The sequence below is a fragment of the Amblyomma mixtum genome, chromosome 5, assembly GCF_055824585.1.
Source record: "Amblyomma mixtum isolate Tamu chromosome 5, ASM5582458v1, whole genome shotgun sequence".
NCBI classification, from domain to species: Eukaryota; Metazoa; Arthropoda; class Arachnida; order Ixodida; family Ixodidae; genus Amblyomma; species Amblyomma mixtum.
In genome coordinates this window covers 59,973,805-60,100,655 of record NC_143016.1, presented here as the reverse complement: position 1 = coordinate 60,100,655, position 126,851 = coordinate 59,973,805, and the positions used below count along the sequence as shown (strand labels likewise).

The 126,851-nt window shown below is 47.1% G+C and overlaps 3 protein-coding genes across 3 annotated transcripts; 2 read left to right on the top strand and 1 right to left on the bottom strand.

Annotated features, from left to right (window-relative positions):
• Window positions 1-18,474: 18,474 nt before the first annotated feature.
• LOC149342354 (endothelin-converting enzyme 1-like) lies at window positions 18,475-24,847 on the top strand. The gene is made up of 4 exons (XM_089542155.1): window positions 18,475-18,954; window positions 20,032-21,555; window positions 22,319-22,569; window positions 24,351-24,847. The coding sequence occupies exons 1-4, from the start codon at window positions 18,475-18,477 to the stop codon at window positions 24,736-24,738; spliced, it is 2,643 nt and encodes an 880-aa protein (XP_089398281.1). The 3' UTR covers window positions 24,739-24,847.
• A 2,448-nt stretch (window positions 24,848-27,295) lies between these two features.
• Window positions 27,296-34,641, bottom strand: Pngl (N-glycanase Pngl). Its single transcript, XM_089544646.1, has 4 exons — window positions 34,432-34,641; window positions 33,008-34,123; window positions 30,980-31,175; window positions 27,296-27,710 (listed from the first exon to the last, which is right to left on the bottom strand). The coding sequence occupies exons 1-4, from the start codon at window positions 34,432-34,434 to the stop codon at window positions 27,541-27,543; spliced, it is 1,485 nt and encodes a 494-aa protein (XP_089400772.1). The 5' UTR covers window positions 34,435-34,641; the 3' UTR covers window positions 27,296-27,540.
• Window positions 34,642-34,989: 348 nt separating this feature from the next.
• Window positions 34,990-64,282, top strand: Arpc2 (Actin-related protein 2/3 complex, subunit 2). Its single transcript, XM_089544645.1, has 10 exons — window positions 34,990-35,139; window positions 36,912-37,005; window positions 37,943-37,996; window positions 38,391-38,436; window positions 41,419-41,605; window positions 49,229-49,322; window positions 51,738-51,864; window positions 54,485-54,585; window positions 60,906-61,006; window positions 63,763-64,282. Exons 1-10 carry the CDS (start codon window positions 35,066-35,068, stop codon window positions 63,785-63,787), a joined length of 903 nt encoding a protein of 300 aa, XP_089400771.1. The 5' UTR covers window positions 34,990-35,065; the 3' UTR covers window positions 63,788-64,282.
• Window positions 64,283-126,851: the final 62,569 nt, after the last annotated feature.

Sequence of the window (126,851 nt, the reverse complement as noted above, 5' to 3'; positions counted from 1 at the left end):
GCTGCAAGTCTCTTGAAAGCGCATGTATTTTGTTACCGGGCTACAGCGCCGAGGGTAACTGCGGTTAATTCTAAAAACTGATATGGATATTACTTAGGGTGGGCTACATGCCTCTCAATAAATAAAAAGACTAACAGCAATAGTTAAAAACTCAGCTATTCAGCAGTAGTTAACATGCCTACGAGTTAGCGAATCTAAGCTGTATTCTGATGCGCTACACCGCTGATAGTGCTGTGCCATAAAAAGGAGCTCTTCTAGCTCAAAAAGCCTACTTTTAAAAATTTCAGAACATTTCAGGTGAAACACCGAGTATACGAGAAGAGGGACTGCACTGGCACTGCCTTGCACTGCCATTGTTCAGCGTCGGCTGCGTTCAACGCATGTGAAGCAGTAATATGCTCTATGCGCTGAATATGTGCATGCATGAATGGTGAAGACCGTTTGCGTGCTGTTAGAATGCATCTTTTTTCAAAGAAATGCCACTGGCTACCTGAATAAATCTTCGTTTTCACGAGGAAATGCCGCCATGGAACGTTAAATGTGGGCGGTAAGCCGCGGTAAGCAGCACCTAAAGCCGGTGCTTGAGCCCGGATTTTTGTGGCAAAAGCCATGACGTTTTCTTTGCCAGCGGTTGAGATTCTCAATAAGTCTCCTGAAGTTGGTGCCTTACCGGGATCCAGTAAAATCAGGCGCCTTCTGGGAAGGTTTAGCCTTCCTTACCTGTTTGTTGTTGTTGTCGTCCTCAGTAGCTTTTGGTGTACCGCCTTATCTTTCTTGCTCTGTCGTCGTCGTTTTATTTGCGCTGCTTTGGTTTTCCGGGATGAACCAAATAGCCGAAATTGAACAATCACGCATTGAAGCAGTTACTATGCGGGCCCCAATTCAGTTGCTTCTAAATAGGAATGTTAGTGCTGTGCAAACATAGCTGCTCATTTGCGAATAAATACTTGGGAGGGGGGCATCGACTCAGTGCATAACGATTTAGAGAGGGTAGTGGTAGAGAGGAAACCAACAAAACGCAGTGAGGGTTAACACAACATCAAAATGTTGTTTTGAAAATGAGGTTGTACTTTTCTGCTGTACTTCTGTAGATGTGTCTCCGCCCACTCTTGAAGTCATAATAAATATTATTAGAACCCCGTTGTTATAGCCTTGCAGACTTCAAATTTTTTTAGTCTCAACTTTCAATCGCAAGAACGGTAGCAAAACTTAATTTTAGTTTGGCCGTTATGAAGGTGGAAGCCCATACCACAATAGCGGGAAACGCCGCGCAAAAAAAGGCAATAAAGCGCTTAATACCGAAGAGAAATATATGTGCACTACACGTGATATTTTGGACTTTCACAAACGCTGAAACCCGGAAAAATGCTTCCTTTTTCGCACGCTTCAACATACGCGTCGTCTTTGCAGTCAAGCGCTGGCAGGTTTAATTAGAGTGAACTGACAAGAAGGCTTGATTTGCGTGGATTAAATTGCATCTATTTCATTCAATAGACGTCAGTCCCTCAAGAGGCATTTTTTAGACGTCGGTTAGTCAATGAATTTAGGCTAACCGGTTTACGGTTGGCCTAACATTCAAAGTTCCTGTTAAAAATTAAACGAAGCATTAATGAAAATGCCTTAGTCCAACGCAATTAGAATGTTGTAAAGCGACATAACGAGCATTAGATTGATGTCCCTTCGTAGGTTAGAGCAAAGTTGCCCAAAACGAGAAAGCAGCTGAGGCACAGGACTGATCACACTATAATACCGAATAACCTGGGTAGCACTGTGATAAGGCACCCGGTCGACCCCCTTCGCCCTCTAAACCCTTCCAACAAGGGTGATCGGACAACCACTGTGGGTCGTTGCCCTGGCTACCGCGATTACAACGGCAAAGAAAAGCCGCCTTAAGCCTGTAGTGTTGAAATACTGCGCTGATGCCACCACCCTCTTTCATCTTCACATCTCTGACTTCTTGCTGTTTTTATTCTTCGTATTCTCCCCCACTTCCTTCTCTTTTTTTTTCCTCACTTTTTTTCTTTCCGGGAAGAATGGATTTTCCCAAGTGTTTTCTTATTTCTTCTACCCTTTTTCCTTACTATATTGTAACTTTTCTGCATACTTGATTGGCGGTAAGGTTTCTGAAGACTAAGCCCGAAAAGTAACCGTATAACAAAAAAAAAAGTAAGTAAACGTGGCACCTGAGACGGTGTCAACAAAAAATCTTACGCGTTCATCCGCGTGAAATGAAAACCTAAGACCGCCGCTGATGAAGTCTCGGCTGCCTGACGCTATCCGCAGTGCGTCCTTGCATCGACATCAATCTTGTGCTTCTGAACCCGCGAAATGAGCTGTCTTGGGTGGCCCCGTCTGCACGTTAATGCGAAGCGTTTTACGGAAGTGTTAGGGAAACTTTCCGCGGGTCCAGAACAGCATTCGAAAACGTTTGTAGCCTTGCTCAGGAATGACTAGCTTGGACTATAGGTCTCGGCCATCGTAAGAAGAAAGGTGTTCCAATGCTGACAGGCTTCCTAGTCGCAATAGGACTGCAGCCGCGACATTAGGTTTGCAAGTTGAAGACTTCCGCGCTTCTTAATATGTATTTCTGCCTCTCCTGCTTGGACCCATCTTAGGGTCTGCAGTATTCTATAAATAAATAAATAAAATCAAAATAGGGGCGCGTTCCGACAATCCCTGAAACAAGCTTTTGAAGTAAGCTGGTGCCTCCTTTTATTTTCGCGTTTGTGGGTCGCTGCGCCTTCAGATAAATTCGGCTAAATGACCATCATTGTTTACAGCCATGCACGCAGTCAGCAATGCGGAATAGGAAAATTCTTCCAGAAGCGAATACATTACGTCCGTAAAAACTCTGCCTGAAGAGGCGTTTATGAAGCAAAAGTACACTACAAAACGCTGGAGTTAACGCAATGACCTTACCTTCTGTAGTGTCTGATACAACAATGCCTCGCAAAGGAAGCCCATCAGCCAATGGCGTCCATCTATTATCACGAGATCGTGGTTAATCCCCTGAAACTGCTGTAGCCTTACATCGGAGGAGGTGTCAGATGAATGGGGATTGACCACAGCTTAATCGCATTACCTGCGGCATCACGAAAATCGATCGACGCCATTAGCAGGAGGGCCACCTTTGAGGGGCACCTGCCGTTTCGCTCTTTAGTTGTATCCGACTACAGTAGGTTTTGAGTACTGATGATGTTGTTAGTTTTCCGGTCCTACAGGTAACATGTCATATTCAACTTCTCATTGAGTAGGAATTAGTGTTGTAGGCTAAGCTAAAAAAAAACTGCCTGTGAGACATGTCTAAGTTAGGTTTAATCCGGAGGAGTAATTCAAGCACCGTAAAGCACAGGAGAAGAAAATACAGTGAAATCCCCCTTACAATTTAGCTCAGAATACAGGCAAGTTCAAGCGTGTTCAGCAAAATTTAACCTCGCGTTTAGCATTGAAATCGTATTCATTAACACAGAAAGTCTAAGCCCGAATACACGAAAACCTGTGGGTACTTGTGAAGATTAAAAAAAAATATTGCGGACGATTACGCTTCTCGGTAATGCGATTTTAGAGCGCAGCTGCAGCGTACGGAAGACGCAGTGCCGAACAGAGGCGGCTCTGGGTTGCGACTTAAGCAGCACGCACAGCTCGCCTCGGGCCGACCAATGCTCATACAGCTCGTGCCACTCTGACGCCATCTATTGTGAGCGACGCATACCTCACTGGCGACGTCATCGGCCAGCAGACGACGGCTCGCGCTACACCTTCACGCTACCATTGTGCCTTCCTCCTCCGGTTTCCTCCTTGCGCTCTCTTCACTATCGCCGTTCTTCATCCTCCGCTGCGCGGAACGCTTGGTTAAGCCGAGGCACGCCGCTCTAAAAGGGGGTTTGATCGACATAAACATCACGTAATATACGTAACGTACCTCGCATACATGAAAAAGTGAGAGGTTTCGAGCTGTCGCCATTTTATATACCTTGTTTATTTGCTATTTATCAACGTGATAGAGTTAAAAGCCCCGTTGCGTAGAAAATTTGGTGTCAGTGTTATCGGTGTCGGCGTTGTGAGCGATAAATAGAATGGCGTAGGCTGGCTCAGGCAGCCACCCCTGGAGATGCAACCTAGGTGGGCAAGACAGCTCACGTGACCTTATGGGGTCTTTACAACCTACCCACTGGATTGCGTGCAAACTAACCACACTGGCAGATGGCAGTTAAGTTAATGGTTGATCGCGAAAGGTTGCTCGGGAAGAGTAACCTGGGTCGCACAAGACCCACCGGTGGCAGCACCCGCCATCGCAGGGCAGTGACGCATCCCGTAACCGCTGCCCCATTGCGGAAGGAGTGGTGGGAGTAGAGATGTAAAGGCCTGAAAAAAACACTGCAATTTTGGAAAAAAACCGGTTTTTTTCGTTTTTTTCAGACGACAAAAAATGGAAAGAAACATCGAAAATTTCACAATGCAATTTCAAGGTTCTATGATTTCTTGCTTTCAGTTTAGGTTTTTGTTTTTTCTTTGAAAATCGTAACAGTTTGCATCGTTGAACAATTGGAGAGCAGTCGTCATCGGCGGTGCCAGGTAGTGCTTTTAAAACGTTCGGGCTGCGAGTACGCGGGTTGGAGGCCAGGTGACATGTAAGATCCAAGCTTTACTTAAAAACACACTAATACTTGAACTCACGGCTGAAGTAGAACAAAATGACTGCAAATTCTACAGCGCGACACACACGGCATAAATAACATAGTCTGCTGTGCACGTAAGCGGTTGCAGCCAAATACAAGCCTAGCTTCTTGATTTCCAACGTAGCAGAGTACAGGACATCCGCAAGAATTTGATCCAGGACAGGGGTCTGGGGCTCAGCGAAGCACGGGGCCCCATCTACCTGGTGGCAAGGCCTTTGCACCAACCAGCCGCTAACTCCTCTGGCTTGCCGACTGCTGCAGATACCATAATCAACCGCCAGCTGCGAACGAAACTGGTCACGTTTCGGAAACGTCCATACAAGGATTCGCAACAGGCTTTCAGGGGAACGCGTTCGAAAGCTCGTGTATGTGCAGTCGAACCTAACTGTGGGCACAACTTAATCCATGCTGCTGCGCGTAGTGCCACATCCAGCGGCAGTGACAATGAATCCGATATGGAGTGACTTATAGATCAGTTTTCATGTTCCCTTTGTCGGTGCAATAGAACAAGAAGTTCATTCCACAAATACGATATTTATATCTCCATATTCGCCTGGAGTGCAAATCATTATTTATCTTCTCGATGCAATAGAACAAGAAGTTCGTTTCAGAATATGACATCTATAGCTGCATATTAGACTGAACTTCGGAGCATTATTATTGGTCGTTGTGCTGTTGCAAATAAATCTGTTTTTAACGCGTTTTGCAAAATTTCCAATTTTTCATGAAAAAAACCCTGAAAAGAATGGTTTTTTTCATGCCATTCAAAATTTCTTGAAATTTTACATCTCTAGGTGGGAGTACTGCCAAGGACACATTGCTGTAAAGTTGAGAATGACCAATTCCGCATACATGGGCATTAATTAGCTCATTAACGGTATTGCGTCATATCCTTAAGACGGAGCTTAAGTGTTCCCTCCAATTTTTATTTCAATTACTGCGTGAGCTCTCGCCTTTGGTCTGAGGATTAGTTGTGTGCTGCGTTTACATCGTCGTCAGCTGTGAAGCGCGTTTCAAATGTATCGCACGTAGGTAGTCACAAAGATGCACAAGCGACATACTCGTATGACAGTTGTGCGTGCCCCGTGACAGCACTTCTTGAACATGGACGTGTGGGCTGTAAAAGGCGCACTACAAGGGACATAACTTTTGTCGCTGGTTAAATTTTTAGTATACGTCGCCTAAAGAAGGCGAGCAGATTGGGCACGCCAACGAAAAATAAACGAAAATATTTCAACGTAGTTCTAGCGCGGCAAAATGAACTTGACAGTCAACTGGAAGGAGACAAACCTCCACCCACAAAATACCTCGACGACTCCACGGCTACATGGCTGACAAAAAGGTTTCAAACGGGATAAGTAAAAGCCGCACATGTCATGGTACATAATTCTGGTCAGCTCGGCTGTCGTGGGCGGCAGTTCAGAGAAGTCCACGAAAGTAGCGGCGAGTCAGAAATTTGACATGGGCTGTCTGGCGCTAAACAGAAACAAGAGAGCGACAGATGGCTTCCGGAAAACATAAAAAAATAAAAATGCATCTTATTTTAGCCTTTCCCGGTGAAAACCGAACCGCAATCGCAAACCGTGACCGGAAGTAACCCGATTCTGCAAAAATAGAAACGAAACGCCCGACTCCATCTATAACGTATACTTGTGCTCTTCGTTTCATCAGAGAAGTCGTCGTTGCACATTGAAAAGCTACGTGTCTGGAAAGACAGATGTGCCTTGCGTACAGTTAGCGTACAGTAAAGGGTCGCACTGCACGGAAGTGCTCTGTAAAGCGGCGCCTTTTCTTTTCTTTTTTTTTGGCGTCATGAAAAGCTTTATTCCGTCTTCCGGTGTGTTTCGAAAATAGCTGACAGACGCTGATATCCTTGCAAAGATTATTTGAACACAAGTTGTTGAGATGTTACTCCGTTCTGATTTTGAAGCAGCCGTCGGCTATGCCATGAAGCAAGAAGTGCACGGAAAACATCATGACTTTTTTCCTCGAAAAAAATGTATATATATTTCATTGCGAAAATCGAAACTGCTGACAGGACCCAAGTTTCTATTTTCTTTTTGCTAATTTCCGCTTCTATAGTTTTCTCATCGACAGTGCAACTGCTAAAATTTCTTCTGGGGGTCACTGCGAGTGAAACACTGCGCTTTACCTTCTGAGCAAAACAAGTTTTAAAAAAACTAGCCCTATTTGGTTTTCGATATTGCTGCCTGGGACTCGCACACTGCTTGGTCATTGGCCCGGAAAACTACGTTCGTTTACTGGTTATTGAAAAATTAGTTTCTGAGGAAAGAAAATGGCGCAGTATCTGCCTCATATACCTCGGTGGACACCCGAACCGCGCTGTAAGGGAGGGGAGGAAGATAAGAAAGGAAGAAACAGGTGCCGTAGTGGAGGGCTCCGGAATAATTTTGACTACCTGGGGATCTTTAATGTGCACTGACATTGCACAGCACACGGGCGCATTTTGCATTTCGCCTCCATCGAAACGCGGCCACCGCGGCCAGGTTCGAACCTGGGAGCTTGGCTCAGTATCCGAGCGCCCTAACTACTGGGCCACCGCGGCGGGTATACTGGTTATTGCTGTTATACATCATTCAATTTCTGTCGTTTTTCACAATATGAACCTTGTGGGGTCTTAGTGTGCAGGCGCCAGCAAGTATGTGGGGTCTCGGCAGGCGCCAGCAAGTATGTTTTTTTTCAGACCGGTTAATTTTATGCACTGTAATCACTTAATATCCAGATCCAAAATTATCAGAGCAAATCGCCACCATTTAAAATTAACGTTCGATGTCTTGTAGACAGTTTCTCTTAAGTCTGTGTTGTGTTCGAGCTCCCATCCACGCTTTGTGCTGCAAGACGTCCTTGGTCCGAGCGTTAGGCGCGCAATGCATTAGCTCGATTGCTGAACCAGTCTCCGTAATCTGGTCTAAGTGTGAGTTTATGTCGGAGTTGTATGACTGGGTTTGTTATTCATAGCTCCTATTTTAAGAGAATGATGAGAAAGTTACGAGGAGCAAAGATGTTAGGGCAGGTTTAAGGAGGGATTAGGGGGAAGGCTAATCTGTATTAAAAATGAAGGACTGGGACGGAAAATAGAGGGGGAGGGGGGCTTGATGCTGGAGCATAAATCAAGTGCCTAGGTATAGGCATATTTGGACATTAGTGGGAGCAGCAACCTTTGCTTGCGGTCACGGCTAACTATATCTAAGGTTCCTTGCAGTCCGCAGCCTTCCCCTTTGGCCGTTTCCAGAACTCTGTGTATAATAAGTCGCTGAAATTTCCCGTAGTAGTAGTCGCAATGGGAGGTAGTGGCGCAGGGCTCCTGTAGGCAGCCGAAATAAGCTCACGACGCGTGCCGTCCTGAGAGACGCCTGCTTACTCTGAGAAATTAATCCTCAGGCTGCGCGCGCTCGTTATGCCATGCTCCTGTTCCAGCATAGCTTCCGCACGACAACAACTGGATGAGCAAAGTATACCAAGAACTCACATCAGGATGAGTGGGTTAATTAGTAGTGTTGGCAGCGACAGTTGGAAGCCTCTTGACAATACTGGTGAGTTGAAGGAATGCACAAAAAATTACCGACGATTACGTTACTTCCTAATCCGAAATTTGAGCGCAGCAAATAAGCTGTTTCACCTTTTCGATAGATTGAGGCAAAGAAATAGAGCAACACATGTATGCGCTATTACAGAATTTTTTTTTTATTTGTCACACGTATTCCTTTAACAAAGACTCCACTAACAGTTCTTAGTATAGGAAATCTATGATTTCGAGAGGCTCTTCGGGATCCATCCAGGTTTCAGCAAAGCAAAGTACAGAGGAATGGCGCAGAATGTGATCGTGGTGTACGTCCTTGGCATGTGCGGCAAGGGAGCGTACGTTAAGAATGTGGTTGTGAATGATGAATCAAGTGCTGCCAGCGAATGACGCGTCCATTGGCTGTCTGCGTGTGTTACTGATGTGTGGTTAACATGTTAAGCTTCGCCTGTAAGAGTGGAACGCGACAGCGTCTTGCAACGCTGCCAGGGAGTCCACAGAACGCCATCGCCAATTCGGCTGTACGCCTTGCTGGACGGTAAATTTATTTTTTGAGGAAAGGAAATGTATCTCTCTCGCATATCTGGGTGGACACCTGCACCTCGCCGTAAGGGAAAGGGGGAAGATGGGAGTGAACGAAGACGCCGTATTAGCTAGACGCGCCTTTGTTCATTCCAAACCATTCAGCTGGCATTACGGAGTGGCTAGCGTGCTCGTATCGCACTCCGGAGACCCTGGTTCGATTCCCCAACTCGACCAATTTCGTTCTCGGTTTTATTGATTTATGCGGTCTAACTAGAAAGGTTAATTAGGCTATTTCATATTTATATTATTGTATTTCTATCCATCGTGTTCTGTCATTAACCTGTCAATTGTTGGAACTGTCTAGGATGTTCGACACAACGTATATGAAACGAGCAACGTCTTACTGAGTGGGGAAGTGCGTGGTGGTGGAGGGAACGCGGTTTCGTGCTTATCTAGTCAACTCCACCGACTACCCGGGCAGAGGGCTCCTCGCATACCTGCTCGGGACTTCGCGGCGCCACTTTTTTAGCAACTGCACAGGTCCTTCAGCCGAACAGCAGCCGGGGTTCTACCGGTATGTCTGCCGGACGGCCGAGTCCCTCACCGCCACCTTGCCCGAGGTCGACGTCTCTGAGACGCAGGCCTCCCGCGTTTGCGAGCTCCTTGCCATCCAGGAGGCTACACCAGACCAGCTTCAGCGGAGCAGGCAGGTGCGGTGGCGGGACTTGACGTCGCATTCGTTACCACCCGACGTCCGCGACTTCGGCTGGCTGCGAGGCTGGAGTGTCCTACCGACGGGGGTCCGCATCGCCGCGTGGGGCATCGCTCCTTCTTCGCGGTGTCCCCAGTGCGGTGCGACCGAGACCCTCGAGCACGCCATGTTCGAGTGCGTCGTGGCGCGCACTTTTTGGAGACTCATGTCTCGCATGTTTTTTGTTTCTTTAGACGCGCGCACTAGGCCGCGCGACTTTTTTGTGCGCCTCCTTCTTTGTGTGGGCGCCTTTGTTTTGTGGCGCCAGCGTGGCGTCGCTTCGTTGCAGGGTCGGCCTCAGCGCGCGATGTTCCCCCTGCTCCAGCGCGTACGAGCGCGCCTGTTCCAACAGGCGTGCTTGGACAGAATCCAACTACCAGAAGAGGAGTTTTTGCGGCGGTGGAGCACCCGCTTCATCGCCGCCGACAGGGGTCGCGTGACGGTGCGGCTCCTGCCCTATTAAGTGTGTGACGTGCGCGTTGGTGGTATGTACCGTAGTGCGTGCTTCCCCCGCGCGTTCTGGACATTTGAGGACAATCCGGACTCTCGTGGAGTTTGTTGGTGTTTGTGTTGGTTGTCGCCTTTTGTATCTTTTTTTTCGCGACTCGTGTTATTGAGCGACGAATGTCGCTGTATTGTTCATTTGCCTGTTCGAGGGACTGTGGTCCCTTTTATGTACTTGTGGGTCCAATAAATTTCTCTTTATCTGTTTTTTTTCAGCAGCGTCTCCTTCCGCGGACGCTGTTGTCGCAGCGGCGCGCGTCTTTCTTTTTTCTTCTGACCTCTTCATTCTCCTCTATATTAATTAGGCTAATTGATTATTTAAGCAATTAACTAAACTCAGTCCAACTTAGTTGCAGCATCACTATACGATCCCTTTGATTGGTTGCATGGTTACTAGCCAAAGTACAATTGGCCCCATTTGAAATTCGCGCTCTGTGACGTCACGAGCATTTCGACCAATTGAAAAGCGTGACATTGGGGGCGGAGCTGGTTACGAGGCCGACGCCGACGCCGACGCCGACGCGAAACCCAGGAACGGACGCCAAAGAGCTGCGCTCTAAAAACTGGCAGTGGCTTAGCTCAGCTAGGCCAGGATATGCGTAGCGAAAGCAGTTTCGTCTACTGACATTTCGGTAGCGACACGCCGTCGCTGTCGTTCAGCAGCTTGGCGGCGTCTCTTCGCGAGACGTTCCTCTCGTTCCTCGGGCGTCTCGGCCGCCCGCTTAGCCTTCCTCGCCTCGTTTTCACGCTGTCGGCCGGCCTTGTACTATGCGACGACTTCTGGATCGGAAGCCTCAATTTCACGCAGCCTGTACTGCTGCCGTGACGAGCACAGCCGCTCTCCTTCTTCCACGATGCGCGTCTGAGGAGCGAGCGCATCGCTTCCGGCTTATAGACGCTTTACAGCGCCGTATCATGGGGGCTGCTTCTTTGATCACGTGATCACGCTGCCATTACTCGCCTCCTGACCGCTCGGCGCGCGCCTAGTCGCGAAGGCTGCTGCGTCCATGGCTGCGTCGGACGGTTCGGTTCCGACAGGCAGTGTTTCGGCTGATACGGTTGTAAAGGAGAGGGAAGACGACACTATGGTTTGGCCAAAGCTTGGAAGGACATGTGAGAACCCTAATTTGATCACTTCAGGCGTGAAAACGCGATAGGACTTCATGTCGCGGAGAGCCAACGAACGGATCGCCTGTGTCTTTGCATGCGCTGAAGGCTCTGCTTAATATTTTTTTAATGTCATTAATAAAACGGCAAGGTTTAATATTCTTGCGGGCTTAAAGGTCGTTGTCCTATTGTGTACCTGCATGCAGACACTGCTCTATAACGCTCACATGCACATCGTATGAATTTGTTTACAACCTGTTAACGGTGCTTAGGAAACCCGAAATATTTCCTACTGGTTGGTTAAGCATAGAAAGGCGACAAAAATAAATAGACGCATAAATTTAACTATCACGGTAGCAGTACCATGCATCAAGCAGCCGTCACAAGCTGGCGTGCAATCATTTCGAAGGAATCCGCGATATAATTGTTATAACGTGCGCATGGCAACGCGTTCATACTAGACGAATTTCACAATAACGTCAGCCTCATATAAAACATTTTGGTACGCTCGACGCTCGATATGCGGACATGGAAATGCTCGTGGCCTCTTTGGTTGTAATTAATCAGTTTCACTCTGAGCGTGCGGAGTCACTTTTAGTGACTGTCTCGCATGGACCGCAAGCAAGTGACAACCGCCCAGCACAGCAGCCGTAAACCAAATGCTGTAATCCAAATACGGCCCACGGAAACCACGCTACTAGGAGCGAAACTGAGCAGTAGCACCAAGACGGCGTGTAATACACGTACTGACGGTAAGCGTTTTCGGCTCGCACGGCTGTGCGGTACATAATAAACAGCAGCAGCATGTAAGAGCGTAAGTCGTCTTTTTTTTTTCGTTCCTAATTCGGCTTCGGGCGCTCCTTTTACCAATGGCCACACACCATCACTTACGCTCAATGGGGCTTCAGCACAGTGCACAACTGAAAGCACGCCGTCATGGTTTCGGTGGCGGAACAGCTTCTTCATGCGGCTGTGTTGTGCACTTACCCTCGCAGATTTTCCAAGATCGAAATCTTTCTTTATTAGCTATCTAGCGCTGGCGAACGTGTTTGTTGCGTTCGCCAGTTTGGAAGGGGTGCGTGTCGAACGGGCGCGAACATTGGCATTATCCCCTTGTGCAGTTCGGTTTCGTGAAGCTCGCAAACGACCACATCCCGCACCTTTAACTCTCTGTCGCAGTTCTTGCAATCCACAACACAGCACGTGTTTCCTCTGCCTTTTCACATCGTAGAAAGAACACATTCGGCAACCACCCGCGAAATTTCCACTGCTGCGTCGAGGCGTACACGCCGGCGACTTACGAGGCCAGTAATGGTGCCGTGTTCCGAGCGCCCGTGTGGCGCCATCTGGTCTGAAACGGAAGAACTGCGCGCTGTAAACGGTCTATCTGCGCATGCGCAGAGCAGCGCAGCGGCTGTGATGCCATTGTTGCCATGTTACTGGCTGTCATGGTAACGGCGCATGCGCAATAGTGGCCTTTGGCAGGCACTGCGAAATGCGTTTCTGCTAGCCTAGTGTACTTTCGCTACAAAACAAAATAAAAAGGGCATGACATGGAATGAAGCAGTTGCACAATTGAGCAGTAACGTAAGCGTGCTTAGTGTGGTGATTTGTACAGTTGACAGCATTACTTGCAAATTACCTGCCATAAGATTCAAACAGCTCTTACGACAGCTTTCGCCCAATAAAAACTGACACTACACAACAAGCAAATTCGTGGTTAAAAGAAAGAAGAATATGCATGCAAAAGGAAACAAAAAGCAGAAGAAAATGTTTCTAGGTATCAATATTTGGGCACAGTTTACCTCCGTCATTCAAAAGCTATATTAAAGCTCCCAGAAATGTTCCTTACACTTGTTGGTCCGTCCACGTCTCACAGGCGGTCCTCTAGTCAATTAAGCTTCGGTTTGAAAGGAGAAGAACTGCAGTAAGTGAGGTAATACACGAGCGGCGAACTTCCCCAAAACTAATCTGCATTTGTTAGTTTCTTCTAGCTGGCCAGATATTGTGGTAATTTGTGGTTTTATTGTCTCTCTATTCCGTCACCTGTTCCGTGGAAGCTCGGAGTCGCATATGATATACTGCACACAACCTGCACCAAATTGAACATGAAGACTGCCATATTGCTTCTTTCGTAACGCACCTGAGGCCATTTTTCATGTTCCTTGCATGTGCCTAGTGCGCCTGTCGAACAACGGGGCTATCACCCCCTACCCGAGGCCTGTGAGTAACTGGGCAAGCTCGGATTGTTACGAAAGCACGGTGTCGCAATTTATTGTGTGGCTTGGGCACCTGGACACTCGTCTCTGAAGCGACACAAGTTCAATAAGCCACCTGTGTGCATGGAGCGCAGCTGTGTGTTATGCGTGCATGAGTGTGCATGCATTCACTTATGTATTTCATCTCGGGTGCAGCGTGTGCATTTTGTATTATACCATCATCCCCTACCACCGTAATTCACTCCTTTCTCCTGTCTTCTCCCTTCGCCTCTCTCCTAGTGCAGAATAGACAGGCCAGAGACACCGGTAAGCCACTCCATTCCCAATAGTCTGCCCTGTCCTGTCCTGCCCTGCCCTGCCTGCCTGCTTACAGGTTTTTATTCTAGAAAACTGTGACAGATACATCGCTGCTGTTTGTACAGGTGAATCATGCAGCAAACGGACATTATTTACCTGATATTAGTAATTTATCAGACGATTAATGAACAATTACCTAATAAACTGATTATTTTCAACTTAGATGGCAACGTTATATTACGAAATTGAAGGCCGTCAACATCTAAGGTGAGCCCTGCTTTAAATTTTCTTTTTTTTTTATTGATACTGTTGACCCTCGCTTGAGGGTCGTTACAGGGAGGGAATACAAATGCAATGTACAACAGAAAAAATTCATGTCTCATAACATCAAGTTGGGTGGCCCCGACACAAAATATCGATAGAACGTTCGAACTTGTGCACGTCCGATTGCTCAACAACTTCAACTGGCAAAGCATTCCACATTTCGATGACATCAGGAAAAAAAGAGTACCTAAAAACATCAACACGTGAGTCGTAAGGCTTGATTGATCGAGTGTGGCTTGTTCTCGCGCTGCGTCTTCCCGGCGGCTGAACATACCTATCTGATTTTATCTTGAAGTGCCCTTGAATTATTTGAAATAAAAGCTTTAGTCTTGATTTTTTTCTCCGATTTTGAAGTGACTCGAGCCCACATGAGTTCAGCATTTCAGTCACTGAGTCCCTTCTTCTGTATCTTGACGAAATAAACCGAGCAGCCATTCTTTGAATTCGTTCCAGTTTATCTTTTAGAACTTTTTGGTGCGGGCTCCAGACGACACAAGCGTACTCCAAGGATGGGCGGATGAATGTTTTGTAAGCTATCAGTTTGACATCTTTTGTTGCATGTTCCAATTTCTTCCTCAGAAAGTAAAGTTTTTGGGAAGCTGTCGAGCACACGTTATTAATATGTTTATGCCACTGCAGATTATGTGCAATTGTGACGCCTAAATACTTGAAGGTATCAACATTTTTTAGATTATTTTTTCCAACATTATAAGAAAATAACTGCACAGTCTTCTTATTAGTTATATGCGTAAAAGTTGATTTTGTGTAATTAATTTCCATGCCCCATTTTTCGCACCAAAGATGCAAGGAATTAAGGACACGGTTTATTCTAATTTGGTCGGCAGCTTGTGTTATTCGAGAATAAATTAAACAGTCGTCTGCAAAAAGCTTCAATTCTACGGGAGACTCGGTAACCTCGTTAATATCATTAATATAAATTAGGAACAGTAATGGAGCTAAAACCGACCCTTGAGGAACGCCAGAAAATACTTCTAATGTAGAAGAAAAACAATCATCCACATGCACAACCTGCCTGCGATTGTTCAAATAGGCTTTAATCCACTTAAGAATGGTTTCGCTAATTCCTGCTTTGTGTAACTTGAAAAGTAATTTACTGTGTGGAACCTTGTCAAATGCTTTTGCAAACTCTACGCAAATGACATCTATTTGCTCTTGGGCATCTATGGCTGAACTAAAATCATGTATCGTTTCTATAAGCTGTGTTATGGTAGATAGCCCTCTTCGGAACCCGTGCTGATGCTGATAAAAGAACGCGTTATCCTCGAGGAAAGTTAGTATATGTTTACTTATGATATGTTCCAATAGTTTACAGCTGATACTTGTCAGGGAAATTGGGCGATAATTATTTGCGAGTAGTCGGTCGCCGTTTTTAAAAACAGGTGTTACGACTGCGCACCGCCAATCTTGTGGCAAGGAGTTAGTGTGTAGGGACTTTGTAAAGATTATCGTCAAGAAAAATGATATCCACTCAGCGTATCGCTTTAAAAACTGGGTTGGAATCCCATCCGGCCCGCTAGCCTTTTTAGAATCCAAAAGTAACAATTGATTAAACACGCCGGCCTGAGTCACGACCAGGTCTTCCATCGAACATGAAAGGGAGGAATCGGCAACGTGGTTCTAAATACTAAACGCCAAAAATACGCATTTGAAATCTCGTTGATGTTGGCTTTCCCGCATTACATATTTATAAAATAGCGTCGCTGCATGGCATATCGTCGCTGAAATCAATTTAATCACCTCTACAGCATAAACACGCAAACGGCGTCCGTATTTATCCTTAAGAAATGCGATAGACGCGATTTTACAAATATGCAATGCGAAAAAGCCAACCCAACGAGCTTTCAAGTGCGTATTTTTCCCGTTCGATATTTCTAACCACATTGCCGATTAAGAAAATTAAAACTAGGACTCACCTTCAATAGTGTCTTCAATTTCTCAATATAATCTTTCCTCGTAAAATCAAAAATGAAAATGTATTTAGTTATTTTTAATTAATTAACCATCTAATTATTGGTTCATAAAGGTACATTACGTCTTCCTTGCTGTACAATCACCTGCACGGACCGCACCGACGTAGCTCTCTCTTTTTTTTTAATAAACGTCTGTACACGTTTTAGAAAATCACCCTGCATTGTGCCCTAGCTTCTCAAGCGTTCCACTCAGCGTCAAAAATTTCGCACGACAGTTTCGGTTCCTGCACACAACCTGACACTGGCAGCCACCCCTCCACGCGCCATCACTGACACTTCACTTAAGCTTTATTCATCCGTCAGCTCACCTGAGCGAAACAAGACTGCAAAGGTGCCGTATCCAAGATTTTCGCATTAAGTAAACCCTTTTACTTCACCTACTTGCGCCCAGTGTTCCATACAGAACAATTTTTTTTATTAGACTTAGCAATTACGGGGCTCATGACCTCATCTTCCTCCAGCACATGATGAATGCGCCGAGCCAGGAATAGGCTCCGTGAATGAAACAAGAGACAGCCACAGAGATACTACGTTGCAGCAAAAGGACGGAAACAAATACATTTCTTTCCACACGCAGCGGTTCACATCGCACTGGTGGTGCGGCGCCGAGGCCGCTGGCTCCACCTTTCGTTCAAGGACACAAGTTTCGCCTAGGGGGAAGCATCAGGCGCCGTCATTTAAACTGGTGCCCAGGAAGCGTACTTGTTATCATGCTGTTAGCTCTGGTCGTTCACTCTTTGAAGATGAGCGGTGCAGTTATTTCCTCGTTATTTATTTCTTTTGGCCATTCCAGCAGACCACCTGAAATAGTGTGCTTTCTTAAAGCTTCTCACAACGTGTGATACGCACAGAGATATATGTAACGGTAAGAGAGACTATGTATACTAGCTTCACATAATGCCACTCTTCTTGTGGAATAAATTGCTGGGCTAGAGAGAGAGAGAGAGAGAGAAAAGGACGGAAAGGCAGGGAGGTTAACCAGGCGATGCCCAGTTGGCTACCCTACACTTGGGGAGTTCATAATGTGTCAAGGTGGAACCAGCGAAGCAGACGCAAGACAAGAATAAGGAGGCACACACACAACACCGCTGGACTTACAACCTCTTGTACAACTTCTTGTAGAACTTCATCAGCATCATCATCAGCAGCAGGCTAACTATGCCTACTGAAGGCAAAGGCCTCTCCCATTGGCATTATTCCGCGCTCGTCCTGTCTACTTCTTCCCTGTGTATCGTCCTTTGCGTGGTTTTCGTTCTTAGTTCATGGATTACCAACTAGCCCCCATCATACACTCCTTGCATCATTCCCGCAGACTTCCTAATATTATCCATCCACGTGACTCCCAATTGTAGCACATGTTTCCATCCAGGAACAAAAGACAGTTAGTTATTCACGCGTCTGGAGAGAAGCCCTGTGTCACTATAGTATGTGACAGCAAGCGAACATTTCCCTGTAATAACAAGCTATTGTGTAATCTGTGAAGACTTCCTGCGACTAAGTTATCGCTCGAACTTCCATGCAGAGGCGCAAACCATCACTTTAACGAATCCGAACCAGCCAGTAAAGTCACACCCCACCTCATCGTATATGGGGTGTGCTAAAACTTTCTAATGACATCACAGCGGCAAAGTAGGCCGAGAAAATACGTCGAGTCGCACACCTAAGTCGGCACTAATCGGCCTCCGCACAGGAACAAAGAAGACATAAACCGCTGTCACGGGACAAAGCACGGCTTGCTTAGCCCCGTTCCCACTTTCAGTTAGCAGTCTCACAGCGTTTCACTTGTTTATTTAAATCGACAAATCTGAATTATTTTTTCTTTATCTACTTATTGTTCCCATTATTACTATCGTTGTTGTTGTCCTAATTATCACCTTTTTAATTTTTAATTTCATTTTTTTTAAGTTCTAAGCACCTGTCAGTCGTCGCCTGTGTCTTGGCCAATCCCCCGCAGTGGATACACGCCATTATCTTCTTGAGGACAACAACCGCGAGGTTGCAGACGCAGCACGAGTCACGAGAAATGGGAAGCTTCGAAGTTTCTGAGAGGTAATTTTTGGTCGCTCAATATGAGCCGATTAAAATCCGAATTTCAATATGTTTTCTGAAGGCGTTCTGCGAACGGTTACCCTCGATACTAAACAGAATTTCAATTTTGATAGGAGCCTTCTTTAAGGGCCTCTAAAGGGTAATGATCAACTTCTCCGTTTATGATACAATTCGATTACGAATTAACGGGAGCCTTTTTGATACACATATCATGTTGCCTGCACCAAAGCTTCAATTCCAATAAACCGAGAGTTCGAAATGAGCGAGCAGCAACTATATAACCACAGCTCACTGCTATAGCCGCAGCCAAGTCAACCACCAAAATGATTTCCGCTCCAGCTTGGTGGCCGCCGCACGTGGCAGTTAGCAGGACAGAAGAAGAATAAGACGTGGTAGCCGCCCACAGTGGAATCGCCGCTCCCTTCGGAAGAAAGCATCCTCAGGATCAGCGACGACACATTTGCAGAAAGCCACTTCGTTGCACACTATGGCATGGAAGCGCAACCAGAGCAGCGAACCTAGCAGCCTTGGTCAGCGCGACGATGACGTAGTTGCTTTGGCGTCCTCAACGGCTCCTGTTTCTCAGGTCAATACTGGCTCTGTGCGTAAAGAGGGACGGCGCAAGCGGGGAGCACATCGCAAGAAGCGCCGCCGCCACAAGGTATCTGCTACCGCAACGCCGAGCTCGGCTGAAGAGACAAGACAAGATCGCAGACAAGACCGCAGACAGGACCAGATGCCGGACCAGATGCCGGACCAGGTGCAGGACCAGAGACAGGACCAGAGACAGAACTGCAGACAAGACGAGATCGCAGCCGCGAGAGCGGAGCACCAACAGCCTGCGTCACATGAAGAACACGCCGGACATGAGGCAGCCGCTACGAAGGATACTATTCACAAGGGCACCTCTGGCACTGTCCAAGCAGCACCGTTCGCAGCGATCACCTCCGTTGATGCCGAGAGCGCGGTAAGCACAGTTCACTCGCTAAAGCAAACATTACGATGCACATCTACGGACGGGGAGCTGATAGAATACGTCAACTGGCACTACTTCCGTTTGCCTATTGCTAATGAAAATGTTTACTCTTCTACTTTTTTTTCTGCGTTCGAGTGAGGACTCTCAAGGGGTTTTCATTTTTCCTCTTTCTGCATTTCTGAGATGTGAATACAATTTGATCAGCTTTGATTCGAAACTACGTTCAGCAAAAGGGAGAGCAAATTGTGCAAGTGGCTGCATGCGCCTGGAAACCTGTAAACCGAAGCATATAGCAGTGTCACTCTCTGGTTTATGGTTTGTGGGGGTTAACGTCCCAAAGCGACTCAAGGCTAAAGGGACGCAGTAGTGGAGGGTTCCGTACAATTTCAACCACCTGGGCTTCTTTAGCGTGCAGTGGCATAGCACAGTACACGGGCTTCTAGAATTTCGCCTCCATCGAAATTCGACCGCCGCGGCCGGTATCTAATTCGCGTCTTTCGATTCAGCAGCCGAGCGCCATAACCACTGAGCCACCTCGACGGCAGTGTCACTCTCTGCAGTGTAACTCCCCTCCAATGTGTGCGAGCAGCCATAATAGGCGTCTCTCATAGCCTTAGTCGCTTTGGGACGTTAAACCCCATCAACCATCAACCATAATTTCTCTACTCAGTGGTTCGTATACCTGCTATAGCAGGTTCATGCTAGCCCTGAAAGACCTTCGGAAAAAGAATACATAAACCGACTCAATCACTACGTTGTGTGTCATGGACACCTGAGTAGCGCCCTTCTAGGTTTCACGGTCCTGCGTATGTCGGTTAAGAGATGACTACTAGTTAGATTCTTTCAGACGTCACGTGGCCGCGGTCAGTCAGCAGCGTCGCCCAAAATGTGGCGAGAGGAGCGCGAAAACGCTAAAATTCAAATTTTGGATACAATTAACTCAGCTGACCACAAAAGCTCGTGGGGTCTGTTCTCTGTCCCATCTTTCGTCTATTTGCGCTGTTATTTTCTCCGAGGTGTATGCTTTGTCGACAGCATCACAAAAGGTAACACGTTTACTGTCCGTAGGCATTCGGGGGAGAGGACAAGCGCAGCCTCGACAGTATCTCGGACGAAGGCGCTCCCCAGCCGGCTTCCAAGCGGACCCCGAAGTCTAACAGCCAATCCACGACTCAGGCCATCATCGTTTGCGTAGCCCTCTTTTTTCTCTTCCTAATTCTCACGAGAAACTACCTTCCGCTCAGGGCCCACCCCAGAACGATGCCGTTGGTGAACTATTCCGTGTGCCGGACGAGCGCATGCCTGGAGTACTCGAAGCAGCTGCAGCGATCCCTCTCCACCAAGGCCAACCCATGCTACAACTTTTACCGCTACGTCTGTGACTCGCGGAGCGATTCGCATCCGCGCGAGTACGACAGCCTCCCGACCCTGACCAGCGAACGCTTGAAGATGCACATACTCCGCAGCTGGGTCAATGGCAGTGTCGACGCAATGATCAGAGGCAGTGTCGGCAAGGAAACGCTGGGAGCAGGTGCACTGCTCCGTTCCTGCGTGTCTGGAAGCCGGCTTTCAAGCTACTCTACAGACGGGATGTCCGAGCTTAGAGCGCTCATGATGGAACGAGGCCTGACGTGGCCCCATGCTCCACAATCTACACCGACAGCGGAAGAGCTCCTCGACATCCTGGTTGACTGGACCCTTAACTGGAACGTAGACGTATGGTTCTCGCTGCGGGTGTTCCTCGTAGATAAATTCGACCACAGGGTCTTGTTTCGTATCAGTCGTAGTGCAATACTGAAGCGGTGGCCCAAAGAACGAGCTGTCCTGGACGGTGCGGGCGAGTACATTGCCTTCGTGAAAGCTTACGCCAGAGAGTTCGGAGCCAACAGTAGCGATGAAATCGATCGCGCGGTGCACGACGTTCTCGAGACAGAGCAGGAAATCGAGTCGTTTTTCGCCGACTGCGAAGCCGACAGTGTACTCGCTACGAGCGATTCTAAAGCGAAGGAAATGGAAGCGGAGGTCGAACTCTGGAGGAACGCCGTCCGCCGAAGCCTGAGACCATCTGCTTACAATACCCCAAAACAAGACATCGTGTTCGTTTCCAGCCAGGGCCTCTTCTCTGCGGTGGTCATTTTATTATCCAGGGGCGGCAAGAAGGAGAAGTACTATTCTGCCATAGGCTGGACGGTAGCTAGAGAGATCGGGCGCCTCGTCAGCGCCAGCCTGAGGGCACTGCACAACATGGCCGGGATGGACCTGACGCTCTGGTGTTGGAACAGGATGGACAAGGTGACTAGAAGAGCCCTCGTCGAGCCATTCTACGGTAGTACACTGCTGAGGCGTGAGATGGCGCCAGTGACGCAACTCTTTCGCGCGCTTCGTGGCACGTTGTCTCTGGCCTTCACGAAAAATTCTTGGATGGACGAGCGGACAAAAGAAGTCATTTTCTCAAAGATAGCGGCGGTCTCACTCCGTTTCAGCTCCTCCGGCGGCTTCGCTCCTCACGTTCCACGAGCGAGGCAGTCAAGGAGCGACGAAAACGAAACCCTTTTTGCAGCTTGGAAAAGAGCATTCATTGTATACCAAAAGGTAAGAGCTCACAAACCTCCTCTTCTGTTTAACGTTGCCATGTTGTCAGATTGTGCAGCAGGTAGGAATGCGGTGAATGCGAGTAGTGACAGTTCGCTTGTGCATCGTCTGCGATCGTTTAGGCCGTGAATGCCATAGCAGTGGCAAAACAACCACAATATAAATGCAGCACTCCCTTTTCACCTAATGCCATTTCTAAGTCAAATCGTTTGCCTTCGGACGCTGCATGTTGATACCAATGATGCATTTATGACAGCACTCCATGATGTGCTACAAACCTAACAACCTATCTTCACGTTTCTGCTACCTATGGATATACCCCCCCCCCCCCCCGGGCCCCAATCCTTTGCAATATTTTCGGGCGCTGTAGGTGCAAGATCAAATAAACAAATTCACAGCAGCACCCAATCACAATATATGTTGGCAATGCGATAACATTCGAAGCTGTTAATGCCTTTACCGGAAGTGACGCCACTTTCTGTCCGATGACGTCACTTAGCCAACGAGCGAATTTAATTACCGACAGCATATTTTTCCCCAGTGAGTCTTTTAATGCTCTCACATTGATAAAAAAAACGCTCTCCAGGTCCAACGTGCGTTCTAGCTCGAGAAATTATGACACGTGAAACTGAAGATATACATTTGAGACGTCTAGTATGCTCATACCCTGTCTGGCAGAAAGAATGAATAATTTATATCACACGTGTCAAGAGTCTCACCTGAGCCCTGCACTTCTTTTTTTTCTTGCGCCCCTCGAACCAAGATGCCCTTAGAGGCGAAGGCGAACGTGCACTCCCACGAGCTGCTCACGAGCAACGCCGTCTTCGACGGCGAAAATGCTGTGGTGTGGCTACAACCGACGCTGTTGCAGATGCCTTTCTACGCGGACACACTGCCCGCCACGCTACAGTACGCGGGGCTTGGTTACGTCCTCGTGAATCAGCTCCTGCATGCTCTGAACGACGTCTTCCCCCTCCTCGAGCAAGACCCGCAGAGCCCAGATCAGTACGTCCAGTAAGATTGCGCGCAAAATACTTTCCACGTGCTCCTAGGCAACGAACGTTTTCCTCACTATTAGAGAGTTTTAGCACGGCCGAATAGCCATACGGAAACTAATTGCCTTTACTGATGGGAAACCGCGAATGACAAAGGTAAAAGGGAAGGGGGAGCGCATCTGCCCCTGCGAATGCGCAGTAGGCATGCGAGCAGCCCTCTAATCGTCAGGCTATCACGCCCGTTGACGCAGCAGCTTCGCAAGGCCTCCGCTGCTGGCGCTCCGCCAAAGGTTGAGGCTTCACACATACCTCGGGTTTTTCAGCTTTGCTAGTTGGTTGGTTGGTTGATGGGGTTTAACGTCCCAAAGCGACTAAGGCTATGAGAGACGCCGTAGTGGAGGGCTCCGGAAATTTCGACAACCTGGGGTTCTTGAACGTGCACTGACATCGCACAGTACACGGGCCTCTAGAATTTCTCCTCCAAAAAAATTCAACCGCCGCGGCCGGGATCGAACCCGCGACTTTCGGGTCAGCAGCCGAGCACCATAACCACGTGAGCCACCGCGGCGGCGGCTTTGCTAGCGAAGTAGCGCTTTAGCGCTAAAAAAACACGATTTCAACTTGGCTGCCCACAAAAGGATCGAGCTCTCCGTAACAATGCCATAGTGGATCAATTGCGGCCCTCTTCTAGGTCGTGAAAATCCAATACGCAAAGAGCGGCGGCAGAATTACGGAATGATAACAATCGCAAATCAGTCACAACACGATCAAAAAGTCCCGCTCCTATTGGTCGGCACGGACTGGCGGGCATATCGACCAATAGGAGCGGTGTTAATTGAACTGTTTGTGATTTGATCTTTCCATAATTCGGCCCCAGAGCTCATAAACAAAGCACATTTACAGCGGAGTTTCTAAGCGCCTTATGCGATCACAAAACAACCGCTTGCATGACGTCAGCACCTGCAGTCGTCCGCGTCGCCTCAGGCGTCGCTCCTCACTACAGTGGCAAAGCAGGGTTGCCAAGGGCAACGGCGACTGGGTGGGGCCTTTGCAGGCGGGGCGTCGCTCCCGCAGAGGCACAACAGAATAGAGTGTTGGAGTTCAACCAGAAAAACCATTCAGGCTATATATTGTAGGTATAATTTATCCGCACGTATAGCGCACTCAGTAACTGCTTCGTAAACACGTGATTCGTAAAGCGCCCTGCTCGTTCCGAACCGTTTCACGTGACGGGCAGAGAAATGTTTAAAATCCCGCCTATAAGGTGCACTGTTCCTATGAGACAATACACGACTGAGAATCACTGCAGTACCCCGTATACCAAAAACGTTTTGGCAGGTTAGATGCCGACGTATCAACCACTTAAGGTTCGCGACCACGTTGGTTCCTTAAGAGTTTATCGGTTACCACCGCACTAACTCTAACGAGAAGGTAAAGTAAGCTGTTCTATGACGACCAGCAGACTGCTAAATGTTTTTCCTGTGCTCGTACTAACGCACGAGGGAACCTTGGGAGTGAGCGCATCATCATCGTCATCATCAGCCTGACTGCGTCTACTGTAGGTTGTTTCTACTGGTCCTACCACCGGAGGACCTTACCGTAAGAGACACGCCGCACGATGGCACCCGACGTTAAAACGAAGCTACAGCGATAACGCCGCCTCTTCGCGCCGCACACACTTCATTTTACTACATAACACGGACTCGTGGTCATCCTGTCTTCTCGCCAAACAGTTTTTGCAGTGCAAAAGACAGCTTTTATTGTCGCAGGGTGTGCAAAAGATAGCATCTATTGTCGCAGGGCGTACAATCAACGCGTCCAGTGCCTGCGGGACTTCCATCGACAAGAGGCGGTGTCGTTTGGCCACGCCTTCGGCCGCCACAACCACACGGACTGGTTCTGCGACTTCGCCGCCGTACCCCACCTGTACCACGTCGTGTTCGGGTCGCGGACCGAACCTCTCCACAGTCAGCAGCGGCTCGCTGGGCTCGAGGAACTGAGTCCGGAGCAGCTCTTCTTTGTGGGACTGTGCTTCACGTTATGCTCGAGCCGCGACACCGACAGCGACACGTCACCAGATGAAGTGAGGTGCAACGTGCCGCTCATGCACATGCCGCAGTTTGAGCGCGCCTTCCAATGTCCCGCGGGGCTGCCCATGACCCCGGCCGCGCGCTGCTCTTTCTGGTGACGCTGCTACGAACTTTGGCTGCCCCGCAAGAGGTCTATTTCATGCTGCGCGTCGCCATCGTTCTCACGTCCGAAGTGCTTTCCTCAAAGGTACCAAGCACACGCGCTTATACGGGAAATCTCATTCTTTATCAGGTTCTTAAACAGCTTTTGAGTTCAGAGGAAACGAATCTCTCAACGTCTCGTATGAAAAGTATCCAACATTTAATTTCGATATTGAATAAAATGTCGGCCCGAGCGGCACTGTTCTGTCACCTTGCTTCTCGTCGTTCTTCCGTGCGACGATTACGAACTCGTAAATGCGCACGCCGTTGCTTGCTACAGCTCGATCGACGTTTGCGTTCGCGAAAACGGGCTTCACCGCATAACCATTCCTCTTGAGGCGAAGCCCTCCTCGGCGGGTAAAAGTTGTACTCGCGACGTAGCCCACAGAATGGGCTTGGACCGGGACGAAAAATGGACTGTTTCGCCAGGCCTGCGCCGCGCACTGCAGGGTTTAGGACACTCGGGGCGCTCTAGCAGCGAAAAGGATGGAATAGGCCGTGGTGCAAGCGGAGGAAAGAAAATAACGCCTATTTGCCTGTTTTTTGTCTCGTGTTTTCCATTTTGCTAACTCTAGAAAAATGAAACCAATAATGTTTTTGTTGTGTTTTTGTCCTGGCCGGAAAGTTTAAGAAATGTAAGAATCCCGGTACTAAAATCTTTCCAGGAAGTTCTTCATTAATGCGAAATTAGAAAGCTTAACCGCATCATTAATCAGCGCTCTCACCGTGGAATGCCCAAAAAAATTCGGACGCGCACGCCCGGCCACGCTGAACGATACAAGATAACGTAAACAAAATATTTCCGTGAGCAATAAAAAAAATGATTGATTAAAGCCTAGAATTTGCGCTAAGTAATGTCTTAAGGCTGGTTCACATGAGCGACTAAGCGAATTGCGCGATTGAGCACTGCGTCGCACCGAAAATTTCCAACTTGCTGGAACCTCGTCGCTTTGGCCGATCGAGTCGCCGCGACGACTCGAAACAGGTTTTTGCGCCGCGGCGGCAGGAATCGCTAGGGTCTTCGCCTGCACGCAACAGGCTTTACGCGTGTATGCAACCAGTTCCATTTGGATCTCAGAACTACGGGTCTACTCGGACGAGATCTCTGTTCAAAAAGCCGAATGGGCAAACCCACCTTCTCTCCTTTTTGTTTTTCACGCGCTACTGTGATTTAAGCGCCTTTGCTGGCCCCTTCTTTTTTTGTGTAACAGGGGTCATATACGTGCACACAGAGAGAAATTTACCTGTTGAGGTGAAATTACGTACAGAGACAACTTAGGCTAGTTGGTGCATTAACAAAAGGCAAAGCAGGGCAAAGAACAAGGACGACGGAGATTGTGCCTCTTGAAAACCTCTTGAGCTGCTGCGCTAACGGGTATGAGCTCGGCCTCACACTGAGCTTGATGGGTCGGGCCCGAATTCTTGTATTAGAGTGATAATGTAGCAGAACCAGGCCGGGCCTGAGCTCTGTCTTTGGGCTTCGGACACAAGCCGGGCTCGGACCTCAGAGTGAGGCCCGCGCAGTGCTCTAATTGAGAGTACCACATGTAGTACCCTAGGTATACTTATTGGCATCACTTGCACCTGCAGCAGTCTGTTAACATTCTGTACAGTCCCCAGCATTACACCCGCCAAAACACAGGTGTACCAGTATGTTTATAAAAATTGGCAACATTCCAGTGGCACAGTAAGCATCCATTCACAAAGCTGGATGAAATATGAACAAGATTAGCTTTCTAAAATTTACTATTCCCACACGGTAATTACCCTGCAGCTAATATAAAAGTGACATAAAATCTAGCAGCTATTCATAGGGAGGCAGCACTAAACAGTAGTTTTCAGACCAAATCTGCCCTCTGCCTAAGTTTGCTTGTCCAAGAAGTACTTGTAGCTGGGCTTGCTGATTGACCAAACCACTTTACAATTAAGCTAACTGTAACACTGCAACTGTACTTAGTTGCGGTACTGTTCACGATTTAAAATGATGACATAATTAAAACCTGGTGCAATCCAGTGACCCATGCACTCCTCAGAAGGACACTGTCATCATCTATATCACAAAACCCAAAAAAATGGATGTAAATCACAGGTTTGGAATTAGCCACTACATTTGGTAAATGACCTGGACAAGGCCACCTATCCTAGTAGTATAAAGTGAGCACTTAAGTATATGCGAGAACAATGCTAACACAAATGGTTACATTATATTTTCAAAATGGCGACTACCAAGTCCTTGCAGCAAAAGCAGCCTGAGGACATACTTTGCGTCAGAACTTTCTGGCTGCAATTAAAATCACAATTTGTTTGCAATGCTGCAAGTTCGCCTTCCTGAGTGGCCCACATTTCAGTTGGGCAATAAAGTTTGGCCCGTTATGTGTGAATTTCCTTTGTCACACTTTAACAAGACATTCTGTATCCACTGAATCGTTTCAGCCACAAACACAAACATTCAGTGCTCACAATGTCATTAGCATGAACGACTCGACTGCTAATAAACCTCAGTGGACATCATTTAAAGCAAGCATAGGCAACAAACAGTACACTGTTCTTGAAAGTGTAAATGTTCTGGCCTTTAATATCTAAAACACTGAAACACCGGTGCTGAGCTCGTTTCAGCATTGTCCTAAAATTATATGAGACAAAGCTATAGAAAGCATTTCATGCTCGTGCTTTAATACATAATTTCATTTTTTTTTTTTTGAGCATCTTTTGGCATCTCGGCAACTAGTTTTGCTTAATTAAGGCAAACTCCCAGCACTTCAGTCTGACAGTGTGACAGCTATTTCTAAGCTGTAGTGCTGGCTGTCCAACGGTTCTCTGCACAGCTGTGCATGTTGCCAGGCACTGGCTCCTCGACCACCGGTGACCACTGCTTTTAGACACACAAAGTTCGCTTTCTTCAGTGACGTTATTGAATGCACTCCGTTGGCTGCAAAGGAACCAGAAAATACGAAACATCAGCAAAACATTCTGGTTAGTTCAAAAGTGCACTGGTTATAGTTGCGTGTGCTGCAACATGTTTGTGCCTAAAAACTGGCTTTAATTTTCATGTGTACATACTGCAGGTTGTCGCCTTTCATACTAAGGAGCATGGTGCACAACTGCACGAGATCTTCAGACTTAAACAGACGCCGTTAGAGAATCTCACATATAGCACCACACCACCCAAAAATAATAATAAAAAGAAGCCCAGTAAGAGAAAACATAGTGGGCTCAAAATGTCTGACAATATGATGCAAACCTAAGGAGCATGTTTGATTGCACTTCTTCAGATAGTGTTAGAGAATATAGCAATAAGTGATGTACCTATGGCAGAAATGAAAACAAAGGCACAGCACCTCCAATTTTATTAAACATCAGAAAACTATAAAACCGCACTGAAAACCTTTGTTTATAGGCCTCCATTGACCGTCAATACCACTCAATTTATGCACGTCACACCAAAGGATGTGGACCTAGAGTCTAAAACAAGTCCAATCCAGAGGAAAATATGCCTCGCCATATGCAGCATGATATTTCACAAGCAAGGTGCCAATGGAAATCATCAAAACACATAAAAATGTTCCACATTATCATGATTAAGGCCCTTCATTTTCTGAGTGACAGTCATTCTAGCGTTTCTTGGCTCAATGCTCTGCGTTTCGTGCTGCACAGTTCTATGTCCGTTCAACCTTTTCTTTTTCCCTTCCCTACTCTTCATGGCTCTTTCTCTGCCGCCACTTCCTCCTGAATGGCCTGCACTGCCTTCTTTCCTCGTTAGTAGCCACTCTTTCTCACCAGTGTGTGCCCCACGCTTCACCTCGATGGCCCAAGATCGCTGAGAAGTTGGCTTTTCCTTGTCGCTCACAAGACAATTTCTCAAAGAGCAGCAAAATACAGTTAGCACTATATCCGTAGCTAGGTTCAAAATATATAGCAAGCTGCTTTCTGAAGCATGTGGTTTAAGAAAAGACTCCAGTCATGTTTATGCAGACACTGTAATATTGCTTTCGACAGGCGCCCTAGAGACCGGCTTCAGGCAAATGTCCTTTTTTCTATGAATCAAATCAACGCCATTTTCATGTATGAGCATAAATTAAGTGTTCACAGCACGTCTAATACTGTTTTTAGAGTGTCTATAAATGCCAAGTCTTGGTGTTAGTGCCTATATATGCCTATTTCAGTGTTGGCAACTCAAAATGCCCTATTTTTTCTAAAACAGCCCTGAAAATACTATGCTGTTTTGCTTTCCGATTCAGTTTTCCTTTAGATCAATTTCAGTACATTTAGAAACTCAGATGACTTCGTCAAATGGCAGTGGTGAACACTGTATCAATGCCCGCTATGTAAACAGTGCCAACCAGGTCAGCCACAAATTGGGAAACAATTATTTTCCTGCCACCACCTTCCCATGCCATTCCACCGTGGCGGAAGCTTCCAGCACCATTTCACTGGAAAAGTGGTAAACTGCCGGACGATGCCACATTTTTGAAAGTGTATGACATGGATGACAGGTTTACCCACACTTTTTTAGGCAGCGCTCTTCTGCCTTATTTTATTTCTTCGTGCGAGGCTGTGGCAGGAACCCACCACAACGGAAAGCTGTCAGTCATAACATATGTTAGGAAGGGCTTTAAAAAGAAAGAAGCATAAACGGTGTGGTTAAGTGGAACCATTGCAGTTACCTGAAATCTGAGAAGCGCTCATCTGCAGCTCCTTGCGATATGCAAGAGATATCCACCCTTTTTTTCCTAGGTTCCTTGCGAAAAGAAGCACAAAAAACCTGCTAGGGATCGGGCAAATGTCTAACCCCAGAAACCCTCAACCTCTTAGGAATCATGCTTGAAAGAAGACTGCAAGGGCAATAGGAAGAATGCTTTCTGTGCCGATTTATGCGAGGCCTTAGTGGCTGCAAACATTCCATGGTGAAAAATCACAAAATAGGTATTGAAACTGTTTCTACCTCCTGCCTCTGTACGAAGCAACTCCTGCTGTAAAAATATGAAATCAGCTCTTTGAATGCTGCATTAAGGTCTCCATGGAAGAAACAGCGGATGTGAAAGGATGCTTTGTTAGTCACTTCCTAGCAGGACAGCCTGAAGCAGATAAGAAGACAAGGAACTTCCTTTTATGCTCGAAACCTTAGCAAGCGGCCAAAGGAGAAACTACAGCCTACTTTGTTGACCACTCGCTGAAAGTAGTGCATGCAACCTACATGCACAAGGCTGCGCTTCTGCTGAACACGAGCTAGCCGCTGGTGGACCATGTCGCTTGCCTAGCGCATAGGCTTCACCTTATCTTGAAGAACTTAAGAAGTTTTAAGAATGTTGACTAACTTACTGCTTCAATCAAGGCTGTGTTTCTGAAAGCACCTTCTCGTGTGTTCTTACTTGAAGAGCAGTTGCCAGAAGTGCATCTCCTGCACTTCCCTTCTAAAAGGCAAGCACCATTGCAAGGCTGTGGGGCTTTAGACATTAAGCTACCAAGCACCGTCTATATAAGTGACACCATATTTATTAATGTTGAAGCATGACGTAGGTGCAAAATAGATAAATCTAATTGCTGTAGCTCACTGTTTGATTCTGAGCTCATATGCCTAATACTTTTAAAATAACAATAACTGCTGTAATTTCTATATATCCGGTCTCCTGTCAACGCGTTTGCTGTTCGCCTGTAGTTTTGTTGCATGACAGAAATAGGACAATTTCACCCAATTTTAGTTTTTAATAAAAATCAATTCTGCGGCTCCTTCTGGCCATGATGACATTTTTTTGGCAACAAAAGAAACATTTATTGCTGACAAAAATCCTAGCTGACAGAACTCTCTTATCAATGAACGTAGCCTTTTAGACATTTGAATGCAACGATACATTCATACAGGCCAACTTTGATTTGTCTTAGGTGTCCCTTTCAAGGTTCTCTAAGCAACTGCAAGGCTTATAGTAAGAACTATTTCCAATACGCCTCATACTCTTTCATTCACTGTTTGGACAATCTGTTTATCCACCAGAGTGTAACTTAAATTACTGAAGCTATCACCCGTCAAACAGAACAAAACCTTCACTAACCACTAGGAAACAGGGGTTAGGTCCTGAAGAAGCAACAAATTAGTGGACCCAGATACTCGAGCCAAGTATACACAAACCGAATGCCCTGGAAATCTGAAGCCATGCTGCAGTGCAGCACAGTAATGCGAAAAGAAAAAACAGCAAAACTCACAGCCCTCGATGGGAATGCTTTCTTCGTCTGTCGTCACGGACCAGCTGACACGTCCGTTTTCATATGTCGTCCCCGCACAAGTAAGATCCAACCTCTCAATTGCTCTTCCAGGCGACAGCTCAAGCCTCCATGACAATGACCCTTCAGACGAGTCTTCCTGCCTTGCCAAATAGCTCATCTTCCAGTCTTGCTCTACCTTGCAAAAAGCATGACACCACTTGTAAGAAATGCCGTGAAAATGAACTTTGTTCATTTTATGAGAGAAACTCTCACAAATGCGACCATTCAAATAAAGGGAAAAAGAGGATATGTCTGCCTCTAGGCATCTGACATTACTTAATACTCAATGAAAGAGCAATCTGCTGTCAAAACAGAAAAACAACTAGCAACAAATCTTTAACATAAGACACGAGACAGATGTAATCAGAAAAGGTAGCAGCACTGCCATCAGCTGTTTTATACCAATAAGTTTGTAATAAATTTCTGAGCCTTATAAATTGTCTCAAGAGCTGTGCACAAAATTCTTTAATGTTGTATGCTAAAATACGTCTCGGAGAAAGTACAATTACTTTGATATCACTGCATACGTCATTTTATTTGTGCTCACTACTTTACACAGTTACCTCAAAAGGGTGGTATGGCAGTAACATATAAATTTGAAGTTTTAATTTAAGAGTACGGTGTCCTGTGACAAAACAGCAGACGAGTGTTTTCTTCAACCACTGGTGAACCGCAAAAAATTTACCAGGCTTTGCGACCTGCTGATAGAACCTATTCCCAGCTATTGCTGATCCTGATAAATGAGATGGTACGATGTATTAAAGTAGCTACTGAACAAACCATCATAGGTTATAGAAGAGTGAAAATGCAATGAGGCAATAAGTCAGGAAGAAAAAATTTTTAGAATCAAAAAAGAAAAAGTTAACGAAACTTTGTGACCTATGCAAGGCCATGAACTGGTGTTGCAAATTATATACCATATGATGTCTTTACAACCCACTCATTTTGCAACTCTACGGTTTTTCCTTCTTGAAACCACTGCATGATCTCTCCATTCATGATGGATACGTTATATAGCATTTCTAAAAAAATTTTGAAACATTCTGCCATTCAAACATGCACATAGCCATTGCTGACAAGTGAGTAACCTAACACATCCCAAGGCAATAAATTACCATTAGCACGGTTACCTTACCAGAAGCAAGGCTGCACGAGTAGCCTGCTACAAAAAAATTCAGGGGGGCACTTTGTTGACCTAAAGTGCGGTGAGGCGAAAGCCTTTAGCACGGTGTTGCTGCTTGTGTCACTGATGTGTGGTTAAGGTGTCAATTAAGTACACAATTGTTTGTGAATCTTAAACTTTGGAGACACTGGAGGGCGTTTGGGAGGCATCCGTCTGATTTGACACCTCTCTAAAAACACTCTCCAGCGTCCTAGACAAGGAGAACTACATATGCGTTAGCAGGAAGTAGCGTAGTCATTAGCACGCTCGGCTGCGGAACGGAAGGATGGTGGTTTGAATCCCATCGTGCACAAAGATTTTTTTTCTGGTCTGACTAGAAAAAGCGTGACACCTCTGCTGACAACCTTCTGTCTACAACCTTCTATCGACAACGATGAGGCATTAAAGGCTTTCGCCTTAATACATTTGGCCATCACACAGGTTACTTGCATCTTGCAAATAAAATAATACTCTGCCAATGCAATACAGTTTATTCCATATACAGCAACTATTGCCCAGGCAGTGAAAAGCGCAGTGGTGCACCTGAATAAAAGCTGGCTGACAAATCTAATATGAACAACATAAGCAAGAATGGGGAGCATTTAAAGAAGCAACTTCATTGCTGAAGCAATAACAGAGTGTGGGTGTCGTCTTTCAGTGGAGTTTGTTAGACCAGTGGAACGTAGCAACTCGTACAACAGTCTGAATTCATTTTATCCGAATGCTACTTCCAGCTTATGTATAGGATAAGCGTGACTCAACACCAAAACGCACAAATGTGTTGAAAAGTGAGAGACAAGCCTCACCTTGCGGAACATCTTCTCAATGCTGAACGCTCCTTTTGCCCAGCCCAAGACCTGGCTGGTTTCTACACCATCCTCCCAAATGGAGTACTTGTCCATGGCCGACGAGTACTTGAAGATGATTTTTTTGCACCTACAGCTGGCCGGTTTGTATGTGAAGGGCACCCAACTCCCAAGCTCGCCTCGCTGTTGTCGCCACGCCAAGCCACCTGACAATCTTCCCTGCAGTTCACTCTCAGTCACCTTTTTAGGAGCCAGGAATTCTGCCAGCTCCAGCACTCTCCTCAGCAACAGCTCTTCCCTGCGTTTCTGTGTAGATGATTGTTGGCACTGTTGCGTGAGTGCAAGCATCAACCGGATGAGTTCTGCCTCTGAATAAGCCACACGCCTTGACTGTACAGCTTCAAAGTTCGACGTGTAGCGCCACGTGACATCCTGCACTTCATCTTTGGAAAAAGCAAGAATGTAGGAAAGCTTCTTGCCCCACCCAGCCTCATAAACAAGCGGTGCATCACAGAGAGCTTCGCATGGGTCGCAATGAAGCCAGCGTTGCTGGCTGTCTGAGTAGACCTCAGTCCACACGTGGTCAGTCCAGTCGAGCACATACCGAGCGTCGAAGGAGAGCGACCTGGCGAAAAATGTGAAGCAGTTGGCCCACTCCCCACAGCGACCTCTTCGAGTTTCTAACAGTTTAGGCGGGTAATTGAAGCGAGGAAACCTCTCCTGAGTCTGACACTTCGGGCAGCCGTGCAACTCCACACGTGACGCTCCGCCCGCTATTTCGTCAGCAGTGGGCTCTCCAGCTCCGACGTTTGTTGTGGCACCTCCGCAATGGCTACATTTCAGCGTGTCCACCCAGGTGAAGAATGATTCTTTAAACCAATGCAAAAGCTCTATTAACACGAAGTCCCTGAACCCGGGGCCACTCTTATCTTCGTCAGGAGTATTGCGGGATGCGTAATCAATCATCGCAAGCTGCGCCTTGCGAGTGAGCTCCGAAACGGGGATGCATGCCAAAGCCTTTTCTTGCAGGTCACGTCTTTCGTAAACTTGCACCCGAGACAGATTAGTTTTGATTTTGGTGTACAGGTTTTCGCCGACATTCATGACAAGCGCCTCCTGTAAAAAGAATATTTCTTGATTAAGCCAAAGATCAGCAGCTATCGGACTACACGTCATCACATTTATACAGGGTATGAAGAAATTCAAGATGCATGCGCTTGCACACGTCTGCTTTGTGATAATCAGGAAACTAAACTCCATGTGTGCAATAATGCCACGTTGTACGAAATCACTGCTCTAAACAACACTTGAAACTACAAAAACTTCGAAGCCAAATTATAATTTCACAGGTGAGATCAAAACAATCAGCGGAAACACGTAAGCACGTTCATGGGCGAGTAATCTGCGAACTACAACACACTTACCATGTTAACGTCAAAGTTTTGTCGCAAGATGGGCAACCAACGTCCTATGCCTGTAAATAACAGCGCGCCCTCGCTCCAATCTCTTCCAATTCTTAACAGTGTCCGCACTACCACCAGTACTATACAGCCTCGACAACAGTACAGTTCAGTTGTGTGTGGTTTTGCAGCTGTGAAAGCAAGCGCTGTGAACACCGCCAAACACAAAACTCAAAATAAGCTTATTGAGATGGTAGCGCCATCTGTTGTAACAAGCAAGCTATTTCTTGTTCTTCTTGATATACATTTAAAATATATCTGTCCAGAAAGTGTTTCAGTTCTCGAGTTCACTCTTTGCATTGTGCTCATGAGCGGAATTAAAAGCGCAAATCTATTGCGACTTGGTTGCGACATGATTGCATATTGTATCGTCGAATATTTTTGTTAGTGGTAGCTATAATGTATTTTGTGATTTATTAAAGTATTTTTATTTCAAAAGAGTCAATTGTTTTCAAACAATTACGTAAAGTTTGTGCATGGTGCGTCTAACTTTATACGAGACTAGCGGTGGCTTTATCTACACGTACTCGCGTCCGGCCTGAGGGTTTCCGGTGTAGTTGTTCGGGGTGTTGTGTGGAGTTCGTATTTGCCGGTGAAGATGATATTATTGGAAATCAACAACAGAATAATAGAAGAAACATTACGCCTCAAGTTCAAAAATGCCCAGTTAGCGTAAGTAATTGCATTCTTCTTCTTCGGAGCTCCGCCGCGCCCCTTGCCGAACGGAGCGGAGCTCTTCGGCGATCGTCCATTGCTGATAAGAGTTTAAAAAGATTTTTTTTAAATCGTTTAATTTAAGTTGTCCGATTGTTTACATGTTAGTGTGTTATTACAGTGTTAAACGCTCTTTTGCCAATCACTTCAACTTGCGTACTTAGCTCACGGATAGCCCTTGACAGTGACGGCATGCACCTGTGCGCTTCCTGCCCTACCCACCTAGCATGAATCATTTGCTGTCCTTTAAATTCCATAGCGCTTTTGTGCGATCGCTTTCGATCGTTTTCGTTGTTGGTTGTTTTTTGTGTACTGTTACTTCTTTTTTTCAACACTTGCCTATTTGATCCTTGTTTTAAAGCCTGCTTATAACGATTGAGTCGGCAAACGTAGCGCCCGGTGCAAGTACGTTGATGTTATGTATTTGGAGATCACGGGGATATCAATGTCACTCCTAAGCTCCGGACGCGCTGCTGCTGATTTTGCGATATTGCAGTTGCGTTTTCCTGACCAGCATTACGCGAAGTACGGCGCGAGCACTGTCGCACTAGGCGTGAACTTGCTGGTTAAAAAAAAAGGACATAGCATACCCTTCCGAGTGCTCAACGAGAACAGTTCAGAGCAGTGAACTGTCCTTGCAAAACAGCTCGGACATACAGCCATTTGCGCCAGATCACGTGTCTTCGGTTACCAAGTGGCACACTTCTTTTCCATTGGTAAAGTTGTCCTTCATTGCCACCTAATCCCGCGATTAGTAATGAGGGATCGCGCAAAATACAGCGCCCTTTAAGGAGACAGCGCCCTGCCATCTGCAACAGTGTGTTTTCTTCCAGCGGTTGTGCAAAATTTCAGATCTTCTTTAATTAATCAACAAAATAAAAAGCCAAGTGAACAGGACAGAGCACTGCCTTGGTTTCCTTTGTGTCCTGTCTTAGCTCTGTTATTTTACAAACAGGTACCAACTAGCTGAATGCTACACAATATTGTAGTAGCTGAGGCGATGTTCAGAAAGAATCGAAATTTCCTCACAGCGCCATTGTTTCATGATGCCACTCAGACAAGGTCAAAATTGCTTTGTGGGCTGTCATAGAGTACCTAGACTTATAACCCATTGCCTCTTACCAAGGCAGCACGCAAGCGCCCTGAGTAGGTCGCACGCTGCCTGGCTCAACGGTTGAATAAATTGCAAACACAGCCAAGCGTGTCGCCTTTGTGGGCGCACCTTAAACTTATGACTCGGCACTTTGTTTGACTCGCTCCCTTAAGAGAGGGAGAGAGCTTACCCCGGGCATTCATGCGGTTATGGCAGCGGCATTGTCACAGGGTAAAAGGCTCCTAATGGGTGTTCTCCAAGAGTAGTGCCGCATGTTAGTTTTTGATTTCTGTAATTACTGAGATGAAGTCATGTCCAGCAAGGTACTTCAAACCTGAGTTCACACATGCTTTTATCCACCCAGAATTTTGCAAGTAAAGCAACACTAATGAAGCTTGTTAACTGCAGAAATAAATGAAGCAATAATGTTTTGAGTGTGCATTCCAAAATTGCTTCTTTCCAATTCAAATAGTGTTGTAATTAAATTGCATAAAAAAAATAAAGCACTGGGTGACCAGCTCTCTTACCTGCTGCGGCTGTAGTTGTGCATTGGGCGTACCTCATTTTTTCCTTATTTTTTCTTCATTTCTTCGTATTCATTTCCTTCTCACCCGGTTTCTTATGCTGTTTTATGTAGCAACAAGCCAGAGGCTGTTGAAGTCAAAATTGCTGACTTCGATGGAGTTTTGTACCATATATCTAACCCAAATGGCGACAAGACGAAAATAAGGGTGAGTAATCCCAATTCTTCCCTCTTGTTTAATCACTATTTACAACCAGTGGTAGACATTTTTTGGCTAGAGCAAATTTGAGTTTTTGCCAATTTCACTTCCACAGATTTCACTTCCCATAGTTGTCACACCATGTCTGACATTTGTACGTGTTTGTTTCTGGTTTACTTAAGCAAGCTGAAGCATAGATTTCATTACTTAGTCCACATTACTTACATTACATTACATTACATTACAAGAGTTTGCATTCAGATAGAGGGTGAAGCATGACGGAGTACTCAATTTTCTGCCCCTACCTGTTCTTATGTACAATCTGTACCCATAGCCAGACATTGCATTGCCATTGGTGCAATTGGAACATGAGCGTTAATGTAATACACCAGTGAGAAAATGTAGCCTCACAAGGAACGCCATAGTTTTTGTAGAAACCTGGCAGAAATGTTCATGAGGCAATACCGACATCATGTTCTGCACATAAATAAAAATTCTTTTATGCTTAATCTCCAAGACATCTGTTCACTACGCTGTCTCCTCCTAGTCTCTCTGCTATTTAGTAGTACTGTGGTGCCCTTGCGGTCATTGAAAATACTATCTACAACAGCCTTTCTCAACACCCCTATGATCTCGTTATAATTTGGGTTCACTGAAAAGAGTTAAGGCAGCAACTGTTTCACTCAGTGGAAGAAACTGATGGAATTTTAAAATGTGCTTTGGTAAGACTTCTTTGGTGCAAGAAAGGTTATGTGCAGCTTAACCAAACATACACTTGTCAAAGAGAGGGTTGGCACAATACCTGTGAAAAGTTCTTATTTTGAATGTACAGTTTTGTTTACAGCTTCAAGCGCACGCACACAGAATTAGTAAGTCAAGAGTGTTGTATCCTGTGATGTTTTAATCACCAGAGCACCAAAGTTATTTTGGTTTGTAATTTCTGCAGGTCAGCATCTCGTTGAAGTTTTACAAGGAGCTCCAGGAACATGGTGCAGATGAGGTAACATGGCATTTTCTTGGCCTGGGATGACATCATGCATTATTTTAATTCATGATGTGCTACACAGCATCATATTGTGCATAAACACATTGATGGGTCATTCACGTCATATACACATGATTTAAACTGTGTTTAGCAGACTGATCAGAGTGTCATTGTGTAGTACATCAACATATATCCTGCACAAACTGCAGAGGCTTTCCGAGGCTTTCCGCAGGTCTTTCTGAACATTTATGTAAAGTAGAAGCTCTTGTGAAAGTGTCAATGCCAAATTTCCTTTCTCGCAATATCTGAACGTTCCCCTCATTACTTAGTATAGTTTATTTACTTGTCATGTCTCAAGGTGCTTAGAAAATCTCATTGCTGTCTTTTCTTTTTTTTTCTGTGTTACCAGCTTCTAAAGCGAGAGTATGGGGCCCTGCTGACAACACCTGAAGATGGTATGTTTCTGCTACACTGTGCATGGGCCTTGTTTTAAACACTCCATTTATAATTGTACATAACTGCACCACTCCTGGTAGAAATCTCTGTCTTTCGCTCGACATCGATGGGTATATGAAATTTCATGGGTAAATGGGTAAACAAGTAGCTGTTTTTTAATTGGCTCACTTGTGAAGTGAGGCTTGTAAACTGGAGCATGTTATTGTTAACTGGCACATACTTTTCCAGTTATGCACGTACTTTCACATACTTGGCTGTCCAATCTTCTACTTGGACAGTTGCTGCTGTAGCTTAGTTGGGGGAGCGCCGAACACAAAATTCGGAGCTCGTGGTTTCAGATCCCACCAGTAGCACGTGGTTGTTTTCTCGTCTACTTTCTAATCAGTTATCTTTCAGTCATAAAGCAATCACAGCATTAATTTCTCATTAACACCACAAATTAAAAAACACACATTCTCCTATGCTTTCCTTGGTTTCAGTGACTTTTGGCTTCCTTCATGGGTATGTCATAATGGGCCCATCATATCCTTACCCTTGTCTGCTCAGTATCAAGCATCTGGTTTTGATAAACACTATCCTCAAGGTCTTAGGGAAAGTAAAAAGCCTTTTGGCCAACAGATTTCTTCCTATTCTTCATGCAGCAGTTCTCACAAAATCAGAGACGAGTCACTTAAGGAGATAGGGTAAACTAAAATAATAAAAGAAGAATCTAGGTACGTATTTTTTCTTCCATGACATTTCTAAACGTACATTCTTTTCTGCCTCTTTTCTTGTATCGCACATCTTCCTGTATGGTATATTACTCTTTAAAGAATAGTTTTGAAAAGTAGGAAGTGGGCAGCCAGGCCCTTCTTTTTTAAGGGGGAAATGTTTTACCTGGCATTTGAAACCCAGTTTCATGGCTGGAACTGAAAGTTTCTTCGTTTCGTTGGAGTAAAAACATATCGAGCAGTGATCTTAGAGCTCTTAGCCTCCATGTTAGCCTCTTAGTCCTTCAGTAGCATCATCTGGGAGCAAGCTTTAAAAACACTTGAGTGCCTTCTTTGCCGCATTCTTAAAGAAGAAAATGTGATAGCATTTAGGTTGCCTGCCATGGTGTCTACAGTGGGTGTCTAATGTTTTTCTGCCATCGCAGTGGCCCAGTGGTTATGGTTGGTACTCAGCTGCCGACCCGAAAGATGCGGGTCATGAGTAACGCCGCAGTGGACAGCTGGCAATTGCATTGAATTTGGCAACAGTGGGCAGGTTGCCACTTGCCATGGTGGGTAGGTGGTGATGATTTTACAAGGTCATGTGACCTCTTACAACCAATCAAGGAGTTTCGTGATAGAGAAGCCGGAAATTTTTTGTGAGATGACAACCTAAATGCTATTGCATTAAAATTCTCGTCTAGTACTGGAGACACTGTGGGTGTAAATATTCGACGGTGCCCTGACATTGCAAGAACCAAGGATCCAGAGGCATTTAGGCTAACATGAAGCCATAGCACTCTCCACTGGGTGAGAGAAGTTGACTGGCATCAAGTTTGCTTTGCTGACCAAGCAGCACGGCATGTCTCGAAACAAACCCAGGGTTCTGAACAACTGGTAAAAAAAAACGTGAAGATGAGTTCAGTGATGACTATGGAGGTTACTCCTATGGAATAAATCAATCAGCAAATGTCCACAGAGAGAAAAACTTTGTAATGTAGTTACATTACAATGCAGAAAATTTATTTGGTAAAAGCCTGGACAGAGGCCATCTTCTTTTGTGATGAAACCTGCATGGCAGTGAATATTCCACAGTTATGAAATGCTTTTCTGCATTTACACTGGCAGCGCCGAAGCAGGACTGCTCCAAAATGGTAGATTCCTCTGTGGACCCTTCCACGCTGCCACACAATAGCAGTGTAATCTGCTCACAAGCAATGTCTCTGCATGTGAGGACACTTCACCGTACAAGCTGCGAACAGCATGTGAGAGGCAAACAGTTTCGGCATGCAATAAGCATCCGAAACAGTGTGTAGTTATGCTCACATGACTGGCCAAGGCGCAGCCAATAATCGCCTTCACCAAAGGCCGGTGCTTTATCCCGAAAAGTAAACCCAATCCTAAGGAGTCAGAATATCTTTTTACTACTAGGGGCCCTGTGATTGCTCTCATGCTTGCTGCTGTGAACACATTAGAGGTGCACGGGCGACACTAGACCATGAGATTCAGACTAAAGGAGGGCTGTTTAGACCATCGCATGCTGTGCCAGTCCTACCTCAAGACAGCCCCTCCTTCGGGAACTCGTCTGAATTAACCTGTCTGTGCCAAGCTGTGTCCAACTTAACAATTATCTAATGCCATAAATTTATGTGGGCACTGGCCAGGACATTGGCAGTGTTCCAAATTATCCAGGTTTCCAAATTAACAGGGGTTGAATTTACAAGGTTTTGCTTTGTATGTACATCAGGTCCAGGCAGATTTTGCAGTTTATCGTGAATGCACAAGAACCATCAGACATTGAGGAATAATGCTGTACTATTTCAGTGCTTCCATTTTGTTCTTTTTTCATTTCAGTTTAAATTAGCACGTTGTAAGACTGCATTGTGCAATTTAAGAGTGAAAATTAAAAGCAAACTGGAAGCGGTGGTAATTTCTCAAAAGGTATTTTCAGCTCTGCTTTGGTCTTTGTCGTAAGGTGTTCTCGATCTGCCTTAAATTCATAACTTTAGATCTACAGTGACCCTTAGGCCTTGTCCAAAGACACAAGTACAGCTTGCAGCAGCCTATGTACACTGCAGGGGCGCAGTCCCTGGTAAGCAAACATAGTTTGATGGAGCGGCAGAACTTAGCCCAGGCAGGTAACTTGAGGCTTGTTCTAGAACACTCAAGCTTCAACTGCATGGAAAACAGAAGTGTACTTGAGACGTCTTTGCGTCACGTATGTGGGTGACTGCATTTGTTAGAAGCCTGGCTCTCCGTGCTCATTGTTTATCCTTCTGCTTTGCTCTGCAGGCTACAATGTGTCGCTTCTGTTCGACCTGGAGAGCCTTCCCGAGAACATAGAGGAGGCTGCCCGCAAGGCCAGCCACCTCAAGAGGAACTGCTTTGCATCTGTCTTCGAGAAGTACTTTGACTTCCAGGAGCGTGGCGAGATTGGGGACAAGAGGGCCGTCATTCACTACAGGGACGACGAGACTATGTAGGCTCATCACTTATATACTTTTGACTTTGTTGAGCTTTTGTTGCGGTGAAGATTTTGCTGGTCTCGTATATCGTCGATATACTTGGTCCATGTTTTATACAAACATGTTGGAAAGCGCCTCCTGCAATTGCCTGCCAGTTTTTTTTTCACACAAGGCAGCTGGGGAACATACAGTGAATGCTTCTGCGCAAAGTTGTCTGTACTTGTGTATGGCTGCCGCATGGTTTATTGTCGGTGCTGACAGCTGCTGGGGTCAGTAACTGAGCCTTTGTGTTCCAGAAGAGTTACGTGACCACCTTCGCAACCACTCATGCTTTTTGAAACACAAAGTACAAAAAAAGAAAGGAAAACTTTCATGTAGGGCAATGTGCCTTTTGCATTTAGTGCCTTTTAAAGCAAAGGTTTGCCAAGTCTGCCCTGTAGCTAGCTGCATGGAATGCACATTTGCATAACAGAACACAAGTCTTAAGGAATTTTGAGATGTGGGCTCATACAAAAGGACTGTACATTGTTTCTGCTTAAAGCAGACAGTTTAAGCCTGCATTCATCATTGTATATAATAATTACCCAGTTCTAACACATGCCTGATTTTTGTGTGAAAAAAAAGAAAACAATGTTTGTGTGAAAGTATGAAGCAGTGTCTATTTCTGCGTCTCCAGTAGTGCTCGTTGGCCTCAGGCTGTTCTGTCATTACTAACCTTCACAAAAACAGAAAAGGCAAAATTTGTGTCAGAGCCTGAAGCAACTTCCATTTTTTTAATGATCTGCAAAAATTTTTGCCTTCTGCTTCGCCATTCCCAAATGCATGTTTCTGGCGGACTCAAGGCACTCGAAGTGCCTCTGAGCGAGTATAATCACTTTTTTTCTTGAGGCCAGCCTCATGACGAAAGCAGTGCCAGCTGGCAATTCCAAACAGTCTGATCACCATCTTGTGATGGCAACGACAATGGAGCTGTTCATAGTATTGTTTGTTTTATGCACATTTCTAATGCGCATACTATTTTGCGACTGAATTTCTGGGGGAAAAAAGTGTGCGTTATAACTAAGGGTTGGACGTTTTGGTTGAAAGCGAAAAAAAAAAAAGTGATAAAAGTACGCCGAATTCAGTTTTGGAAATTCGCTTTTAAGCGTAAAAGGTCAGTATTCTTGGCATGCGAGGCATAGATATCTGGCTGTTGAATGAAAGTTACACTCAGTCAGAGCTGAAAGTGAGTAAGCAGGAACCCAGGGGCATGATGCGACGATGGTGTTATTGGATAAGCTGCGCAGTTGTGCGATTCACAGTACAGTAGACTCCCGTTAAGACGAACTTGCTTAAGATGAACCCTTGGTTAAGATGAACAGTGGTGGTCATTTGTTTGGTTTCCCATAGAGTCAATGCAAAAAAAATCTGCTTAAGATGTACACTGCACACGTGCTAATTGGTTAAGATGAACTTTCACGACCAGCCGTGCCCAAGCCATGTAGCTTTACTCGACCATTCGAACAGTATTTCAGCGGAAGGAAAGAAAAAAAAGCTGAAAAATTGAAAGATTTTTTGCACCGCCGACGATCCATGCGACACGGGGAGGCACAGAGACCTAACCACGTCTCCGTTGAAAGGGCGATTCTGTGAAAGCAGAACTGTCGCTGCTCCTCCCCTCCCCTGTGAGGGCACTGAAGGGTATCTTGGAAGGTTATGTGATATGCCTACGCTTGTAGCAAGCAGACGATTTTCTCGACAGACACAAAAAAATATAACAGACTGGGCAACACTCAAGTGCCTGATGCACTGCACTAGTAGTGCAATAAATGCTTATGTTGCAATTATTTTTTTCCTAAAAGACTATTTCATGGCTTTGTTCACATATACGAAGTATTTGGACACACACTGCATGCTCGAACATCATTTTTAGAAGCACTCCTGGTTAGATGAACTTCTGATAAGATGAACAGTCTTCATGGTCCCTTGGAGTTCATCTTAAAGGGAGTCTACTGTATTGCTCCTCTAGCTTACATGCCTCAGACGACCGGAAGCACCACCTCCTCGGCACTGCTAGCTAAGCACTGTTAGTTCACTACCATCGCCTAATGAGAGCAGTTAGACAGTTAAGTAGATTAATCATATGCATGCTGGACACTGGCATGAAACTGTGCATGGGTGTCAAGAAAAGGTATGTTTTGGCAGTTCCACCGCTGCCATCAAGAAGTAAGACCACGTGATGCCCCGTCGTCGCACTCAACACAGCGCAACGATCTAACAATAACATGTCAGCCTAGCTTAGCTATTAGGAGTAAACATCAACTTGCATTTTTGCCTGGCGGAAGTCTCATTTAACTTGAGTTACCGAGTTACCGTAAAAACCCACGTATAATATGGATCCGCATATCATACGAGGTGTAATTTAGGGATAGCAAGAATGGGGAAAAAGTTTTCATTCGCATATAATGTGAGCAAGGAAGGGCAGTCAGTTCGAAGGTGTTCTGGAAGTCACGGAAGCCAAACACCCTCCAATTGTTTGTGTACGCCAGCACGCTATATGCGACGTGTGTAGCGCGAGCAGCAGGTACAGAGGCGCCGAGCTCACGCCCACTCGCATACTGTGTCATGAATATGCACAGACCGGTTCTGGCATGCGCGCTGGTGCGCACGCCTCAAAAGTGTCCGTCGGAGCTTTGGTGATCGTCATTGCCTGGTGTATCGGTACCGTCCAGCTCCTCGGGAGTGCTGCCCTTATATGCCTATATACCTGTGCTGCTGCGGTGGCTCAGTGGTTATGCATGGCACTCGGCCGTTGACCCGAAAAGCACAGGTTCGATCCCGGCCGCTGCGGTCAAATTTCGATGGAGGCAAAATTCTAGAGGCCCATGTGCTGTGCGATGTCAATGCTAGTTAATTAAAGAACCCTGGGTGGTCAAGATTTCCAGAGCCCTTCACTGCGGCATCCCTCAAAGCCTGAATCACTTTGGGACATTAAACCCTTTAAATCAAGCCTTTACCTATATATACTAATGTATACTACAGTGAAAGCTCGTTAATTCGACCCCCGTTAATTCGGAAAATCGGATAATTCGACGCGCACGCGAGGTCCCTACAATTATACATAGGAGTCTATGGGGCGAAACTCTTGTTAATTCGACCAAATTTTGCCGTGCGTCGGTTAATTCGACTTCACTCCACAGCCCGCCAAGCCGGTGCCTCGAGAGCAAAAAGAAAAAAACACTGCCACAAGCGGGGCTACTGTACGCCTGATAGGCCATCTGTATGGTGATCGCCGTCAGCAGCGTGAGCGAGGGCGAGGGAAGCGAGGTTAGCGGCGGCCACGGCGGCGGCCGGCCGAAGCGGCTCGCGTCTTTTTTTTTTTTTTGTGCTTCGCAGCAGTCGTGTTGGTGTCGTGTGTCGTCGTTTCCACGTGTTCTTGCTGCTACGATCCCGGTTGCTTAACCATAAGGCAGCGCCTTTTTTGGTAATTCCGCGCTTTGTCAGCGTGTTTATTGGGCTGCTTGCTGTTGCTGTTTTGTTGCGACTGAAAGGATGAAAGGAAATTGCACGGGCCTGCCTACTGGCTCAGCCGAGCAACCACCGCTGCCTAGTGCAGATAGAGGAGAGTTATAAGATCAGAGGAAAGATAAAGAGAAAAGATAAGACGCGCGTGGCAGCAGCAACCGCGAAGCGGACGCTGGCTGAAAGAACAGATAAGCGGCAGAAGCCCCGCTCGCTTCACCTCCTCCCCGCGCTGCTTTCGTGTGGGTAGCGGGGTAGCGCGCAGTGCCTGCGCGCCTCGCCTTTGTGTCCTGTCAGCTGACTGAGGATGTAATAATATAAGTGACAGGCGCTGACAAGGACGATTCGTCGGAAGGTGACGATTGTGAGCAGTTGCCCCAAATGCCGAAGTGCACGGCGAAAGAAGCCGCAGAAGCCTTGTCAGTGCGGGAGGACCTGTGAAAAAATCCCTGACGGTGCGGTGCGTGTGCCGCGCAGCACCTGGCAGCTGTTAGAGCTATCGTAGTCGCTCAAATTCGCTCGAAAAAGCAGGCAACGATAACAGATTTCTTTGCCAAATAAAGGTTGCGGCAAACATGTTTTTTTTGCTGTTCATTCGATAATTCGACATTCGGATAATTCGACAATTTTTCGCGGTCCCGTCAGTGTCGAATTAACGAGCTTTTACTGTAATGTCTAACTGGCCATTTGAAAGAATAAAACATGCAAGCACAATTTGGTGCCTGCACATCTTAAGAATCCAACTTTGCAAATATTCACTGTTATAAGAATTATCATATGAACGCGTCTAAGGGCCGCACCCATGTATGGGCTGCACCCCGTTTTCCCGAAGGAAAGGGCCGCACCCGAACTTTCCATGACCCAGGCGGGAATAGCCTTCTAAATGAACGCGCCGTGGCCTCCGTGATCGGCTCCGGCTGCGAACAACGATGCGCTCGATCGCGGAGCGCTTGGATCACAGAGGCCAAGCATGCACACATGAGCTTCTAAAAACCGTCCATGTATGGCGCGCGAGGCCGCAGTTATCGTCTTCATCGTCAATTTTTTTTTCTTTGCCACGACTTTTCGCTATCCACATCGGCATCAGTATCGCTAGCTCCAACCTTTAGTGGCGTGTTAGCTTGTTCACCATAGTAATTGTGGTGGTTGTGGCTTTCGTGTGCTGCCGCCGAGCAAGTTTTAGCACGATGGACAAGCACCTTAACAGCTACACGGCTGGAAGTTAGCTCTCGAATGCGGCAAGCGTGCGGCAAACAGGGAATTCAACGTGGCCGAGAAGTGCGTCCGATGATGGTGCAACCAAAAGAGAAACACAAGCTGCAAAAAGCGCGCTTTCCGAGGCAAGCCGTGCGAGTTTCCCGAACTGGAAGAAGAGCTGCTCTGCTATGTGATGGAAGTGCAGAACGGCTACGCGTTGACAGCAGACATGCTGCGCGGCTTCTTTTGGGATTAGCATGCACCAGAGCATAGCACCAGCTCATAGTCGAAAAACTCCGCGAGTGACGATTGAACGTAGAGTAAATGCCGCTCATTCCCTGATTGGTGTGATTTTACTTGAAAAAAAAAATTTTTATTCGTATATCGCGTGTATGGGCCGCACCCCGAAAATTGGTCCCCGAATGTGGAAGAAAAAGTGCGGCCCTTACACGCGTTTATACGATATTACCTCCACTATTACTCGAGATGGATCACTGCTGGTATGCAGAGCACTGTCTTTAAAGAGTTGCTAAGGGCAATTGGTCCAGATTGATAGGTTACCACTTTCTTATCATAAAGAGGCCACTCTCACAGGCAGTGTCACAGTCTATGACAGTGATTATTCCAGCAATGAAATGGATGGGGATTCTAGCAAGTGGCGCGATCAGGATGAATCACTTGCATGCTAGTTCAGTGAAGACGCAGAAAGAGCAGTAGAAGGGGAAAAGAAGGAAGCTGTGACCAAAGCATTCTTGAAAATGAAGACATTGTTCTTGTCTTTTGGCAAGGTAATGAATTGTCTACATACCTTCAGTCACCACGGGCATAGGTGGGGCTGGTACAGTTTGAGGTCGAGTGAAGTTGCAGAACCCCACATCGACACTGAATGCCCTACAGTCATTGCTGAATATATGAGTTTATGGGGGCCATCAACTATCTCTACTGTCATTGTTGAATATGAGTTTATGGGGGACATCGACAATCTAGAATTTCTAATGTTCATGTACCCATTGTGCACAAGAACAAGGAAATGACTGGAGTGGATCAACCCGTGTTTTGTTTCGTTTGATGTTTGCGATGGTTGGAGTACATCAGAGATGCAAACAAAGAGCTATTGCCAAGAGTAAGCACATTAGATTTGCTCGCTTTTTGATCTGATACTGTAAATGGCTTAGTTGCCCGTGTGAAGCTCCTCTGAAGAAGCGTGGCCTGTTGAGCAATGTAACTTCACAGATGTCCCCAAAGAAGCCTTACACTGCTGAGCGACTGCCAGCAGGCACAATGTGCTGTGATGTATGCAGGCAGTGGCCCCATCTTGGAAGCCAAACATGCAACAGTTCAGATGGGAAGGCTGCTTATCCAAGAGCTGCATTTGGTGCAAGGATAACTGCTATAGGGCACAGCTTTTAGGCCCCTGTTCCTGCACTGAGCAGCGTGCCTTGGCGTAGCCAAGTTAACAATGAGCACAGTGGAGGATGAGACTGCGGTAGTGAAGATAGCGCAAGGAGGAAGCAGGGGAGGAAGGCAACGACCCGCTAAGAGCTGGCTCCAGAGTAGCAATCACCGCTATCCGTTCGCCCGAGATGTGGCTCATTGGCGGCGCATTGCTGTGCGTGCTGCTCAAGCGAAAACCCAGAGCCACCTCCGTTCAGCACTGTGTATTTCATACGCAATCACCTACAGCTCAAGTACCGCAGCAGCTGCACTCAAAAATCACATTAACGAGAACCGTTATCGTCATCTAATTTTTTAAATCTCTAATAAGTAGTACACTAAAGAAACTTCTATGAAGCGTCTTCTATTATAAACATTTTTCAATGTCAAACATTAAGTTAGAAAAGGGAAGAACACATTGAAGTGGTTTTCATACATACAGCGGCTTTGAGGTGTGATGTCCACAAATGTGTACAAAATAAAGATGTGACCAAACATGAAATTTTTTCCGCAATAATGGGTCTTGTGATTATGACGTATGCAGTAAATCATTTCTTCTGTGGGTAGATTTAATTGCCTCCTGAAGGGGATGATCTAGGAAAGAACAAAAAATGCAGACAAGTGTTGTCAAATGAGATTTATTTGTCTGATAGCACAAAAATTCTTGTAGGCTAATTTCTGCCATGCATGGATTACATTACTGCAGTAAAATGCGCAAGATTACCTTCTCGCTCTGCTTCTCTTAGCGGAGCTCCCATATAGGCCTGTGTATTTTCTAGGGATGTCGGTCACCCATGCTTGTAAATACTGCGCGAGTGCACCTGCATTGGTGGGGTGAGCTCGCACTTAAAAAAGGACATGTTACAGGCCTAGTGGTCTTACGTACATTCGCCCATTTCACTACACCTGATGTTTGCACAAGTATATACCTGTGCGCAGGATTAGCGCAGGTGCAGAGGAGGGGTAGATTGACCTCTGCACAGGTGTGCACCAGAGTGGAGGGATGGGCAAGAATGAGCCGATGCCAAAGACCAGCTGCGGAAAAGTCAAAATCTAACTGTGTGATTCATTTCACGCATCGAAACAAAGGGTGCCTCACCAGAGTATTGAGGTAAATTTTATATCGCAGCCACTAGCGCACTTTGATCATGCAAGGAATCCGAAAAGAAATACAAAGCACGAAAAATAAATGATGCAGACCCACAACAGTTTGCATTGTCACCTGCGTCATGAGCTTGGATCTGAGTGGTAGGAAAAGGTACTTCAGCTTTAACTACCCATTTTGCAGCAATTGAGGCACCTTTTGGTGCTATGCAAACACCAATAGAGTCACGAGAGGCTCAGGTATCGGATTTTACCCAGAATGAAAACTCGACGGAGTTGTCCTCAGTGTCCTTTTAAAAAAAACAACTTTGTTTCTGTTGTGTATTTTGAATTCAGCATTGAAAAACATGACGTTGGGGAGCTAAAAGCTCGTAGTGCTCATTACCGCCATCTCATTACAGGTATGTCGAGGCAAAGCCAGACAGGGTGACTGTGGTCTTCAGCACCATATTTAAGGATGAAGGCGACGTCGTTCTTGGAAAAGTATTCATGCAGGTAAGACCCTTTGAGCAGTTTGACAGTTTGAAACTGTGGGTAAGTCTTTTCTCTAAGCATGTAGGAGCATAGGTTGGCGGTGTTAAGGAATGGAGCCAAGGTTGGACTGTCAACCACATGTATTAGTTTATGTGTGTTGTCAGAGCCTGTATTCCACTTTTTTTTTTCTTTAAATGAGTTTTTAGCGTGCCAAAGCTACATCTAGGCTGTAAGGCCCACCGTAGTAGTAGACATCATTTCACTTTCACTCAATTGGAATTCTTTAATGTGCACTTAATCTTATTGCACAAGCATCTTTGGATGTAGTCATTATCAAAATGCATTTGCCACGCAATATATTAAAACCTGCAAACTCATGCTAGACAGTAGAATATTGTGCAGTCAAGCCCAGTTGTAATGGCCCCAATTATATCAAACACTTGTCTAACATAAATGAAGGTTACGTGGCTACTGGGATGCTCATTAGTGCTATAGCAGCGATTCCCAGATAGAAGCTGTATCTGCGGACATGGGGCTTTGTGAGAATGCTTTTGCAGCATCACAAACTCGCATATGGGGATCTACCACACAGCTGCTACCTTTACTGCAGCACCCTTTACTCGTATACTTCATGAGCATCAAAACGACTTAAGCGAGAGCAAAAAAAAAATGAGAAAAAAGTCTGCCACGTGAGCACAGTGTCATCCTGCCTGGTCCACGTTAGCAACCTTGTGGTACAGAAGGCAAGAAAAGCGGAATGCTCATGGGTATATAGACAATCATCTTCACCAGCCGAACTACGTTCGCTACCAGACAAAGGTCTTCCAATCTCGTTCGCCCACTTGTCTCTCTCTCTCTCGCCTTTGCTACTTTTGCCATTCCATGGAGTGGGCTCCATTACCCCAAATGACCATCAGTTATCTACTCTCCGCATTACATGCCCCACCCCAACCCATTTCTTGTTCCTTACCTAGCTATCTAAGATATCATAAGCTTGTGTTTGTTCCCTAACTCACTCTGCTCTCTTCCCGTCTCTTCACTGTGACTGTCACCACAGGTATACATTTGCCTGTCATTATATATTTTAGTTTATGATGAGCCATAACATTTGAGATCTTATTGCTCATCTGGACCGAACCATGGGAAGCGATGCGCCTCGTTGTGCACTAGATCATGTTGGCCTGTCACAGTAATTGTCTGTGCATTACGCTGCAGTCACCAATTCCTTCAAAGCTGAATGAAACATTATGCAGCTGAAAAAGCTTCTGAGAATTTTTTTTTTTGCCAAATCTGTGCAGTTGTGTAGCTGTTGGTATAGGGTAGACAGGCTTTGCGCTGTGCAGTCACTTTTGGTGTCTGCGTCTGCGGCCATTGCCACAGAGACGTACAGTAAAACCTCATTAATTAGACCTCCATTAATTCGTAAATTCAGATAATTCGAACAGCCAGTGGGGTCCCGGCCAATGCTTTTGCAAGTCTGGCATCAAACGCTCACTAATTCAAACGCTTTGCATCTCGCGCCAATTGATCCGAATGGCTTCTTGAAGGGAGGCTTTGTCCAGGTGCAACCGGCACGGCAAGCTATCGCTAAAAAAGCTCTACTCATACCTGAATTGCGCACTACAGAGTTGTCTGCACACCTCTGGCTGCAGTAGGCGTGACGAAAAACGGACAGCCTCGTTTCCGACAGTAGTCCAATCACTTTGTTTCGTCCTGAGCTTTATGGTTCTTTATAGCTTTCCATAGAAAATGTTCCATCAGGCCTGCCCCTCATTGAATATGAGAGAAGCCAACAGCCACAGAAACCAAGGGGCACGGGGGATTTTTAATTTATTTATTTATTTTGTGGTGTTGATCAATTTATAATATTACTGAACATGTTATCGCTTAAAGCTAATTCATTAGAAAGCAGAAGAAAAAACAACCACATGCCGCCGGTGGGATCCGAACCCACGACCTCCGAATTACGCGTCCGGTGCTCTACCACTGAGCTACGGCGACGGCTGTCAAACCTTCTGCTTTCGGGGGTATTTATGTTTTACAAGTAACCTAACCTTGGGAGTGTTCACCAGCGCCACCCACGTTCTTAAGCGGCAGACGTAACACATCCTGAGTTACCACTGATGTGACATAGAACGTCATCGAACGGCGAGGGTGGAAGCTGTGTGAGAACCCTCTTATGCTTCCTAAGGCATCAAGGCTGCCAGAACTGAGGCCCTCGTTAAGCAATTAAGCAGACAAGGAAAGGGGAATGAGGGGCTCGTTATAAATATGAGAGAAGCCAACAGCCACAGAAACCAAGGGGCACAGGGGATTTTTAATTTATTTATTTATTTTGTGGTGTTGATCAATTTATAATATTACTGAATATGTTATCGCTTAAAGCTAATGTGGTTGTTTTTTCTTCTGCTTTCTTCTGCTTTTTGCATGTCCCAGGAATTCAAGGAAGGCCGCAAGGCTAGCCACACAGCTCCCCAGGTGCTGTTCAGCCACCGTGAGCCTCCCAAGGAGCTTGAGAACACGGACGCTCGTGTGGGCAACAGCATCGGCTACATCACCTTTGGTGGGGCTCCTTTTTTTTTCTTTCTTTCTCTCTTCTGTTCAATTTGCCTTTTGAGCATTTACTGATTACGGTACATTAGAGCTGCACACTGCCTCCTTTATTGGTACTACTCCATATCGTTGGAACAGGTCCACTCTGCCTTTTTTCACACAATCGCTCCGTACATGCACGCGTCTCCTCCCCCTTCCCCACTGGTTGAAAACACACTACGAACTATTGCTACACGTGTGCAGTTCATATTAGTGGCATGAGTAAGTGACAGATGACAGCAGCTGTGAAGCACACACTTGCCATTTCACAGGCACCTCATGGAACCATATCATTCCTGAGTCTGCCATGTGTGTTTGTTTTCAACCAGTTTTCTGGGTGTCCACTGCAATTTTGCCCCCTCCCTAGAGGGCACCACATCTTGGAAAAAGGCAGATTGTCAGTCACTAAATGCAAAGAGTACTTTGAGAGGCAGTGCACATTGTTTCGTCAGTAGGGCTTCATTTGAAAGGTAATGCCCCTTCAGCTATGCATTTGTGGGCTTATTGGTATGCCAATGACCAAAAACATCTCTTTTGCTCATAGCTGTAACTGTGTTTTGACGCAGACTGCCGTGAGAAGATTCAAGATGTATCCCAAATGTGGCATTTATGCCACTCTCTTATACACTGCCCTCTAAATTCTTACACTGGGTCTAGCAGTGCCGTTGTTGGTGCCAGTGGTTATGCGTTAGATCTTGAGTTTTCAGATGGAAACGTTCCAATGCCGTCTTGACTGAAACTTGGTTGAGGACAGCAGTGAACTTGAATGTTTGGGATAGCTTGATGCTTGGTAACATGCAGAAGGTGGAGCAAAACTACGTGCAGAATAAAAGTGGCACCAAGCTTGTATTTAAAAAAAGCAGCAGCCTAGTGACCTCGCATAAAGTGATCTTGTTCTCAGAAAAGCATACTGCCTTCCAAGGACAAGAGGTTCTCAAAAAGGCATGGTGTTGTTGTAATGCAATCACTGTACCAAGCACATAAAAGGTTAATAATGAAATGATTAAACTGCCTCACAATTTTGGAAAAGAATTTTTCCTGTCTGCTGTTAACGCAGTCCCATCATACGCAAGCAACGGAGAAGGGATGCCACTAGCATTGAGCACTATCTTTCGTCCTGCCCGTGTTGAGCTTGTCGCTGGCTTTCAAGGATTTGTATCATCTTGCTCTGCTATCTCCCTTACTTCAGCATTTGTAATGCTGGAATCTGTCGGCAAATAAAGTGGACTGTACTTAAATGGACACTGACTACAAATTTAAGTTGGTCTATATATATCCTTTGATTACAGTGTTATAATGACAGAGGCACTGCTTTCACTGAAGGCGGCAGCTCTCTTGAGCTAGAAAAGGGGCAGAAGTGTGAAATGCAGGTATTGCTGTCAGAGGCCATTTTACAAGCAAACTGCATTGACGTCAAGAGCTGTTTTATTTGTGGACCTCTGAGTCTTCACCACACCGCCATCCACTTCCAGCTAGTGATCATGGAGTCCCTAGTGTCATCATCAGTGTCACGCTTTTGAATTGCGTGGTAGTGATGCAAAACTATCGATAGTACTATCGATAGTTGAGTCACTATAGAACTATCGATGGTAAAAAAGACTATCGATAGTACTATCGATAGTAATATCGATAGTTATATTGATAGTACTATCGATAGCCGTATCAATACTACTTTCTATATATAGTACTATCGATACTATAAAATCAACCACGCATGCATACTGCATCCTAAACTTGGTTTCCCGAGTGTGTGGTATGGAGGCGATGGTGTGAGTTTTTTATTGCTGACAGGACTCGCCCGTTTTCGCGGCCTACGCGTCACGGAGCTCTGCAGACGTTCCCTACGTAGAATTGCTGGATAAAATGTTAGCTTGCGAATGACCAAGTTGCGAAGCATGTGTGCGAAAACCATTTCTGCAGCGGTTACGTCAGCAAGCCAGCACAACTTGTGCTGTTTGTTCTTTCATCGGATGCAGTTGCAGGTATTTTTACGAACTGTCCCAGTGCACGTTAAAGAACCACAGCTGGTCGAAATTTACCCGGAGACCTCTACCGCGGCATCCCTCATAGCTTGAGTCTCGGGACATTAAGCCTCATGAGACCATCAAACCAATCAGGTATCACAAATGTTTTGGTTATATGAGTGGCCAACAGATGCATAATATCAATATTGTTACTATTAATAGTCTTACCATCGACAGTTTCAGCATAGAGTCTTGCTATCGATAGTGGTACTATCGCAAGTAGAACTATCGATAGCAACACTATCAATAGTAATTTACTATCGATAGTATTACTATCGATAGTCTATCGATAGTAGCACTATCGATAGTTTTTTTACGCTATCGATAGTTTCAAAAAAACTATCGATACTATTGATAGTCAATTTTCCAATAGTTTTGCATCACTATTGCGTGGCAGTAAAAAATGTTGCAGTTTAAATAAATTCAAATTTCTTTGCAATAAATTCATCTTCCAGTATATTGCTTTTATACCTAGAGTAGTTACAAAGGAGAAGTCTGCATTGAATGTACTATGCTTTCAGCCGTTTTTATGACTCCATCCCTCTTGTCTTCTCGTTTCTGCTGTAGTGCTCTTCCCAAGGCACACAAACCGCCAAGCACGGGACAACACAATAAACCTGATCCACATCTTCCGGGACTACTTGCACTATCACATCAAGTGTTCGAAGGTAAGCTGTAGCTGCCGACACGAACTCCTCGGCATGTTGTGCTCGTGGGCAGGCAGCTTGTGCCGTGAAATACTTATTACACGACGCACATCCGGGTCCTGAAGGAGAGATGACCTGCATACCCCACAGGATCCTTGGAGGACACCGTGGCAGTGTCTAGAACGTGGGAGAGGGTGTAGTGGTGTGGGTGTGCTACACGCATGGTTTTGGCTGTCTGCTAACATGTGTATGCCTCACCATCGCAGTTCACATTGGAAGGGCTTTGTTGTCCAGGTTTCTAATTATCTTCATCTTTGTTCAACCACGGACGGAGCTCTGTTTCTTTAAGGGGGGACACTGGTCTTGAAAAAAAAAATTTTTATTAATGAAGTCACAGTTACGAAATCTTCGGGAATGTGTATTTTTGTGTGCCGATTCTAAGTATGTCATTTAATTTCATGTAAAACAATTCCTTGAGCACTTATGCACTTTTTGTGCTAGTATTTTGCGGAGAGTTTTGAAGAAAGTTTGCTGTGGGAAACTCGCTGAAATGTATGCCATTGGGTTCTCTTGACACCAAGGAATACAATAAGGGTGAAATTGTCTTCCTGCCTATCATAGTTTTGAAGTTGTCGCTTCAGAAATGAGAAGGAAAGTATGTATTCCCGTTTCTGAAGTGGCAGCTTCACTACCCTATTACTCAAGTTCTATGAGAACCAGGATGATAATTCTACCCTTATTGTATTCCTTGGTGTCAAGAGAACCCAATGGCATACATTTCAGCGAGTTTCCTGCAGCAAATTTTCTTCAAAACTCTCCGCAAAATACTTGCATAAAACGTGCATAAGTGCTCAAGGAATTTTTTTACATGAAATTAAGTGACATATCTAGAATCAGCGCGCAAAAATACATGTGCCCTGAAAATTTCATAACTATGACTAAATTAATAAAATTTTCTTTTCAAGACCAGTGTCCCCCCTTAAGTGGTTGCCTAAGCTTGCAGGTCTCACATAATGAACGATTATGGCACAAAGGCACGAACAAGCAAACAGTGACACAGAAGAAGAACAGACACCACAAGCGCTGACTTTCAATAACTCTGTTTATTGGAGGGTACTATATATCACAGATATACCTGAGAGTAAACTTTTTTTCTTGTAGGGCCAGTTGCTTGCATGCAGCAGAAATGACGTGCAGTAGTAGCACTAGGGTTTGCAAAAAATGCACTGACAGTCATCTAGAGCTTCTGCATCATGGCTACTCTTTGCGTGCTGGTTGGAAAGTGAAGTGCAGGACTATGTGGCACATCATTAGAAATTTTTAGTACTGTCGGCATGGTAAGTACACTAACTACGGTAACTACGACAGTACAACGAATGCGGTTAGGCAAGCACAGCAAAAGTAGCAACGGCGTCATGTAACTGTATTAGCTGCACTAGCCTTGCTGCTCTGCTAAAATTGTCCATTATACCATAGCTGGAGGTAATCTACAACTGGCCATAAATACATCAGCGCAGACCCTAATGAGTGCCTGTGCTCCCATAGTTTTGAACTGCTACGCCAAGAAGAGCGACACGGGGGATGGACCTTGTAGAGATATAAATGAGATGGACAAAGCTGCCATGTGTGTGCACTCCTGCAGTCCCAGCAACTGCTTTCACCCTTCACAGCTTTCATCTAATAAAGTCTAGAGAATGACACTTCAAAGCTGCATGGGACAAGGAAGATCAGATGACGAAAATAAGAGCCTCAGAGCCAGCTCGCACAGCTGTATTCCTCGCAGCGCAGCATATGCGCTGCCTCACAGTTTAGTTTTATTTTTGTGCTATCAATCCTGCCTGCTTTTCACTGTGGCGATGGAACTGCATCAACAAAGATCATTAGGGAAATTTCATGAAAGTTTCTTAAACTGCAGCTTGCTTGTGCTCTCGTGGAAGTATGGCTGTCGCTCTTGTGAACCATTTAAAACTTTAGATGGAGTATCAGCAAACTGCCAAAGCAAAGCTGTCAAATCAGACAAGTGTTCATGTGCTGCGGAGAAAAGATGGTGCCAAAGTCACTGTGCTGATTATTACAAATGTGAGAGCATTTTTGGGGCTATCACAGAGCTTATGTACAGTGTAGCGCCACCAACATGCTAGCACTAAGCGGGCTACATCTTGTTGAGAAAGCTGCACTTGGGCTGCGTTCCACTGCTATTGCTTGTCTCCAGGCATCGTACGTTCTAGCCCGGGCTTCCACTCTTCGTCATATTCATGAGCCGTCTTGTTGCATTTTGCCAGCAGTACGGTTGCTCTGTGCCCCTCTGATAGCGCTGTTGAACGTGATTCCGCCAGTTGCATTGCCCACAGTTGAGAACTTTCTGAGCTAGAGTCATTGGAAGCCAACAAGAACTAATATTTACTTTTTAACCTTCAAGGATAGAGATAATCATTTTTGCATTTTGTATAGTTCCTCATACGTCGTTGCTTGTTTATCCTGTGGAATGAGAATAAAGTTTTCAGCACAACCTTTAAGGTTTGTGCATTTCACGGCTTTCATGAAAAAATACATCGCTGTAAAGGTTGCATTTGAGTTCAGAGTTTTAACGTTTTTACACGACAGTGATTGTAATGATCTTGCACACTTTCCTCTTGCAAATCCAAACTTTCACTGCAAGTTCCCATTTTTACATGCTGCAAGCACCTAAATTTTGGCAGACTTTTTTTTTTTCTGCTGTAAAAAAATGAACATCTGCTACAAAACCTAAGAACTCCTGCTACAAATCGCTATTTCCTCTGTTACAAATTGCAATTTCTTCTGCTACAAAAGCTGCTGCAAAAACCCTTCGGCAGTTCTTCCACTATTTGTGTCACTGAGCCGGATTTGAACATGGTTCCTGTGATTTCCCGTACCATTGCTACATGGGCTGAGTTGTCACCTTGTAATCACGAGCAAATGCTCAGAGAAGCTAGCAGTTGATGCAAGGCATGTTGTGAATGTTGCGCAACGAAAGTTGAAGCAACAGCTATGGAGACAGCATCATTAACGAGGGGATTGCTTAACGGAAAGGGGAAACAAATGTGAACTCCATAGTTGGCTGCTGATGCTGCAGGCCAGGAAGGAAGGAGATGGATTCGTAAGAAGTGAGGTACTTGGTTCCAGAAGTTCTGTTTCATTTTTGCTAATTTTGCAGTTTCAGCTGTCTTGCGTCGCAATATAATTTTAATGAACAACTGTATAAAAGCTGCTGCAATCCACAATATTAGCCAAAAGGAGAGAATCAGAAATTCACTGTTAATCTTCAAACTCTGTACAATGCAGCAAGGTTTTCAAAGACGAAGATTCCTGTTGACAGTTTGCGTGTGCTTTCTGAAATAACCATGCAAAAAAATTTAGCCACATCCACAATGACTAAGCATGCACTGAGCATGCTTTTTTCCGTGTTTTTTTTTTGAACATTGGCATTTCCCATATACTCAATGCTGATGTCATCTGAAACAGCTTTTATGATCTGTGCAGTGAATTTTTTTTTTTTTCCTTGCTATCTGAAACCAGCCTCATAGCCACCTGCAGTGTCTTTGCAAATTATGGAGAAAACAACTATGCTTGAATAATGTTTTCTTTCACCATACGAGCTTTATCGTATTGAGCACTTCAGAAGCTGTGGTAGGACGGGAAAGCGTTTCCTGAGCAATAGCATTCACAGCATGGCTTTATTACGCTCACCCCTCTACGACGCACGCATGGCTCTGTTCCGTGATCTGGAGTGCACGTCCAACATACATAGCAAGTGCTTGGATGGTGCCCAAAAACGCGCTGCCTGATAGCAACATCCATAATGTTTGCCCACACATTTGATAAACGGAATGAGACAGCGTTTATGCCAGGCGGCATAACACAGGAGACTTCAAAATAGGAGTATCACTCACCTCTGTGGATTTTGCTGCTGCCTAACACCAATGTTCTTAAAAGGAACATCTGCATTGAACTTACTGCTACAGAAAGGCGTGTGGGCCTTAGTTTTTATTTTTCTTTCAAGAAAGCATGAACTATTTGTCATTACTTCTGTTATGTTTTGTCAATTCCACTTTTGGGGGGGGGGGGGGGGGGGGGGGCAGTGGTAGCAAAAGGGCTTCCTCAACATTTGCCTCTGACAGGGGCCAAAATATGTCCTTTAGCATCACTAGGTCAAATAGTTTAAATTATTCAATAATCAATATTATAGCTGTGATATTATCCACAATCATGAAGTGTGTTGAAAATTTCGAAGACGGGGGAACTTTAAAGAGAAATAAAAACTGAGTTTCGTGTGTTCCAATTTTGGAACATTGGCAAGTAAAAGATTAATGCTGTTCAGCCAGTGTAACCACGACCGAAATATCGGGTGCATTATTATCATGCCTTAAATAGTCACTCAGGTTTGGGACATGTAATTTGTCAGGAGGAAAGCAAAGGTACAGTGACTGTAGCAGTATGGGCAGACGCCTGAACCACCCACCATGAGGAAAGGGGTCAAGAAGAGAAAGAGGCCCCATGGGGAGGGCTCCGAAATAATTTTGACCACTTATGGTTTTTTAATGTGCACTGTGTTACGATTCAGCTTGCGACTCGCGATGATCACGGTGGCGGCAACAGCAGCGAAAATTTCGAAAGGTCGTTTGACCCCAAGATGACCCCACCAAAAAAAGGATGACTGGCTGGGAAGTCGCTTGTGGAGTTCTTCCCACGCTCGGCTCGGTGCGAACGACCTTCCCTTCGATACCCCGCAAGAAGCGACCAGCGATGGACAGACTACAGGGGAAGAAGGGGTTAAACCGCGTCTGAGAGGAGCCGGAACGAATCGAAGGGAGCCAGCGCAGTTGCGGCCGCGGCGCCAGCAAGTCTACGCCACACCTGTGTTCGATGGACACGTGCTGCTCGCAGTAATGTTGCACCGCAGTGCGAAAGAGCTGCAGACTTGCGTTTCCTCCTCGCCAATTCCCACGCGTGGACTCTGCACCAGGTGCCTCTGTGCTGTGCTGTGCTGTGCCGATCTGTGCGTTGTGGCGAATTGACCACCACCTGATGAAGGGGCGGAGCCTTAGGGTATTTAACCGGCGCCCTAAGGGAGAACGAACGCTCTGGGCCTTGGTGACAAGGCTCATCCAGTCGGTCAACACTAGGAACTCTTAATTTTTGACTCTTTGCTCTTCTGCATTTCAATATGTAATTAAGTTTCTTCAAAGTGTCAGTAAACCTGTTTGTGTTCTCGTTCCCAAATGTCGACTTCCATTCATCCTCATCTCTTATCCGGCCCAACCACGCTACCCTGCATCACAACAACTGGTCACGCTACCCGACTTATGATAACTGGTGGCAGGGGTGGGATGCTGCTGCACGAGCCATAATAACTGGCATAGCATAGCACACGGGCGCCTCAGAAACATTGCCACAACCGTAACCATTGACAACAATGTCGAACGTCGTTTCCTTGCCGCGCACACACTTTGAGTTCAATATGTCTGCGGTGTCAACTAGCAGCCACCACGTGGTGCTCGCCAATTCATGAGTATCTGACCTCTGCTGCCATCTAATTATGAGATAGTTGGAGTCTGCTGGTCCTTGGGTCTTTCTCTGGTGTGCCTGTTTTGGGCAAGTGCCTACTGGACAAAACACACACACTGGGAGACCACGGCTGCATGTTCTGTATGCTGCTGGATAATGAGAACGTTATCCTCGTTATAATTTTGCTGGTGCATATACCTGAATACCTGAATCTTCTGAACAGATTTCAATTTCTCTAAAAATAATGGGCAAGTCTTGTTGCTTGAATGTCTTTGCAGCAAATTTTTATCGTGAGGACAATAAAGAGGAAATCTACCTATGAACAAATGCGTATTCAGCAGGATGCCTTTAGTCCCATTTATACTGCACATATTAGTAGTTTTCTGACCTGATCATCTGTGACGTTCACATCAAGCAAATTTGCTTTAGTGGGAAGGTAAAAATGATGATGATGACAGTGACAATGTGCATGTTAAAAAATTTTGGCACGCAACTTGCATTCTCCTCGGGGAATGATGCTGTGTGAGTACATGTGTCATGTTATACACCTTACCTCTCAATGTTCTGTCTCACTGCCCGCATGCAAATAGGCCGTCATTTTTTGTCATTTCATGCGTCTATTCTCTGTGTATGTTCTCTTAATGCTTTTGTCTTCTCTTTGGAGCCAGAAAAGATAAAAAGCAGTCTACTTTGTAGCTACATAATATGTTTCACTCTTAAAAACACACCAAATCCAGGGAACCATGCATTGCTGTGACCATCAGTACCTGGATGCGTTGCATAATGGGCAAACGCTTGTCTGCACGTGTTTTCAGGCCTACATTCACTCCCGAATGCGTGCCAAGACGTCCGACTTCCTCAAGGTGCTCAATCGTGCAAGACCAGAACTGAAGTCCGTAGAGAAGAAGACAATCACGTTAGTATTGTGTAGTTTTCTGCTGCCACAGGGTTCCGTTCTCAGTTTGGTTCAATTCATTCATTGCCTCTATCTGCACAATGCACATTTCTTGGTCAGTCAGAGCAGCACATGGCATTCATTGGTCGACTTGGCCACTGCGATGTCAGTAGGTGTGGAGGTATACAGTGTTAAAATGGACAAGGAATGCTTTGTTTACACACAGACAATGATAGCAGGATTCTTCCACTTCATTGCATTTTTTCATTGTAGTTTGACTATTCATGTCATGTTTTCCTGCTGCAGTCAACCACAGTTGTTTAGTTGTTTCAGGCATGTATTCAGTGTCCCGGTTGTCACATCGCCCTTGGCATACGATGGATGTCATGCGTAGGACTGCATGGACTATTCAAGACAACTCTCAAGGCTTTTTCAATGGGGCACATTGGATCCTTGCTGTAACGATTTCCGTTGCAGTGGCTATTCTGCGATAGTTTACAGTTTCCTAGTGGGCAAGCGCGAATAGTGGTTTTTTGGTTCGAAGTGAATTCGAAGCGAATAGTTTCCTCGAATAATTTTGAAGTGAATATGTCTTATACATCTGGCACACAAAAATGTTGAACAGCACAATAGGCATTTTCAAAATCTCATTTTGAAAACAGGCAAGGCCGTTAAAGAGAGAGTGCATTGAAGCTTTGTCACACACTCACTTAAACTGTGCCAATGTCCTGCAAAAATGGCCATCAAAAATTGAGGGAGACGACCTGCAGGCAGAGCTGACATATTTGTGGGGTGCGAGACCTATCTTCAAGACCCCCGACTACTGGTCTTAATTGCAGTCGCGTTGATGCGCAGCTATTGCATTTAAGTGGAAACATTTATTGCGGATCGCTCGAAATATCGGCATTATTTTTCAATCTCCATGTGCCTCTTGCTAGCTCCCTCTCATGCTTGCACCATCACTTAATTGGCGAATTTCACAAGAGCTGGAGTCAGCTCAGACTCGTTCCGTGCAAGTCAAGGCAGTCGCTCATCCTCCAAGTAGAGCCAGGACAGCCCCATTTGCAAAACCAAATGGCGAGGGGGATGCCCGGTTTATTTGGAGCTTGCCCTCGCTCGTATTTCTACCGCAAAAAATGATCTCAAAAAGCAAACTGGGAATTTTTCTCAACTGAGCTGGTTCTTTAACAGCAGTAAGGCAAAGTAAAAATGTGCTATCATGATGAGGATGTTATGGGGGTCGTGTTCTCGGGAAAAAGTTTATTGTATCTTTGCCTCATGGCCCAGTTGCATGCTGTGGTTACCATGCATGACCCTTCATACCTTCACGCATTTCAGGCAACTGGTCTATATGACTGCGGCGAAATAAAATCTTTTCTACACACTCAAATCCAGTAAACTTTATATCACGATATTACATGGTATGTTTTATTGAATTCTGGCGCACTTCACTTTGATGCTCTTCTCACCTCATGTTAGGTATGCAGTTTCGTAACTCATGTGTGGTAAAAAAAAACTGTGTTGACACACCGCAGTTTACTTGCAAAATTGGTCTGTGATGGCAACAGCTGTGGATTATTTTCTGGCCTTTTCTAGCTCATAAAAGCTCTTGTCCTCGGTGTCGACTGAGAACAATCTATCTATAAAGTTGGCCTTTATCAGTGAATTACCGCATCACATTCCAACAACATAGTTGCTGCTTTCAATAAAAGCGGTGTTTTTATAGGCTAGGGAAGGCCCACCCACCAAAAAAATGAAATACAGGTGTCACCATCACTAGCTGGCTTCACAAGTAAACTGCAGTGCATCGACAGCTTTGCTTGCACAGATCTCAGAGGCTAGGCTATGCCGCCATTCAATTCTGATGGGGATCACTGAGCCCCATTCGCTGTAGACATCACAGGTTTTTATATCAAACAGCGGGTAAATTTTTTTTTGCAATTTTTTTTGCAATAAATGCATCTTTTGCTGCCAGACAGATATCATCTTGAAACTTGGGGAAAAAAAAACCACGGTGAGCCACGTTAACATGTTAACATGTGCAAGTGTGCACCTCGACTGGAAAAGGCGAGGATTCTGGGCAAGAGCAAATTCAAGCAGGCGAGGCTTTTATTGGAAGCCTTTCACATAAAGAAAAAGGCAGCCTTGTGCGTGAGTGACACATCAATTAGGTTGTATGCGGCGGAGTACGATTTTCTGCGCAATAATGTTCATGCTAGGCGATAAGTCAGGGCTGCGATAAGGCACGTGGTGTGTAGATGTGGGCGTTGCCTGAGACTATAAATGTATGTGTTTTTTTCGAGCAATAAATAGTTGGAAGTTGGCGCCTGTCCGTTGTCTACTCGTCTCTTTTTGTGTCGTGAAATCATTTTCGCCTAGGTGGGGTTTTTTTTCCCAAGTTTCAAGATGAATAACCAACTAGCCCGTCAACATGCCTTACTGAGACAGATATCAGCATACACAGAAAGTGCTGTAGAATCGATTTTTACTTAGAGCGAAGATTGGATGGCATCGTCCTCAGTGTACCTTTAATGTAGTTCTTTCAGGTGGTGTATTGGGACGAAATGTAAATCTGCCATTTAAGCTATGTCACCGTAATCCGGACGATTTAGTGCTTAAATAATCCTAGCTATTGAGATGATGCTACTTGTTCCTGTGTAGTCACAACAAGTGCTTCATTTCTAAATATTGCTTGCACAGGGTTAGTCTAAAGTGCATTATGTGAATAGCCCTGAATCTTGTGTCATTCTACTTTTCTTTTTATTGCTTTGTTTCAGGGGACGGACGTTCACGCGCAACTAGCAATGGCGGACTGTTTTTCGTGCAAGAAGGTCTCAAGGAGGCTTCATTTGTTTAACCATGGCACACTGGAAGCAATTGAACCGATGGTTTTTTAATTTATATGCCTCGAACGCTTACCAATCTTGTTGTGTTTGAAGATGCAAGTTTATGATTTCTTCTTTTCCATTTATATGCTTAATTTTCTTTTGTCTCCCTTTCTTGTTGTTATGTTCATTTCGTCACACTTGTGGGAGTTAATTTTGTGATTACGATGACAATAAGAGTTAATGAGGCTACATGCGGTTACACTCACACAAGTGGACGCTGCCCACGCATACATGTTATTGTATTCCTTAGCTGCTTGGAGTAAGGCCTGCGTTTTCTATATCGAGCACTGATTTCTAGGCTTATAGTAAAAAAATCTTGAATCATTGCTTACAGCAATTTGCGGGGTCAAATGCTGTGCGCTGTAAATAAACACTGAGGTGAAGATGATTAAACTAAGTTCTTTATATATGTTACTGCATCTTGTGCTCCTTTGCTGCTACTTGTTCATTTCAGTATTGTTACAGCTGCTTGTTAGCTGAACCTTTGCACCTGGTGAAGAATGTTTAATACTACCTAATGTCATTAATCAAGGCTGCTTAGCATAATGAATTCCTCAAAGAGTGCATTCACATCACACTATCGCACACTGTAGCAGTTTAGTACATGCCGTGTTGTCATCGCTGCAAATTAAAACTAATGTAGGAAGGATAACTACCATGCCTGAATGTGTTTACATCAGACATGGATAATTTGGATGTGTGCAATGTGCAGATGAAAATGAAAAACCTTACGACTACAAAAAATATGGCAGCCTAAAAATCCAGCTTCCTTTGTTTGCTGTTGGATGATGTTGTGTACTATAGATTGAAAAATACATTTTTGCTAGGGGTGTGCGAATATTCGAAATTTTCGAATATAATTCGAATATTACATTTTTAGTATTCGAATTCGATTCGAAATCCAAGCATTCGTGTTGTCTCGAATATTCGACCCGACGCGAATATTCGTATCAAGCCGAATATTCATTCTGAACACCGGCGTTCATTTCGGTCCGCAAGCCCTATTGACAGACATAACAACAAGGCGGCGCCCAGAGCAATGCGCATTCCTTCCTCCAAGGGCCATGCCGTAGCTGACTGCGCTGGTGAGCTTCTTTGTGGATATACCTGCGAAGCTGGTATAGTCAGAGCTGTGCACAAAATACCTCGCAATACGAGCCAGTTCAGTGCCAATTGAGAGGGCATTTTCTGTGGCTGGAGAAGTCGTTTCAGCTAGAAGGGAACTATTTCTGCCTGACCATATGGAGCAGCCGGTTTTCCTTCACGACAACCCTTTATGTTCATCCCAGCAACGCGTTTTTGTGCTTATGACAAGCTAGCCTTGATCCATGCCGTGTACCAGCCATCTTCTATGATATTTCCACTCTTCTAAAAACAATGTTCGGTACTTTGATACTTTGCAGCCACACACACCTTTTGTGCTCATTTCATCACTGATAGTTGAACTGTGATGTTCTTGGGTGCTCAAAAAAAGGTTTTGTAGTGGTTAAATGCGTCTATCCTTGATTATTCGATATTCGATTCGATATTCGGAGCCAAGTATTCGTATTCGATTCGTATTCGAAGAATTTGATATTTGCACACCCCTAATTTTTGCACAAAAGACAAAAGCTCAAACCACAAATTATTATAAAAACCCATTGTTTTGCTCCCAGTCTTTAATTAGCACTGATAGAGTAAAGAAATACGCAGTGCAAGAAGAGGTATATTTTGGTAATATTTGATAAGGTGTGGACTGTAGGTTGAAGTCGGATTCATGCGGTAACATGGATGTGAACTGCTTTGAATTTATAAGAGAACTAAGCATTGGATGCCTTTATGTATCACCACATCAAATTGCTCTCGACATAGTTTTTGTTAACTGTTCTTATTAAAGGCAGGTTCCTCGAGGGCAGCCGATTCATGTGCAGACAAGGAATCGGGTTAAATATGCCAAAGCGCCCGCCAACAGTGGCTGCAGGGCATAATGCTTGCATTAATTGTGCCTGCAGGACCATAAGAGCTGTGATAAGGTTGGTCAAAACATGAGGAAGGTCGAAGTTTCATTCCACGAATGTGCAATGTACCAGAGGTTTACATAAACGGTGGCATTCTGGCACCCCTTACTGCCGACAGGTTTCTGGGACAATGAATGTCCCACTCCCTGTGGCTGCAAAGTTAGGCGCCGTTGCAGGCAACCCTGTGCAGCAGGAGTGACACGTGCAATGGTTGCTTCGAGTCGAAATTTCACTCGCGAGCGATGACTGCGCACCGAGGGCCGTGTAAACAGCGGTTCCAGTGCAAGGGACACCGCGTCGTTCTTGCCGGCGAGACGTCAACCCGATGCAACGATCGCGTCGCAGCAGACAAGAAAGAGAATGCCGTCATGCGTTCGGGCGCGTCGCTTGCCTCGGCTGTTCCCACGCATTCCAACCAGGCCATAGGAGCCGCGAGAACAGCGCTCGCATTGTGCCGTGCGTCCTTCTGGCGCCCCGGCGGAACGCAACTCAACACCGGCGCGGCGCGTCGTCTTGCTCGCATGTCTCTTTCCACCCCTACCGACAGCGCGGCGTCGCCGTCGCCTTGTTAGGGGCGTTGATGTATGCGCACGCGGCCAGTACGCAGCATGTTTCCCCGCTGAGCCACACCCGGGATCGGCTTCGGGCTGCTATAATTATACCGAACTCCGTTAATCTCCGTTAATTGGAAACCCTCAGTCAATTAGCTCTGAGAGTTTTAACGGTTTCAACATAATGGAGATGTACTGTCGCGCTCAATGTGAGCTGCAACGCAAGAGGTGTGGCAGGAGCTCAGTTCTCGGAGTGCGAGCATAGTGGTGCTGGAAAATGACGCAGTTGCATGTCGATCCAAAGAACTAAGTACACTGGATCCTGTGCCAGTTAACCCGCCGCGGTGGCCCAGTGGTTACGGCGCTCGGCTGCTGACCCGAAAGATGCGGGTTCGATCCCGACCGCGGCGGCTGAATTTCGATGAAGGCGAAATTCCAGAGGCCCGTGTACTGTGCGATGTCAGTGCACGTTAAAGAACCCCAGGTGGTCGAAATTTCCGGAGCCCTTCACTACGGCGTCCCTCATAGCCTGAGTCGCTTCGGGACGTTAAACCCCAATAAACCAAACCAAACCATCCTGTGCCAGTTAACCTGAGGCACGTGCACGTCCAGTTGGCCAGTACGCATGCGTGTAACGCCCCTGCTGTGAAGTCGAGTTACTGAGTAGCTTGTTTTCGTTGGGTATCGAATATACAAGGGATGACGCATCAGTTCCGTGGTCCATCCCACGGCGAGTTCTTGCATAGCGCAGAAGCGCCCGCCGTGTGCGGGCGTTTGATACGTTCCGAACCGACAGCGGGACCCATACACGTGTCGGTCCGGCCAGACCACGCACGCCTTGAGCTGCGCGCAGCATTATTTTTCAGGCCGTCGTCCCTACTTTTACGGCACGGTTGAGATTTCCTCTTGCAAGCCAGAAGACTGATTGGTAACGCCTTTTGCATTAGTGCATCAGAAAAAAAGATCCTGGAGGGGAGTGGTAAAGCGTGGAGAGGAGGCCGTGTAAGTAGAGAGACCTCCGCGGCGCCATTAGGCAACCGTGTTCTGTGCAATGTCAATGCACGCTAAAAGTGCCCAGAAACACCTTCTGAGAAGAGCACATAGCTCGCTCGATCAATCACTACAGTGTGCTGACGTGAACACCTGAGCCAAATAATACACTTCCACACGCAGCACACAATCGCGCGCGAAAATTGGCGGTCCCTTTCCGGCGACTTTCTCATCCTCGCGCCCTCCTCTGTCGCACGTTCCTGCGCATGCCGGCCACGAGATAGGTATGGTTAGATCGCGGTGGCTCAGTGGTTATGGCACTCGGCTGCTGACCCAAAAGACGCAGGTTCGATCCTGGCCGCGGAGGTCGAATTTCGATGGAGGCAAAATTTTAGAGGCCCGTGTCTGGGGATATTTAACGTGCACTGACATCGCACAACACACGGGCCCCTTTTGCGCTTCGCCTCCATCGAAACGCAGCCGCCGCGGTCGGGTTCGAACCCGGGTACTCCGGCTCAGTAGACGGGCGTCTTAACCACTGAGCCACTGCGGCGGGTCACCTAGCTATTCCTAATGTTTTAGAGCGCAGCTCTTTGGCGCCCGTTACTGCGTTTCGCGGCGTCGCCGTTGTCCGTTGTAACCAGCAGTGGATACCTTAGTCGCGCTTTAAGCTGCGAAACCAATGTAGCGGGAGCTTGGAAAGTAGAGGGCAAAATGGGTAAATTGGTTTTTGAGGAAAGGAAATGGAGCACTATCTCTGTCACACATCTCGGTGGACACCTGAACCAGAGGGAAGGCGCATAACTGCCCTCTTGGAACGGTGGACACCTCAATCATAGAGAAACACCTCAATCGTGCTTTAAGCTACGTGGCGGTGGCGACAGATGTGCGCTGCATGCATTGGCATTGACAACGTTGTGCCAGAAACGCGGTACTGAAGCCATAGGCCTTCGGTGTTCGTTGGCGTTGACAGCGTTTTACGCTCCGATCATTTTAAGGAAAGGAAATGAGCTTAACTGGCTCCGTGGGACAGTGGGCGCCTGAATCGCGTTTACGTGTGGTAATGAGAGAGAGACGCGGGCTGTATGCGTTAGCACTGACAACGGTGAGCGAACTCGGGCGTCCGCGCATCCATCATATTCGAGCGTGCTCGAGTCGAAGGACCGACCGCAGGCTGTGGCCCCCGCTCTTGTCGTTTGAACTGGTTTTTCTTCCTGAGACAAACCGCGGTTTGTTTTCCTGAGAGTTTCTGGGAACTCATTTCGCTGCTAATATCGAAAACGAATGCTCTCCGGTTTGCAGTATTCCTATTATCAGGCTTGATTTACCAAGCTTATTTGCACGTCAGAGCTGTTATACTTGCATAGACCTCTTCTTTGAGAACCAGGCATTGGTGCAGCAAGTCGAGCATATATCCATCTATTTCTCCGACCACAGACCTTCCTTCATGACAATCAAGAACTGTTAGTGGAGTGTTTCTTGAGGAAAGAATATGTGTGACAAATAACAAGCTGTCTGTAATTGTACACACCTCTTGCTCGAAGTTTTTGCCTCAGTCTGTCGAAAAGATGAAACAGCTGATGTGCTACGCTCGAATTTCGCATTAGGAAGTAACGTAATCGTCGGCAATATTTTTTCATCATGGCTTTCCTCGTTTCGATGAAAGCGCCACGTTGAAGTAATGGCAATTTGAAATCATTGCGCTGCAACTTGCGCCATACGCGAGGAGAAGCGTGCAATGTAGGATTTAACGACCCGAAGCGACATCATCGGTAATTATGAGAGACGCAAGAGTGGAGGACTGCGGATTCCTTTCGACCACCTGGGGTTCTTAACGTTCTTTAACATCGCACAGCACACGTGCGTTTTTGCATCGCCTCCAACAAAATGCGTCCGGCGCTGCAGAGAATCGATCCCGTTGACCTTGGGATCAGCAGCCGAACGACAAAGCCGCCGAGCCACAGCGAATGCGTGGAAAGCATAACTGGATTTGTCGTTAATATGCGTACTTGTTCGTGACTTTACCACCACCACTTGCGTGATCACTTGGCACAACGGCTATAGCGTTAGGCTTGTGAACGACAGGTTTGTCTCGACGTCAATGCGCGGAAACGATGACAGCGTTTTGGTGGTGGCAAAGTGCATAAACAGTAGAGGATAACAAAGTCTGCGGTGATGCAGACATTTAGGTGCGCGTAAAAGGGTTCCGGGTAGTTGAAGTAAATCTGAAGCCTTCAGCTTCGGCGTGCCTCACGGCCTATACAAGTGCGGCTTATGGTCGTACAAATCTATTAATCAAAACCACTGCAGATAAGAGCCATTCTCCTAGCATATTAATGCTGCAAAGCACAGTGAGTCTTCCTTCTTCTTGAGAATGGTATTGATAAATTAGTCGAACAGGCTTCTTCTGTGGTTATATTCGTCGTCCCAGTACCTGATTGTCCTTTCCCTGAAAAATCATACAAAGCTGCGTCTCATGCACTAGAAAGAGCGGCATATGTGGCGATCAAAATGCGGAACGTACATGAACCCCCTTGCTGACTATTAAAGCGGAGTCCACTTCTGTGTGCGCTCTCGGCTGCCGAAATCGCCTCGGGGACTGGTCTGCGACATGGCTGTTCGCTAATCAAGCGTGGAAGCCGGAGAAGCGGCGACCGCAGCAGCAGGCTGGGTCCTCCCCTTCCCCGGTGGTCGTTTGCCGATGGGCGGAACGGCACGTGGCAGCTGCGTCGCGAGGCCCTTTGTTGGCCGCGACGCGTGGCGCGCTCCCACCGCGGCTGCCGCTTTGGGGAAGACCCTTCTTCGTTTATGGCCGCGCTACCCGCCGCTCTCTATTTGGACACGCGGGCACAGATGGGACTGCTCTGTGGCTGCTTCACGCGGCCACGGCGCGCGCACTTCGCTGGGGCAGCGTAGGGTTCCTCAGGGCAGCGTCAGGTAAACGGCGGCGGCCGACCCACCAGCGAGTTTACACTGCTCTGGCTGTTGGAAAGTGAATTGGCGCCTGCGTGCGTGATGCTTTGGTCTAAAAAAAAATTGTTTTTTGTGGAAATGAAATGGCGAAGTAACTGTCTCTCATCTCGATGGACACCTCAACTGCGCCGTAAGGGAAGGGATAAATAAAAATAGTTTTGAGTAATGGTGCAGCCTCACTGCTATGTGGACGCCTTAATCGAGCCTGTTAAGAAAGGGGAGGAAGGTGGGTGTGAAAGAAGAAAGAGAGAAAAGGGTGCCGTAGTGGAGGGCTCCCGAAGGGATAAAGGAGCGAGTGAAAGAAGAAAGGGAGAAAGAGGCGCCGTTGTGGAGGGCTCCGGATTCAATTTCGACCCCCTGGGGATCTTTAACGTGCACTGACATCGCACAGCGCATAAAAGTTCCGCGGAGGCGAAGTGAGGGAGAAAGGAAAGGCTCGACACTGTTTCACTTGGGTGAGGGAAGGGAGGAAGGAGAGAAATATGGGAGAGAGAGACAAAGAAAGTATGGACAGCCTGAGGACAACTCTATCCAACTTTTGTGCTTAGTAAAAGACCATTCTGTGGATCTTTCTGCCTATGCTGATGCTTGTCCTACAGCAAAAGTCACATTTATTGTTAAGAAAAATGTATTGAGAGGGACAGAGCAACTTTATTTTCAGAAAAATTGGGGTCACGAAAAGTGGTAGTCTTCCCATCTCCGTGGTGGGCCTCCCTAAGCCGGACGCCAAGTGGCCGACCGGCAATGCCATCCGGCGACCTCTTCGGCCCTTCTCGTGACCCGGAGTTGAACTTCTGGATCCGAGCTGAGCAGAGCGGCCCCCCACTGGGATTGATCGGAAAGTTGCAGGCCCTCCGGTGGTTTATGTCGATTGCGCAAGTTTAAAATGTGTGGAGTGTTTGCTTTTGGGCCCCCGCAAAGAGAATAGACGGGGCTGAACTATTCGGGGAGTCATTTTTATGCATGTACGGGTTAAATAACGCGTCTGTCTGGAGTTGCCTCCAGCAGACTTGTTCCGATTTGCTTAATGATTTGTGTGGTTCAGAGAAGATTTGCCTGTTCTGTTTATACTGAGACGCAATCTCGCTATAGGATACCACTCGCTCTCCGGCCGACCTGAGCCCGGTTGACGACAAAACCTCGGGCGTATAGGTGCGCCGCCTCGTTCCCAGGATGATCGGAATGAGCGGGAACCCGGATTAATTTCATCTGGCGAGAATTCGGCTGCTGTTGAAATTTACTTAGAATATTAATGGAAGCAGAGTGGACTCTGCCTTTAGCGAAATTTCGAATTGCTGTGTATTTGGCAATGGCGGAGACGATGGCCAGGGCTATGGCAGCCTCCTTGGCTTCTTCCGGGAACTTTGCTTTACTGATCGTTTCTGACGCTAAGGGAAAACCTCGGTGATCGACTGTTGCAATGTCAAAGGCGTTCCTGTCAGCGTGGTCCGCAATGTCCACGTGCACTGCGTCTTGGTCTACGGATGTCTTTTCTTGAATCGCTTTAGTTCGTGCTCTCCGTCTACCCTCGTGGTGTTCTGGATGCATGTCCTTGGGCAGAGGAGGGATTGTTAGAATTTTGTGGATTTGCCTTGGAATCTTTCGACTGGGGGGAGTCTGATCCTTCGTACTCGATCCCTGCTTTTCGTAAGACGAACCTCCCCGTCTCAGTCTCTCATAGCCTGAGTCGCTTTGGGACGTTAACCCCCAATAAACCAAACCTAAACCGTCTCAGCCTCGGATATATCTTTTCATACTGGGCGGTGAGATGCGCCTCATTCATTTCGGCCAGAGTGTTGTGAATACCGAACTGCAATAGCTTTTCGTTTGACGTGTACCTAGGTAGGTTAAGCGCTGTTTTATACCACTGTATAATAAGCGAATCGACTTAATGAAATCAAACAACAGAAACGGCACCATGATGAAGACATTAAAAAAAAGCAGTTAATCAAACTGCACTTTCGATCCGCAGAATCGCGAATAAATACATAGGAGCAAAATAAGCCGAAAGCAGGAGACTGGTGGACGCCTTCATTCTGCGTAGAATTATCTACTCGACCCCGTACCTATCTCTCAATGAGAACTGTACTGAAAATATTCCCCGCCACTCGATTCGAACTCCTTGCGTCGATGCCGAAAAGGACTCCGTGATCACCATTTTGAAGTCAATGGCAGTGTTGCCTAGCCTCATGGATCTGTGTAAAGAACCATGTTTACGCATTGCGGTTTGCTTGCCAAAACAGCCGGGGTTTGGGACGCCTGTATTCCATACTGTAATCTTTTCTGGTTTTCGGAAGCTCTGTTTTCAGCCTGAGCAGCGCATTCATCATTGGGTGGCGGTAATCTATCGATATGGCCATCTTTTACAACATTATTACTATTTTTTTGCGTGTGTGAATTGATTCAGAGTCTACCTATAGTCGCATTACAACGCGGTGTATAAACCCCTTATCACGCTGTGGTTGTTCTCACCATATAAGAGGGGCGGGAGCATTACTATCTCTGTTCTGATTTCACAATTGAATGCATTACTGGAACAATAGAGCGCTCGTACAGTATCTTGTCTCTGAGAATGTGTGTTATTTTCGCGCAACTTTGCCATGTCTGATGAATTACAGCAATTAGTCTGACCACATGTTCTATTCAACAATAGAGCCCCGTTTATTTGTATTTGCCTTTTCATGCGCTGTTTGCGCCTGACTTCATTACGAGAGTATTGGTTATTTAGTTACAGGTGGCGGCGTGGCTGATCTGACAGTTTGATAAGACCTAATCGATGTCAGCGTTCCATGCAAGTGAGGAGCAGAGATATATGATCAGCACACGTCGTGCTTCGGCTGTCTAAAGTTCAGCGTGCTTATCTTGTGACTGTGGTCACTGCAGGGCAGGCCGGCTTTCAGTTGCGACCTATTTGCGCACTTTTGTTCATGGTGCTTGGTACGTACGCCGCAGTGACTGAAAGCCGTCTGCCTTAATTTCTATTTCACATTCCATTTCTATCCTGGAAAATATTCTGTGGGTATAGACATGTATCTACACGGTCCTGAGATTAAAATAAAGAACTAGCACAACGAACATACACGGAGAGCCACACTCGCGCATGATGATCATCATCGCCCCCACCTCAAAGGAAGCAATTGTCCGCCGCAGGAAAGGCAAAGAAAGAGCATGCACGTGGCGTCTACTTTATAAAGATACACTGTTATGTTTTCCGAACACGACATAACTTTTACCTTGAATTATTGCCAGCTGAACGTCGTTTCCGGCGCGCAACGTCTAGTATATAACTTAATCTGGTTCTCTTCGTGTCCAAAACAGCCGAACAAAAAAATACTCGCTATTTCAGTTAGTTAGTTAGTTAGTTAGTTAGTTAGTTAGTTAGTTAGTTAGTTAGTTAGTTAGTTAGTTAGTTAGTTAGTTAGTTAGTTAGTTAGTTAGTTAGTTAGTTAGTTAGTTAGTTAGTTAGTTAGTTAGTTAGCCGCACAAACAGCCGCCAGTTATCGGCGCCATCGGTCGCAGGACGCGGCACTGCTTGTAGAGTGGTTCTCATTTCCCTAACACAGTGCTGTCGTCAACGTTTGTGATTACAGGCATCTGCGCAGAAGTTACGACTGCTTTGACGCGGAGCACAAAGCGGCCCTTCGGAGCTTCTTGCTGACTAGGAATATTGCGATTGCAATATAGTCGGTGCTGGGTTTATTTGAAGAGATTGCCACCCTTCCACATTCATTCCATGTGTTTTGGTTATGATGAGAAATATCGATCGATACCTGATCTATGCACACAGAAAGGTAAGCTATAACGTCACCTGAACCAACCAGCTGGTTTTATTTTTCTTTTTTGGCTTTTCAGTCGCCTGGCAAATGGTGCGACTGCTCAGCCTCCTATCTGCTTTTGGCGGGAGACTTTTCGATTCCGTGTAACGCCTCCGTGTTGCACCTCTTATTGGAAAATTATTTAAAGAAAAAAGAACACGATCTTCACTCATCACACTTGCGCAAGTTCCCTTCCTTCTGTCATCTGTTAACCAGCACCGTTCAGCTTGTTATTTGAGAGAGAGAGAGAAAAAAAAGAGAGATTTAATTATCTTTTTTTGGATGGCGGGTGTCAGGCATTCTCAGAAGGATAGACTGTCGCGAGCCAGTCATCGGTGGCTCAGTTCCGGCCTCGTCAGTAGGAGGCGATGCACACACAGCTTGTTCGGCCCGACAGCGCGCCGGGCAACGGTGACAAGTGTCTCATCCTGACGGGGTGTTGTTCTTCGCGCTCCCGCGGCAAGCAGGGCGTCACTTTTATTTATGGCCAGCTTTCGCGGCCGACACAGAGAGGCCGTAAACCGTGAGGTCGCCGCGAGGATTGTCTTTTCGCAGCCGTCTGCGGATTACGAGGAGAGTGTTTGTCGCTACTGGCGCCGTTATTTCCGTTTCTTTTTATTTATTTTGTCCTCTTTTTTTTTTTTCACCGTATGTATAGAGCACCGCTTTCATGAAATGTCGGCCTCGAGAACACGTACAACAGCGGGAGCTACACTATTGCGCGACACACGTAGCTTTCGGGATCATTTGTGGCAGGTAAAGTGAGTGCAACTGCAAAGCGAGCTTCCCAAGATTTTTCACTAGGCTTTACTCATCGAGATTGAACTCGATAATTTCTGCCAATGATCCCAATGATAAACAGATTTTATTCCCTGATATCCTCACTTCACTTCGATGCCAGGAAAAATAATGAAATAAAGTGCATTTTGACGCGTGCGTGCAATCACAGGTCGCCCTGGGAATAGTCTTTCTAAAGCTGTTCTATTCTTCTTGGAACGGAATGGAACTTCAGGACACATATTAGGCGCAAGATAGCATAGAAATACGACTGCTTGAATAAGGTTTGCAAGAAAAGGAAAAGGAGACGGAGGGCCCTAAAAACACCAGAGGGTAAAAACAAACATCTGCCGTCGTATTTATATATTCACTTCCCCTGTATTTGCAGCATCGATCCGCAGGGTTCTAAATCATTATATAAGGTCGGTTGGTAAGCGCATCTCGAAATATGTGTCTCTTGTAAGTACGTTGAGGCGAAAGCTCTGCCAGCAGCTTCCTGCTGGGGCAGTGCGTATAGCGTGGATTATTAAAACTTGGCAAGAACGAGCACGTTTACTCAAGTTCGACCTGCAGAAATCGAAATAAACTCAGGATACGAGACCTTTGTAAGTCTCATTTCACATGGAATTCGGTGTAGTGTATGCTCACGTCCATTTATTGCAACTTAGTCTGCAGTAAAAAAACTCGCTCAGAGGAGCCACGTATGTACTTTACTTGACAGCACACCCTCATGTAATGCGTCGCATCACGGGAAATTAAAAATGTCCTTCACCGGTCATGGACAGTATACAATATTCATTACTGTCTCCTCGGAACTGTGCGAAGCCTCACGCCACTCCTGCAAAACAGCCTTGTTTTCTTTCATTTCGGAAGTACTGCAGTCAGAGAGTCAACAGACTGTATAAATACTTACACAGAATCAAATTTTGTTTCCGCAATGAACGTGAATATGGTATACGTGTAGCGCATTTCGCAGTTGATTCCGCACCCCGGTTTCCGGGTTTGGGTCAAACTGGAATTCCCGAAACCTCCTGTTCCTTTAGTTTTACGCACGTTGTTTGATTTCTCAGTCGTCGAGAAAGAGGTTTATAGCATCGTTCTATTCAGCTTTCTTTCACGCGCAATTCGCGGTTGGGTTTTAAAGCTTTTCCTTTTTCCATTTCTTTCTTTCTTTCTTTCTTTCTTTCTTTCTTTCTTTCTTTCTTTCTTTCTTTCTTTCTTTCTTTCTTTCTTTCTTTCTTTCTTTCTTTCGTTCGTTCGTTCTTTCTTTCTTTCTTTCTTTCTTTCCTTTCTTTCTTTCTTTCCTTCTTCCTTCCTTTCTTTCTTTCTTTCCTTCTTCCTTCCTTTCTTTCTTTCTTCGTCTCTCTCTTCCTTTCACTGTTTCTCTCTCTCTCTCTTCCTTTCACTGTTTCTCTCTCTCTCTCTCTCTCTTTCTTTCTTTCTCTCTCTTTTACTTTCTTTCGTTCTTTCTTTCCTCCTTTTCGCTCCCAAGCGGTGGGTCCAGAAAGGTGGCACAGTGCTCGGACGTGGCTTCTCCAGCCGACCGACCAATGAGCTGGCTAACAACAGCCGCTTCAGCGCTGCTGCCCTGCCCTTTCCCACCTTCGCTTTCTCCCTTTCCTGTCTCCTATATCGAACCCCGAATTTATTGCATCGACAGCTGGAGAAGCTCAGGCGGGCACACTGCGCGCGCCTTCATCGACTCGATCCCTGCAGGGCCCTGCAGGCGTGGCCGCGCGCACGTTATACTCGCCTGCTGCTTGTCTGCCTCTTTCTCTTTTTTTTTTAACCTCACTTTGCCTCCAGTCGCGGTGTTGTTGCCCCTCCTCCTTTCCATTCAACTCCCTTTCCACCCCGACGCACATGTTCCGGCCCGCACAGCTTTCTTTTTAGTCTTTTTTTGTTATTATTATTCCTTATTATTACACACCCGATCGAAGCTCGTCAACGCCGGCTATTGATGTCCGAACTCCAGGATCTCGTAAAGCAGACTAATGATAAGATATATAGGTCCTGACAGATTCTTTAGTAATATTTATGGCTTCGGGCGGGCTTTTTGCGGCCCGTTTTTTTTTCTTTTTCGTGTATTTGTTTGCCACTGGCTCCTGCGCAACCTCGGGTGCCAGCCTTACCTAATGTGGTGCAATAGAAGGTCCTCCTCCCCGTACAAGGGCGCCCCACTTGACTCGGCTGGCTGCTGCTGCCGTGTGCTATGGGTCGTGTCCCGACTTCGCAAAACCCCCCTGTGTTGTACGCCACGCTTCGCGGACCCTGCATTAGGAATTAATGGGGCACTCGATGACAAAAATTATGGGAAATTTTTCACCTTGAGCTTGGCGGTGACCATCTTCATGGCGATGTAGTAAATGGGCTGGTAGATATTAAGCAAACCATGTAAGTGACTGTTAATCAACCTTCAGTCGCCTTGCATATCATCTTATCTTGCTGAAGACATTCCATGGGGCAAAGAAAATGAATAAATAAATAAAACACTTTTCTTTTAATGACAACTCCACAAAGTCGTGTGGGCTGTAGTGATTTTTTCTTTAATTTAGGGTATAGTAGAATCTTGACCCAACGGAAATTCGCAGCTATGCACGCTGGAAGCCACAGAGGCAGGCCCGAAGAACGCAGGCAATCACTAGCCTATCATGCTCCTGGTTGTAATGTATCCCTGTCTCCTTTTACCCAACATGCGTTCATAAACATGCTGCATGCCCTTTCTAGACACTCATGAAAACCCTCCAATGGGAAGACTTTCTTTCTAATGATGCAACAGGGAGCAGCAAAGGATGGAAGAAGATTTAAAGAAGCTCGGAAATGAGCTGACTATAGAGTGTTCCAGGGGCCCATTTCGAGACGAAATAAAGAAAAAAGAAACTAGAATAATTGCACGAAAATACCGAAAACGGGAACAGCGGCTCTCTCTACTTAGCAATGCATGCTCGGGTCCGTGTATTTATATCTTATATATGATTTTTTCAAGTTTACTCAAATTGCTGATGCGGAGACCCGGCCAAATTTACGATAATAATGGCAGCCCGCCCAGAGCGCTCCCCCCCCCCCCCCCCCCTTTCCGCTGCCCCCGTCCTTTCTGAGCCTGTTTTGCAATTTTAAGGCCTATCTGCCTGGGAAGGAAAGGAGGAAGCCGGCGCATGCACTCCACAGCGGCCGTCGGCACGTGCGTGCATTCGACGAGGCGGCTTCCCGTCCGGGTGCGTGACGGCAACAGAGCGTGCTCCCCCCTGTCTCAGTGTATATATGTATGCGCAGTCCGTGGGTCACTTCAAGGGGAACGCCCGGCGCTTTGAAAAGCTGGAGTTTAATTTGTCTCTGAAAAAAAAAATCTCGAGCGTTCTAGTCTTGGCTCATATATATATATTCAAGGAACATGGGGAATTCTTTTATATATTTATTTATTTTGTGGTGTTGATAAAAATGGAGGATATTAATGAATATGTTATCGCTTAAAAATTGATTAGAAAAGCAGAAGAAAAAGCAACCACATGTCGCCGGTGGGAACCGAATCCACGACCTCCGAATTACGCGTCCGGTGCTCTACCGGTCATGGGTTCGGTTCCCACCGGCGGCATGTGGTTGCTTCTTCTTCTGCTTTTCTAATCAATTATCTTTAAGCGATAACATATTCATTAATATTCTCCGTGTTCTGTTCGATGTCAGTGCACGTTAAAGAACTCGTGGTGGTCGAAATTTCCGGAGACCTTCACTACGGCGTCCCTCATAGCCTGAGTTGCTTTGGAACGTTAAACCCCATAAACCAAACAATTATATTCTCCATTTTTATCAACACCACAAAATAAGTAAATATATAAAAAAAATCCCCGTGTTCCTTGGTTTCTGTGTCTGTTGGCTTCTCTCATATGTATAACGACCCCCTCCATCCCCTTCCCTGGTCTGTTTTATATATATATATATATATATATATATATATATATATATATATATATATATATATATATATATATATATATATATATATATATATATATATATATATATATATATATATATATATATATATATAAATTATTTAGTCTTTGGAAGCAAAATTTAGTCTTAGGAAGCACAGGAGGCTTGAGATTCGTAGCTTTCCGTTCTTTCAGGTTTACCGAGTCGCCTGTAGATAGTGCTGAAGAAGGAATAGGGAGATGGTGGGAGGGCATCGTTGATGATAATTATAATGACGGCAAAGGTGGAATGAATTTATACTGAGTGTTTCACCTAAGATGTTCTGAAACTTGTAAAAATATGTTGTTGTTTTTTTAGTTAGAAGAGCGCTTTTTTCGGCATTGCGAAAATAACAAGCCGCAGGCACGACGTTTAATCCTCGGAATGCTCCATCGCAGACAAATAGAATTCCATATCAAAGAACAATTCCTTCTCTAGAGCATGATAGCGTAAAACAAGCACTGTCTAACGAAAAGAAAAGAGATATCTGTCTTTATGGTTGGCGCTTTAACAACCACCCCGCGTTTAGGAAAACCTTCAATAAGAAAAAAATCGCATTTCTTCCTAAACATTTTCTTGTACACGTCTGGACTGCTCTGCCCTCTTACATGAACTGATAAGCCAGCAACAATAATTCGCGTCGGGTACAAACAACGTACTCGGCCAAAAACGTGCGGCACGCATCAATGAGACTTCGATCTTCGCTTTCTCTTTAAATTAACCCTTCATGGCATACGAGGTTGCTGCGCGGCAGGAACTCTGCAAATAATTCACGGAGCCGCCGGTTTGAGACACTGTGAAATGTTGCCTAGTTAATTCTCAAGGAAACAAAAAACTTGTCCGTCGTCTCACTTTCCGTCACGCAGTGTGCTAAACGGAAGTTGCCAAGGCAGCCAGCGCTGATTAACGCGTCCGCCTCGGCACTGGCAGCCGCTCATTGTCGGCACCGCCCAGCCAGCGCTCGCTGCTTAGCACAAAACGCGACTACAACGGCGCCGACGAACACAGGAGCGTGGCGACCCAACCGGGCGACCGCACGTCGTGCGGAAGCCACGTCGGAAACGCGCGCGTCCTGGGCGCAGTGCCGCGTCCCTGTGCAGCCATCCACAAGTCATTCGTTCACGAGCAGTCGCTGCCGGCTCACGCGCGTGTTGTGTTCCTTTGGCTTTCTGCATCGCCATCAGCACCTCTCATCTTCCACTTTTTAATGCGAAAGCATTAAATGGCTACGTCCCGTCATCAAAAGTTGTCCGCACGATTTTACCGTCCAGTAAAGAGAAATGTGCAGAAGTTTGATTGTATTAGATAATGCGTGATGAGATCTTGCTGTGGGGAAAATTTGGTTCATGAGTTATAATTAGTTAATTAATTACACGCGAAAATTACACTTGGCTGTCAAAATAGCCATGGACGTCGATATAGTACATGGACGTCAGAACAGCCACGGACGTCGATGTAGTATGTGGACGTTTTGCTTTTACGTTGCTCCTCCAATGCGGGTCGCCGCAGTGATCTCAAAGTTTATTTCAGAGGCGTGTTACTACGGACAATCTCACCTCCCTACATTAACGAATTCTCTCTCAAGTTCAAAAGGCTGAGAATGGGCTTAGCCAGCTCCGATTCTCCGGCTCACCTCCCTCAGCAACAAACTTCGTTGCTTAGCTTCTGAACGACGCCATTCCCTTCTTTGCACGGATTAATCCTTCCTGCAGTCAATGGTACACAACTGGCACACCGCAAACAGCTTCTTGTAAATGAGAGGCGGGTAGAAACATCAGTAAAAGTACAACCGTTCTTAATTCGTCCATCTAAGACAATTCAACTTGTTGGGTGAGATGGTTCTTGTATTACATGGCTACAGCGCAAATGACGAGACACTCCTCCCTACTTTGTCTCGTCAGTTGTGCTGTAGCCATGGAATGGGGTTAATGCAAGCTTTACTATGGTTGCCAAAGTGAATAGCGCAGTTTTAACCACGAATAAATACAAACTCGTCCAGACTGTGTCCTTGTAAGTATACCCGTTGCGTCTACATTCCCCTATGCATGACGGAATTGTTGGCGACCGATATGCGTGGGCCGCGGTGTGCTCACCGAAGCGTGCAGCAAGGTTGATTGCGTTGAGAGGTGTGGTGTGCACTGAGTTTTAGGGGTCAGTGGTCTTTCGGCGTTGCTTTCATGCTTTCAGAGGTTTTATAACTTGGTTCCACCTCATGTTTAAAAAAAAAAAAAAAGATTATTCATTCACATATTGTGAGGGTAAACAGCTTACTGCCCCAGTTACGCTTTTCCTTGTACTTCGCAATGTTTGAACCAGCCCCACGCATGCTTCGGTCCAAAATAAATTAAATTATTGTGCATGGGTTCTCGAATATAGTCTCGTGAGGTATTCAACACATTTTAAAAACTGTGCAGGTTGGAGAACTTGAACAGGTTAAAAAACTGCAGCGTACAGTCGAACAGTTCAAGAGGACTTTTTCTTTCAGTCTACGACACGAATTCTTCTGGAGCACCGAGATTAGGTGCGTATCCATTTACACTAGCTTTCTGGCATGCACAGCGTTATGACATCTGCAGAATTCTGGCAGTCGGAAATGCCGTAGTCCGTACTTCGCAGTACGATATACCACACGCTAAGCCGTCAGCCGGACGAGAGTTCTTGTATGTACTCGCAATGTGTGCGTGCCTGCGGTAGATGGGAGCGGGCCAAGGCAGTATAGTATATACTGCTGATTTGTCATCCCCGGGGCCTTGGTCGCTCGTCGCCGCGGAGATGATTGGCGAGATGTCAGCTGCCAGCTCAGACGGGAAGCTTCCCATTGTCGTCGCTCTCTCTTAACCCCGCAGACCTGGGCAAACAGAACCCATGGCGATGAAGCTATAGCCAGCCGCGTAGGAAAAAAAAATGCGTTTATAAATTATTTCCCGTTAAAAATTGCTTTTGTCCAGAATTTCTGGGCATGATGTATTCGGAATGCTGCTAGCATGGCGATACTTGTGAAAATGCGAAATACTTTTGTGGCCTGCAGATCTTTCCGGAGGCTTTTAGGTCTGGGTGGTGAAAACGATAAAACTTGCACCATGTTATGAGGAACAAACATGGCAAAAACATGCAACTTGTGACCCGCTCAACTCTGAATGCGAATTGAAGCGAAGCTGCGCTTGTGCCAGTGGTGCTAGTGGCATTCTTCGAGAGCGCTTCGAGCAGCCAGAACGAGTCGACTCGATTGACTTTTTCTGCAAAGTATTGAGGAGATTTAGAAATAAAAGGAAGTAGCAAATGAATACCAAGAGAAATCAATGGAGTCGCGAATTAAAGTGCACGCACACCATACCACGTGAGTCCGAATACAACCAGCAGCAGGCCGACAGGAACTGGAATGTAAAAAAAAAAAAAGACACAGGTCCCAGCCCCCTGTGTGAGCTCCGGGCGCTGGGAACTCGGACAGACGGAGCTCTCGTCCGGGAGGCGTGGTAACTGCCGCGGCGCGGAATTACGGGAGCCGTGTCTCGCGATAAACGGCCTGTTTGCCTTTCTTCTTTTTCTCTCTTCCCCCCACCCTTTCCTCGTTTCTTTATTCCTCCTCCTCCTCTCACGCCCTCGCATCCTATCCCGGTGTCTGTTTACTGGCGGAAACGGCACAGCAGCAAGGGACAATCTGCCGCTGTCAGAATGGTCCATTGTCTCAGCCGCTTCTTGCCCTCCTTCAACTCTCCCTCTCCCCCCTCAGTATACGGACGAATCGAGAGACGCGATGCGGGCTGCGTGCGTCTTGCTAATTTGGTCGTCTCGTGCGAGGCAGTGTTGTCGTCGTTGCCAGCTTCCTCGTTAGATCATTCTTTTTCTTCCCCTCTCGCTTCCTTTGATTTTGTTCCTCCAAAACGTCCTCGCACGGAACCGCCCCGTCCTTGTTTGCCCGGCCGCGCGCATCGGATCCATAGATTTCGTTAGCTCCTTGCGCGGCAGCGGAGGCGCGGCTAAATTCGATTTGCGCCCCTTCTCTACTATGTGTGTGTGTGCGTGTGCCGAGCACGTTCCACGCAATGGCTGGCGGCTCTGTAGTGGTAGGTATACTCTCGCTCTTCCCCCTTCGCTCCGCTCTGTGTACAGGACCTAAAGGGGTCGAGGGTCGAAGTAGGGCTCGTTTGGGCCGCGCTGAATCGAATGAGCGGGGTGTCGTATAATGGAGCCCTCTTTCGCGCCCGCCCCAGACGCACAGGTGGCTCGATGGTCGAGAGCGCGAGCCTCCTGGAAGCGTTGCGTCATGGCGTTAGGAGGACAGGGATAGGCAGGCTTACTGAGCAGCTTTAATTCCGAGAAGTTTGGGAGTTCTTTTTTCATCAGATAGATTGCACATTCAGCAAACAGCGTGCTTTTATTCGCCCTCTTTTGACCGAAAGTTTGGAAGTTTATTCGTCACAAAATACGGAAATATAAATATATACGGCTGCAAAGACTCGACGGAATTGTTTAATGGTGTGAATTTATGCTATATTTATAACCAGTGTCTAATGCCCATGCCATTATAAAGTGTTTTGGACAAAAATTGCAGTGTTATCTGTTGTTTGTTCGGGGTATACAAATTATCGACACTGGTTATAAGTATAAATTAAATACACGCATGATGTGTGTATTTTTGTTACTTTAGTAGCACGTTTCGCTCTATTTAGTTTCTTGTGTGTGTGCCTCACTCTCCTCCTTCTCGTGCTTTCAGTACGGTCACGTGGTTCGATTCCTCTCTCCCTTTTCTACATCGTTTCTTTTCGCTTTACTTTCTGGAGGAAGCAGGCCTTGTGGCCCTCCTATCTGCCAGCCTCTTCGCTTCGCATTTGGATTCCACTTCCGTAATGTTTTCAAGCGAAATAATAGTGATAATATTTAATCGGGCTTTCACCAGCCAAGATGCCTCTGCTTCCGTGTAGTTTCGCACAGAGCTCTACAGCTCCCACTGTCAAGAGTCGGCGACGTTGCGCAAACATTCGAGACGCCAATAAATTGAAAATCAAACTGCGGAATATGCTCTCATAGGAAAGCAAACTCGGCGGCAGGTAGTAGGCGCGCACTATCGTCAATGGACGATCGCATGTCAAGGATTACATCCGGGTCGTTATAAAATAACAATATTTTAATTTCATCTCGTCACATTCTATTCCTATCATCCTCTTCACTGTCTGCCTGATCCCAGAGATTATGGGGTAAGGTTACGTCTCAATCGGTCGCAAGCGGTGAAAAGAATCTAGTTAGATAGAATTGGAATAGAACCGTTATACAATCCTGGCCCTGACATGCCGCCGCCGTATTTTTCTAGTAGGGTTGCGTATCCCAGCAACAGCTTTAGAAAATGATAGGCGAACACTGCAGTCAAGCAAGTCGATCCCGCAAGTATGCCGCTAGGCCGTTCGCCGACGAGATAGCATCGCGCCTTTCCGATAACAGGTAACGAAATCAGTCAGCAGTATTATTGGCTGACACTCTGCAGATCCCAGCTCGTAAAGGAATGAGGGAACCAATATCCGATGTTTTTTTTTTTTTTTTTTTCTAACTCAAGTTCGGTTCCTGGTTGGCAAGACAGTTTGCAGTGTGTCTAATGTGCGCCGATACGAGATCCAAAATTATCACCAATCAAGAACCGATTGTAAACGCACGATCAAACGGTCGCATCTTGCGTATTGTCGAACAACGCCTCAGGGGGCAAAACACGTCGAGAACGACCGAACTGTGTGTTCTGCAGCTCCCAAAGCCGCCGCGACCAGGAAGGCAAAAAAAATATCTATGAAATCTTATATGAGTTTAACTACACATGTTTACATTCAGACTATTTAGTCAAATTTTATCCTAGATATCGCATGTTCAGTCCGGAACACGCCTACAACGGGTTCTAGGCAAGCGTTTTCCCCTCTGTACGACGCACGCGTACGCACATCGAACACCTTGAGGTTGTGGTTGGGTACGTTAAGGTACAAGATAAGACATAAGTTTAACGAAGCTTATTGCGGGCTAATTGGTAAATGCCTATCCGGCTTCTTCGTCTTTGTTAGTACGCCGAATTTTCCACGAACACGTCCAGAGTGAAGCGCATACAACCGGCAAGGCACACACAAAATCATACAGCTATCGACTTGTTCGCTTCGTTCGTGTATCTTATGATGCCGGCGCGTTCGTTTCAAAACATGCCTCGGGTTGCCTGCTTGCGTGAATGAAGTCTTTTGTACGCAGGCCTCTCGCTCTGGCCGTTGAGCGTATACATCTACAGTATACGCGGTGCCCTACACAGTATACGCGGTTGCCCGTATATGGGGCCGCTTCAGAACGACCGGGCGAGAAGAACGGCGCATGCGCACTCGCTGGACAAAGAGAGGCCTGAAAGCGAGCGCGTAGGGGCCCGCCCTCCTCCGCGGATGAATAGAGAGGTCCGGGGCCGAAGCCGTACAGAAAAGCCTGCACGGCTCCTTCTTTTCAATGCACCGGCCTGAGCCGTGTATGCGGCGCCAGCGAGACGCTTTAATGCCCAGATGAAGACGCAAGCGAGCGCTCGATATCGACCCGTCTGGACAGCCCGCAAAGCGGCAGCGGTCAGTTTGCCTTGCCGTGGACGCGTGGGGGCCTGCCCGCTCTGTTTGCTCGCTTTTTTCTGTTCTTTACGCGATTCTTCCATGCAAAGTAGATTGGATTTGAGGCCGGAGTTTTGTAATCTCTCCTCTCTGCCGTTCTCTCTATCTCCCTCTCTCTTAAGCACACTTTCATTTTCTCTTTTTTGCCAGAAGTCGATTTACGTAATAAAGCAGACCGCGAAGTTTGCTAGGTGTTCCCTTTGCATGATATGAGATGCCCACTGTTTAAAATGGTCATTAGGTATAAGCCCGGTTTATCTTGTCATCTCAGCGAGAAAGTGAGTGCAGAATATTGAAGCCGCAGTGAACGGAGATTGCAAGAACGGAATTACTCGAATCCCCAATCGATTACTTAATGCTCTTTTGCAAAAATGGCGTAAAAAGCCAAGGCCAATAATTCAGTGAGTCGGCCACAGTTTATAGCACTGCACATCCAACTAACGATGCCCTTTGAAAGACACGCTACGCCGAGTAGCACTGCTAACTCTCATTCACGAGCCAGCAGTAATGGGTGGTATAGAAAAGGTAATCGATGGCTTTTTTTTTTTGGTTGAGAGAGTGAATTCTGAAGGAAGGACGACGTGGCTGGATGCGACTAACTATATATAGAGTCATGCGGGTAGATGAGGTTAGAAAATATGTTGGCATAGTACGGCCAGGGGAGACACAGGGAGAGAGCTGATTTGATATATTTGGGTGAGGCGCCAATTTGTCTTGCAGTGTACTGACTGTGAATGCATATAAACGATGAGTTGTGGCAGAATGAGCCTGCGACTTGAGCTATACACACTGGATCACTGTACGCGCTGAATTCTCCCTGACGGTATCGCGGGCTCCATCAAAAAGTTCTCGATAATATTCTGCAGCTCGTTTCCACTTGACAGAACATCCCCGTATATATACATCGACGAAAACAACGCCACCCGGTAATCGGCTGCGCAGCCAAGCGCGCAGTTGCCATGGCAGGAATTCCTCCTGCCGCGCTCTCGCTGGCGAGGACGGAAGAGGATGGGCGTTCCAGAAGAGCGCCGACGCTTCCGCCGAGTCCATCATGGACTGCTGTCTCCGAGGAATCCGCGCGCGGTCAGGGGTAAAGCAGAAGGAGCCATGGCTCTCGCCGTGATTAGAAGCGGAGTCCGGAGAAGGAAGATTGGAAGGAGGATGGACGTGTCGGTAGGCAAGGACTTCAAGCTCATACATATATACGATTCCTCGCGCTGCACGCGCGTCATTCGGCGCGAGCTTCGATGTAGTCACTCTTCGGAGAGGTGTCGTTGGATCTCACGAAAAACAAAACAAAAAAGCAACATTAAGAAGAGCTTGCAAGTGCGCGCATGTATTCGGTGCGGACAGCGATCCGAGAGAAGGCGGATGCTCCGCGCGCCATTGACCATCCGCGAAGGGCCCTTCCCACTCCTCGCCGACCCTCCACACTCCCTCCCCCCGCTGCCCTGAACGTTCCTTTCTCTTGGGAGCGCTAGAACCATCCGAGCAGCTCAGCGCTGCGCTTGCCTGGGCTCGTCGTACACAGCCACGGGCCTCACCACCAGCGTCTCGGTCCGCGGCCTCCGCGTGGAGGCTATATAGTCACGAGCTGAAGCAAGGAAGAACTCGCTTGGATTTTCTGCTTGCTTCTTTCTCTTTGCCGCATCACCGTCATGTGCTCCTCCTTCTCGGTCCTCTTTCTTTCGTTTTCTTCTCTTCCACCTTCCGCTTTCTGGACCCCGTTCGTTCGTTCCTGTAGTCTTCAAAGGCCCGCGTGCGTTTTTATCCCGCGTTCTTTCTGTTCCCCTTTGTTCTGGCTGTGCCGTGTTTGATTGCCGTTGTCGCGCCGTGTATATACGGTCGAGTTCACGGAGTTCTATTCTTATCGTCAAGAGCCAGGGCGGTTTCACCGCCTCCCTAATGGCGTCGGTTCCGAGAAATCGCGAAGAGCGCTTTTTCCCCGAAATCGCGGATGGCAACCCGACGCGCACCAAAGCTGTCTGGAGTTCGCGTTGTGTTTCACGGTGATCATGTGTATTGCGAAAAAGGAAAACAGAGAAAAATATTCGCTGCCCACTCATCAATGTCTATGTGCATGTAAACCTGGAAGCTTTAGATAATATTCGCAATAGGCGACAATTCGTTAATTCCGTTGTTCCGTTCTTTCCATGGACTCAACGATTAGGGGGCACTGAGTTTTTCTTCAATGGGAGATGTTTTGATCAAGAATTGGCCAACACGGCCTCCCTCAAGCAATTTATGAGCTAACATGTAGAAGGACAACACATTGTAAATTACCAAACGAACAGGGCGCTATAGATTGTCCGATGTACACCATCTGCCTGTCCCTTACAGAACCGAGGCTAACTAACAGATAAGTAACCGGTACAGCGATGCGTAGCAAGTTCCTGCGATGTGCTTAATTCTGGTACGACCCTCGGACAAGTTGAAAAGTTGCGTAGATGACCGGAGGGGAGTACTGGTCGGTCCAGTGAGAGCTCCCTGGCCGCTCGGGCAATAAACTACGTCCGCGTCAGTGAATGCAGGAAGCGGGCGCTTCCGTTCACTTCATTTGAGCCGGCTGTATCCTCCTCTCCACCTCCCTCGCTGCGAGCCAATCAGTCCGGACTCAACCAGGCAAAACTGCTAGCGTGGCCGTTTTGTAAAACGGCTTCCGCGTGGACGATGCTGGTGTGTCCGGCAGCGGTTAAATTGCAGTCCCCCGGGAGAAACGGCCGAGTTTGAGCCAGTTTACGCCACTTTAGAAACAGTGGGGGCACTGCGGGAATAAGAAATAAGAGAAGGAAAGCGGCGTTGGCCCTCCCCCGGCACTTCTGAGTGAGTGTGCGAGCCGGCTATTTTTCCACCCAGGGATGGGTGCTTGAAATCGAGCGCCTCTTCGCTTTTATGGCCCGGTATTTATATAGATCTTCTCCGCTTGAGGCAAGCCGGCGTACGCCAATATTACGGCGACGTGCGTGGAGGAAGCCGAGCGACAGAGATAAGAAAAAGATAAAAAAAAATGTGGCGGCGTTATATGAGAAGGCGTGACACAAACAAAAGAAGTCACGAGTATGAAGAAATCTGGGTTGCCCGTTTTCAATTTTTTTTTTATATACATATACGCATCCAGTATAGCTTCCTGGTACTTTCCGAGCCTTGTGTTCTCTACGCAGCTCCGTTCTTCTTTTCTTAACGCGTGAAGTGGCCCGAGAGTTGCGACAAAAAACCACTCCAGGGCCGAGGAGAAGTATAGAGACACTCCGCACCTTCTTTCTTCGAGAACCGCTACATCTCTTGAGAGGCGCGAAGGTTCGGTGTACTATACTGGACGTTGTACAGTGGGGAGCTATAGCCGAGGAAGTATAGTGTCCGAGACGACGGTCCGTCGGAAGCCGCCTGGGATTTCAAGCGCCGATTAAAATGAGAAAAAAAGCTCTGAAAGCCCGGTCTGATCCTCGAGGAAGTAAGTGCATTATCCGCTCGGCTTCATTTCGAGAAAGTGAAGACGAAAGCGCAGTTCGGTGTGGTCACTAATGCTTTTGAGTGCCCTGCCTGTTGAGTTTCCTGCCATTGGAGACGGGGATTGCAAGGGTTTCCTTTGTGTGTGTGCATGCGTGCGTGCATGTGTGTGTGTGTGTGTGTGTGTGTGTGTGTGTGTGTGTGTGTGTGTGTGTGTGTGTGTGTGTGTGTGTGTGTGTGTGTGTGTGTGTGTGTGTGTGTGTGTGTGTGTGTGTGTGTGTGTGTGTGTGTGTGTGTGTGTGTGTGCGCGTGCGTGCGTGCGTGCGTGAAGTGGTGGCCAAAAAGATAAAAATTGTGATCAGAGGAGCGTAGCAACGAGAAACTGCAGGCTTCATGTCCGTCGGCTTCGAGGAGCGTGAGAGGAAAATACAAGGCTGGATCTTTGAGGGAGATCTCTTGGTTTGTACTGCATAATCTGGATGCGTGTATTTCCTGTACTACACCGCAGAAACCCCGCCTGGAACCATAGCCTTACATCTGCGACAAACATCGCAACGAGCCACACGTTTTCGCTGTATCCTCCAAAGTTTACATTTCTGACTGCGCAGTCGAGGTCGCACTGACACGCGGCCAAGGTATTCAACTTCGAGAAACCTCACACAGGAGCAAAATGCTATAAAGCATCCCCCTGGTTTGTCGCTTGGAAGTTTGCAGACCGTTTTTCAAACACCCACTCACCGACACCCCCCTTTCCACCACTTTTTCACTTCGCCACGTATACGCGCCGCGTAAAAGCGTAGGAAAGGAAGCTCCCCAGCCGGCTCGGTGGCGCAACACGCACTGGGCGGCCCTCAAGTGCTCCAGGCAGTCGACGAAGCCCTTTTCTCTCAAAGGCACTCGAGTGTTTGCAGCGCGCGCACTCTTCGGAGGACGCATTCTTCGAGGTCTTGGCCGTATATAACACACGCGCACACACATAGCCTCACGCTCCTTCTCCCTCTCTTCCCTACACCGGGAGGCGGGAGAGGTGCGTCCAGGAGTCACGCCGACCGACCAACCGAACCCCATCTTCAGAGTTCGCACCTCCCGCCTTGAATCAATGCTTCCCCTCGACGCCGGTTTTCCCATGCAGCGTGCTTCTCGTATACGCCAACCATGTACGCGGACCGCGCCCTTTGAGCACACACACATGCTCACAGAGGCACACGAGAGCACTTTGAGAAGCCGCCGTTGATGCGTGGCGACCCTATAGGTCTTGTCTACCGAGCGCCGACACCCCTCATCCCACCCTCTGTACGCAAGCAACCCCTTGGCGGCGTTGCCACCGTCCCCTTCTCCCCTGGTGTCGCCATTGTGGCCTGCCGGAGACTCATGCGTGGTTGTGTTCTGCGGGGCGTCCTTAAATCAGGCGTCTAATCCCCCCACTGTCCGCCCTTGCTCGCAGTCGCCCGCTAAGCGGATCACTCGATGTTGTTGCGCAACTGCGCCGGGCGCCCGTAACTTAGACTCCGGTTCACTTATTGCTGTCAGCGCGGTCTCGGCGTCAGCGGCGGTGGGCAGCGCTCCCTTGCGCCGCGGGTGCGCGCTGCTGTCGCCACAAAGGCGACTCGTATACACACCACGTGGGTTGGTCCTTCTTTCTTTGCTCTTTCATTCCTTCAGCACCTTGCAGCGAGTGCGATCGTGCGAGCCGGTGTCGTCTTCCAAAGGGACGGACGTCTATTCACGTGAAAGCAATGGAGGCTGCCCCGTTGGGCTCCCTGAAAGAGTGGGAACGCATGACAAAGACCGCCGGACGAAGAGTAATTTACGCGATACCGAGTCGTTTTATTCAGTGTCGCGTATCTCTAATAATGCAGCGGTATAGCAGCGATCAGCGATATGTAATGCTGAGAGAAGGTGGAGACCGCATCGATGATGGACGGTCTATGGAGCTGCGGATATGGTTCTAAACTTGGGAACAATTTCCTTGGTTTCTCCTTGATATACTCCTAGATGTATACAACTGCACCACGTCCGCCAACAATAATAATAATGTAAAGACGAAGATAGACATTCGATTCAGCGACATTGTTATCGCAGCGTACGTATGTCTGCGCCTGAACTGGCTTACATCGAACCGCTTTCACCGCGGCACCCCTTCCTTCGCCAGTAATGCATTGAAATGTCTGAACAATGCAAGTTCACCACATATCGGCTTGTTTTCGTACTTGGCTTAACTCTTTGACTCATTTACCTTTTTTTATTTTCCTGCAGTAAGACGTGAACAGCCTGCTGCAGTACGTGTGCAACAGCGTGATCAAAATGGAGGAAGAAATGCGCTATACGTTGCTATCATCGCGCTGGCCGTATTATATGCATGGCCCCACGCTCTCGAAGTGAAAGTTTACTAAAGCAAAACAGAAATTAACCCCAGTTTATCCTAGTACAGTCTAGCCCGGTTATAACGAAGTCGGCGGGAATCGGAAATCACTTCGCTATATCCGCTATTTCGTTATATGTGGACTACGAAAAAAAAATGCAAACATCGGCAACCGATTTATTGCCGCTGAAAAAAGTCGTCCAGCGTCCCCTGAACACGTTTCGCGAGTGCGGACTTTAGGATTGCGGCTTCCATACCATCCAACTGCGAACCAAAGATCTGGTCGAACTCCGCGATAACGCGATAACGATAAAAATGAGCCACGCTTCCAACATGCACAATGCTGCCGCGCTTTCTCCCTGCCTTGCGCACCGCGGCACCCACATAAAACAAAGCGCGCGCTGCCACACCTCCTGCAGGCTGCAGTCCAGCCGTGGCGCCGACTGCCTGGGAGAAATAGAGAACCGAGATTGGCGAAGACGGCCGCTCTCTGCGACGTCATCGAAAAAAAAAATCGTCTCTGTTCTTTTTTACATTTTTCCCCTGCGCGGCGTGCTCTACCGCTCTACGCCGTGACGCCGTTCAAGGATGGCGCAACAGGAGACCGGCGTGCCATGCGATGCAGTGAAGCAACCTTTCGCTCCGCAGGAGAGCAGACGACGCCACGAAAGGACGCCGTCAGCCGAATTTTGCTCTTAATTTCGCGGAAAAATCGCCTCAAGGACGCAAAAATGTGTTGATTGGCAGATTATTTTTCGGTTGGTATTAAATCTTTTCGTTATATCCGCTGACGCGCTCTTATTTACTTCGTTAAAACCGGACCCAAAATGTATTGAAAATGCAAAAATGGGAATGGGAAATTGAAATCCCTTCGTTATAACCGCTATTTCGCTATAAGTGGCTTCGTTATAAACGGGCTAGACTGTATTAATTAATTTCACGCCTGCATCGCGAGCCTAAGGTAATTTCTTACGCACATAGCTTAGCTATGCGCCACTTGGCTTCTGGTCTTTTCTGGCTTAGACTTATCCGAGACTGAGATCTTTTTAAAGATTTTATTGTATATTCATATTCCAAAGACTAGCGAGCGGCTCCAAGGCATGTCATGGAGGGCAGATGTTTAAGTTAAACATATGCATAGCGTAGCATAGCATAACAGTAAAGGAGTATGTAATGCTATTGAACCAACTGTAACGATAGCAATGGTCAGGTATTTAATGTGCAACGAAACCTCCCAACGCGAACATTTTTGCATTTCATTTTGTTTTTGGTTTTTGAGCAAGGGAAATGGCGCAGTATCTGTCTCACATCTCGGTGGACACCTGAACCGCGCCGTAAGGGAAGGGATGAAGGAGAGAGTGAAAGAAGAAAGGAAGAAATAGGTACCGTAGTGGAAGCCTCCGGAATAATTTCGACCACCTGGGGATCTTTAACGTGCACTGACACCGCGCAGCACACAGGCGCCTTTTGCGTTTCGCCTCCATTGAAAGCGGCCTCCGTGGTCGGGGTCGTCTCTTTCGAAGTGGGGCCACCCAGGCTAGATTTGAACCGGAGGCCTTGTGCGCATAACGCCATGTAGCCAGGCATCGACCAAGCCCTTGCGGGCTGTTACAGGGTGGTTGGAGCAAAATCTTCCAAATACGTACAAGATTCCAGCTGTTTTTCAGGTATTTATAGCGGTTATAGTCTTGAAGATACGTGCTGGCCGAGAACATTCAATTCGAAAGTTATTTTAGGAATAAATGAACAAACTGTAAACGTAAAACGTCATGTAGTACATAACTGCGCAAGGATAATTAACCCTTTAATGACCAAAATTATGAGGTAATCGAAGAAGAAAAAATTACATCCGCATTATGCTCGCTAAATTTATAAACCACAGTCAAAAGCCAAAATTAAATAAAATTGTTAGCGCCGCCTAAATTTGAGAAATCATCATGCGGCGATTTCTAAACAATGGACATTTAGTACATATCGAGCAGCTATAGACTCAGTGGCGCGAAAAAGCTACTCAACAGCCTCGAACTAACTCCAAAGCCTATAGGGACAGCGGACAATCCTTTATCCGAAAAATTTCTTCCTACATTTTCCACAAAAGCTGCCAAAAAATGAGAGACGAGGATTTGGTGGATGCGCAGACTTGCGTCCCTTTATCTTCCTGCAGCTTGCTCGCAGTCACGCCAAATGTTTTGACCGGAAACCTCTGCGTAGAGCATACAGACATTAAACCTTGCTCGCTAGTTCCGAATATAGTAATGAGTGCATGGCGTGTAAATGGTATGTATGTCGCGAATTCGCGGCACTGGGCATTGAAGTATTAAAACTGTTAGATAACCTTCCAGGACGCAATGAGTGCAAGCTGCAGTCCAAATTTAACTTGCAATAAATTTGTTAAAATGTTAGCCTTCAAATGTTTCTCCAGGTAGTCAATGACGGAGGCCATGCTCATTAAAGTTTACAGACTGCTTTCTTTCCTTTGTGAACAGAAAATTAAATGCCAGTTTCTGAACAGTCCCCTCCCGGTTAACCTGGCTTAAGAGTCACAAGGGCCTCCACATGTGCGGTCGCATTCTGAAGGATGGCAGCGCAACATCAGCAGTGCATTGTCTTGAGCGATTCGGTACGCCCGCGTTTTATGTCGCGGCCGAATCGCTCGTGCATGGATGTTGGCCAGGGCTTGGAGCTTGCAGACCACGTTTCGGAGGAAAAAAATTAAAAGACCGTGGTGCCTCAAATGGCGGAGCCTTCCATTGAGGTCCAACCACTATGCAGATGCGCAGGAGCGATTACAAACTCAAAGTATATATCTTTAGTTCGTTCGCAGCCAGACGAAGCAACGGGTATGCAACGCTTTAGCGGAACTACCGATCTCCATCCACCGCGCGTCCATTAACCGGCAGTAAGAACGAGAAGCGCTAAGCCCCGTACGAAACTGGAAGCCGTTAGCTAAAACGCCCGAAGGTGCTGCATACTTTGGCCAATGTCCTGCGCCTAGCCGGTTGTCCAAATCGCTTTGCGATTGCTAGTAATGCGAGGGGAGACCGGCCATTACAGGCCCGATTTCACGGTCCTCCCGGATCCGCGCAATGCAGTTGCTCCGAGAAGCTTCGTATTGGCCACACTGCAGTTCTAGATTTTTCCTTCTTTTTATCTGCCTGGTCATTATTGCTCAAAGATTGGATACGAGAGAAACGAGTGACTATATAGGAGTGCAGTGCAGACCCGCCTTGATTTGCACTTCTGGCCTTCCGCGTCGAAAGAGCTTTGCGATTTTCCTCTTTCGGTCTTGCCATTGTGCGCATGCGGCCTTGCGAGAACTTCCGCGCGCAGTGGTTTTCGTCACGAACTGCGCGCAAGTGGCCTATCACCAAGATCTAAGCCTTGAAGTAAGGTAAACAGAGCACCGTGCACGAAGTGTTTGTTTCTGCGAAGCCGGAAGCAAAGCCACAGTTTCTCACGGGAAAGGCGTAACAGAATGAACAAACATTCAGAGTACGTATACGCGCCAGAAAGAGCTAGCTTACGGGGTTTTTCTTAGCTATATCTTTAAAAGAGTACGGCCGTACATTACTTGCCTCGATCGGCGCGCCCTAAAAGGCGCCCGTCCTTCCATATGAGCATACGTGCTTTTATCTAGAACCCTTTGTTTTTTATAGGGTTTCACGTCCCAAAGCTACTCAGGCTATGAGGGACGCCGTAGGCAAGGGGTCCGGAAATTTCGACCACCTGGGGTTCTTTAGCGTGCACTGACATCGCACAGTGCACGGGCCTCTAGAATTTCGCCTCCATCGAAATTCGACCGCCGCGGCCGGGATCGAACCCGCGTCTTTCGGGTCAGCATCCGAGCGCCATAACCACTGAGCCACCGGGGCGGCTAGGGAGAACCCTTTGTATGAAGTTTTTATGAGCTGAACGTCGGGCTTCAACACTTAAAGAGCTTCTTCTACAGATTTTCCTTTAGCCAGGTACACAAAGTTGTACCTGCCGTAGCTTATTTAACATCTGACCTCAGGGCGTGTTTTTTGAGTAGCAGCGATTCTAAATCCCCGTTCCTTCGACACTCGAGCCAAATGGGACCACTAATACGACACCCTGTACAAAACTTCAGCCAGCCCGCAACAGCAACTGCTGCTACGTAATTTGAGTTCTTCAGCCCTGTATGAACCTTGCAGTTGCCGAGGCCAACACAGCAGCTGCGCCTCGACCACGCATCGAGCGATCCCGCAGCGCGGCCGGGGCGTGGTTTATTACGGCCCCGGTATACGTGGTGGTAATGGCGGTGGTGGACAGGTGGTACCCACTGGCGTGCGGAGCGACGCAATAGGAAACGCCTTAACGACTCTGCGGTCGCCTCGCACGTGGACACAACGCGGCTCGTTTCCGGCGAGTCTCGCGCGCAAGCCATCCCCACAACACAGCACGTTATTCTATTCTCGCCGGCATCTTCCCTGCGCCCTGCCGTACCTCTGTACACTCTCCCATCGCGGTGCGTGCGCACAGACACGCGACCAGAGAAGGCAGCGGTTGAGGAGGCAGTTCTCTTTATGCCACGCGCTATCTCGCACACTTGGGAGCCACGAGGTTGTCGCGGTGACGATTAGGGTGCCAGGAATGGCCTCGTCTTTTATGCGGGCCTTATGAGTCTCTGGGGCTCCGTGGTGCCGTAGCGTATGCGGCGTTTTTAATCGCTCACGCTTCCGCCCCGGGCCGCGCGCCCTCCCAAACGTATACGACCCTCGGCCGCATAGCAGCTGCCGGAAAACATCGCGCATCCACGCGCCACAAATTAAGGCTAATGGCCTGCGCTATGGGCCTTTTTGTTGGGACCTTGCGGCCCGTAATATACCCTGCGAGCTTCTTCGCGTGACCGGTTCGTTTCGTTTTCTTGCGTTTTTATCTGATTCAAAATGCACCCGCATGCTATTGGAGGAAGGTGGGTCGTGATGCGTTATGTTTTCGCGACTTAATTATCTTTCATGACATAATGACGTCAGTTTATTTATGAGCATGCATAGACATGCGACGCCTCCTCTCTGGTCGTATGTACGTAGGTGCACTGATTAAATATTCACAGAAACCTTGGCGCCCTGTATGGTTCCATAAGGTCTACGTGCGAATAAGGTAGACTGCGTTCTCCTAGACGAAGGCTCACAATGACGGACTTCTCGTCCAAAAGCACGGTTCTTTGCCAGGACGCTGCTCTTTTATAACAGAGGGCATGGCTTGGACGGTGGCTCTAGTCATGTGTGCTTCTTGCTCGGACGCGTCGCGCTCGACAGCCATCAATAATGACCATTGACAACCACTGATAAAATTTTTCGCGGTAAACATTGATTGGTGCATCATGCTTTATACCTTTTTAGATAGCATTCTCTGTCGAAGAGATGCCGTAAGGTTTCATCTTTATGGCATCCGCCCGTAGGCCCTTATAAGCCAGTCAGCAAAGAATCACTGAGCTTTATTAGTCGCGCTGGTGTTACGCACGGTTCCCTCTGATTCAGAATAAAACGCGAAAACGCAGGTATGTGCACGGAACGCACGTTCTGACGAATTTTATCATACTCGTTTTCTAATTCAGTGAAAACTGCAATAGCTCGTGATCACGCCTGTGCGTTCGCGAAAGAAACTTAAATGTAGCGCCGATTCTCCTGTAATGCGACGCGAGCTTGATAACTATACCTCGTTTGCCAAAAGTAACCAAGCAACAGGTTTTTGCTTCGCTTTTACGGCCCCCCTAAAGACCAAAAGGTGTGAAAACGTAAAAAAAAAAAAAGGATTCATCTGACTTGACACAGAGCTTCAGGGCTTCGCTACGCGGCTAAGAAACAGACCGCCGTTGCCCGGTTATTTTTGGTAAAAACGGTACATGTCTCTTGCGTGTGGGCCACTGTACACGCGTTGCTCAAAGGATGTCGAGTTTTTTTTTTCTTTTTTTTTCAGTTAATTCGCCCGATCAAGTCAACGAAAGGGCTTGATTAAATTTTCTTCACCACACCTTAAAAGTACTCAGCTGGATTCGGCGCTTCTTTAAAGATAGTTTAAAGGAGTACAGACATGAAATAATTTAGTTGTGTGTTCTTTCCTTGTAAGGACGCGCAAGACATCAATTAGTTAACATAAATCGCCAAGTGAAATTCGCCCCGGCCTGGTAAATATTTCATTATTTAGTTTTTATTTTTTATCTCGGGTTGTCAAAGCTTAGTTCAGGTCACGTAAGGCATGCAAAAAGCAGTTAAGGTTTAGCAGCCTGCTCATCCGTTCTCATTCCCGATTTTGGAGCAGGCTGGCATAATTGTTGTGGAGCATAAAACGAAGAACCTGCAATTACATCGCTGCTTTTTAACCTCACGTGACCTAAACTTTACTTTGACCTCATAGCCACCTTTCATTTGTCGGTAACGACGCACAATGCGACAAAAATTTCAATAATAAATGGTGTACCATGCTTAGGCGAATTCGGCGTGATGATGTAGAATAGTCTTAGTCAGCATTCCAAAGAAGACAACAAACAATATAAAAAATATTATGTTCAGGCTCCTTTAAAGGTGGTGAACCTCACGCTGTTTTCTGTTGGCTTGCTTTTGCTAGAAACTCGTTTCAACATTTTATTCCCAATTTTTTCGGGCTCGGGTGTTCTAACCGCGTAGAAATGCAGTTGATCAGTGACAGCTACTAAGTTTCTGTGCTGGTTGTTTATAAAAGTTTGTTTCCAATCACTTCTCTCCCCTTGATTTAATTCCCGACAAAAAGCTGCGGCAGGCGGATATACTCACGACACAGGGGGCAGGAACGTTGAGATTAGTATTCCATGAACGACGCCAAGTCCAAGAGGTCGGGACGTAGGTGTGTCTGGTATGTTTGGCGTCTCTGTTAGGGGTTTTCTTGTTATCACAAAACAAGTCTTGTTCGAAAATTTCCCTTCCAGAAAGAGTCCTTGAATTCGCATGCCTTCCTTGGGTGTATGCTCTACACACAGCTATACACTTGGCTACAACCTGCTACTCCTCCCCGAAGTTAGGCCAGGGCACTATCACATTTTGCTCTGCTGTTGAAATTCCTTGTAAAACTTCTTTATTTTTGCACGATTTGCCACATGGGCTGCTAAATATGTAGAGGGTTGAACAAAAGTGCTGAAGCTTGCTTTGTGCAACGTATAAACCGTCAGCAGTTCCTAATCCCTGTACTACACAGAGGCACTGGAATGAGCTCCCACCTTCATTCTGTGTGCACCTTGTGAAGTTAGGCTTTATCTTCACACTTTCATCTTTGATGTACAATGGACTAACAGCTCTTGAAGTGAGTTACGTGCATGCCTCGGAACTATTTTTTCAGTCTGGTCAGAGTAACTTGGCCGCTCTTACTACAAATGTTGTTAGCGGTCGAGCTGGGTGTGTTGGGCGGACCGATGCATGACGGATGTGAACATCACAGACGCCGGCAGCGGTAAGCAAGAACATTACTCAAACAAGTGCTAATAGAGTTTCCGGTTCCCGCGTCGTCACCTTGTTCGCTGTGTTGAGAACAATGTGAACAGGTATGTACGGGAGTCAAAACGTGGTTTTGTCTTGCCACCTGGACTACCCGCGGTCGACATCTGAACTGCGCAGGGGTTTGGGGGGAGGGGGGGAGGGGCACATACGTTTAAGAGGGCTAGAAAAAGAAATAAAAATAACAGTGCCTTGCCCGAACCGCCTATTGGCATAACGGGATGTGAGGGGGGGGGGGTCAGCAGAAAGGAAGAGTCACCGTTGCGGAGGGCTCCGGATTTGATTTCAACCACTTGGTGTTCATTAATGCTCACTCATATCACCTGGCACACAGACATTTGTGCGCTTCATGTTTAAACAGAGGCGAAATTCAAGAAGTTTGTAGTCTCCCTCGTCGTCAAGAGCAGATGTGAGCATGGAATGCACTGTATGAAAGGCTTAGCGCGAATCTTGAACGGCTCATAGATGGTGGTAGCCAGCCAGGCCTTTGGCTGCTGAACATGCCCCTGTCTTCCACAGACGTGCTGTTGTTCCTACCGCGGTCAGAAGCCAACCACCAACGTCCGTACTAGCTATCTGCAAGCAATCGTTGCTTCTACTGCACCAACAATGGAAAGTCGGGCGCGAGTGTAATTTCGATTATGATCGGCGCCTGGGTTGTCTTATCTCTCATGGCCATCCCTCCCACTGCCAGACGAATGTTTGCAAACCCGGCCGTCCATTCTCTGCACGTTTGCAGCGAAAACCTTCTGCGCTGCGCATTTCAGACAGTAGGCAGAGGCAGCGACGACCTCGACGCTTACAAACACGAACAGTGCACAGGTCGCAGAGGCAGGGCGCGCGGCGGACAGGCATCAACCGGTTCTGCGCTTGAGTCACGTGGCAGTGCGTCTCCAGGTCAGCGGCGGCAGCCATTGTGGACGCTGACCCGAATCCCGAGTAGCGAGCACGAGAACGGTCGTTGCGGGCCCCCTCGTATGTGGCACAGCAGCGCGCTGCACGGTCGCCTCCCACACGAGAATCGAGGTCGCCGACGCCACCGCGACGACTGCGTGCAGCCGCGGTGCTGTCGCCGTCGGAGAGGACCTTCGCGCCTGCTGAAGACTCGGGCAGCATCCGACAGCTCAGAGGGCCTTGTGGCTGTCGCCCTTGCTATTTTTTCTCATTACCAGACGACGTTATTTCTTCGTCGCAACGGCGAGTAGCGGTCGTAACCTGAAAGTGCCTTGCGCACCGTGTTTCTCTGGTCGAGACAGTTCTCGGGTTGCCTGGGATAAACTACGTGGCTGAGCTTGCAGTGTTACGCAGAGACATGAGTGAGGGCCGTGCATCAATGCACGCTGAAGTTTTTACTCTTACTTATACACACCAGGAAGAGGAAGGATCAATGAGAGGTCCCGGATGTTGCCCTGCACAAAAGCAGTGAGTATAAAGACTTGAGGGGTGGGGGTTGAAGAAAAATAAATGAAGAATACAGCATAAGCGCATGAGGAGAAACAGTCTGGGCTGCCGCTTCTTGTGCGTCAGCCGCGGGTAATAGCGTCTGTCCAAAGTTTACTCTCGTTTTGAACCGCACCACAGCTTGCCTTCAACCATGAGGCCGTTCGCTCCACTGTTCACAAGTCTACTGAGGACTCTGGAAGGATACCATGGAGGCTGCGGTCTTGGCATTCCATTATTCTGCAATTTTACGTCCAGTCTGCAGAGTTTGCGATGTGGCTATTTCACAGTTATATGACTTTCTTTTCTTTATTAATCTGTAAATTTATCCTTCATGTATTCCTTGTAACTTTACATTTAAAACATATCTGTTGCGTTCGGTATTTAATTCGTCACTGTATTGCCAATATTGCGCATAGCGTTCATGGGTGTGCACCCTATATTCGAGTTTATGTGGAGTATTTCTGAGTGTACACGAAGAGCAACAATACCACCGCAGCTCGCGCAAGCCAGGTGACCCCAAAAACGGAACGGTGCGTTGAAAGCCTCCAGCGTTCCAGTCGATTAAAAGCATTGTTCAAGAACCATCCGGTTTGATAAAGGTCAGCCGTCACACCTGTCTCGCGCACCATAAGTCGTGTGTTTCTTCACGCCGAGAGGAGCGCAGACACAAAGGAAGTACGCGATCGTCTCGTCGCAGCCACAGCATTGCGAGTCTTTGTCGGCCACCGCAGCAAAAAAATAAACCTTCTTCCCAAATGTGACGTCAAGTCGGACGGCAACGCTGCCCTTGCGGGTTCCAGTCGGTGAGGTCGCAGCACAGAGCCTGTTTTAGAACTGAAAGGCTGAATGGAATCTTGCTGCAGGACAACATCAGCGGTGCATGTTTTTTCAACCGTGTTCTGTCAACCGAGGCTTCACACGCCAACGCCGAACACTTCTTTGGGATAATGGCTGCTATAATGCTCCCGCATTAAAAAAATGCGCTGCAGTCACTCCGCCCACCTGCACAATCTGCATAAACTGGCATTCTCAATGCCGCACAAGTTGTTAAATTTCCAGACTTTCCTTATTATTTTCTCTATTCGTTCTTTTAGTGTGCAAGTGTACGTGAGAATTTTTTCGTACTTCCTCTCGAGACACACTGTTTCTGTTTCTCAGAGCGTCACAACGAGGGGAAGAAAAAAAAATGAATCTGAACTCACAACTCATTTGTTTTTTTCACCGCGTTTCGCCAATATAAAAGTAAATCTGGTTTCTGCTCTCATCCCGATGTCAGCATCGCTTAAAGGGACGCTGAATACAGATGGAAGTTCTCCTGTATTGATAGGGTACGGCGTTCTATTTACGAAGAGACCACTCTAACCGAAAATGGAGATTTTATAAGCCAGAAAAGACCAAGAAACGAAATACAAGTGTCGCTGTATAACCAGCCGAATTCGCATGTAAATGCATTCATTGAAACCGATGTCTGGGTGCGGATCCCGGAGACTACGCTACACCGCCATCCACTTCAAAACAGTAGCCACCCGACCTCTTCGGTAAGGACGGCACGAGCTTGATTTGACTGGCGGGAATACTTTTGAATCCAATTTCCTCGCTGATAAATGCATCTTTTGCCGCCGGAGGAACTTCAACATAGGCGGAAAGAGCCAGAGAATCAAGTCAGAACGTTAATTGGATGCAGTTTTTTTCATTGTCTCTAATTATCGTGACTTGAAGTGAATGAGGCTGGGACCTTGGCCAGAGGGTGCCATGGCTAAGGTTGATGGTCTGCAGGATGTGGGCTCAAAGACCTCCTTCTAGAACCATTTCACCCCGGAGACAAGGACAACGGAAAACTTGCACCCACTGGAAAACCGATGACTGCACGGCGGCACTGGGGATCGGAACCCGCATCTCTTGCATGAGAGGCGGATGCTAGAAGCGCTGGACTACCACTGCGGTGCAGCATTGCGCGAACCGCAAGCAAAGGACAAACCCGCTTGTCTGCTCCAGTTACACTTGACACTTGCTCCAGTTACGGATTGACAAGTCTTGTAGACTTGAGTATCCTGACTTAGTCGACTTGTCTGAAGGGGTAATTCAATGGGTTTTTACGCGTAAACGACATACATGTGACAGTCGTGAGGCATGGTGTAGCTGCAGGAAGGCTCCTGGTTACTGTCGCCTACGTGGGGTTCTTTAACGTGGATCTAGACTCCAGAGCAGAGCCTTTTCAGTCTTGACTGAGAGGAACAGAGGTTTGGAATTTTTATACGGCAATCCGACCATCGGGTGTGGTGCTTTTGTGGATTACATGGTTTGTGAGATATGGTTCCTGACAGCCATTGAGCTAGTGTCGATCAGTTCACAGCAATGCTCTCTGCTGGCCGGTGGACCGAGCCGTTCTTTCGTCACACGGTGCGACCGGAGGACGAAGATGTTCCGTGGCTTTGGTACGAGTGCACTATACGGGAACTGTGAAGAAGCGTATAAGGATAAGGAGGTGTAATTAGAAGAACAAAGCACCGCAACCATAAGCATGATTAATGCGGCTCCATTCGACCTCCCCACCACGGGACGTACTTGAGAAGAAACACTTATCCCTCTCCCCAAGCTTCAGGATGATCTCACGTATCCTCCACCTTGAGGCTCCAGGAGAAGCTCCGCTTCCAGATGCTGCTCAGGAAAAATTGTGCAAAACGGCCAAGCAAAACTCTTTTTGTTTGTTTTGCTTCACAAACAACTGCTTATAAAGGCGTTTCAATCTTCTGCAAGCTCACATTCGACGTATTATGACTTCTGCAAAGAGGAGGCTTTGCGTCCGGCAGCGATTCTACAGAGAATCCTCTCTCTGGCGGAGGGTCCAATTTACGGGGAGTAGTCTGTGGGGGCAGATCTCCTACATTCTCAAATTACATATATTATAGAAGCGCCGCTGTTGGTGGCTGTCTCCACCCTTCACAAAAACTGGCTTTTAAAATACCGTTCACAGTGTAGAACATTCGTGAAATCAAAACCTGGGTTATGTTTCTGCGGACGAAGAAAACAAATGTCTCTTTGTTGCGCTACGGCCACTCCCGGCGTGTACTTCTCTCTGACAGGCAAACAGTTCGAAAGAATTCATCTGCAGGGCCGGATGTCATCGGCCCTCGTTAACAGGAAAGAAACAAAAACCACGACGAGAAGCTGACTCCTTTATTTGTGCTATGGTGCGGCTGGGATCAATGGTCGTGCCTCGAACCCACCAAAGATACATATGCCTTACGCATCTCCCAGCGGCTGTTTACAGCTCGTATGCAGTTCGAGGTCGCCTTGCTCCTGTATAGCAACATCACCGGTGTGATGCATGCTAATATGAAGAACAAAATGTTTCATTCACCGCACGTCAACGAGTCGACCGCGTGGAAACGTACGTATCATACGTTCGGCCGCGATGAGGCGTTTATGAGTAGCAGCAGGCGGGCGGCGTCGTAATAGCGAGACGCAAATTACAGCTTCCGCGTCCAGCCTCCACGGTCAGGGCAAGGGAATATCGCGGCTCAATTGGTCAGAACCTCACACACTGTGGGCGCGGCTGCAATCAACGCTTCGCTCTGTGTGATCGAAGACGCCGGAGAACTAACAGGGCAAGAATATATGAAGCGTATACGAACCCGCTCGTGCAGTTCCTCTTCGAGTGCGCGCCTATACGTGATAGCGCCACTTCTTGGCCCTGCACGCGTTTCTTACTACCGCCCGCAGAGAAGGAACTGGTTGATCGTATACGCTCTGGACAGGATGTTGCTACGTTGCGTCGCAATTAACTCCGGACGAGACGGTTGGTTGTTGTCTTACAAGTTTTTATTTTCTTTTGCATACACTATAATAAGGGAGTAATTACTCATTGGCATCCACCCAAGCGCAGCCATACGGCTACAAAGGAAAGCTATACAGCTTTCTCAGAAACTTCGTAGTTAAAGAAAAATTCGTCCTGGTCCGGGGTTCGAACCCGGAACCACCGCCACACCGGAGCAGTCGCTCTACCAATTGAGCTAACCGGGACGGCAAGCTTATGGTAGGGCGAGAGCGAATTGATCAGTAACTCGAAGTGGGAAGAGTGTTGGTCAAATGTTTTAGGGGAAATGTTTTTTGCATACACTGAGTTTGCCTATTTTCCTTCATTAACCACCGGTCTCCGGGGATAGATAAGCGAAAAAGCAATTTGTGCAGTTTGGCGCGAGATGGTCGCTCTGATTACTAGAGGTGGCGGTTTCATTTCCGTGAACGCGAAATGGAACAAAATGAGTGCCATTTTGTTGATACTCGTTACCGTACATGTGTACATGTACTATGGGCAGAAAAAGTTTACGGGACCCATGCTATAGGAAACGATTTTATTGTAGCACTACCTGGGGGGGGGGGGGGGGGGGGGGGGGCACCAGTCGCCTGGCGTTGTTAGCAGCGGATGAAACATATACGTTCCCTCGTAGCTTCATGTCTTCAAGCAGTCGTCTTACGTGGCTGTATCAATTTTTTTTTTCCGCACACCTGCATCCTGTAAATTTTTGCAAGTATAACATAACCCGAGGTCCATCAAAACGGCGCATTTAGTATTCTGAGTGTAGTGCTTGTGAATTGTACTATCGGTTCTTCTGCTTTTCAGGTTAACTGTACGCTTGTCCCTGCGACCAACACAAACTAATAATTTCAAAAAAGCCCGAAGAAACGAAAGAATGAATCAACCATTCGATCAACGAGGAACTAATGATAGTTACCAGTCACTAATTCCAGACTGTGCACACAACACACTAAAACTTTAAACGTTTCTTTCTTCTCTTCTTTCTTGGTTTTGGTGGCATATTCTGTCCCTTTCCGTACTTCGCCCCAACTCTGTGCTCCGTATCTTGTTTCGCGAGGTTATCGCCGGCATACACGCCCACATCGCACAAGGCAGGGGCAAAAAGAACAGCAAGATCATCTGCGTTCACAGAACGATGGCACGGAAAGTGTAGAGGGAACAGGAGCATTATCACTGAGAAGAACAAGCAGGGGTGCTCTTGGCGAGCGGAGCCCCAGCGCCGATCGCGGCGCTGTCCGACTATACGCCAGGGGCAGTTGGCCATTACCGAACGAGATCGGTCATAATGGCCCTTAATGCACGCAGCAGCGCCTCGGGTCCGGACTCCGGCTGCAGTCAAGGAAGGAACCCGGGTGGCTTCGAAACCCCAGAGGGCGCTCCGCTCCTCCGCCGCCAGCGCCACCGCAGCCACCACCGATAGACTCATGTACACACACACACACATAGGCGTCGTCAACGACGGAAGCGGCGTGTGCTCGCGCACACAACAAGGAAGCCGAGGTGTGCGGCTTCCGGCCGTGGAACAGCTCGGCGCGCACCGAGGGCGACGTTTACAGCCCCGACGCCGAGGGCCCGTTGATTTACGAAGCACACCCTGGGGAGTGTGCGCGCCGCCTATCGGTGATGTATGGACCCGCACGCCCGTCACTGCAGTGAGGACCGAGGATGTAGGCGCCGATGATGCTGCCCGTTCCGTCCAGCGGGACCTCCTCCTCCAGGCAGCATTCGCCATCTTGCCTTCTCTTTGTGTGCGCGTCCGCTTCCTAGCAACCTTCCTTTTAGCTCTTCCTTTCACTCTCTAAAGTAATCGGTTTCTCCTAAGGAAACCGTCACTTTGATATGGAGTGGCGGAACCAAGCATTCATTGGATTTCTTCAAGTTTTGTTGAGAAAAGGTCGAGATTAGAACGAGGGGGACGCCAGAGTTGTGAGTACCGCCCTTTGCTTGAGTAAGAGTTTAGGCGTATGAAGATCCCATGGAGCTTGTACCATCGTACTTTTCACGGTCCTCCAAGCGTAATTAAAGCACTTTTTTTTCTTTGTTCTAGTTCTTAGGGCTGTGTTGGGAAGGACTGATACCTTCGTAAGCATGAAAGTACATTACATTCGACATATCTGGGAAATCGAATACTAAACTGTTCAAACAGGCTGTTCTTTTTTTTTTTCGCGTCCGCAGTTTGCCTTAAATCGGTTAGTGATGGATAAGGAAGTTGCGATACGGATTTTAAAAAAAAACATTACGACATTAAATTATGGGTTTCAGTTGCACGCATAAGGGTACGCGCTGTTAACCTGGTTGATACTTCATCGACGAAGATTGAAAAGCGTCCTGAGAAGGGGCAAGAAATACATACACTCAGTGCTGTGTTTATGCCCCTCTTACCCCTTCGTTTAGTGAGCTGTTTATCCTTCGTTAACAGATTTGACTTTGAGGAAATCGGCAGCAGCTGTTTCTGCCATTCTTTAAATCTAAATGATCATATTGATGAACATGTTTACGAAGGTATGAGTCCTCCACTCACATCCCTAAGAACTAGAAAAAAAAAAGTGCTTTAATTATGCTTGCAGGACAGTGAAAAGTGCGACGGTATAAACTCTGTGGGATCTTCATATGCCTAAACCCATACTCAACCAAAGGGCGATGCTCACACCTCCGGCGTCCCCCTCGTTCTCATCTCGACCTTTCTCAACAACACTTGAAGAAATCCAATGACTGATCACCCTCATTCCTTGACTTATACTGGGTCGCGGGGTGTGCAGACTTCGGCGCATGCGCAGAAGTATCGCCTTGGCGCGAAGGGATCATGAGTGTTGCTTATAGAATAAGACGACGATCACTCTCATGCGCTTCTTAGCCTCATATGTAATCCTTCCGGAGGTCACAATGTTTCTTTCCGTCTGCGCATCAATTTTTCAGCTTTTTGCTTTTTTGTTGTTGTTGCCGTATTCCACTCCAAGAAATGGAAGGCAGGGTCGCATCGCGTTTATACGTGACCTGTGCGCTATCCGCCGCAATGCAAGCAGCGCCTTGGATCTCCAGACACGTGCATCATGCGTAGCGTGCTAAAGCTTCTCAGTCACGTATCTGGCCTTCTGCATCTTGCATGAGACGCGCGTATCGTGTTATTTTCAAGCGTGCGTATGCGCCTACGGCGTCGGCACGCAATTTCGTGTCAAATCCACTCGCGCAGCTGTGCCGTGGACGCCGAATCTGTTGGCGAGACGGAAAGTGCTGCCAATTTTTTTTCCCCCTACCTCTACACTCTTCCTTGTTTTGTAAAAAGAGAACTTCGCAGATCCTTCAGCCGAATGGGATCTTGTAAAAACACTTTCTAGGGTTTAAATGTTACGGGAACTGCACTTTGAGAGTTCGAAACACTTCTTAAAATCGCGCGCCTAACTCTAATTTGTCTGCGAAAATACTCAGAGTGTGTGCTTTGTTTTGTTCTGAATGTGTGCTTCTTGCTTTGGCTGTGCTGTTATGTTCACACGTTAATCTGAAACCAGTATTCCGTGCCTGTGTTGTTGTTGCTATTGGCCCCATACAATAGCACATACCCACAAGAGAGATTGGCCATAACCTGGCGGTGACTACCTGTATTGCAAATTGCATGCGGAAAACTTAACACTATCGTAAAAATTTGGGCAACTCTGTCCTCTCGCTCATCTGTGTTGTCTTCTTTCATCGTGTTTCGTCTTCATCTTTCGTCTGTTTCGCGCTGAGCCATACACATTGAGTATTACATGCGGTGCGCATGTCTGAGTTCTGAAATCCCAAGGAAACGATAAATATCTGTGCATGACGTCGTCACACCGTGTATTATCATTTGAAAACGCGCTCGAAAACACTTTGCTTTAGCACCGTCACCGCGGCGGCTCAATGGTTATGGCGCTCGGCTGCTGACCCAAAAGACACGGGTTCGATCCTGGCTGCGCGGCGGTCGAATTTCGATGGACGCAAAATTCCAGAGGCCCGTGTACTGTGCGGTGTCAGTGCACGTTAAAGAACCCCAGGTGGTCGAAACTTCCGGAACCCTTCACTACGGCGTACCTCATAGCCGGAGTCGCTTTGGGACATTAAACCGTACAATAAACCAAATTTTGCTTTAGTTCTGTTGTCGTGACGTTTACAAGTATAGAGCGATCATCACTAGAATAGTGACACGCGAAGTAGATTTCTTAATATAAATATATCTTAATATAAAAACTGCTTTCTCATGACCTTCATATGCACCACGTAGTTCAGAGATTATGCCAGATACACCCTTCATTTCTCTGTCGTCGCGGAGACCGACAACGCATCCGAGATGCGGGAGAGTGTGGAAGCCCAGCCGTCGTCGCTTCTAGGAACCGGCGGACGGGGTATCGACTTTTCTGAGAAACGGGGCTTTCGAACGCTGTGTGCCCGAGCTCCATCCCATCCCGATGGTGGCCGCGAGGCAGAGCGCGGGTCGTGTATCCATGGGCCATAGCGCACGCCTCTCTCTGAGGGCGCTAACGGAGCCGCAGTCATCCATTGGAATGCAGTTCGCGTTCGCAAACTCGTGAGCTACCGAAACGGCAAGAAACTTGAATTCCAGTTCTAGTTCAATTCCTCTTCGCGAGGTTCCGCTGCTGAGCACAAGCTTGTGGGACCGAACCCAGGTCGTGGTGGCTCGTTTCCGATGAAGACGAAATGCAAAAACATCCATGCGCTTTGAGATTTAAGCGCACAATAAAGGAGTAAAGACACCAAAGTTTGGTTGCACATCTTCTTGTTTGTAATGATTTGTAAAAAGTGGATCACCATGTGATATTGATATGCGATCGGTGCGTAATTTTTAACTGAATTTTTCCTCTCATACCGTTTCGGTTTCAACAGCCAAATGATGGCTGCGACGTCAAAGTTGAATATAGGTCACGTGCGGCATAAAAAAAAAAAAACTGAAATTATAGTCGCTGCTTCTTCATTCGTAGTCATTTCGGTTTTTGAGGCAGGCTGGGATAAGGATTGTGCCGAATTAAATCGACGAAGCAAATATTATTTTGAAGTTCTTTTTATTTAAAAGTATTATTTAAAACTTTGGCAATTAGGAGTCTTACTAATGATGGCTCCTGCTACGGCTAGCAAAACTACGGAGAGCGTTTGCAATGGAGCGCTGCCGATGCTTTTTATCTCAGGTCGATATGTTAACTCTATGGTTGACATTATTCGGGAGACCTCAATCGCGGACAACCCATGTGCAGATTGGGGACGTTAAAAAAAAACCATACCACGCCTATCCTCTGTTCACTATGCACCACAGCCAGAACCATGACATTTAGCACATCTTTCCAGTGACCGAGATAAAACAGCGACCGGCATCATCCTGTTACCACGGGCTTGGGAACGCCACCAATGACAAGCGCACATCGCACGCTGCACATAAAGCTCCTTCTTTACCTGCAAATTCGCGCCTCTGATTCTTAGAGCGCGACATCAAGTGAAAAACACTGACGGCCCGCATCAACTTACAACCTTGAAGTGTTTACCACATTTTGATTTTTTAGTCCTTATCTCAGCTCCGACCAGACGCCACCTGGCAAATTTCAGAGCCGACATGTCTTTCAAAACAAAGTATAAGTGGACTTTTTTTTTTTTCATCTTCCTCTCCCTCAGAATTCCATCTGCAGCCCACAACGACTCACTAGGTCAGAAAGTGCGGCGCGTTTCTTACCGGCTCACTACAGAGACTGCCCTGAGCTGTCCTCGTGGGATTTCGCCCGTTACGAGAAAACGGATCCCTGGGAGGCAGAGCACATGACTGCGCACGAAACGCCCAGAAGTCATCGTCACGAACACGCCGTACACGCAGGCGCCTCATGAAGGCGTACAGGGCCGCTTTCGCGTGTGTACCTAGTATATCAGCGGAGGAGTTCCATAGAAAACACTCGGCCTGGAACATCGAAGAAACGAACAAAAAAACTAAAACAAACCTGGACGCGCTCCTCACTTTGGCGTAAAATACGAGGGCCGTTTGTGTCTTCTATCCAGGACAGTAATGGAGAAGCGGCTTCTGCCGACCCGATAAAATTTCGGACGGCTCTCGCGGCAGCGCAAACGCATTACCCCCCCCCCCCCCCCCCCTTCATCCCGAGGCGGCTTCTCTCTATGCGTGCACTGAGCGACTCCGCAGTGAGGGAAGGGCAGGCGAATGCACACACTCTCTTTCACTCGTCGATGACCCGTCCGCCACCCCGTGGGTCTTCATTCAAGAGAGGAGAAGCCTCGATACGCCGAATGCAGGCCAGCAGCTCAGCCGCGGTGGCGGGCTCTGAGAATCGCATTTTAGGCTCAGCCAAACCAGCAATTCATTCTTACAGTCCCTCTCTTTTTCTGCGTTTAGTTTTCCCTGGCCCTGCATCTTCTTTTCCTGCTTATAATTTGTTATTCTCCCCCTGTTGTTTATGGTCGCACGCACATGTTCTGGGAGTGGACGTGTTTTTAAGTGGGGGAATCCCTTTTTCAGGAACCAATTTCGGAAAGCCCTCCCAGCATTTTTTTTTTCAGTGCTCTCTTCTATGGCGACGGTGGCTGTGGCGTGTCCCCGCATATTTCGTTCGTCGGATGCCGCCGCCGCCGTAACAGTCGGAGTAAATCACGACGGGTGGGATGTTCGCATGCCGCGGGTTCTTGCAGGGTTGGCTGGCCTGCACTGCGATGGGGTCAGACGGTCGTCGTTCACACCACGAATACTGTCTTTTCCTGCGTGTTATGCTGAAACGAAAAAAAAAGGAAGAAAAGAAAACATGCTTAGGTGAGAACTCGGATTTTTCTATAACAAGCGGTTCCCGTTGCGACCTGCACGTGATCTGAGGGGTCCGTGATCTCCTCAAAAGTGAACTTTGGAGTTATTCGCTTGCCGTTAGTTTTCGGCTCCAAGGCACGCATTTAGCTTCTGTGTCCAGAACATTGTCCCAAAACGGCGGCGGAACCTGACGCCTAGACGTGAGAACATCGCGGAAACATTCCGAAACTTTCAGTCCATATGGTATAGCTGTCACGAGATCCGCGCATGCTTAAAAGGTCCCATGCGGGGCCTTCGAAGGTTCTCAAGCGATGGCGAATTCCTCGGGTTACCGCCGGCAGCGAGTATTGTATGTGTTACAGCGATTTCCCCTCCATATCGTTCCGAAGCCATGGCGCTGGCCGGCGTGGAAGTGCTTCACAAATGAAGATTGCGTTTGTGTGTGCCCCCTACACGTTACACGACTGCCATTGAACTCGCTATATTGCTTCTACTAAATGGCTTGTACAAAGCAATTACAGTTTTCGCTTTAAGCATGTAACCTGGACCACACCATAAGAGAGGTTAGTGGAGGGCTCCGGAATATAATTTCGACTATCAGAAAATATTTAACGTGAGCTGACATCGCACTGCGCATGGGCGTCTCGTGCGATTTTACTCCATTGAAACACGTCCACGGCAGCCGGGATTGAACCTGTGCCGCTATTCAAGCGAGCGGGAGGAAGTTGTCCAGGAATGTGCGATGGTTTTTCCACATTGCAATTCATGCTTACACCTGCTCTTGATGGCGAGATACGCCACAAAATATTTCTGTTCGCGTTTGCAAACGAGAATGGCTCCTTTCTCCTTTCGCGGATGCATAACGGCAGTCAGCAATGTAGTATAGACGAAACTTATTCGTTAAAGTGCGTACCTTGACGTAAAGGCTGAAGCCTATTCCGTTCGCTGTCATGACTGGGCTGTCATTGAGTTGACATTCAAGACAAGCCAGCACTCGTGCACCGGCAGCTGACGTTGAACTTTACCCAAAAGAAGTTTAGTGAACCACAATACTTGAACCTCTGTTTTTTAAGAGTGATTTTACACGAAGAATTTATAGTTATCGAATCATTCTGGCTGGTCCCTGGCCTCAAGGTACCGATAAGAAAAAATGTCTGGTTGCATGCGTGTCTTGTCGCATAAAGAAAGACAGATTAGCTAGCTCTGTCTAAGGATAGCAGCACCTCGTTACATCTACATCAAAATAAAAAAAAAGACAGACGGCGGTAGCTACTTCAGTATTAGCACCTGCTTGTTAACTTGGTCGACACGCAGGGACGGATTTATGGGTCACACTTGTTAGGAGCGGCTGGGGGACGGCGCCATTTAAAGGGCAACTGAAGAATTTTTACAATTCGATGATTTTAGCCGAGCCGAATGCTTGAAACTTGCAGGTAAAGCATGCGAAATCTTTTTGCGCTAGGATTTGAAATGGTGATGTAATCGCCGACTAAAGGGGCATCGGCACTCATGCTTCTCTGCAGTGCACAGTGACAGGCAGAGGCCCCAGTGATGACGTCACGTACGGCGGCACTATGTTTCCAGCGAAGAAGTGGTTGTTTCAAGGATGAAAAAGAATGCCGTCGAAGGTGAAGCTCATGAAGCATTGCTTGGTGGCATCGGAAGACGCATGGCAGCATGTAGACAAAGGCAGTGGACATCTGAAATTTCGGCAGCTTTGATGTCACCACGAGTTTCCCCGCAGTTATCCAGCGCAGTGAGGAGAAGCCTGAAAATCGTCGTGGTTTTAATCGGTGATTACGTCGCCATTTTAAATGCTAGCGCAAAACTACTGTGCACACATTACCAAGAAGCTTCATAGATTCGAATTCTCGAATAACCTCGAATTGTCAAAAAACATTTCACCTTCCCTTTAAACTGCCTATTTCTTGCACGTTTAATGCGATAACATTTAGGTTGTCGTCTCACAAAAAATTCCCGGCTTCTCTTTCACCGAATTTTCTTATTGGTCGACAGGTCACGCGACCTTATGACGTCATCACAACCTGCCCATCGTATTGAGATCAAGCTGCCCACCGTTGCCAAATTCAATGCAGTTTCCACCAGCGCACCATGGCGCTGCGCATGGTGGTGGTGGTGATGGTGTGACACTTTTATTAGAACATCCTTTCTATTAGGCGTTCAGTACGCCCTGCGCCAAGGCGATGAGGGCACGTTGCAGCCTCAGATCCAGGGAGGCGAGCCAGATGGGCCACGGTGGGGGTGGGGGGAAAGGATGGGCAGGGGACTGGAAGGCTGCGTGGCACTGTGTAAGGCAGTGCTCTATGTCTGCATATGTGTGTGGACAGTTTGGGCACTGAGGTGTGGAAGTGTACCGGTATAGATAAAGTTTGGCTGGACGCATGATCCTTACGGAAGCTCGGGGAGAGCCACCTGGGTCTCACAAGCGCTACTGGTGGCTGTGTTTGAAACAGCCACCTGCCAGGGCAGAGGGGCCTCGCTTAACCGTCCACACAAGAGGTCTTCGACTAGCACTCCAAGCGACTAGCACTACAAGCACGCGTCACCGCTGCCGCTGAGCCTCTCATCGGGTGACGCGTTCCGACAACAGCCCACTTTCCTCCTCTCTCGCAGTAATTACACTCCAAACCAGACTCCTCAGAAATCATAGTAACCACCCTCCTGCGCTCGCTCTGCCGGTTGACGGCCTACACCGACAGCACCGACGCTGAACCTAACGGACGCTTTTACAGCTGCGCTGCAAAAAATACTTCACACGCGCTTTTCCATTCACGAAAGAAGTAATGCATTTTCTATGGGCTTTAGGGCTCTTGAATGACCAGTTCATTATCCATTGCACTGCATGAATAAAAAGGAAAATTGAGGAATTCAAACAAGAGAACCTTACAGCACCACACAATGGGAAGACAAACACGGCAGACTTTGTCGCCGTTAACCATGTCACGTTTTCAGAAATACATTCTTTTCACTTGATTAACAAATACGAGTAGTCTTGTGTCGCGCTTGTTACTTTTATGGTTTTCTTGTTTCCTATTCAGAAAAAACTTTGTGCAGATTAACACAAGACGGGAGGAAGAAACACGCACACACACACGAGCGCTCGTGTGTGTGTGCGTGTTTTTCCCTCCCGTCCTGTGTTAATATGCGCAAAGTTTTTTCTGATTATGTCTCTACACCAACTGGCCCAACGTTCTGCTCTACTAGGTTTGTTGTTTCTTTCGTTTTATTATTATGCGAAGAAATTTTGAGCCGCACAGTTCAAAGCACCGGCTGCCCTGTCATGTTTTTTTCTTTGTAGTTATACTGTCTTCAAGAGCCTTTTAGTCTGGCGCTTGAGTAAGCTCGCAGATAGGGCAGTTAGCGTGCCATTCACTGCTGGACTGATTGTCACGTAGTGCGGCTTCAAAGGAGACAAATATACACGATTCGTGCAGGCTCTTAAACATCTCTTGATATACCATACGATGTCCTTTCAAAACGCAGTCTACTGCAGGGAACTATGTAGAAAAGTATTCTCCCCAGCCCTTCTGTCTAGGGAGTACGAGCCGGTATGACTGCGCCATGCACAAGCCTTCGGCTGCTTCGACCGTCAAGCAGGTTCCTGCAATCCGCGCCACAGCTCGTTCACTAGATAAAACATCGCGTTTATACTGCACTGCGGAAAGAAGGCACCCACATATCTTTCTTTTGCCTCAAAGGCGAAGGAAATACTCCAAAACTGGTTCCAGCAACTGAATGAAGAAAAGTGAGCCGAAAAGCCTTCTGTGAAGCGTGCAACCATTTGTGCGCCGTCCGTGAGAACACAAGAAGAATGAAAAATGGATGGCAGGACGGGGAACAAGCCGCGATAAAGGGAACCGGAAAACAGCACCTTCGATCACGCAAGATCACATGCGAAGCATCGGCGCGTCCTCGCACCAGAACAGAGAAAAAAAGAAAATTGAAAGTTTTGCTCCTCAATCTCAAGATATACTTGCGAGCCGCCTAAATTATATGCTTCGTCATCTCTTAAAACTAAATATGTGCCGGGACTCTCTTAAGCTTCTTTACGTGCTCATTTAAATGTCAGTCCTCTGTGTCTCTTTCTCTCTCTTTCTCTCCCTCTCTGCATATAGCTGTCTTTGTTTTTACTTCCTGAGCCCAAGCATGCACGCGTCGAGAGTATTGATTCGGGGATTTCGGTCTTTAAGTGGTCCTGCCCCGCCCGCGAGGATTACGCAAGCTCTCCGCGCTCTCTATAATCTCCGGCGACAGCGAAGCACAAAAGAGAAAGGAGGAAAACTGGTCGAGGAGGAAAGACACTTGCTTTAATTACGCACTTCCTCATAATTGGGAGGCATTAAAGGCATATGCTTTGTTTGCCTCTGTTTCCCGCGGGCTCTTTCTCACACTCGGGCACGCTGCGGCGACTCCTACTTCTTTTGGTCCTATAACGCTCTCGTTAGTTCGTGCTTTCTTTCTTTCTCTCTCTTATTTTCCTTCTTTTTCGTTCTATCGGCTCTTCCACTTCTCACGGGGCAAAAAGGAAAATCGGCAACGGCGCAAGGTCCTTTACGGCACGCCGCCCTATTTGAATCCCAAATTAAGGCCGAGCCAGAGCAATCAGGTGGGTCGAAGCGAACAACAGCAGAAACGGGCACTTCTTCCACTACTGCATTTGCAGCTTGGTCGTAATGAGCCGGTACATGGTGGGAGCTACGCAGGGATGAAAAGGGGCGCTTTTAGGCAGCGTCGTTGGTTCGTTTGTTCTTTCCTCTGACTTGCCGCACACGGTTGACGGGCTTTCTCACCTCTTGGGCCGCTATATAGATGGCTGGAACTGACTTTTATTTGCCAGGAGGAGGAGGAGGAGGGAGTAAAGCAATGCATTTCAAACGAAGCAGAAACTGCGAACGGTGCTTTTTGTTCGCTCGAGTTGTAATCCCGAGGCTGTTCTACTCCATAGATGATTGCTGATTTAATTTTCCTTCAGCCAGGGCGCTTTGCAGCTTCGAGTTGACGATCTAAGTCCTTCTGATTTGCTTTCGGTAATTTGTTAACGTGCAGGGTTAATAGTTGATGTGCCATTTTTATATGTTGATTTTTTTTTGCAGGGTTTGAAGCGAGGGATGCTGAGTGGAGAGAAGGAAATTCCCGCTTTTCGTTAAGGGGAGAGGATGTGGAGGGAAGGAAGAGAGAGTGTGGAAGGTGACGGGACTCCTTTATAGTGGCTTGGGTGTCCGCCTCGGGTGTGGGAGGTGGTTGCCTCGAAACCCACAGCCCCACAAGGATGGGTACCCCAAAGTCAGCACCACAAAGTCAGACATTCGCAGAAGTCGAAAAAAAAAAAGAAAAAGCTGCGCGAGCATGAAGTGTAAAATCAATGCTAATAAAATATCGACCGAGAACGTCTAAAACACTTTCTATAGATGGATGCGCCTCTATCGGTAGAAAAAGTATGATAATTTTGATGTTGGGCTCGTTTTAGAGACTGTGCAGGTCGATGACTGCGCGTTTTGACATTTCCTGAGTGCGGTGTGTGCTTCTGTGGGGAAGCTGAGGGCAGAAATTATATATGACTCGCTGTTCCAAGGCATGCGTCACGGCTCACATTGCTCAGGGGCCAAAACGCCCTCGTCACGGAAAAAGTGGACTCCCTAGTTACTGGCGACGGAGGTAGCGTCAAACTGCTGCTGGTCGCTGCCTAAAGGAAACGACCTTCTACATCGCGGTTGATTTATTGATACGTTTTCCTGGATAGCAATTAAAATCGTTGCGAGATTAATGGTTTGTTAACCCATTTATTATAATAAGACGCACAATTTCCCAAGTCGATTTGGCGACAAAATATAGCAGTGCTAGCGCTGATGGAAGGAAACCGATAAATGGGGAAAAGAAAACAACGCAAGCTTGAACTGAAATTCAATTCCAGCGAAGGCTGCCCCACATAGCTATCTTTACAGGCATATGCAATAAGACTTATCTCCCGGTATCAAATAACTTATATATTGCTTACGACACCAAACCAGTGTAATCAGTCATTATCTTGATTTATATAAAAACTTAACATTCAAATTGAGAGGACGAATGGAGACTCCTCTACAAAGAAAAAAGGAAAAGGTCTGTCGAAGAAGACCTTCAGATCTTAGCAACCCTTAAAATAAACTATCCGTCAAATTATCTTATCCCTCGTGGTCATCAGTGCACAAGGACACGCCAGGCCAGGCATGCGATACGGTTCTTTCGCGGAGTTTTCACAGACGGACTTTGTTATGTGACTGGAAAACAAAAAAGAGAGCATCGAATAAAGGAGAAAAAAAAAACAGCATCGCTGCGTGACGGGGCGTTTAAAGTCTAGCTCTTGGTTACTTGTGTTTCGGTTTCCTGTTTTCCAAGCACCTCCCTTTGCAGAAGGGTTCCTCTCTTTTCTCGCGCGGCTCCCAGCCAGCAGCAGTGCAAACTGCCTTCTAAGCGAACCGGAGAGGCCGTGGCAACGCTGAGTCAGCTGGGAGGGAGTAGCGGCCGGCAACGTCGCCGCCATCAGCGCCGAGGTGGCGTCGAGGCGCGGCCGGCTAGGAAACCCCACACTGCAGCGAGCAGATCTGGCAGCAGCCACAGCAAGGAAGCCGACGCCGCAAAGCACACACAGCGGGGGCCGAAAAGGAAAAAGGAAGCTGCGTTCGCAACACGAGGAAACGCAAAGTCGGCCCTATCCCTCCTCCTCCGCCCTTCCCGCTCGGCTTCTTCTTGTGTGCGGGGGCGACAACCTCTCCCCCGACGCTGCACGTCACGGCCGTTGTTGCTCTGAAGCAGGCCACATGAGCGAAACTAACCCCGCCGTGTGTTTACACGCCGCATAGCACAGCGAAGGAGCGGTGGCGCCGGAAAGGCACTGCCGACGCCGCCTCCTTCGTGCAGTGCACACGCCCTCGGCTCAGCGACGACGGCCGGAGCGCGCGCCAGAGGGGCGCCGCGACTACCCGAACAATGCGATCCCGCTCATTCGTATTCAGGCCTGCGGCGCGGACGCCGCGGAGTCAGTGCGAAGTTTCGCCGGTTCGCTCGTATATTATCCTTGAAAACGAGCGTGACGCGCCGTCGCCGTTCCGTACTTGTCGAGCACGACATCGTCTTCCGCGATGACACACGCACTCGTGTTTCTGTGCACATGCGCAAAAATATACAGCGGATCGCGAGCGTTGAACCTATAACATGTCCGAGTGATGCCCGCTTCCTTGTTACGGCCGACGAACATTGATGTCCGAATTGTTTTTCGCAAAGTGCTGCCGCAGTCGCACTATCTTTTTACAAACACTTTTTGCTTTAACTTTACGTATGACAGAAGGGTCAGTCGCTACGTCGTGCGGTTGTTGAAGAGCACTTCGCGGATGAGCTTCTGGCCGTGGCGGTTGGAGACGAAATACTAAAATAACGCTGTGCAGAGATTCCAGTGCACCGTAATGAACTCTTAGATGGTGGACACTACTCTTGAGTCCCCTGCTTACCAAGGCATGCTTCATGCACAAAGTGGTCGACATTGGTCCGGAGTTTTCCTCTTCGGCTTGCCTCTCTCCCTTCGTTAGAGGGTGCCATGACATATATGACAATGCTCAACATTAGATCCACGACGGCATACCTCACCTTAAACCACCGTGGTCAACATTATCCGGGAGTCTATAGACTGCAGTGGCCGGCATTATTATTTAAATCGTGCCTCCACTACGGCGTGCTTCATAGCCACTAGTTGTCGCCATTAATCTGAAATCTTCCCTCCACTGCAGTGTGCCACAGCGTGTATAACTAACAGTGGTCGATATAAATTTTGTCCACTACGGCACAGCTCGGCACCGTTTTGACGTTACTCGGGAGTCTTCCTTCTACTGCAGTGTGGCTCGTCGTTGCTCATAGTGATAGAAATTTGAATAGGAAGTGATAGAATAGAAATATACATTCCTACTATAGGTGCGCCTCTTCATAGCTCGAAGTTGTGTACATCACTATTCAGCCTTTCCTCCATTACGGCATACTTCATCATAATAATCCGCCATTAGTCGTGAGTTTTCCGTTCACTCTGCTGTGCCTCATCGTGTAGCTCACAGAAGTCGACATTAGTCACTAGTCATCCCTCCACTATGGTGTGCTTTAACATAACTCCAATTCTCGATTTAAACTGGAATTTCTCTTCGAATGTGGTGCGCCTCATTATAGCTCGCAGTGGTCAGCAAGACTGATCTTCTTTTCACTGTGTTGTACCTCGTCACAGTTCACAGTGGTTGACATTAGTCGGCGGTCTTCCATCCACTTTGGAGGGCTTCAACGTAACTCAAAGGGGTCTAATTAGTGTGGAGTTCTTCCTCCACTATCGTGCGCTTCAACGTAGCTCACAGGTCGACATTAAGTTGGAGTCCTTCCGCCACTATGCTGCGTTTGAACGTACCTCAGAGCGTCGACTTTAGTGAAGAGTCCTCCCTCCATTTGGCATGCTTCAATAAAGCTGCGATGCTCGACATTATATTTGATTTTTTCTGCAAATGTGGTGTACCTCTCCATAGCTCAGAGTGGTCAACGCTAGACTGTAACCTTCATTCCACTGTAGTGTGCTTAATTGTAATGTAACTCACGGTGGTCTAGTTAGTCTGGGTTCCTCCCTCCACTATGGTGCGCTTCGACATAGCTCCATGCAGCGCTCGACTTTATCATGTAAATACTTTTTTTTAAAAAAGTGGTATACCTTATCATAGTTCACAGAGACTGACATTAGTCGGAAGTCTTCCTTCCACAGTTGTGTGTCGCATAGTAACTCACAGTGGTCTAATTAGTCTGGAGACCTTCCTCCATTATATGCTGCGCTTCAACATAGATCGTAGTGGTCGACATTAGTCCGGAGGCTTCCTTTCACTGTCGTGCGCTTCATCGTAGCCTTCAATGGTCGCATTAGTCTGGAGGCCTCCCTCCACTATAGTGTTCTTCAAAATAGCTCCAGTGCTCGACTTTATAATGGAATTTTTTGTCCAATGGCGTGTGTCTCATCATAGCTGATGGATCTTCGTTCCACTGGGGTGTGTCTCAACATAGCGCACAGTCACTGACGTTAGTCTGAAGTCGTTTCTCCACGATGGTGCGCTTCAACATAGCTCACAGTGGTCGACACTATACTCGACACTATAATGTCGATACATTGATCGACATTACACTGCTGACTTCCCTCTACTATGTGCAATATCTATTCATATAGCGCACCGGGGAAGACCGACATTAGTCCGGTGACTTCCTTCAATTCTGATCGAAGCTCAAAATGGTCAACACTTGTCTGGAATCTTCCCTCCAGTACGGGGTGACTCGTCATACAATTCACAGCGGTCGGCATCATCTGCAGTATTCCTTAAACTGCCGCATACCTCATCATAATACTCGTCGTAGTCGGCATAATAGCTCGAGTCCTTTCTCCACTATGCTGTGCCATATAGACCATTGGGGTGATCTTGTTCTTAAACATCCATTCACCATCAATAGCGATATTGTGATAGTCAATTTACTGCCTGCGCTGTCACTTTTGAAACTAACCGTAGTATCATCTGTAGCTTGTGCTGGCTTTTTAGAAGGCTATACTTCCAATTAACTGGTCCCGAAAATGACGGATGGCTTTAACTGACCATTTAGTCCCCGGACTAGCCTGTCGCCCTCTTTAGTCGTTATTAAAGCGTACAGTCGCATATTGATAAGAAATCTGACGCCTTTATTAACATGGCAAAAAAAGCAACCTTCAACTTCTGAATTGGTTTTTGAGGAAAGGAAATGGCGCAATATCTGTCTCGCATATCTCGGCGGACACCTGAACCGCGCCGTAAGGGAAGGGAGGAAGGTGGGAGTGAAAGAAGAAAAAGAGAAAGAGGTGCCGCAGAGGAGGTCCCCGGAATAATTTCGACCACCTGGGGTTCTTTAACGTGCACTGACATCGCACAGCACACGGGCACCTCTTGTATTTCGCCTCCATCGAAACGCGGCCGCCGCGGTCGGGTTGGAACCCGGGTACTCCGGCTCGGTAGACGGGCGCTTTACCACAGAGCCACCGCGGCGGGTCCTTCAACTTCTACAGCTGAATGTTTGTGATATTACGCAAGTACGCAGAATTTGGTACGCCTAATTACTTCGAAGAAATTTGTTACTTGGATACTCCTAGGCGGCCCCAAAAAACCATATGCGTTGTCAAAAAATTACCCTTCCATTGGAAGCTGTAAACGGTGCTTTCGAACAGAAGGAAACAATAATAAGCTTTGATGCGACGGTTAGCCCTGTTACGAGGCCTGCTGCTTTGGACGCAGCTGGCTGTGGTTAATGTTGTATTGATTCTGTAAATCTTAACAGGCTCATAAACGAGATCACATGCTTTCACACAAAAAGGAAACGAAACAAGGGTTATAAATAACTACAAATATAATACATTAAATAAATGCGTAATATATCATTAATTATTCATTTCTGGGGGACAAAACCCAAAACGCACGCAAAGCTGACAACGCAAAGAAAACAATATCTGCTCATGGGTACACTTTAACTTCAAGTAAATCAAACGAGTCAATAATCACTTTTCCCTCTGGCACGCGGTTGCATGTAAGTGTGGCGACAGGAAAATGCAAATATTCAGAAGTGCCATAACGCGAAGAAATCTATCCGAATCACTTGTGATGATTAGTTATGACCGAGTATTAAAATGTTTCCGTAATATTTGTCGTTTTATTAATTATGTGCCCGTGATAAGAGAGAAACATCATGGAAGCGACACGCCTTCTTGATATGAGCGTCGTAATGCCTGCTTGTTTGCAAGCGACGTGCCGTACAGCGAGTATATGGGGTAAATTAAAGAGAGCGTCATGTGCTGTATTGTTTTTATAGCCTATTTCTAAGCTGGGGCGAAGGCATACGAAACTGGCATAACTGGCATGAAAGTGTTGAAAAGACACGAAAACTGCTAAACTAAATAAATATTTCGATATCATAAATCACGTACATGTCAACAAACTGACACGACATATCTGAAAATTCAGAAACATGCACATGAAGTTCATTGAAAAATAAAAAAGGGGGTGGGGTTAGGATTCTTTTCTGATGTACAGGGAACTAAGTACTGTTTTCCGGCGCACAAAAATCTACCTTTCCATCTTTCAAAGCTCAAAGACACCCGAAAGAAATATAAAATAAATTGTCACTACACAATTACCTACGCAAACAAGCACGCCATCACACTGCAAACAAAGATCTGTTAACTTATCCAACGTGGCTATAAATTGCTCCTCATGACGTCACCAAAATTACCCGTCATCGCAATGACGTTATGCAAGGTCCAGGGTATGTTTCGACTTCGAAATTACCAACCACGGTACACGTACAGCCGCTGTCCGCGCAGTGTCGCAACATCTGCACGCGCCTCTGCGCTTAAAATGTATGCGCGCAAGACGGATCTAGCTCTTCGGCTGCATGCGAACTGCGTATTCGTATACACGTGCAGCAAGCCTTGGCGAGACGGGGCCGATCCAGTGGCGTGTCGTGCGTGCCTCGGGTCGATTACACAGCCGTCGCTGCTGCAGGGTCTCTCTCTCTCTCTCCTCTCAATTTCCCTCACTCTTTCTCCCAGCCGGCGTCAGCGACAACCGAGTGAACTGTGTCATTCATCGATTGCCCGCCGGAGGGGGAGCGGTTCATGCAAGTCTCTGCATGTGCGTGCCTTGTGGACGCGGGAGGCTGCGTAATAGTTCGAACTAGGTCTGGGGCTGCCGATTGAGTCAGAGATCCGAAGTTAGGAGCCGGTCGTTAGGCGATTGAAAAATTTAAGAATGCAAGCCTCCGCAGTGTGCGCGCAGCCCTTACGACAACCAGTGGATGCGGGGTTGCAGCAATTGCAACGGCGCGCCCCACAGTCATTAGTGGTATTGCTCACGGGGTACGACTGCGCAGCATTGAGCATTGTCTTGAAATTGAGGAGTCCGCTACGTTCGTTTCCTTCTGTATTCGTTTATATTTTGAATTCTGACTTACGTTTCGATTGTGACGTAAAACCATCAGAAGAGTGAGGATAAAAGGACGAGGGAAAGGCCCTCAAGGAGCTAGCGTCTATGATTGCAGTATAAAAACAGCTGTCGAAGTATTAGTGGTTATAGCGTGACGCTGGGATGCTTTATAATTCACCATTTGAATATGCGCTTTGAGCATTCGTTTCTGAGCGATCTTCGCGTGAGTTTTAGCTTTTAGACTCACCGAATCGGAGTTGGGATCTGAATGACTCAAGTTTACCTCCGATTTGTAACATCAAACTTCGTGCCTTGAGGATGAATACCAGTCGTTTAACAAATGAGGGGCGTTGTTGTCATCGGAAACCTCGTCGCTGGCTCACGAAACGAAATCAACGATAGATTATAACAATCATGAGGCCAAAGTGGTGGAAGAGAAAAACGGTGATATTTCATAGATGCAGTTTTTTTTTTTCGCAGCAGCAGCATAAAAATGAGCACAACACTCTCCCTGTTCTAAAACGAAACGAAAGCGTAGGCATCATGACGCTCATTTAGTGAATGAACAGGATTCCCTTTACATGTGTCGTTTTTCGATATTAGAATCTTATTATTTACTTACATTTTTATAGCCTAGGGAACAACTTCACGAGGAAGCACTGTTGGCGCTCACTAGTTTGCTATACAGTGACTTGTAACTTTCCTTTTTCTTTTTCCATTCTCTGCCTCCACCCTCTTAGAGCCTTTTCAAACTCGGAGCGCGTAGAAATGAAACGTGCGCAGGCAGATGCGGCTCGCAAACTTTATGGGCTCAACGAGGAACATGCGAAATGCGCCCTTTACTGCAGTCTCCAATGTTCTCGTACGTATCGACACCAAAGTGTACCGCCCGCATAGCGAACCCTCAAATTTGAACCATTTTCGCTAAAAGAAGCCATATATACGTCTGACCATTTCGTTGCTCGCCTCAGATTTCTTCCTTTTTTGCCTTGCTTCGCCCTTTTTCAGTTGTTGTTCTTTATTGTTTCCTTTTAATGCGCCCCCTCCCCCGCCGTTTACCGGTTGTCTTCGTGAAACCTTGCAATCGTGAGAAATGTGCGATTCTTCCTTTTACGACCCGCGCAAGTCGGCCGTTACGCGAGGCTTTTCCCGGTCAGATTCGCGGCGCATACGGGGCGCCCAATGCGTTGCTGCGGTGGGGACGAACGTACACCCGTCGTAAAAACGGAGCCGAACATATTGCAGCCTCAATCTGGTAGGGGAGACGTATACATGTAACGGCGCACACCGTGAAATGCGTTATTTAAATGCGGCTCCCGTATCATCCCTCTCGTTCTGTGCGGTATATATTTCGTCGGAATTGCGCCACTACCATCAGAATTCGCGCTGCAGGCTTTTGCGTATCTGACGAAACAAAAGAAAGCAAAACAAAAGGCCTGCCAGTGCTGCTGCAGCTGCGAGAGTTTCATGTGCGGTTTAGAAGCGGCAGGTGAACTATGCCAGCAAACGAGGGAAGGGATTGCTTGGAGCGAGACGTGGAACGGACGATGGGCACGAAATACGTGGGCGCTGCACGAAACTGAACAATTCACGGAGGGAAGGCGGCACATTGCCGAGAATAATGGGAGATTGAGAGAGAATCTGAGAATCAAGTTTAGAGGTTTATCTGTTTGTGCTGCGTTGAATTTTCGCAGCATTATCAGGGAATTAGATTAACATGCGCGTATCTGACGACGTTTTTAAGCTGTCAGTATCATTTGCAGACCCCACTTTGAACAAGTGCAATTATTTCGGTGTCATTTGTTTTCACAATACTCAATGAGGTGGCAGTAAAGCAAATGTAAGCGCAGTTAGGCTTTTGGTAGCTTTCCAAGTACATAATGGCGGTAACAGCCTACGCGTTCTTATTACGTCATCGAGAGCACGTGCCCTGGTGGTCAGGGTATTGGTGAGAGAAGAATGCAGGCTGTCGCTTAAATTTCGTAGTGCTTTTAGCACACTGTGTATGCTATACTGTGTATACTGTGTATACTGTGTATGCTGTGTATGCTGTGTATGCTATCTCCCCTGGCATCTGACTCCTGACCAACTCATTAAAGTGGAGCCGGATCGAGGAGTAAGGAAGTGCCACAGTGTGAGAAATCAATAAAGTGGCTGAAACAATATCTGCACAAACAATTTACTGCGTGAACTTTTTTGCGTTTCCTTCAGGCCATAATATTATCCACACGAAAGAGCTGTGGCCGTTTAAATTCACCGCAACCCGTATGGTCCACAGTTAGTTTTTTTCACCAGGTCGACCATGACGGCGAAAGCTGTCCGGCGTCGGCGTCTGTGTGAAGCCTGTACCTGTCAACCATGGCAGGTGGCGTTTAGGGGCACTTTATGCTCTCCAACTGCCATCAGCTGCTATAACACTAGCCATAGCGAAACAACGGCGCTAGTGACTCGGTGAGGACATTACTCTGACAAGTGATTACGTTTGGGCTCTGGTGATGATAGTGGCTTATAAAGTTATAAGTACCGGTAGTGGTCGTAGTGGTACAGTTCGTGCTCCAAGCTGCAGACCGACAGCACGAAGGAAGGGCAGGTGAAGAACAATGCTCTCTGTTTTTCCTCTTAGTCAATTCGATTGATTAACCCTCGTTTTTTTTCTAAGTAACACTGTACTCTAGAGGCACGCAGTAGTAGGGTACTCTGGACGGATTTCCACCTCCTGGGGTTCTTTGGCACTGAGTCCTCCGCGTCCAAAGTTGAAGCCACCATACTCGTGCTCAACCGCCCAACGCCGTAACGCACCGGTGACCCACCGCGGAGAGTGTCGAGAAGCAGCGTGCTTGTTAACCGCCCCGACATTTAATTTTCTTCTTTCACCACGTTAGCTCTGTCCACACCGTGGCTCTGCCTCACCACTTCTGCGCATGCCGAGCACAAGATGTTCTCCTCATTTTTGTTCGTTTTCGGCACCAAGTTTAGGGTGATTTAAAATGCGCGTGATGTGACTCATTACGTAGATCCACACAGGACTAGGAACAGTCTCTCTCCTCACTCTCTCCATCCCTCCTTCTCCGCCACAAACAGTCGGAACCTGGACAACACCAGGTGCAAGAAAGCAGCAGGGCGGACGGACGGACGCTTGCATGGATGGCGGCACTACCTTCGTTCATGAGTCGGCGGCAAATTAGTGCCATCTCAAGGAGCCCAAATCGCCTCTCGGGGGGGGCGTGCCCTCATGACTACAGGTGTCGGCTGGGAGAGGCGTTGCGAGCTGAGTCTCAAAGCGCCGGCGGTAAGACCGCGCGACGGAGGAAGCGTCAGCTGCACAGCGCCTCCACGGTCGTCTCGCACGAGCGCGGCAGCTGCCGTCCACGACAGTTGCCGCTTCTGCCGCCGCACCGACGGCTCCTAAAACAACTGCGGCAGCACGCGCCGACACGCCGCCCCGCACTTGGAAAGCGAGACTGGCTGCTGCTTGGCTTCCGTTGTGTGGCGGCGGCGGCTGCGCGTGGACTCCTTATGGCGCCGCGAAAGACGTATATGCTGCTACACATGCGGCGCGCCGCATCAGAAGCGTAGTATACGGCCCAAGAGGACGGCAGGGTTACCGCCCTCGTTACGGCCATCCGTGACCCGGCGCCCGCCGTCACTGCGTTGCGGTGTGGCGCGCACGTCGTCGTTCGTCACGGTGCTTTTCGCACTGCCGCGATCCGGTTGCACTTTGCCGGAACCACTTTGTTCAGCAATGACCGGCAGAGGGACTTAAAAGAGGAAGAAAGAGGGGCTAGAGATACAGGTAGGGGTAATGTAAAAGGGAACGCTTGGCTGGCACTGAATGCACACCTTTATTTTTGCTTCTGCATGAAATCTCAAAAAAAAAAAAAGAAACGTAATGGAGGTCATTTTTTTCAGAGGAAAACTACCAAGCAGTAGGAAAAAGGAAAAGGTCGCCTTTCATTCATATCCGT

What these genes read in the sequence shown, in the direction of transcription:
- LOC149342354 (XM_089542155.1), top strand. Translation starts at nt 18,475, where the DNA reads ATGGCATGGAAGCGCAACCAGAGCAGCGAACCTAGCAGCCTTGGTCAG. An exon ending in CCGTTGATGCCGAGAGCGCG is followed by an intron (nt 18,955 to 20,031) that starts GTAAGCACAGTT and finishes TACTGTCCGTAG; the next exon opens with GCATTCGGGGGAGAGGACAA. An exon ending in AGCCCAGATCAGTACGTCCA is followed by an intron (nt 22,570 to 24,350) that starts GTAAGATTGCGC and finishes CTATTGTCGCAG; the next exon opens with GGCGTACAATCAACGCGTCC.
- Pngl (XM_089544646.1), bottom strand. An exon ending in TTGAGAAGATGTTCCGCAAG is followed by an intron (nt 31,176 to 33,007) that starts GTGAGGCTTGTC and finishes GCTTTTTGCAAG; the next exon opens with GTAGAGCAAGACTGGAAGAT. An exon ending in AAGCATTCCCATCGAGGGCT is followed by an intron (nt 27,711 to 30,979) that starts GTGAGTTTTGCT and finishes GTTCCTTTGCAG; the next exon opens with CCAACGGAGTGCATTCAATA.
- Arpc2 (XM_089544645.1), top strand. Translation starts at nt 35,066, where the DNA reads ATGATATTATTGGAAATCAACAACAGAATAATAGAAGAAACATTACGC. An exon ending in TTCAAAAATGCCCAGTTAGC is followed by an intron (nt 35,140 to 36,911) that starts GTAAGTAATTGC and finishes TGTTTTATGTAG; the next exon opens with CAACAAGCCAGAGGCTGTTG. An exon ending in TACAGGGACGACGAGACTAT is followed by an intron (nt 41,606 to 49,228) that starts GTAGGCTCATCA and finishes ATCTCATTACAG; the next exon opens with GTATGTCGAGGCAAAGCCAG.